The following is a 144,179-nucleotide window of genomic DNA, read 5'->3' as shown; positions in this document are numbered from 1 at the left end:
GGCCCTCATGGGAACCTTTGACTTTTAACTAAACTGTACAGAAGTTGTGGGTAACTTGGGGACCTACTACTTGTGATTGACATCTGAAGTAAGGGGTGCCATTCTTGTGGAACTGAACCCATGACCTGTGGAATCTGATACTATCTCCCAGTAGATAATGTCAAAATGGAGTTGAATTGTTAGGATACCCAGCTAATGTCTGGAGCATTGTTTGGAGGAGTGGAGAGGAACCCTCACCCTCTTCCACCGCAGCACACACACTGAAATTGGTGATGAGAATAAAACACCCTTCCTAGGTCTCACGTTTAGAAGCCAGAGAAGAGCCCTGAATGGCACAGTTTGAGTCAGATTACTAAACCCAGACCAGTCAATCGAGGTTCTTTGATGGACCCAATTTGGATTAGGTACCTAAGCATAGACCTATCATTGTGGCAAGGAATGTGGAGTTTATAAGAGGATTGCAACTCCATAGTAGACACTTGAGTAGACAGTGTGTATCTGAGTGATGGTGGGAGTTTCACATCTGGGCAAATAAAATAATATTCAATAAGAAGACAATGTGGAGGTAGGTTATTACTAATTACTATCAATGAATGATTACCACAGTGCTGGCACACTCCTATAAGCTTATTATTGCATTTACTACAACTAACTTTGATTTTTTAAAATTGGCACACATTTCAAAGTTATTCATTGCAGCATTGTTTTTTTTTTAAATTAATTATTTATTTAGGCTGCACTGGGTCTTAGCTGTGTCATGGGAACTCATAGTTGTGGCATGCATGCGGGAATTGAACCTGGGCCCCCTGCATTGGGAGCGTGTAGTCTTACTCACTGGACCATCAGGGTAGTTCCCGCAGCACTGTTTTTAATAACAAAAAGATTTTGACAACCCAAAACTCTATCATAGGAAACAAACAAAAAAAAACCTGTTGCGTTCATTCAGTGGAGTACTATGCAGCTGTAAAAACGAGCAGGAAGATCTCTATATACCAATATGGAGTGATCTGCAAGATATATTATTGAGCCAAAAAAAAAAGAGCAAGATGCAAAATACTTTTATAGTTTGCAAATTTTGTTTAAGAAAGGGAAGGGAGTGTGACTATATTTAAATGCATTTGCTTGTATTTTCAAAAAGAAACAATGAAAGGATAAACCAAAACTAAGAAAACTAATGGTCTAAAGAGAGGAAAAGAATTGCAGAGATGAGGATGGAAGCAAAATTTCTATGAATGTTCCTTTTTTTTATAATTTTGACTTGTAACCATGCAAATATTTACAGAATTAAAAAAGCAAAATGAAAAAATGAAAAAATTTCTAAAAATTGAAAAAAATAAACTATTTTTTTTTATAGTGAACATAGCTGTATGTCAAGCTGATGGCATAACCACATACTGAAGAACTACTTCAAATGACTCTAAAACAGAACATTTTTGACTGTACATCCCTAGGAGGATATATTCCAAGATTAAAAAAAGAATACTAAGAAATTTTAAATTCTATTCAGTAGCCAATATTAGCATTTTTTAAAATTAATTTTTATTGGAGTATGGTTGCTTTACAGTGTTGTGTTAGCCTCCACTGCACAACAAAAGGAATCAGCCATACATATACAGATATCCCCTCCCTTTTGGACTTCCCTTCCATTTAGATTACCATAGTGCATTAGGTAAAGTACCCTGTGTTATACAATATGTTCCTATCAGTTGCCTATTTCATACATAGTATCAATACAATATTGGCATTGTTATTTCAAGACTTTTATATGTATTCTGCAGGATAAAGCAAAGAAGTAATCAACAACCAGATCCTACTGTATAGCACAGGGAACTATAGTCAATACCCTGTGATAAACCATAATGGAAAAGAATATGAAAAAGAATACATATAAACATATATATATATATATATATATATATACAGCAGAAATTAACACAACATTGTAAATCAACTATACTTCAATTTAAAAAATTTTTCAGCATACATGAAAGGGATATAATTATACAGTCAAATAAGTTCAACAAAAACCCTATTATCTTTTCTGTGAGTGGGAAATAAATATCAACTTAAAAAAAATTAGCTTTTTTGAAGAGTAGTTTTAGGTTCATAGCAAAATTGAGCAGAAGGTATGATGAGTTCCCATATACCCACTGGCCACACATGCACAGCCTTCCCCACTATCGACATCCTGCACCAGAGTGTATATTTGTTAAAATGACGAACCTACATGAACACATCACTATCACCCAAAGTCCATAATTTACATTACCATTCACTCTTGGCATTGTACATTCTATGGGTTTTCACAAATGTATAATGACATGTGTCTTCTATTATAGTATCATACAGAACTACTTCGCTGCCCTAAAATTCTGTGTGCTCCTCCTATTTATCCCTCCCTCCTGCTTCTCTAACCTTTGGCAATCACTGACATTTTTACTGATCTCATTAGGTTAATGAGTGCTCTAATGAAGACTTCATTTTTTTCATCTTCCCTATTTCCTTCCATCTTCAAAGATACAAGGGTGGGAGCTTACTACCAGGTATGCACTGCTCAGCTCACCGTCTTCAGGGGAACTGTCCAAATTGCTGGATGAAGCAGTTTTGTTGACTTGTTTCTTCATAGGTCTTGTCTTCTTTCTGGCTTCTCCATTCTTTTTAAATCTCTTAAACGTCCACTACAAGAGGAAAACTTAGGCAAAAATAGGGACTTCATTGGATAAAGGTAGCAAGTGGGGTATCAGATGACCATCAAAATAGCTATAAGAGCCACTACTGCTTTGAACCAACCACAAAGAAACTTATACGTTAAATGATAGGGATTTTTCAGTCTGTGATTGAAAAGCTACAGCTTCTGATTTCTTATCCTGGAATTGCTCAGAGATGGTAGATAAGTTTCTTAATTTATATGACATTAATGCAGTTATTGCAAAATCAAATCAACTAAGTTAAGTTAATTAAGACTTTAAAGAAAACTTTTTCAAATCTTCTCTATGGCAAGGAGAGATCAATTTGGATTGCAGTACAACAGAAGACAGTTTGTTTCTTGTGTAACAGGTGTTTCAGGTCTTGAGGGGATAAAAATGCAGAAAACAAAAAGAGAAGGTTATGAGAGTCACTCTTTGTTTGGCATAGGTGATGACATTGCTATCAATTCCCAAGTAAAAAAATAAAGTTAAATAGGCATTAACATATTTTTTAAAATATGCATATATTATAATCTGTTTAAATCCATATCAGAAACAGTGACTCCCATTTGTTTAAACATTGGAACCTGGTATTTATATTTTCAAAGTAATGGAGGAATTGGGAAAATACAGTTACCTTCCTTAAGGCCTAAAATTCACCTTTGTGAAGCATCATAATTTATACAGCTGAAAGATCATAAAATTCATTTTAAAATTTCAAAAATAAATGTGGTTATGTTAAACCATAGCTTCTTTGATATTTTATTAACTTACTGATTTGGGAGAATAATTTAGGAGAAAAATTTGTTTCTTTGGAAGATTTTTTCCATGAATTTTACAGAACAATCTTCATTGTGCCAGTATTACAGAATGAATTATAAATCTGGGACTTTCTATAAAGTTTCTAAATCTAGTATTTAATGGAAAATCTTTGCTGTTTCTGTAGTAGTAAGATAAATTAAACCTCTACCTCATAATTGATAAGCTCACAATTAAATTTATTTTGGTGGAGCCTGAGGAGAATGTCTGTGTTTGTGTTTTGGGGGGTCGAGGAGGGTGGCGGAGAGTGTAGTTATGAGGAGGAAGTTCCCATCTGAGCTATTCTTTTTTTTTTTTTTTTTTTTTTTGAGCTATTCTTAAAGAACCAGTCTACAACTTTGTCTAGATAGAATATTGTGAAAGGGCATGATTTTATTCTGATTTTACATTTCAATGTTGTTACTTTAACTGTCACTTTATTTTTGTCCTCAAGTGATAAGGTACAAATGTAAATTAAAACAGTCACGTTCTGGAAATATTAACTGAACGAACAGTGGTTTCCTTTTGTAAGTGAATTTAACTGTACAAATGGCAATATTTCGACTTGATCGTGCTCTAGATAGAAATCATTTAATACTTCTTTTCTAAAACCACCTGATACTTTAATAAATAAAGATTCTTTCAGGCCAATTTAACAGGAATCCAGCAAAATAACACAGAGCATTCAATTACTTAATTAGAATATATGTTAAATATTCCAGACTAATAGTGTAGTTATAGTAGGTATCAATCATGTATAAAAGTATTTGTTAGCTCTACCTTTAAGAATAGCACAGGAACACAAATCATGATAGATATTTTATATTAATTAATCAGTCATGAGTGTGGGCATGACTCACTTTCTTGGCCCTTCTCACTTATACTTGATGGGGATGTGAAGATGTTGAGGGCATAAACAACTCCCCGTTTCTCCTCCCCCACCTCTGGCAACCACCATTCTACTTTTTAGTTTCTATGAATTTGACTACTTTACATATCTCATACCCAGTGTCCAGCAGAGTACCATGCACTGGTTACCAACACCAGGGGAAGGACTGTAAACACTTCTGCACATTGCATCTTGGTATTGGAGTTGCCAAGGAAAACACAACACAGTTAATTAGGCACTGGATGGAACAATGCTTTACTTACATAGAGAAGAGACAGAACAAGATCAGCCTCAGTAGTATGTGTCAGTCCTCCATGGCCAGGGAGTTTCTCCTGGTTGGCTGACTCAGGCCAATTTGCCTATGTGCATCCCTCTCATGTTGCAGTGGAAGGAACCCTGTCCCCTCCCTGTGAGGAGGGATATGACGGTGGGGTTGGCCAGGTGCCATATGACACACACATTTAAAGCAGAGATGAGAGTACTAACTGTGGCTGTAACAAGGAGAATATTCCCATGGCATGATAAGCTCACACAGGCTATGTGGGCTCTTTATCTCTTGGTATGGAAGTGTTCCAGACCCAAGGCCCATTCTTATGTGACCAAGTGGGAGTCAAGATACTGCGTACATGAGACTGCTTTTACCAACATACAGTATTTGTCCTTTTGTGACTGGCTTATTTCCCTTAGCATAATGTCCTCAAGTTTCACCCATGTAGCATGTGATAGACTTCCTTCCTTCTTTTTAAAGCTGGATAATATTCCACTGTATGTATATGCTATCTTTTGTTTATCCACTCATCCATCAATGGACGTTTGGCTTGCTTTCCACCTCCTGACTACTGTGAATAGTGCTGTTATCAACATGGGTGTGCAAATATCTCTTCAAAACCCTGCTTTTAAATGCTCTTGGATATATACCCAGAAGTGGCATTGCTGGATCATGTGGTAGTTCTATTTTTAATTTTTTGAAGAATCTGTATACTGTTTTCTACAGTGGTTAGACCAGCTTACAATCCCATAAACAGTGCACAAGAGTTCCAATTTCTCCACATCTCTGCTAACACTTGTTCTATGAACTGAATTTTGTTCCCTCCCAAATTACTACATTGTAGCCCTAACCCCCAATATGATAATATCTGGGAAATGTGACCTCTGAAGATAATCAGGTTTATATGAGGTCATAAATGTGGGGACTTCATGATGGATTTAGTGCCCTTTTAAGAGATGCCAGAGAGCTTGCTCTTTTCCTCACCCTATATGCACATGCATCAAGGAAAGTCCATGTGAGCACAGGGAGATGCAGCTGCCTACAAGCCAAGAGGAGAAGTCTCAGAATGAAACCTGCTTTGTGGGGACCTTGATCTTAGACTTTCTAGCCTTTAGACCATGAGACTGGCTGACACAAGCCGCCCAGTCTATGGTATACTGTTATGAGGGCCCAAGCTAAGACTCATGTTATTTTCAGTTTTATTGATACTAGACATCCTAATGGGTGTAAGGTGATATCTCACTGTGATTTGGATTTTCATTTTCATGACTAGTGATGTTGAGCATTTTTTCATATGCTTGTTGGTCATTTGTACATCATTTCACCTGTTGACTGTGTCCTTTGATGCACAAAAGCTTTTAAACTTGATGTAGTCCATTTGTTTATTTTTTTGCTTTTGTTGCCCTGCTTTTGGTATCATATATAAGAGATCATTGCCAAGTACACTGTCATGAAACATCCACCTTCTGTCCACAAATATTGGTGCTCTTGGTTATCAGGCCTTCAGACTCAGAATGGGACTTAGACCATGGTTCTCAAGCCTCTGGACTAGGGCTGGGACTTAACACCATCAACTCAACTGGTTTTCAGGCCTTTGAATTTAGACTGAATTATACCACTGGCTTTACTGGTTCTCCAACTTATAGATGATGGATTGTGGGACTTCTTGAACTCCGTAACCACGTGAACTATTTATATAGTACACTATTTACATATAGCTATATATATTCTGTTTCTCTGGAGAACCCTGACTAGTAAAGATTTGGGTATGGGGAGTAGTACTAGAAGAACAAAATGTTAAGGATGAGTTTTCTGAATTGGTTCTGGGGTTTCTGGAATTGGCTCTCTAGTCTGACTAGATTTAGAGATGCTAATGACTCCATTTCATAGTAGAGAGCCCTGGTAGTCCATGGTGTGAAAAGTATATAGAGATATGCAAAACATCTGCATTGAATATCCTCATCAACCACTTAAAAGAAGAAAGGAACTAAGTGACTCTGTGTTTGGCATTTTTGAACATTTTTGGAAAACCAAGGAATATAATGTGTTGGTTGCTTCTAATGTTGTTGGACAAAGTGGTGAAAGAAAAGGATGAGCTCTGGGATTCAAATTCCAGGTGCTCAGGTGCAGCATAAAGTGACCTAAGAGCGTCTACGAATGCCCTGAGGGACAGCCATATCTCCTGTAGCCACACGGCTGATATTTCTGAGAATCAAAAATTGATTCCTTGCCTAGCAATTGGCTGAATTATAATGCAAGTTGACCTCCCAGCCTCACAGCATGTCTTCTGTTAAAGTGAATGCATTGCTTGGGAAAGAATGGGATTCTGTAATTTGGGGTGGGGCCATGTGGAAGACCCTGATGAAACTGGGGACACAGAGCGCCTAAATTCTGATGAGTCTTCTTTTCTTGTGGGATTGGCCTTACTGGCTCCATCTCCAGCAAAAGTGGCCTCCTCAATCCCTATCAGAAGATGTATCTCCATCCCCAGTGATAGGCGGCCTCTCCGCCAACAGTGGTGGCCAAGAAGAGTGGCTTCACACAGTGAATCAGCTATATGTATACATATATCCCCATACCCCCTCCCTTTTGTGTCTCCCTCCCACCCTCCCTATCCCACCCCTCTAAGTGGTCACAAAGCACAGAGCTGATCTCCCTGTGTGATGCAGCTGCTTCCTACTAGCTATCTACTTTACATTTGGTAGTGTATATATGTCAATGCTACTCTCTCACTTCGTCCCAGCTTACCCTTCCCCCTCCCAGTGTCCTCAAGTCCATTTTCTATGTCTACCTCTTTATTCCTGCCTTGCAGCTAGGTTCATCAGTACCTTTTTATTTTTAGATTCCATATATATGAGTTAACATACAGTATTTGTTTTTCTCTTTCTGACTTACTTCACTCTGTATGACAGACTCTAGGTCCATCCACCTCAGTATGAATAACTCAATTTCGTTTCCTTTTATGGCTGAGTAATATGTCATTGTATATATGTGCCACATCTTCTTTATCCATTCATCTGTCAATGGACACTTAGGTTGCTTCCACGTCCTGGCTGTTGTAAATAGTGCTGCAATGAACATTGTGGTACATGTATCTTTTTGAATTATGGTTTTCTCAAGGTATATGCCCATAGTGGGATTGCTGGGTCATATGGCAGTTCTTTTTAGTTTTTTAAGGAACCTCCATATTGTTCTCCATAGTGGCTGTATCAATTTACATTCCCACAACAGTGCAGGAGGGTTCCCTTTTCTCCACACCCTCTTCAGCATTTATTTTTTGTAGATTTTTTGATGATGGCCATTCTGACCAGTGTGAGGTGATAGGTATCAATCAACTACAATGAGGTCATTGTAGTTTTGATTTGCATTTCTCTAATAATTAGTGATGTTGAGTATCCTTTCATGTGTTTGTTGTCAATCTGTATATCTGTTTTGGAGAAATGTCCATTTAGGTCTTCTGCCCATTTTTGGATTGGGTTGCTTGTTTATTTGATATTGAGCTGCATGAGCTGCTTGTATATTTTGGAGATTAATCCTTTGTCAGTTGCTTCGTTTGCAAAGAAGTAATTACAAGTAACTGAAGAATTTCATGTTAATCAAAAGTAACTGCTGGGGGAAACAGAAACCTGAGCTGGGCATTTGTATCTGAGATAGTGCTTTCAGAGTGAATTGATACGAACTACTTCTCCTCTACCTGGCTTTGGAGCCAGTCCACAATGTAATCATATTTATTTTCATTGCAAACCTGAGTATGGAAGAATAAAACTGAGGCCACACTTTTTAGTGAATTTCAAGGAAAGAAAAAGTGTTCTTTCAATGACTGTATGTTATCTAGCACTGAGTGTCTGAAAAGTCTCATTTTCTTGTGAAATAGCCATGAAATGAGTTGGGAGATTACAAAAAAGGAGAAATTAAAATAGGCTAATATATTCCATGATCATTTTATAGAAGTAGGAATCTTAGCCAAAACTTAATATTGCAAAAATAACAAAAATTAACAAGACCCTCCCTTGTGCCAGGCATGCTAAGCTATTTAATGAATATATAAAATTTAAGTAGCTGTATAGGGAAAGCATACAATGATGAAAACTGTGTGTAAGGAAGAATGGCACATGAATGGGTGACACTTACAAGGAGACTGGATCATATAAGCTCTGGCATCAGGGTAGGCAACAGAAAGAAATACATCTGATAATGTAAGAGGGGTTCATAATTTATTTGATGGTCACTAAATTTCATGTATGAAGTTATATGTAAAACCCAGCTTTATAAGCCATAAGTTATTTTGTCAGCCCAGAGAAAAATGAATTTAATACATTATGTAAAAATTAAATCCAATTAGGAATAAGAAAAATTGAGGCATTAAAGAGCAGGGCTCTAGTTTTGGGTGATGTCATTAGGCAGTGAGGACATGAAAATACTGAGTACAAAGGAAAACTAAAATGTCAGGAAGTATTGAAAGATTGGTATGAGGATAACAGAGATGATTCAGAACTTTAAAGTGATTTCCTGGTTGTCTGTTATGAGAATAGGCTACCAGGACAAAATAATTATGGAAGGGGAAAAAGAAGGATATTTGAGTTGTGAGGGAAAAAAATTTAGTTGTTTTCAACCATTTTGAGAATAAAGAGACCATAACACTGAAATATAGCTGCCCTGAAGGGGCACAAGTCATTAGAATAAAGTAAAAGGCTTAAACTGCAGGTATGGATGAGGCCTGGAAAGAGTTATTGTATAAGAAGAAAAAGAGCAGAACTTGAGGATAGAGTGCTCAAAGATAGACAAATTAGGAGGAGAAAAAGACTGGGAATCAAAATTCTTTCACTCTCAGATATCCATTTTATGCCTAGTCTGTGCCTTATTATGTTTGAGGCAGGAAAGATACAACTTTTAACCAGGTCAACTAATGTGAATAAGCACTTAGGGAAGCACAGACAAAAGTATGATAAAATCAAAGGTTGGGCTGATTTCAGGAATCATGATTAGTAAGTATCATCAAAGGAAGCAGAAAGAGTGTGGGAAAGAGATGTAGTGCCCCCCAAATTTTCAAATAGGACAGATAAGTGGAGATTTTGAAATACAATTTCAGAAGTAAGAAGAGCTAGTAAGTGCTTAGGAGAAAAAACAAGGGAAGAAACGGACTGCTTGAAATGAAGAGTGCCATTATAAATAGGGAGGCTGTGGAAGGCCATACTGAGGTGACGTAACAAGACCTGAATCCTCTTATAGAAACAAACACATTTGTGAGGAATACATGTAATGAGTACCTACCTCTCACTACTTTGTCCGTTTCTAGCTTTTTAAACATGGAAACTAAAACAAATACACATAAGAGATCGGATCAAGATGGCGGAGGAATAGGACATGGACCTCACCTTCTCCCACAAATACATCAAAAATACATCTACATGTGGAACAATTCTCACAGAACATCTACTGAATATGGGCAGAAGACCTCAGACTTCCAAAAAGGAAGAAAATCTCCACATAAGTGGGTAGGGCAAAAGAAAAAAGAAAAAAAAGAGACAGGAATTGGGATAGGACCTGTGCCCCTTGGATGGAGCTGTGAAAGAATAAAGGTTTCTGCACACTGGGAAGTGCCCTCAATGGTGGAGAGATTAGCTGGGACAGAGGGGGTGGGTCAGGCCTGGGTGCTGAGGCCCAGGCTTCAGAGACCAGACCCAGGGGAGAAGACTGGCGTTGGCTGCATGGAGACATCCTGAGGGGGCAAGGGTGTGGTATGCCACAACCAAGGGAGTATGGGGGGTGGCCTGGGCCCACCAGAAAGGCAGGGCACCACCATTGGGTGGTGTGAAAGGAGAGGGGTGGGCCTGCAATAGGAACTTCTTTTTTCACATGCTCTCTTAAGTGGCAGGGCACCGCCTACATGAGCTCAGGGGATGGGCACAAGCCAAAGCTGCCATCTCGGACTCCAGAGGTGGGCCCAGACCACCTTGGCTGCTACTGCCAAGGGTCCTGAGACCCAATGCCAACTCCTGAGGAGTGCACTCAACCTGCCGCCACTATTGAGGGACCTGCAACTGGGAGCCAACCACTACCCCCTCCTTCCTGGAAGCATTCACAGGCAGCATAACTGCACACCCCCTATCAAGGGGATAATGGCCAGCACACATGGAGGAAAGAGATAGCAAGCATCCAAACCAAAAACAACCTTCACACCAAAAAATATTAAGCCCACACAAGCTACGAAGGGATGCTCCCATATATAAATAGCCCTCCAAGACAACAGTAGATAATTGTTTCTCCTAAACTCACAGACTTAGAGAAATATAAGCAAAATGAAGAAGCAGAGGAACCACTCCCAGTTAAAAGACCAAGATAGGACTTCCCTGGTGGCACAGTGGATAAGAATCCACCTGCCAATGCAGGGGGCATGGGTTCAAGCCCTGGTCCAGGAAGATCCCACATACCACAAAGCAACTAGGCCCATGTGCCACAACTACTGAGCCCACGTGCCACAACTACTGAAGCCCGTGCACCTACAGCCTGTGCTCTACAACAAGAGAAGCCACCGCAATGAGAAGCCCATGCACCGCAATGAAGAATAACTCCTGTTCGCCACAACTAGAGAAAGCCCACACAGCAACAAAGACCCAACACAGCCAAAAATAAATTTAAACAATTAAAAAAAAAAAAAAGACCAAGAGAACTCCCCTGAAGGAACAATGAAACAAACCTCTTCAGTCTAATAGACACGAAGTTCAAAAAGGAGGTAATAAAAATACTGAAGGAATTTAGAAAGGCTACTGACAGAAATGCATATTACTGTAAAAAGAAACTAGAAACTATAAGGAAGAGCCGAAATTAGAAAATTTATTTGCTGAGATGAACCTGAACTAAAGGCAATGAATAGCAGAATGAATAATGCAGAAGAAAGAATAAGTGATCTGGATGATAGAAAAATAGAAATTACCCAATCGAAACAGCAGACAGAAAGCCAATTAAAAAAAAAATGAAAGCAATATAAGAGACCTATGAGATGGTATAAAATGTCCCAATCTATGCATAATAGGGATTCCAGAAGGAGAAGAAAGAGAAAAGGGGATTGAAAATGTATTTGAAGAAATTATGGCTGAAAACTTACCAACCCTAAAGAAGGAAACAGATATCCACATATAGGAAGCATAGTGGGTCCCCAAAAATATGAATCCAAACAGATCTACACCAAGACATATTATAATAAAAATGGCAAAAGTTAAAGAGAGGATTCTAAAGGCAGCAAGAGAAAAACAAAGAGTTAATTACAAAGGTACCTCTATAAAGTTATCAGCTGATTTCTCTACAGAAACACTGCAGGCCGGAGGAAGTGGCAAAATATATTCAGTCTTGAAAGGGAAAGATCTGCAACCTAGAATACTCTAGCCAGCAAGATTATCATTTAGAAAAGGAGAAATAATAATTTCTCTGACAAGCAAAAACTAAACGAATACAGCAATAGTAAACCTATCCTAAAAGAAATATTGAAAGATATCCTCTAAATAGAAAAGAACCAAGAAGATATATGAAGGAGGAAATAATAATTGGAAATTAAATCACTTAAATTAGCCAGTATACAGATCAAAATGAGAAAAAAGAAAAAAAAACCTATATGTGAAAGCAATTATAAATAAAAGGAATAGCAAAAGGATAAACATGAAGATGTAAAAAAGGACATCAAAATCATAAAATGTGGGAAAAGAGAGTAAGAAAATGCAGATTCTTTCTTTTTTTTTTTAGAATGTGCTTAAGTGTATATGACTATAAGTCAAGCAGATATAGGAAGGGGTTAACATACTTGAAAAACAGGGCAACCACAAATCAAAAACACACAATAGATTCAAAAAAACCAAAAAGAAGAGAACACAAGCATAAAAGGAAATCATCAAAGCACAAAAAGAAAAAGAGCAAAGAAGAAACAAAGAATCAACTGGAAAACAAGGTTTAATATGGCAATAAATACATATGTATCAATAATTACCTTAAATGTCAATGGACTGAATGCTCCAATCAAAAGACATAGAGTGGCAGAGTGGATAAAAAAAACAAGAGCCTACAATATGCTGCCTATAAGAGACCCACCTTAGGGCAAAGGACACATATATATTTAAAGTGAGGGGATGGAAAAAGATGTTTCATGCAAATGGAAATGAAAGAAAACAGGAGTTGCAATACTTATATCAGACAAAATGAACTTTAAAGCAAAGGCTATAAAGAAAAAGAAGGACACTACATAATGATAAAAGGATCAATACAAGAAGAGGATTTTTACACTCATCAACTCACATCAATGGACAGATCTTCCAGACAGAAAACCAATAAGGCAACAGACATCATAAATGATACAATAGAACAGTTAGACTTCATTGATATTTTCAGGACATTACATCCAAAAAAATGAGAATACACATTCATTTTAAGTGCACATGGAACATTCTCTAGGATTGACCACATACTAGGGCATAAAACTAACCTCAACAAGTTTCAGAATATAGAAATTCTTTCAAACATCTTCTTTGACTACAACGGCGTGAAACTAGAAATCAACCACAGGAAAAGAAATGAGAAAAGAATGATTACATGAAGACTAAACAACATGCTACTAAAAAACCAAAGGGTCAACAAGGAAATCAAAAAAGAAATTTAAAAATACCTTGAGACAAATAACAATGAAAACACAACCATACAAAATCTACGGGATGCAGCAAAAGCAGTTCTTAGAGGGAAGTTCATAGTGATACAGGCCTTCCTCAAAAAACAAGAAAAATCTCAAACAACCTAACGTACCAACTAAAAGAATTAGAAAAAGAAAAACAAAATAAACTTGGAGTCAGCAGAAGGAAGGAAATAATAAAGATCAGGGAGGAAATAAATAAAATAGAGGTAAAAAAAAAAAAACAGAAAAAAAATCAATAAAATGAAGAGCTGGTTCTTTGAAAGGGTAAACAAAATTGACAAACCTCTGGCTAGGCTCATCAATAAGAAAAGAGAGAGAACCCAAATACACAAAATAAGAAATGAAAAAGGAGAAATCTCAATTAATACCTCAGAAATAAAAAAAAATAAGAGAATACTATGAACAACTGTATGCCAACAAATTTGACAACCTAGAAGAAATGGACAACTTTCTAAAAACATACAGCCCACCAAAACTGAATCAAGAAGAAATAGATAATTTGAACAGACTGATCACTAGAAGTGATCTGATAAGTTCAGGTGTATATGGTAAGGGCTAGAGCAACAACTAAAGAAATAAACTCTAAAAAATACAGTGAAAAAAATGATTAAAGGAATTTAGTGTTACATGAAAAAATATTCACATACTACAAAACAAAACAATAAAAGAGGAATAGAGGAGGGAAAAAAACATGAGACATAGGAAACAAAATGTAAATGGCAAACAAAAATCCAACTATCTCAATAAAAACACTAAATGTGAAAGAACTAAATAATTCAGACAAAAGGTAAAGATTGTCAGACTAGATTAAAAAAAACAAAACAAAACCAAGATGAATTGTATCCAGCTTGAGCTGTCTAAGGACACATTACTTTCAAAGATATAAAAATGTTCAAAGTAAGGAGGTGGAAAAAGATATTTTATACAAACAGCAACCATAAGAAAGTTATACTAATATCAAACAAAATAGACTTTAAATTTTAAAATGTTATTAGATATAAAGAGATATTTTACAATGACAAAAGGGTAACTCCATCAGAAAGATACTATAACAACTATAAACATACACACACCTAACAACTAAGCCGCAAGATACAAGAAGCTAAGTGAAAGGAGACAAGTGAAAGGAGAAACAAACAATAATAGTTGGAAACTTAACTATCACACTTTTAATAATGGATAGAATACTAGATTGAAGATTAATAAGGAAATACAGGCATACCCTGTTTTACTACACTTTGCTTTACTGTGCTTCACAGATACATAGTTTTTGCATTGCCTGAAGTATTTGCCTACAAATTGAAGGTCTGTGGCAACCCTTAGTTGAGCAAGTCTATCAGTGCCATTTTTCCAACAACATTTCCTTGTTTCATGCCTTTGTGTCACATTTTGGTAATTCTTGCAATATTTCAAATTTTTCATTATTATTATATTTGTTATGGTGATTTGTGATCAGTGATCTTTGATGTTACTATTATAACTGTTTTGGGACACCACAACCTCACTCATATAAAACAATGAACTTAATTGATAAATGTTGTGCATGTTTTGACTGCTCCATTGACCAGCAATTCCTGTCTCTCTCCCTTCTCCTCAGGCCTCCATATTCACTGAGATACAAGAATATTGAAATTAGGCCAATTAATAACCCCACAGTGGCCTCTAAGTGTTCAGTAAAAGGAAGAATCATGGGTCTCTCATATTAAATCAACAGCTAGAAATGATTCAGCTTAGTGAGGAAGGTGTGTTGAAAGCTGAGAGAGACTAAAACCCAGGCCTCTTGTGCAAACAGCCAAGGTGTGAATGCAAGGAAAAGTTCTTGAAGGGAATTAAAAGTGCTGCTGTAGTGAACACGAGAATGATAAGAAAGAGAAACAGCCCTAATATTTGTATGTGATGTGGTGTTTAGGTCAACATTCTGTGATTTTTTTTGCCTATAGATATCTAATTATTCAGCACCATTTGTTGAAAAGACTGTCGTTTCATCGAATTGCCTGTACACCTTTGTCAAAAATCAATTGGCTGGAGAAGACCTTCAAGATAGCAGAGGAGTAAAATGTGGAAATCACCTTCCTCCCCACTTACACATCAAAAATACATCTAAATGTGGAACAACTCCTACAGAATACCTACCGAACACTGGCAGAAGACTCAGACTTCCCAAATGACTCCAGAGGGTGACCACCATGAAGGGGCACGGCCAAATCCAAAGCTGAACCCCAGGAGCTGTGAGAACAAAGAAGAGAAAGGGAAATTTCTCTGTGAAGCCTCAGGAGCAGCAGATTAAACCTTCACAGTCAACTTGATGTACCCTGCATCTGTGGAATACCTGAATAGATAACAAATCATCCCAAAATTGAGGCAGTGAACTGTGGGACAACTGTAGACTTGGGGTTTGCTGTATGCGACTGACTAGTTTCTGATTTTTATGTTTATTTTAGTTTTCAGCGTTTGTTATATTTGGTGGATATGTTTATTGGTTTGGTTGTTCTCTTCTTTTTTATTACCTTTTTTATTTTTCTATTTCAATATTTTTTATTTTAATAACTTTATGTTTTTCTTTCTTTTTCTTTCCTCCCTCCCTCCCTCCCTCCCTCCCTCTCTCTCTCTTTCTTTCTTTCTTTCTTTCTCCCTTTCCTTCTGAGCCATATCACTGACAGGATCTTGGTGCTCTGGCTGGGTGTCAGGCCAGAACCTATGAGGTGGGAGAGCCAAGTTGAGGACATTGGACCACTAGAGACATCCTGGCCCCACGTAATATCAATCGGCGAGAGCTCTCCCAGAGATCTCTGTCTCAATGCTAAGATCCAGCTCCACCCAACTACAAGCAAGATCCACTGCTGGACACTCCATGCCAAACAACTAGCAAGACAGGAACACAACCCTACCCATTAGCAGAGAGGCTGCCTAAAATCATAACAAGTTCACAGGCACCCCAAAACACACCACCAGATACAGTCCTGCCCGCCAGAAAGACAAGATCCAACTTCATCCACCAGAACACAGGCACCAGTCCCCTCCACAAGGAAGCCTACACAATCCACACAACCAACCCTACCCACTGAGAGCACACACCAAAAACAACGGGAACTATGAACCTACAGCCTGCAAAATGGAGACCCCAACAACAGTAAGTCAAGCAAAATGAGAAGACAGATAAATACACAGCAGATGAAGAACAAGGTAAAAACCCACCAGGCCAAACAAATGAAGAGGAAATAGGCAGTGTACCTGAAAAACAATTCAGAGTAATGATAGTAAAGATGATTCAAAATCTTGGAAATAGAATTGAGAAAATACAAGAAATGTTTAACAAGGACCTAGAAGAATTAAGAGAAAACAAACAATGATAAACAACACAATAAATGAAATTTAAAATTCTCTAGAAGGGATCAATAGCAGAATAGCTGAAGCAGAAGAATGGATAAGTGACCTGGGAGATAAAATAGTGGAACTAACTGCTGCAGAGCAGAATTAAGAAAAAAGAATGAAAAGAATTGAGGACAGTCTCAGAGACCACTGGGACAATATTAAATGCACCAACATTCGAATTATTGGGGTCCCAGAAGGAGAGAAAAAGAAAGGGACTGAGAAAATATTTGAAGAGATTATAGTTGAAAACGTCCCTAATATGGGAAAGGAAATAGTCATTCAAGTCCAGGAAGCACAGAGAGTCCCATACAGGATAAACCCAAGGAGAAACATGCCAAGACACGTAGTAATCAAACTGTTAAAAATTAAATACAAAGAAAAAATATTAAAAGCAGCAAGGGAAAAACAACAAATAACATACAAGGGAATCCCCATAAGGTTAACAGCTGATCTTTCAGCAGAAACTCTGCAAGCCAGAATGGAGTGGCCGGACATATTTAAACGGATGAAATGGGAAAACCTGCAACCAAGATTACTCTACCCAGCAAGGATCTCATTCAGATTCGACAGAGGAATAAAAACCTTTACAGACAAGGAAAAGTTAAGAGAAATCAGCACCACCAAACCAGCTTCAACAAATGCTAAAGGAACTTCTCTAGGCAGGAAACACAGAGAAGAAAAAGACCTACAAAAACAAAAACAAAACAATGAAGAAAATGGTAACAGGAACATACATATCGATAATTAACTTAAATGTAAATGGATAAAATGCTCCAACCAAAAGACATAGACTGGCTGGATGGATACAAAAACAAGACCCATATATATGCTATCTACAAGAGAGCCATTTTAGACCTAGGGACACATACGGAGTGTAAGTGAAGGGATGGAAAAAGATATTCTATGCAAATTGAAATCAAAAGAAAGCTGGAGTAGCAATTCTCATATCAGACAAAATAGACTTTAAAATACAGACTATTACAAGAGACAAAGAAGGACCCTACATAATGATCAAGAGATGAATCCAAAAAGAAGATATAACAATTGTAAATATTTATCCACCCTACATAGGAGCACCTCAAGACATAAGGCAAATGCTAACAGCCATAAAAGTGGAAATCAACAGTAACAAAATAATAGTAGGGGACTTTAAGACTACACCTTCAAGAATGGACAGATCATCCAAAATGAAAATAAATAAGGAAACACAAGCTTTAAATGACACATTAAACAAGATGGACTTAAGTGATATTTATAGAACATTCTATCCAAAAACAACAGAATACACTTTCTTCTCAAGTGCTCATGGAACGATCTCCAGGATAGATCATATCTTGGGTCAGAAATCAAGCCTTGGTAAATTTAAGAAAGTTGAAATTGCATCAAGTATGTATTCCGACCACAACGCTATCAATGGTGACTAGATAGCAATTACAGGAAAAAAACTGTAAAGAAAATTACAAACACATGGAAGCTAAACAATACACTACTAAATAACCAATAGATCACTGAGGAAATCAAAGAGGAAATCAAAAGATACCTAGAAACAAATGACAATGAAAACACAATGACCCAAAACCTGTGGGATGCAGCAAAAGCAGTTCTGAGAGGGAAGATTATAGCAATACAATCTTACCTCAAGAAACAAGAAACATCTCAAATAAGCAACCTAAACTTACAGTTAAAGCAATTAGAGAACAAAAAAACCCCAAAGTGAGCAGAATGAAAGAAATTATAAAGATCAGATTAGAAGTAAATGAAAAAGAAATGAAGGAATCGAAAGCAAAGATCAATAAAACTAAACGCTGGTTCTTTGGGAAGATAAACAAAATTGATAACCATTAGCCAGATTCATCAAGAAAAAAGGGAGAAGACCCAAATCAATAGAATTAGAAATGAAAAAGAAGGAAAAACTGACACTGCAGAAATACAAAGGATCATGAGAGATTACTACAAGCAACTATATGCCAATAAAATGGACAACCTGCAAGAAATGGACCAATCCTTAGAAAAGTACAACCTTCTGATACTGAACCAGGAAGAAATAGAAAATATAAACAGACAAGTCACAAGCACTGAAATTGAAACTGTGATTTAAAATCTTCCAACAAACAAAAGCCCAGGACCAGATGGCTTCACAGGCAAATTCTATCAATCATTTAGAGAAGAGCTAACATCTATCCTTCTCAAACTCTTCCAAAATATAGCAGAGGGAGGAATACTCTCAAACTCATTCTACAAGGCCACCATCACCCTGATACCAAAACCAGACAAAGGAAGAAGACTACAGGCCAATATCACTGATGAACATAGATGCAAAAATCCTCAACAAAATACTAGCAAACAGAATCCAGCAGCACATTAAAAGGATGATCAAGTGGGGTTTATCCCAGGAATGCAAGGATTCTTCAATATACGCAAGTCAACCAATGTGATAAACCATATTAACAAACTGAAGGATAAAACCATATGATAATCTGAATAGATGCAGAAAAAGCTTTGGACAAAATTCAACATCCATTTATGATAAAAACTCTTCAGAAAGTAGGCATAGAGGGAACTTACCTCAACATAATAAAGGCCATATATGACAAACCCACAGCCAGCATCATTCTCAATTGTGAGAAACAGAAACCATTTCCACTAAAATCAGGAACAAGAGAAGTTTGCCCACTCTTACCACTATTATTCAACATAGTTTTGGAAGTTTTAGCCACAGTAATCAGAAAATAAAAAGAATTAAATGGAATCCAGATCAGAAAAGAAGAAGTAAAACTGTAAGTCTTTGCAGATGATATACTATATAGTTCCTTGTTAAACTTTTCTTGTATTTTCTCTATCCTACTTCTAAGATTTTGGATCATCTTTACTATCATTATTCTGAATTCTTCTTCAGGTAGACTGCCTATTTCATCTTCATTTGTTAGGTCTGGTGGGTTTTTACCTTACTCCTTCATCTGCTCTGTGTTTTTCTGTCTTCTCATTTTGTTTAACTTACTGTGTTTGGGGTGTCCTTATCTCAGGCTGGATGTTCGTAGTTCCCATTGTTTTTGGTGTCTGTCCCCAGTGGCTAAGGTTGGTTCAGTGGGTTGTGTATGCTTCCTGGTGGAGGGGAATAGTGCCTGTTTTCTCGTGGATGAAGCTGGATCTTGTCTTTCTGGTGGGCAGGTCCACGTCTTGTGGTGTGTTTTGGAGGGGTCTGTGGCCTTATTATGATTTTAGGCAGCCTCTCTGCTAATGGATGGGGCTGTGTTCCTCTCTTGCTAGTTGTTTGGCATAGGGAGCCCAGCACTGTAGCTTGCTGGTCGTTGAGTGAAGCTGGGTCTTGGTGTTGAGATGGAGATCTCTGGGAGATTTTTGCCATTTGATATCATGTGGAGCTGGGAGGTCTCTTGTGGACCAGTTTCCTGAAGTTGGCTCTCCCACCTCAGAGGCACAGCCCTGACGCCTGGCTGGAGCACCAAGAGCCTTTCATCCACATGGCACTGTAGATTCTGGTTTCCTCAGCAGGAAAGGACACAGCATCACAGCAGGAATTAGCACCTGGGTGAAGAAAGCAGTGTATGAGGGTGGTCAACACTCCGTGAAAGTCATGGCATCATTACCTTTGAGCAGTGAAAGTACTCCACTGCTTAATCTCCTTGAGTCTCAATATTCTCACCTCCCAGGCAAATGAAGAGACGCTGTAGAATAATGAAGTTTATACTGAAGATAAATTCTTCTTACTCCTGCTGGGCCAGTCACCTGAAACTGCTTATAGCATAATCGTTGGTCAGTCAAATCCACAGGGCAATTCTCCTCAAGCAGCAATCAGGGGTCCATGGAAGCTGCTAGTGTTGGAGGGTCTCCTGCAGAGGTGGGGGGTGGGTGTGGCTCACTGTTAGTACAACGACACTGGCAGCAGTTCTGGGAAGTACGCCCTGTGTGAGCCTTCCCAATGTCCTCCTGTCTATTTTTAAATTGAGTTGTTTTGCTACTGTTTAAAAAATTCTTTGTATAATTGGGATACAAGTCCTCTGTCAGATATATAGTTTGCAATTTTTTTCCTGTCTGTAGCTTGTATTTATTTTTATCTTATTTATTTATTTATTTTGTCTGTGCCAGGTCTTAGCTGCAGCACGTGGGATCTTTGTTGCAGCATGTGGACTCCTTAGCTGTGGCATGTGGACTGCTTAGCTGTGGCATGCGGACTTCTGAGTTGCGGCATGCGGACTTCTTAGTTGCGGCATGCGTGTGGGATTGTTTCCCGACCAGGGATTGAACCCGGGCCCCCTGCCTTGGGAGCATGGAGTCTTACCCACTGGACCACCATGGAAGTTCCTATTTCCATCTTCTTGCTATTGTGTTTCTCAGAGCGTTTTATTTTGATGTTCAATTTATCAGTTTTCTGTTCTATATTTATCTTCTATTTATTATGAGTATTCTGTCAAGACTAAGTTTTTTAAGAATATTTTCCCTTTTTCTTCTAAAATTTTATAGTTTTACATTTTATATTGAAATCTCTGATCCATTTTGAATTAAATTTTGCATAGGGTTTTAGGTTTAGATACGTGTGTGTGTGTGTGTGTGTGTAGCAGATATATAATTTCTTTTTTGTATTGATCTTATAACCTGCAAACTTGAATTAATTTATTAATTCTAGGAAGTTTTTATTTTTTTCTGGATTCTCTGGGATTTTTGTACATACATAGACAATTATGTCATATGTAAATAGGTATATATTTATGTTTTTCTTTTATAATCTATATGCCTTTTTTTTTGCCTTATTGTGCTGGGTAGACTTCCAGTACTATGTTGAATAAGAGTGATGAAGGTGGGCATCTTTGCCTTAGTCCTAATTTTGAGGAAGATATTCAGTCTTCCATTATTAAGTACAATGTTAGCTGTGTTTTCAATTATCAAGTTGGTGACATTCTCTATTCCTAATTTGCTGACTTTAAAGAAAAAACCATAAAATGGAATTGATTTTGTCAAATGCTTTTCTGCATTAATATGATCATGTCATTTTTCTTCTTAGTTTAATATGTTGGATTACATTAATTTATTTTCAAATGTTGAATGAGCCTGGCATTCCTGGAATAAATTCCACTTTGTTGTGATGTTAAGTTTTTATATATTGCTGGATTTGATTTGCTAATAGGCTTTTGAGGATTTTTTAATGGAAATTCATGAGAGATATAAATATTTAGTTTTCTTTTTGTCTTTGTCATGTTTTTGTGTACAGCCCTCATAAAATGAGTTGTAAAGTATTCCCTCCTTTTCTGGAGGAAGTTGGGTAGAACTGGTGTTAATTCTTTAAATGTAGAATTCTTCATTGCAATCAACTGAGCCTGAACATTTCTTTTCAGGAATGCTTTTTGCTATGAATTCTATGTATTTAATAGTTATAGAAAAATTTAGATTTTGTTTTATCTTGAGTTTTCATAATTTGTGGCTTTGTGATATTGACGTCCGTATTGGTTGGTTTCACATAGTGTCAAAGTGACACACACAGAGTTTCTGTAGTGTTCCTTGATTATCCTTTCAGTATTTGTGTAGTGATATCATATTTTTCATTCCTGAATTAATTTGTATCATTTTTGTTTCAGTCATAGTAGAGTTTTATCAGTTTTATTTCTATCTTCAAAGGATTAAGTTCAGGTTTCTTAGATTTTCTCTTCTCAACATGATTGAATCTTGCTCTTACATTATTTCTTTGCTTCTGCTTGCTTTGGGTTTTTTTACTCTGCTCTTTTTGTTTCTTGAGATGAGAGATGAGACTATTGATTTGAGACCTTTCTTTTTTTCTAATGTAAGTTTTTGGTGGTATGAATTTCTTGCTCAGCACTGCTTTAGCTCCAGTGCACCAAATTTTTTTTTTTTTTTTTTTGCGGTACGCGGGCCTCTCACTGTTGTGGCCTCTCCCGTTGTGGAGCACAGGCTCCACATGCGCAGGCTCAGCGGCCATGGCTCACGGGCCCAGCCGCTCTGCAGCATGTGGGGTCTTCCAGACCAGGGCACGAACCTGTGTCCCCTGCATCGGCAGGCGGACTCTCAACCACTGCCAGTGCACAAATTTTGACAAGATTTTTCCTTTTTGTTCACTTCAAATTATTTTCTCATTCCCTTTGTAACTTCCTCTGTCCCATGAAACATTTAAAAGTGTGTTAATTTGCAAGTGTTTGAAGATTTTATTTTGTACAATTTTTATTGGAGTAGAGTTGATTTACAATGTCATGTTATTTTCTGGTGTACAGCAGTGAATCAGTTATATATATATACATATAGGCACTCTTTTTTAGATTCTTTTTCCATATAGTTCGTTAGAGTATAGAGTTCTGTGTGTTATACACTAGGTCCTTATTAGTTATCTATTTTACATATAGTAGTGCATGTATGTCAATCCCAATCTTCCAATTGATCCCTCCCCCACTCTTTCCCCACTGGTAACCATAAGTTTGTTTTCTACATCTGTGACTCTGTTTTGTAAATATGTTCATTTCCATTTTAGATTCCACATATAAGCAATATCATATATTTGTCTTTCTCTTACTTCACTCAGTATGACAATCTCTAGGTCCATCCACATTGCTGCAAATGGCTTAAATTTGTTCTTTTTTATGGCTGAGTAATATTCCAAGTAGTTTCTCAGTTTATTAATTGTGTATCAAGCTAGTTAGCTGATAATTAAGCTAATTATGCTTTTGTCAGTTGGCAGTCAGTTCCTTAGAAAACTGGAAGATCACTAAAATAGCCAGTTGGTCAGGCAGGTTAATGGTACTTGGAGACTGCAGTCTCCACAAAACAAATTTGTTTCACACCCATTATAGTGTGAAGCTGCCTTGGTAGAAGGACAGTATATACTATTTCTGCTAGGCTTCTAGGGAGACCTTTAATGTGACAGAAGAGGTAGTATATACCTGGCAAGGAAAAACAAAACGTGGAGGTAGGTCAGAGCAGATGTTATACCTGTTCTTTTGGGGTCAGACATGTCTCCTAGGAGATAGATTCTTGGACCTGAGAAAATAAAAAACTTTTCCTTGTAACTGTCAGGAAGTTGATTGGGAAGTAAAAATGAGCAGAACTAATGATATGATGAATTAAATACATGACCCCAAGAACTAATTATTTTGCCTTCCCATTTGGTTGATCCTGAAAATCTAATTTATCATTGTTTTTGTTATGCACAATTTTTTGGATTGGTACTTAGCTATAGCTATGTACCCATACATAGCTATGCAGACATAATTTTGAACTGGGAATACTAGTTTATTGAAAACAAATTTTGTTTTGGCTGAAAGAGATCTGAAGAACACTTCTGAATATTGAGTTTTCTCTTAGCAATTTTAGAAAATATCCAAAAGAGGAGTCTGAGTGGGAGCTTAGAGCAATAATTTCCTTAACTATTTATAGTAATAATGAATAATCTCAAAATATAATTTGAAGACTCAAAAGGAACAATTTTCAGACATCACTTTTATAATTCTATGTTCAACAAGTATTTTTTAGTGCCCAATATGTAGAGGGACTCTTCATAATTTTTTAATGTCCAATACGTAGAGGGACATGTTATGAACAAAACAGATAAAATTTCCTGCCTTCATGGAGGCTTCTTTTATTAGCTCGAAGACCCTTAGTAGGCAGGCAGACAGAAAATTGACTCTGCCAGTGTCTCTAGATAAGGCACCCATCTGTTGGAATAAAAGTTAATACTTGGAAAGGAGATGAACCAGGCAGGGAGAATGGAGCGTTTGTGACTACAGCATAGACCATGGTCTCCAGTTGATAATGTATTATCTGGAGAGGCTTCCCCACCAAGGAGACAGCAGATACAGCATGAGTGCCATCAGGGGACTTTGTCACCTGGCCTCCCATTCAGGCCACTTGGGTGAATTGGTTCCATCTTGGAGGGTAGATGGTCCTGAACTTAATAGCAAATCCAATCACAATCCTAAAAGATGATATCTGAAAGGGGGTGTAAAGGAGATGATTCTACATATCTTAAGAAAACAGAGGAATTTTATGAAAGAATGACTTTATATTACCAACAATTATAAAAACGGAGTAAACAGTAATCTCTTGATTTTCAGGGAATATAGTACTAACTGGACATTATTTTCTCTTATCACAGTTGAATCTTCTTCCCAATGCTGCTGGCAGCTCTGGAGTAACAATGTAACTGGTCTGTGATGTTTCATTACCGAAGTCCTAGGAGGTATTCTCCTTTTCTAAACTTGATTCAAATACCCTTCAGTGAAACATTCAGTATCAGGCCAGAAAGACAGGGTATTTTGGCTCATATGAGGTATGTGCCATCCCTGTTCATAAAAGAAGAATCTGTTACTAATATGGTCATAAGTTATATGCAATATGTTTACATATGACAAGTTAGTATATGAAGATATTTAAAATCAGTAGGAAAGGGATGAATTAACCAAATGGCATATGGAGCACAGGCTACTAATCCAGAAGAAAAAAACTACATTCTTGTATCAAATGACATCAAAGGAAACACTGGATATATACACAGACCTTTACTTTGTATCCAGGGTAAGATGGTAAATGTTTTGCCATCAGTATGATATGGATTCAGGTAGCAATCCTGAATAAGGGTAGTGGGGGCCTGATCAGCAACTTGATTCCAGTCAGTCTTACCAGAGAATAGTCTCTTACCATGTGAATCTAGTTGAACAACCCAGACGTTGTGCTCAGCAGCTGTGATTTTCCCCCCACAGTTCACAGTGCCAAACAGGGTTCCTTTTATAAGCCTATAGTTTTACAACAGGCATGTCAGATAGCTAGGTACAGTAAGAACCCAAGAGTCAATGAAAACGCACCAAGTTTCATCAGAGGGAATACTGGCTAGAGTTGAGAACATCTTTGTGTTCTGCCCAGTGACAGGAGCAGCCACATTAGTTTTGTGGTCTGCATAATGGCACTGAGGTTGAACAGTCACAGTGTCCAAGAGGTTTCAACTAGCAAAACCATCAGTGAAACAGGCCCAATTAGAGTACTTATGAGTTGAGGGTCCTACTGAGCCAGCAGCTTTGCTTAAGGCAGGAAAGTGGGGGATACATTTCCTCTCTAAGGGATAGTTGCTACTATTCCATGTATGACTGAGATACTGCTGGGATCAGGGAAGTCAGAACTAGGTGTGGCATACAACATGAGCATTCTCAGTCTACTAGACAGTCACAAAGCCCCAGTTAGATGAAAGGGAGATAGGGAAATTTAGTTTAGCTATAAAATTCTTACTAATGAGATTACCAGTGCATGTGATATGAGTTATCTAACAAGGCATGACTCTATCCAACAGGGTTTCCAGAGCACCTTGAAAGAAATCCTGTGTGAATTCTCTGATACACTCTCGGAGTTGCCTTTTGGGCAAAATTCTTCCTATATTCAGACTTATATGGTTTTTCTCCTTGTGACTTTTCTGATGTCAAATAGGTTGGTCTCTTAGTCAGAAGAATTTTCCACAGTTATTATATCAATTTGGTTTTTGCCCTCCCTGAATTCTCTGGTATACACTTAGGGTTGACTTCTTATGCAATATTCCATATTCATTACATTCATAAGATTTCTCCCCACTGTGAGCTCTCTGATGTATTCTAAGGTTTGATTTCTGACCAAAAGTTTTCCCACATTTATTACACTGAAAGGGTTTCTCCCCTGTATGAATTCTCTGATGATCACTAAGGATTGCCTTCCGGACAAATTTTTTCCCACATTCATTACATTTAAATGGTTTCTCCCCAGTGTGAATTCTCTGATGAACTCTGAGGGTTGATGTCCGGGCGAAAGTTTTCCCACACTCATTACATTTAAATGGTTTCTCTCCTGTGTGTGTTTTCTGATGCTGAATGAGATGGTCTTTTCGCCAGAAGGATTTTTCACATTCTTTACAGTGATAAGTTTTCTCACCACTGTGAATTCTCTGATGTATTCTGAGGTTTGACTTCTGGCCAAAACTTTTTCCACATTCGTTACACTGAAAGGATTTCTCCCCTGTGTGAATTCTGTGATGATCTTTGAGGGTTGACCTTTGAACAAAAGTTTTCCCACAATCACAACATTCATAGGGTTTCTCTCCTGTGTGAATTCTCTGATGTCCCCTGAGGGTTGACTTCTGGACAAATGTTTTCCCACAGTCATTACATTTATAGGGTTTCTCTGCTGTGTGAATTCTCTGATGTGTACTGAGGTGTGACTTCTGGGAGAAAGTTTTTCCACATTCATTACATTCAAATGGTTTCTCTCCTGTGTGAGTTCTCTGATGTTGAATGAGATGTCCTTTTTGACAGAAGGATTTCCCACATTCATTACATTTATAGGGTTTTACTTCATAGTGAGTTCTCTGGCATACTTTGTGGGCTTTCTGGTAAGACTTCCTATTTTCATGACATTCAAAGTGTTTATCTCCAGTTTGTGTTCTGTCATTACATACCAATGGATTCTCTTCTGTGAGAGTTCTCTGAGGTTGAGTAAGGTATGACTTCCTGCTGAAATTATTCCCACTTGTAATACATTCACAATGTTTCACAGTCATGTTAAATTTATTGTATTCCTTGATAGCTGACTTCTCACAGAAGGATTTCCCACACTGGTTAAGATAAGTGTGTTTCTCCCCTGTCCCAGTTCTTTCGTGGTCAAAGAGAGTTATCTTGTCATAGTTTTTCCTAAACTCTTCATCTTTACAGGATTGTTGTCCTGTATGAGTACTCTTATGTTTAACACAGGCAGCCTCAACATAGAAGGCTTTTCCAATCCCATTAAATTCAAAAGCTTGCTTTAACGTTTGAGACTTCTGATGTTCAGGAAGATTTTCCTTATAACTGAGGGTTTCCTGATTTTTATTATATTCATAAAATTTCTCTCCAGTATGAGTTCTTTCAAGCTTAATTTTGAAAGGCAAATTTTCACATACATTATAACAATCTGTTTTTTTTGTTGAGTAGGTTCTACTATTAATGATAAATTGAGAAATACTTTGCGAATTCACTCCGCATGAGTCACATTTACAGGACATTTTTGATGAAGAAACAGGAACTATGTGCAGATTAAATGGTTTTCTCAAAACTTCTTCCTCCTCTCTAGGCAACTGTTTATTATTTATAGATGTTACTTGCTGCAGGTGTTTGTCTTTGATTTTTTTGTTTCTCTTGATTAGATTTTCATCTCTGTAGTCTTCTAAAACAGAAAAATTGAAAACACTTTGAATCTTACTATTCTTATGGATGGGGCTTATAAACATACAGCCTTTGTTGCATTTCATTTTTTGGTTTCTCAAGATTAATTTGTGGGTTTGTGTGTATGAGAGAGAGACACCCTCCTTTAAAAAATAATATTGACACAGTGAAAATTAGAGAGGAAACTGGTTATAAATACATTATCTGTAGTTGGATTGTGATAAATTGGATTTTCCTACCTGGGCAGAGAAGGGAGAGAAATTAAGACTTTTATGGGAATGATTTTAGGGAGCAGGAAAACCAGATAATTAATACAACATGAGGGGTTATAAACTTAAGTAGAGTAACAAGAAAATTAGGAGATAATAAGCATTGATAGGCTAGGTCCAACAGGAGAATGGTTTGGTTTGAGGAAGTAAATTACAGTAGAGGTCCAACATTATCTAGGCTCTACTGGTAGAATCCTCAAGAGTCTTCATACTTCAATTTGATATCATTCCTTATTTCCATTCAGTCTTTCAAAATCAAATTAAATTGATAGCACCAACCTCCTCATGATTAAATGAAGAGGTTTATAGCTCAGGATAAAACCCATCTTGCAGCTGTGAGTCATAGAAATACAAACAAGTATAAGACTGATAAAAGGAAAATCAATTCTTGTAATTAAATTAGATTCACTGCTCAATTCTGGCTGTGATACCTTTGACTTATATCATCTAACAAAAGTGCAGATAAGCGAACCTGATCACTTCATTCTAAATTTCCACATTTCAGTTTGATATGAGGGGTGCAATTTTAAATGAGGTATCATGGAAGACCTTACTGCAAAGATCCAAATTCCTTATGCATTCTAGATGCCCATCCTTTCTGGCTTATATGAACTGTGAATACTATTTTACTTTTGGTTCATCTTGTAACTTTCTGTTAAGCATGAAACATAATTTATATTTGCATAAAACTTATATGTGCAATTTAACAGTATAGAGTGAACACTCATCGAATTAGAAACCATGTCAAGAAACAGAACATAAATGGCTCTGCAAAAATCCCTGCCTGGTAACAACTTCCTCATGCTTAAGAGTTCATCACTCTCCTGATATTTACCTCCTTGATTTTCTTTGCAGTTTTACCACCTATATATTAATTCCTAAAAATGTAATTGAGTTTTGCTTGTTTCTGACATTTACATAAATGTAACCATACATGCATATTTATATTTTTTGTTTAATATTATGTTTGCAATCATTGTATAAGATTTCATATAGCTGTATAATTCTCCCTTAAGAAATACTATTCCTTTATTCTGTTGCTGATGAGCCCAATTTTGGCAAAAATAACCAATATTGCCATAAATATTGTTTTATTCATTCTAGAGAATACAATCATGCCTTTTTATAGGGTATACAGTTGGGAAAATGATTACTTGGTTACAGGTATGTAAAACTTTAACTATTTGATAACATCTTCCTGATTTCATAGTGGTTTTATCAGTTTACATTTTCAGTCAATAAATAAGGGTCTTTAATATTTTACATCTTCCCCATGACTTGCCATTGCCAGATTTGTTCATCTCATTTCATGCTATACATATTACTTACCTCACCTTATACTCTATTTTGCATTCTGTGAAAAGTAATGAGATTGAACACATTTTCAAAGATTTAACAGCTGTTTGAAAGCTCCTATATATAAAGTCTTTCACCTAAACTGAGTTGCTATGCTTTCCTATTTAGACTTACAGAAGTTTTTACATTTTCAGGATGCTTATCCTTTCTAGGTTACTTGTATTGTATATCTATTCTGCTACTCTGTGGCCTGTCTCTTCATCCTTTTAATGGTATCATTTATGAACAAAATTCTCAATTTTAATGTAGTCAAGTTTATTAATCATTCTCTTTTGACTGGTGTTTTTTGTGCCTTTGGGACTTATAAGAAGTCTTGAAATATGAAGGTGTTCACTGCAAAACTGACCTTCTGGAGTCTAACTACCCCACAGAATTCTATTAGTGCTCAGTAACTCACCTTTATGGCTCTGGTTTGAGAATTCTTCCTCTAAGAACCAAGGCTCTTCTCCTTGCTCCAATTTGAAGATCACCTCTGGTTTGAAAATGCAGTTCCCTGTAAACAGGCAACAACTGAGTACTTAGGCCAGATGATGAGCTTTTTAGTCTCCAGAAGTGGAAAAAGCTTCAGGAACAGCATCCTGAAGGCCCTCAGCTAAATTTATCATTGGCAGTTGGCAACGGCAGTCAAACACTTTCTATTCCTCAGTAGGGCTTGGTCACATAAAAAGCCTAAATGACATTAAAATCTAAAGTATTCATGTGTACTGATGCATAAAAAGAAAATGCCTTCTGTATGGAGTTATGAGGGTAAGTTATGCTTATATGCTCACCCACTGAGACTAGGTTGTTGTAGTTCTCCAGCATCACATCTCTGTAGAGGGTTTTCTGAATAGGACCCATTTGCTGCCACTCCTCCTGGGTGAGTTCGACAGTTACGTCCTTGAATGACACTGATGCCTGCAAGAGTACATTTCTGTTTAATCTGGGTTTAGAATTAGATGACATAGGAAATACGCATGAAAACAGTTCTTATGTTTACCATAAAGAGCTGAAACAAATGAATATAAAGGATGCCTATCTTGGATCTAATTTTAGCTTATACTTTGGAGGTACTCAATTAGTAAAAACATTAATAACTTAATTTGTATGTATTTATGAGTTATATACTTGTACTCTCAATAAGTATATTAGTAAAACTTTTGTCTTTTTAATTTATTTTTTAGCAAAAAAATATAAATACACTTCCTACAATTTTCATCTCACTCTACTACCCTGGGCATGCTCCAGTGAAGCAGTCAGCAAATTATGACCTGTGGCCAAATCCAGCTTGCCACTTTTTAAAATAAAAGTTTTATTGGGACACAGCAACCCCCCTACCCCCAATAATTTTGTATTGTCTATGGTTGCTTTTATGCAAAAACAAGCAGACCCTAGCAGTTTTATCAGAGACTTTATGACTACCAAAACTGAAAATATTTACTACCTGACACATTACAGAAAAAATTTGCCAACCTCTGGACTAACGAATACAATTAAAGGAAAGACTGACAGCATAAAAATAACAAAGAAAACACAATTTATAGAGGCAGATGTAAGAAGATTGAAAGGAAAAGGATGCAAAAAATATATACATAATCACTAACCGAAAGAAAATTGATATGGTTATATTAACATGAAAAGCAGTAGACCTGAATGTAAGAAAGTATGAAATATACACATATATACACATATATATACATACACATATATATAATGATATAATGATTCTTTTAACAGAAGATGTAACATAGATTGATATGCTTCCAAATACAGCATATCAACACAGCTTCCAAATACAGTCAATTCTCATTATTCAGATTTCTGTATTTGCAAATTCACCTACTCACTAAAATTTACTTTTAACTTCCAAATCAGTACTTGTGATTTTGCATTCATTTGCACACATTCACAGAATGATAAAAAATTTGCCCAATACACGTTTTCCCAGCTGAATCTGAACAAGATAATGCCTTGCCTTTTTGTTTCAGCTGTTGTACAGTAATCATATCCTTTTTGTGGTCTATTTAGCACTTTTTTTCATTTTTGTGCTATTTCTTGGTGGTTTCACATTTTAGAATGGCCCCATTGTGTAGTACAGAAGTGCTATCTAGGAACTTCCCTGGTGGCACAGTGGTTAAGAATCTGCCTGCCAATGCAGGGGACACGGGTTTGAGCCCTGGTCCGGGACGATCCCACATGCCATGGAGCAACTAAGCCCATGCGCCACAACTACTGAGTCTGCGCTCTAGAGCCCGTGAGCCACAACTACTAAGCCCGCGTGCTGCAACTAATGAAGCCCATGTGCCTAGAGCTCATCCTCTGCACAAGAGAAGCCACCCCAATGAGAAGCCTGTGCACTGCAATGAAGAGCAGCCCCTGCTTGCTGCAACTAGAGAAAGCCCGCTCACAGCAACAAAGACCCAATGCAGCCAGAAATAAATAAAAATAAATTTATAAAATTCCATATTTAAAAAAAAAAAGAAAAAGAAGTGCTATCTAGTGTCCCTAAGTGCAAAAAAGTTGTGATATGCCTTATGCAGAAAACAAGCATGTTTAATAGGCTGTGTTCAAGCATTAATTACAGTGCTGTTGGCTGTTAGTTCATGTTCATGAATCAACAATATTACTAAATAAGATGTTCTTAAACAGAAACACACATAACCAGGTTACAAATTGATTGGCTAACCAAAACGTTGTGACCAGGGGCTTGCAGGAACCTAATCCTGTATTTCCCCTGGGAGCAATGATTCAGTATTTGCTAATGCAGTGTTCATGGCCACTTTACAGAACATAACTACAGAGAACAATGAGTATTACTGTATATTGTATATATATAAACAATAGTTGAGAGAAATTAGATATACAGACACACAATTATAATTAGTGTTTTTAATACAACTCTCTCAGTAACTCACAGGACAAGCAGACTGAAAAACCAATAGAGATTTAGAATAGGGGTCAGAAAATTATGGGCCAAAGACCAAATCTGGCACACTACCTGTTTTTTTGAAAATAAAATTTTATTAGAACACAGCTCATGTTCATTTGTTTATGTATTATTTATGGCTGCTATAAGACTAAAACTGTAGATTTTAGTAGTTCCAAGAGAGACCATATCTCCCACAAAGCCTACTATCTGACATTTACCAAAAAAGTTTGCTGACCACTGAGACAGAAGACTGAAATGATGTAATTACCCAACTTGACTAACTGAAATATAAAGCATAATCTGATCATAACATAAATTATTTTCTGCTACACTTTGCATATTATAAAACAAAAACAGTAAGTCTCGCCAAATTAGAAAAACTTACAATCATACAGTGTGGCTTCAGATTTTAGCTCAAAGATGTAGAAAGCTGAAAAGAGCAATACTAACATCTTACAAGAACAAAGCTTGGTGAACTGAAAATTAATGTATTTTTGAACTTATTAGAGAAATGAAATTGCATGGCAAACAATCTGAAATCAGGAGAGATAGGTACCTATAGGGAGAATCAGGACCCATTCATTTGCTTACTGAACCATATGCTAAACTCCATATAAGAAGATAGGAAGCTTAAGCTATAAAAACCACATGTATGCAAATGTGAAGAGTGTGAAGTCCCTAGGGAGATGGTATGTGTCACAGACATAGGGTAATTTCTACCTTCTTTGTGAGATTTTCTCAAGGAAGCCAATCTGTCATAGAGAGGATTGGGGGAGAATTCAGAAGAAGCCCCTTTCTGTCCCATGTGGTGATGGCTAGTGTAGAGGAAGAACAGTCCGTGCTTAAATCCACTCAGACTCATGCATATCTCCACTAAAGAATACTTTCATGCATATCTCCACTAAAGAATACTTAATCTGTAAGGGGAAAGTCATCAGAACACATAATGTGATTGGTGGGATCTCACTGCAGTAGGAAGAGAGCAGTAGCAGACACTACCAAAAATGCTGCCTAGACCTATCTGTCCTATCTCTTCTAAGTAATAAAATGCTGAGACCCAAGTTCTCAGTACCTAAGACTGAGGTTCAATTAGAAGATAAACCCCATTCCCAGAGAACTGGCATTATTTGGCCTGTCCGGTGGTTTCCTAGACCACCCCTCTTCATTTGATATGACTCAAAGCTGTAAATAACATTTTCCCTGGGGATAAGACATTACTTTTTAAAAAAAATCATGGGATATTGTTTACCATCATGGCTACTTGACTACTACAGGCAGTTTTTAACAGCTAAGGGAAACAACAGTATTACTAAAAAGCTTAAAGGGAAAAGCTGGAGAATGAGATATCCAGAAGGGGCTTTGAAAAGCTCAGGTATATTCCTGATGATCTAAAAGGTGACACACAATCCCTGGGCTGAGTTCACATTCAGGAAAGACCTGAGAAGGTGCTAAACCCTTGCCTCTCACTAACCTTGAGGCTCTAATGAAAAAAAAGTGAAGGCTAATGTGGAGTAATAAAATGCTGGGCTAATTGTTGAAGGCATGCCCCAACATACACACAGAGTAACTTAGCAAATATTGGGAGCCTTATTGGTTACACGTATTTAAGGAAATCATTGTCCAATTACTAGCTGGCTATTTAATTAATGGAGCAGTGACTTCAGTTGGCCACACAGGACAAAGAATACAGATTCTACAGAATTAGTTCAAAAGAGTCACTAGACAAATACATAACAACAGCTGCAGTTGTTGAGATTCTGCTTACACATTACACATATTTTAAATGTCCAGTTTTCAAAAAAAATTTGAGACGTAAACAGATGAGAAACTATTACTCATATATAGGAAAACAAACAGACTACATATGAAACAGTGTAAAATCTGTCTCTGAGTAAGTCCAGACATTGGACTTACTAGGCCAAGACTTTTCATCAGCTGTTTTAAATATATACCAAGTACTAAAGGAAACCACATCAAAAGAACAAAAGAAAAGTATGGAAACAATGCCTCATCAAATAAAGAATATCAATAAAGAGACAGAAAGTATACATATATTGAAAAAGCAAACTCAAATTCTGGAGTAGAAAGTACAATAATTGAAGTGAATAAGTCCCTAGAGGGCTCAAGAGTGGAATAGGCAGAAAAATCAGCCAATTTGAATATAAATCTATTGAGATGACCCAACCTGAGAATATACAGTAAAAATAATGAAGGAAAATGAACAAAAAGTCTCAGTGATTTGTGGGTCACAATCAAACATAGCAACATTCACATACCAGAAGTAGGAGAGAAGAGAGGAAAAAGGGCCGAAAAACAAAGAATAAAACTTGAAAGCAGCAAGCGAGAGGTGACTCATTGCCTCCAAAGGGTCTCAAATAAGATTAATAGCTGATTTCTCATTAGAAACCAGGGAAATCATTAGGCAGTTGCATGACATATTTAAAGTACCAAAGGGAAAGACTGTCAGCCAAGACTTGAATATTTGGCAAAACCATCCTGCAAAAACGAAGAAGAAATTATGACACTCCTAGGTAAATAAGGATTGGGAAAATGTCATTAGTATACCTGCTGTATAAGAAATATTAATAAGGGAGTCATTCAGGCTATAATGAGAGTACACTGGACAATAACTCAAAAATCCATATGAAGAAATAAAGAAAACTATGTAGGTAAAAGTAACTACACAGGTAAAAATATAAAAGACACTATAAATGTATTTTTTTGTATTTATTTTTCTCCTGTATGATTTCAAGACCACTACATGAGGCAGTAATTAGAAATTGCTACTAGAATACACACATGTATAAAGTTGTTAATTTAGGTGACAATAACAGCATAAAGGAGTGAGGAGGGTGTGAAGCTATAGAAGAGCAAAGTTTTAGTATACTATTGAAATTAAGTTTGTATTCATCTGAACAATACTGTTATAGTTGTTAATTGTAATCAACAAGGTAACCACTAATAACTGGGAAAAAATGTAGTAAAGGCACAACAAGGTAACTGAAATGGTATACTAGGAAATATTGACTTAACACAAAAGAAAGCAAAAATTGTGAAGTAGAAAAACAAAATGGACATACTCAGAGCAAATGTCTAAATAGAAGACAAATGCTTCTTACATTAAATGTTAATGGTTAAATATTTGAATTAAAAGGCAGAGACTTACAGAATGGATTGAAAAAATATGATCCAATTATATTCTGTCTACAAGTAACACTTCACATTCAAAGACACAACAGTTTGAAAGTAAAAGACTAACACAAGATATATCATGTAAACAGTAACCAAAATAGACCTGGATTGCCTATACTAGGATTAGACAAAACAGACTTTAACTCATTATTGACTGGGGGATTTTTGCAAAAACTAATGCCTGTGGCTGGCGATTTTTATTTCGGCTGGCCAAAAATTAATTCTGTTATTTCACTGACACTTTGCAGGTTATTACATTTAATAGTTACACCTGACACACCTGTAAAGTCTTCTAATTTTTGTGAAATGTTGTCTTCAGTCCTCTCTTCTGTAGAAGCAAAGGAGCAAGTTCCAGCACCCTGAGTTTCATTTTCACTTTCCATATCAGAATCAATGATTCTGTTGGTCTAATATTCAAATCATCTGAATCAGAACTATATTCTGAAGAACTATCATCTTCTGAGAGACTAGTATATATGTCGCTTGGACAATCAGAGAAAGTATCTGCATAAAATTCACCAAAAAATTCTTCTTCACTCAAAATTTCATGATGTGTCATTTTTGAAAATTTTACATTTATAATATACACAAGGTTGGAACAAAAAAGCTAACGGAGCAAAATGTGAATGATAATGACAATCATAAGTTGTATAATGAACTCTTGATCAATTTTAAGGTCTAACAACTTCACACAGTGATGTTAATTTTATCACTCTCTACAAACATATTGATCCGTCTCCAGTCAATAATGTTTGGGTAACAAAAGACTAAGTATTAATATATCTCTGGTCAATAATGTGTTAAGACAAAAAAAAAGAGAGAGAGAGAGAGAGAAAGAACATTTTACAATGGTAAAAGGGTCAATAAATCAAGAAAACAAAACAGTTATAAACATACATGTACCTAACAACAGAACTTCCGTTGGCAAAAACTGACAGAACTGACAAGATAAACTATTCAACAATAATAGTTGGAGATTTTATTCCCCACTTTCATAATGGATTGAACTACTAGACAAAAGATCAATATTGGAAGAACACACTTGAACAAAGCTGTGAACTGTAGATCACAGATATCTACAGAAACACTCAGGCCAACACAAGAAGCATACACGTTCTTCAGTAAACATGGAACATTCTCTGGTATAGACCATATGTTAGGCCATGAAACAAGTCTCAATATATTTTAAAGGTTAAAATCATACGAAGTACCTTCTATGACCAAAATATAATGAAACCAGAAATCAGTAAGGAAAGGAAAACTGGAAAATTCAAAAATATGTGGAAATAAAACTACACACTCTTTAAAAATCCAAAAGATCAAAGAATAAATCAAAGGGAATCGAAGGGAAGTTAGAAAGTATTTTGAGATAACAAAACAAAAACACAACATACAAAAACTTATGAGATGCAACTAAAACAGTGCTTAGAGGGATATTTACAGCTATAACACCTACATTAAAAAAAGATCTCAAATCAATGACCTAACTGTATATCCTAAGGAACTAGAAAAATAAATGTGAACTAAACCCAAAACTAGCAGAAGGACGGAAATAATGAAGATTAAAGCAGAGAAAAACCAAATAAAGAATAAAAAACAATATAATCAACTGAATGTTGGTTCATTGAAAAGATCAACAGAATCAATGAACCTTTAGGCAGACTAACGAAGAAAAAAGAAGACTCTAATTTACTAAAATTGGTAATGAAAATGGGGCCATTATTACCGACTTTACAGAAATAAAAATGACTATTAGAGAGCACTATAAACAACTGTACACCAACAAACTAGATAACCTAGATGAAAAGGACAAATTCTTAGAAACATACAAACTATGAAAACTGAGTCAAACAGAAATGGAAAATCTGAAGAGTTCCATGTAAGGAGACTGAATTAGTAGTTAAAAACCTCCCAACAAAGAAAAGCTTAGGACCAGTTGGATTCACTGGTGAATTTTACCAAACATTTAAGAAGAATGAACACAAACCCTTTTCTAACTCACTCCAAAATAGAAGAGGGAACACTTCCTAACTCATTCTATGAGTTACTTTTAACCAAAGTCAGACAAAGAAATCACAAGACTAAAGATCAATATTCCTTAGAAATATAGATGCAAATCTCCTCAGCAAAATACAAGCAAACCAAACCTAGCAGTATATTAAAATGATTATACACCATGACCAAGTAGGATTTATCCCAGGAATGTAAGAGTGGCTCACCAAAGGAAAATCAATCAATGTAACAGCACAGTAATAGAATGAAGGAAATAAACCACATGATCATCTCAATTGATGCAGAGAAAGTATTTGACAAAATCCAACACGAATGATAAAAACACTCAACAAACTAGGAATAAAAGAGAACTTCCTCAACACAATAAAAAGCACTTTTGACAAATCCCAGCTAATGCCATACACAATGCTAAAATAAATGACAGGAAGTTTTCCTCCAAAGTTCAGGAATAAGACAAGGATGTCCACTGTAACCAATTCTATCACTGTACTGGAAGTTCTAGCCAGAGCAAATGAGCAAGAAAAAAAGATAAAAGTGGAAAGGAAAAAAGTAAAACCACCTCTAGTCAGACTACATAATCTAATATATAAATATATATAATACATAAACACTAAATCTACAAAAAGTTATTGCTAATAAACAAACTCAGCAAATTTTCAGGATTCAAGATCAACACACAAACATTTGTATTTCTAAACACTAGCAATGAGCAATAAAAAAATTAAGAAAACAATTCCATTTAGAATAGAATAAAAAGTAAATACTAAGCATAAATTTAAACAAGAAGGTGCATGATACATGAAAGGGATTGTACTTCAGACCCAGGTGTGAGACATCCCAGGAATGCAAGATTGGTTAAACACTGATAATTCAATCAGTATAATCTGCCCCTTTAACAGAATAAAGAAATAAAATTATACTGTTATCTCACCAGGTGCACAAAAAGCATTTGACCAAATTTAATACCTCTGTGTAATAAAAATTCTCAGCAAACTAAAAACAGAGAGAGCTTCCTCATTCTAATGAAGGGCATGTACAAAAACTCTAAAGTTAAAACCACACTCAGTGGTGAAACATTAAGTATTTTCCCCCTCATGTGAGGTAGAAGAAAAAGATTTCTATTATCATCATTTGTATTCAACATGGTACTAGAAGAATAAAAAGAAATTAAAGACATAAAGATTGAAAAGTAAGAAGTAAAATTTTCTTTATTTGAAAAAGACATGATGTGCATTTAAAATCCAAAAGAATCTACCAAAATAAGCTATTAGAATAAGCGAATTTAACAAAATAGCTAGATATAAGATCAATATTTAAAAATCCATTGTATTTTGATAAATCAACAACTAAAAATGAAATTTAAAAATATTTACAGGGCTTCCCTGGTGGCACAGTGGTTGAGAGTCCGCCTGCCGATGCAGGGGACACGGGTTTGTGCCCTCATTCGGGAAGATCCCACATGCCGCGGAGCAGCTGGGCCCATGAGCCATGGCTGCTGAGCCTGCCCGTCCGGAGCTTGTGCTCCGCAACGGGAGAGGCCACAACAGTGAGAGGCCCGCGTACCCCAAAAACGAAAAAGAAAAAATTTACAATATCAAAATAGATCAAATACATAGGAGTAAATCTAATGAAATGTCAGACTTCACCTCTACTCTTACAAAACCCCAGCAGGGGCTTCCCTAGTGGTGCAGTGGTTGAGAGTCCACCTGCCGATGCAGGGGACACGGGTTCGTGCCCCGGTCTGGGAAGATCCCATGTGTCGCAGAGTGGCTGGGCCCATGAGCCATGGCCGCTGAGCCTGCACGTCTGGAGCTGTGCTCCGCAACGGGAGAGGCCACAGCAGTGAGAGGCCCGCGTACCGCAAAACAAAACAAAACGAAACAAAAAAAACAGCAGGATTTTCAGTGGAAACGAAATTTCTATGAAAACACATAGGATCAAAATTAGCCAATAAAGGGCTTCCCTGGTGGCGCAGTGGTTGAGAGTCCGCCTGCCGATGCAGGGGACACGGGTTCGTGCCTCGGTCCGGGAAGATCCCACATGCCGCGGAGCGGCTGGGCCCGTGAGCCATGGCCGCTGAGCCTGCGCGTCCGGAGCCTGTGCTCCGCAACGGGAGAGGCCACAACAGTGAGAGGCCCGCGTAACGCATTAAAAAAAAAAAAAAAAAAAAAAAAAAAAAAAAAATTAGCCAATAAGTTTTTTTTTTTTTTTTTTTTTTTTTTTTGCGGTACGCGGGCCTCTCACTATTGTGGCCTCTCCCGCTGCGGAGCACAGGCTCCGGACGCTCAGGCTCAGCGGCCATGGCTCACGGGCCTAGCCACTCCGCAGCATATGGGATCTTCCCGGACCGGGGCACGAACCCGTGTCCCCTGCATCGGCAGGCGGACTCTCAACCACTGTGCCACCAGGGAAGCCCCGCCAATAAGTTTTTTAAGAAGTAAAACTTTAAGGCCTACCCGATTTCATGACTTACTGAAATACAACAGTAATTATGACAGTGAAGTACTAGTAAAAAGAGAAATAACTGGATCAAAGGAAGAGAATACAGTCTAGATATAGACCACTTGACTGGTTCACTTGATTAAACAACAGAGGCCCTGCTGCAATTCAGTGGACAGAGGATGGTCTTTTCAACAAATGGTGCTAGGGCAACTGGATATCCATATGGAAATATGAACCTTGACACTTACCTTGTGCCATACACAAAAGTAATTCCAGGTGAATCAAGCTCAAATAATCAAGCATCCACTAACAACACAGGAGAATATCTTCATGATCTCAGAGTAGGGAAAGATCTTTCAAACATGACACACAAAGAATTACCATTAAAGAAACACTGATACTGAGCTTTATTAAATTTCATAACTTAGTTCATCAAAAGACACTAGAAATAGTCAAGTCACAGAATGCAAAAACATTAGTAATACGTACATCTGGCAAATGACCTGTATTGATAATGTAGACATAACTCCTACTAATCAATAAAAGCAAATAATTAAATTAAAATAGAGAACTGAACAGTTACTTTACATAAAAGATATCTACATGGCCAAAACACAAATAATGGTGCTCAATGCTAGTATTTATCACAGAAAGCAAATTATAAATTTCAATGAGAGACCACTACACATGGCTAGAATCAAAAAGGCTAACAATAGTGAGAATTTGGTACAGATAGAAGTATAAATTGGTTCAACCACTTTAGAAAGCTACTTGTATAACCAAGAGAAATGAAGATATGCCAAGAGACACAAAGGAATGTTCACAGAAGCTTTATTCATAATAGTCCCAAACTGGAAAAAACACAAATGAAAAACCAACAAGAGAATGAGCATACCATCATACATTCATATAATGGAATGCTGCTCAGCAATAAAAAGTATTAAAATACATAGCAACATTGATGATCTAAAAATATGTACAGAGAAAAAAGCCAGACCGCCCCTTCCCCTGAAAAAGTTCATGCATTGGTATGGTGCCATTTATATGGTGTTGAAAATGAATTTATACTTTTTTTCCTGGTAAGTGAGGTTAGATTAGTGGTTACCTCTGCAGAAGAGGGCAGTTATTATTAACTGAAAATTGGAAGGAAGGAAAGAAACTTCAGGGATGATGGAAATGTTTTCTCTCTTAATCTGGGTGGTAAATTATATGTATATACATATGTAAAAATCCACTCAGTTCACAATTAGAGTGTACTTTACTAGTATTAAAACTGTACCTCAGTTAAATAAATAAGTAAAAAATTTTTAAAGATTAAAAAAAATTTTATAGTTGATAATTAGGGAAGGTTTATTACATTATCCCTTTGTATCTTTCTATATTTTAACAATTTCTCAAAATGCCACTAGTAAAAATGAAAGAACTTGGTCAACTCTGGACAAAAAGTGTCCAAAGACAAATAGTGAAATAGGGAAAAATATCTGTCACATATGTCAGAATAAAAGGATAAATTCTTTAATAATTAAAAAATTCTTTAATAATTAAGAAGCCTTTAAAATTAGCAAAAAAGAAGACTGATTCACAAAAAAGAAATATAAATGACTTTAAAAATATATGAAATTATGCAAAATCTCAGCTCTCATACACTTCTACAACAGGGATCACCATTCTGCCCTCCTATCAGAAAAACTCTGGAGTCACCTGGACTCTTACTTTACCCCTTTCATGTCTTTCCCATTCTGCTAGTACTTCCACATTAAAAACAAAATTGCTTTTATTACATGAATTTCTTCCCCATATCATATGCTAGAACTCATGACGACATCAGACCCTTAAGGATGTAATCGAAGGACTTCTAGTGTTAGGGGCTTTAGTCCAACTCAAAATTCATACATTGAAGTCCTAACCCCCAGCACCTCACAATGTAACTGTATTTGAAGATAGGATTTATTTTATATATAATGAGGTCATTAGGGTAGGCCCTAATCCAATTTGATTAGTGTCCTTATAAGAGGAGGAAATTTGGACACAGATATGTACAGAGGGAAGATTATGTGAAAACAGCTATCTATAAGCCAAGGAAAGAGGCCTGGAACTGATTCTTCCCTCACAGCTCTCAGAAGGAACCAAGCCTGTCTTTACCCTGATCTCAGACTTTCAGCCTTGAGACCATGAGAAAATAAATTTCTGTTGTTTAAACCATCCAGTCTGTGGTACTTTATCATGGCAGCCATAACAAACTAATACACCTAGTCTGGTCCCAAGATTTCTCCATCTCTCTTAGTGTTCCCTGAGAGGAAGTCCAAAGTGTAATAGGCAAGGATTCTTACTGGACCTTGTATCCCTTGTTTAGTCCACTTGATGTTATTCTTTCAAGATGCAGTAACCCGCTCATACTCTGCAACAAAATTCCACCCATTCTTCAGGACTGACACAATTCTTTTCAACTTCCACCTTTGATCAACTGAGCCTATACCACCAGGCTGTCCTTTCTTTGACAAACTTCAAATCCTGATACTCACTGAATTCAAGTGATCAATCAATCAACTAATTCCTTTAATCCTGACTTTGTTTCCCATGTATGAGGAAGAAATCGTCACATTATTCCCAGTATCTCCTGTGTATTACCTCCTTCAAGGAGACTGTATTTGTCCACAAGAAGTTTAGTCCTTCTTATAAGCGTGAAAAGAATCCAGAGGCGATATGATCTTAAAGGTTAAGAGGCTAAATGACAACATATTAGAGGAAGCACAATATAGAGGGAAAGTCAGAAAAACTTCCTTTTGGAAAGCCTTTCATTCAGAAGAACAGGCCTATTTGTCACAAGCAGAACAAATGTGCACAGGTTTGTAAAAGAGAAGATAATAACGGAATGGGCTCTATCTTGTAAGAAATGAAGTGGTGGTCTGAGAAGAATATAAATCCATATTCTCTTGGTGGCCCAGTTCCATATACATAGGGGATGATCTTTTATTTGGAACAGAGTTTAATGAGCAATCTCAACTAGGAAAGCTGAAAGCCTACGAAGATGAACCCATGGTGGTTCCAGATCTTGGAGCTAATGGTCTAACCAGACAGACAAACACATATCAGGTAATTTCCACTGATGTATGAAATGCAGATAGGTGAAAGACAGAGGGCTATGCAGATTCAGAAGAGGACTGGAAATTAGCCCAGAGGGACACAAAGGGAAAAAAAAGAGCATTGTTTCCTGGATGAGGCAACCAAAGCTGACTCATGACAGGTCAAAAGCAAAGAGCCAGACCGCCCATCCATTAAAATGGCTACTATGAGAAAAACAGAAAATAGCAAGTGTTGACAAGGATCTGGAGAAACTGAAATCCTTGTGCCCTATTGGTGAAAATGTAAAATGGTGCAGCCACTGTTGAAAACAGTATGGCAGTTCCTTGAAAAATTAAACATAGAATTGTCACATGATCCAGCAAATATCCACAAGAATTAAAGGCAGAGTCTTGAAGAGATATTTGTACACCTATGTTCATAGTAGCATTATTCACAATAGCCAAAAGGTGGAAGCAACCTAAGTGTCCATCACAGGATGAATGGATAAACAAAATGTGGTATATTCATACAATGCAGTATTATTCAGCCTTAAAAAGGAAGGAAATTCTGATACATGATTCAATATGGATGAACTTTGAGGACTTTATACTAAGTGAAATAAGACAGTCACAAAAAGACAAAAACTATATGATTCCACCTATTTGAGCAGTGAAATTCATAGAAACAGAATGGTGGTTGCCATGAGCCGAAGAGAGGGAGGAGTGGGGAGATGCTGTTTAATGGATATAGAGCTTTAGTTTTGCAAGATGAAAAGAGTTCTGGAGATTGGTTTCACAACAGTATAAATGTACTTAACACTACTGAACTGTACACTTAAAAAATGGCTATGATGGTAAATTTTATGCTGTCTATATTTTACAATTAAAAATAAAATGAAAAAGAAAGTAAAGAGCCAGGTGACTCAGTTGCACTGGCTGCCATAATGAAATACCACAGACTGGATGCCTTAAACAACAGTAATTTATTTCCTCACAGTTCTAGAGGCTGGAAGCCCAAGATTAGGGTATCAGCATGGCTGGGTTCTGGTGAGGTTCTCTTCCTGGCTTACAGGTGTCACCTTCTCAAGGTGTCCTCATACGGCCTTTCCTCAGTGCCTGTGTTTCTGAAGTCTCTCTCTTTGCCTCTTCCTATAAGGCCACCAATCCTATTGAATTAGGATTCCCACACATAACAACTTCATTTAACCTTCATTACCTCCTAAAAACCCTATCTCCAAATACCATCACGTTGGGGGTTAGGGCTTCAACATAGGAATTTCGGGGGGACCCAAATCAGTCCACAACACCAGGTGAATGAAATGAAGACTTGGTCAATCCAGAGAAGACAATGAGAATGGGATATGAGGCAAGAGTCAGGAACAGTAGGATGTGTTTAAGAAACTAAATGAGGTTTGGTTTTGCTTTAAAGTTATATACTGAATTTTTTAATGTCATATTTCCCACTAGGTTGTAAATACTATTAAGAAAGAAAAGTATCTGTATTATTTAAGTTGTAACTAGAGCACGTGTCACCTCCTTGCAACATCTTGGCTACTCAATAAATAGCTGTCAAGAAAGTCAGAGCAGCAATAAAGTAAAAACACAAAATGAAATCTGTAATTCTCCAAAGCCTGAATGTTATTCTGAGAAATTGTGAATTTTATTGTTTAGGGATGAGAGGCCACTGAGGTGATATACAAATGCATGATACATTACCTCATTAGCATTTAGATGAACTACCCATGTGGAAGATGTGCCTGAGTAGGTGAAGAAAGAGGTGGGACAGATCAGTAAAGAAGTTATTCCACCAGTTCAGTTGAGAGGAGGAATAAAGTAGAGGAACATGTTTAAAATACATTAAATTGAACCATATAAAATTGCTGTTATCTCTGATCTACATAAATAGGAAAAGTACCCAGACGTGATATTGGCCAGATGTGGCAGGAGTTAAGAGAGTGAGAGAGAGAGCAACGGGAGTCAAGCATGCATTCCATTTTTTGTGGCTTGGGTGCCTGGCTGAATGGGGTGATACCATCTATAGGGAAAGATGAGGAGGATTAGTTTGGGAAGGGCTGTGAATGTTGACTTTTACTTTGAATCAGTTGAGCTGTAGATACTTTTAGATACCTACAGAGAAATGTTGAGTCAACTATGTCCTGTACGGTAGCCACATATGACTATTTTAAACTTAAAAATTCAGTCCCTCAGCCACTCTAGCCACATTTCAACTGCTCAAGAGGCACATATGGCTACCGGTCACCATTTTGGAAATGCAGATATAGACCATTTCCATCATCACAAAAAGTGCCGTTGGTCAGGGTGGGCTGCAGAGCCTCATTTGGGAGACCAGCAAATACATCATTGTTAAAACCAGAAATGGGATGAAATGAGTCAAGAAGAATAGTTAGAAGAATAGTGAGAAGGAATAGAAACTTGTGGAGGAGACATGTGAAAGGGCAGGAGAAGGAAGATGACTCCATGAAAGAAACAAGAGGCAGGACAGTGGCAGAGGAGGGTGTCACACATACTAATGCAGGAGACCTTCCAGAGACACAGAGAGGGGGGAGTCAGGCACTGAGACAGGTCTAGTGAGGTAAGGACTACACAAGACCCATTAGATTTGACTGTAATTAGGTCACTGGTAAGTGCAGGTCACAGGCATATGAAGAGAGACACCAAGGCTTCATGCAGTGGAATGAAGTATGAATGGAAAGTGTGGTAACATTTGCCAAAGAACAGTACTTTAAACTGTCTGCTAAACAACTTGTTTATGACAGGTACTTGAGAGGAATATTTATGGAGAGCTATTTTTATGGACATGAACGTACAGCCATTCATACTGACCTCTAAGTTAGTCTAAGAATTATCCCTGGATCCAACAGGATAACTAAACTTCTGTTTTACTTATCCAAACACCTGTTTTAACAAAAGCCCTGCTTTGGCAATATGCCCTTTATTTTCAGTGGAATTCTTTTCAGGGTTGTCATTGGAAAGATCTGCACTATCACCTACATGAAGACCAACAAAGACATTTCTCCTGACTTTGACGACTTTAAATTCCATGAGGAATGTCTGGTTTAAGCTTCTCATCAACATAATTCTTCAAACAAATATCGTCTGTCTAACTCTCTGCCACGGCTATCAGAAAGGTCAGAAGAAATTTGCAGCTGCACTTTGGAAAATCTGTAATATCAGAGGACCTTTATCTATCCACATGACAACTCTGCTGTGCTATTCATCTGCTTTTCTATTATCTTCCTTGAATAATTCTGATCCGTTTCTATATCTACTTTGCCATGTTAATTAACCATCTATATAATCCATTATAAAAAAAGGTGTTAATGAACAACTCACCTGAGATATGTTCATTTTCTGCTGCTCCTGAGAGAATGCAGAGAACTGTGAAGAATAAGCTGGGTGTAAAGAAAAGAGGGATGGAGTCAGGAAAGGTCTGGTGAGCTTCTGTATTCACTAGCCTAATCTCATCACACCAGTTGGGAAAAAAGTCTCTCTATGGAAAAATGTTCTGTTGATCCTTGAGGAGCAGGAAGCACCACATAGAGACAGCACTCCCTGAATATGTACATCTCTGATATGATCATATGGATATAACCCTGCTGTTTTTCACTGGGTGATGTAAATTATTTTCCTATTGATTTAAAAAAATGTATGTCCTCCCTGACTAATTCACAAAAAACTAAAACAGAGGATTAATATTAATATCCTATTATTTACACCTTGAGTTAGAAAATCAACAGAAAACTCTGAACAAAAAGATAATGACAAAATATTTTTAAACCTTTTTGCTCTGATTTGTTGCAATTTCTCAAAAAGACTTTTGATAAGACACTTTTAGTGACTTACCTGTGACAGAATGAACAGTGCTGTGTTTTGAACAGCACTGTGCCTTGCTCCGAGCTCTGTCCTGGGTGACCAGGGGACATACATCTCAAGTTCAGTATTTTGTTTTAAGGTTTTAAGAGTCAAAAGTAGAAATCTTTTCCTATATTATCATTTTGTGATTCTATATGTTCAGCATAAAGGAAGCCACAGCCTACCTCTAGATGCCATGTGTAATGAACATGGCGTGACAGTGGCTCAGAATCTGAAAGAATGAGAGCATGAAGAAAGTGGGGGGTTATTTAAGGACTGAAGACAGAACTTCCTTGACTCTGGCTGTGGCTTTACCTGTGCAGTATATCAGTCACCCATCCCTTTCCACCCCTGCTCACCACCTTCTGCAAGCTGATCCACAGTTTCCACGGTCACACAGTCTGTGATGGATTCTGGATGTGGTGACATCACCAAGTCTGGCTCTCTCTAGGCAAGGTGATTAAGATCTAGTTCTTAATCACCTTGGAGCGAATCACAACCTGCTCCTTTCTGGGTTCTTCTGCATCTGTTCCGAAGCTCTGATGAGGGTGGTTCCTCTGAGATGGGACTCTTGTCCCCGCCTTTCTGCCACAAAAGAGCTGCTTTGTTCCAGAGATGCTGAGACTTAGGCCTAGGAAACAAATGCATTTTAGTTGAAACTTTCATATAGAGCAGTGTTTCTCAACTTCAGCACTAATGATATTGTGGGCTGGATAACTCTTTGTCATGGGGGTGAGGGGTGCTGCCCTGTGCATTGTAGGATGTCAAGCAGCATTTCTGGCTTCTACCCACCAGGTGCCAGTAGCACTTCTCCCAGTTGTGACAACCAGAAATGTCTCTGGACATTTCCAAAGGTCCTCTGGGGAGCAAAATCACCCTGGTTGGGAACCACCGGTGCAGGGCCTTAAACTTGCTTCTCCTGGAATTCATTAGAACTCTTTTATCCATTATGGTAGCCACTAGCCACATCCCACTATCAAGCACTTGAAATGTGGCTCCTGCCACATGTTGAAGTAACATTTTTGATATATTGAGACAGACACAATATGTTCTTACAATTAATTTCACTTGTTTCTTTTTAGTTTTTAGCGTGGCTATTAGAACATTTAAAATTACATACGTGGCACACCTTCTCTTTCTATTGGACAGCATTGCACTAGAACATCAGACTGTGCTTTCTGAGGACAGAAACAGCCTGGACAGTGCAGAAGTTTCCAGGAGCCTTAGTCTTAACCCAGAGGCTCATGGAAACATTCCACAAATCCTAGAGTAAACACACCTGTCACAGAGTGAGATTCAGTTCACACTGACTTTACAATCACAGTCCTGGGGATTTGGGGACAAGTCACTCTGCTAGTGCTGTGATAGCTGCAACACTGGGTTTTGGGTAGGCAGGATATTAGAAACAGCTTTAATTTGGGAGGAAAGTATACCTTTTTTTACATCCTAGCTTCCTCACCTTTGTGACCTTGGGTCTGTTATTTCACTTCTCTGAGACCATTTTCTTCTTTTTTTTAATGATGGAATTATACCTTTATTATAAATAGGGTGGCTGTGAGGATTAAAATCTAAATGAAAAGAACAAAGTGTCTGGGGTTCCCTGGTGGCGCAGTGGTTGAGAGTCCGCCTGCCGATGCAGGGGACACGGGTTCGTGCCCCGGTCCAGGAGGATCCCACATGCCGTGGAGCGGCTGCGCCCGTGAGCCATGGCCGCTGAGCCTGTGCGTCCGGAGCCTGTGGTCCGCAACGGGAGAGGCCACAACAGTGAGAGACCCGCGTACCACAAAAAAAAAAAAAAAAAAAAAAAAAAAAAAAAGAACAAAGTGTCTCCTAACTATGATGCGAGCCAACATTATATGTTGGCTTATTAACTACTACTTATTAGTGCTTATTGCCTAGCACTTGGCTGAATGCTTTACCGGTGAAGACTTATCTCTCTGAACAACGCCACGAAACAGTTATTAATAACCTTATTTTTAGGTGAGAAACCTGACTTATGCCCAAGTAACAGAGAAGGAATTTACTCGATCTGTTTGGCTCCTAAGCTCGGGAGCTCAACTCAGACCCACCGCCCGCGCGCGCTTCGTGGCAGGTTCACGGTTAATATTATAAACGTGCATTGCCCTTCCACTGCTGGCAAGGGACTTTCCCAGGTCCGGCTGCGGTCAGCTCCCACACCCGTGCCGCACCGAGCATTTCTGCCCAGCACTCAGCGCCACCTACGGCCCCGGAGCCCGCCCCCATTCACCTTTCCCAGGTTTACCCACTGGCCGGGCACGGAGACAGGCGGTGGGAGTCCCACGTTGGGGCAGGAGGGGTTTCCGGGACTTGCCGTTCCTTGACCCGGGACACAAGCCTACCCTTCCAAGCTGGATGTCCGGGCCTAAAACGTCCTCGCCTCAGGCGCAAAGCCTCCGCGCCCACCCGTCGGGAAAGGGCGGAAGTAGAAGAATTGGGTTACCTCACCAGCGCGGAGCAAAGCCCAGGACATCCGTTCCCAGAATGCTGCGCGATAACCGGAAACGTTCAAGACTACGTTTCCCATAAACGCTACAATCACTCGCAAATTTGGGGTGTGTGTGTGTGTGTGTGTGTGTGTGTGTGTTTGTAGAGGGGGTGGGAGTTAGGGAGCAATAAGATATTGTTAACTGTCTGTACTGATGAATGACGCTCAAATTCTACCAAAGCCCCAGAGGTTATGTGTTAAACTCTGATAGTACAGCAAATCCAGTGTGTGGTCCTTGATCAGTGATCCTCTTTGGAGAAAACAGGCTGTTTGGGAACAACTGTGGAAATTTTTATATGGACAGGATGTTGGAAACATTAAGGGAAGTTATCATTACCTTTGTTAATTGTTATAATATTGGGATTATGTAAGTTTACTATTTTTTAGAAATGCATGTTAAAGTACTTAGCATTGTATTATATATTTGTAATAAAAATAACTAGAAAAGGCAAATATAGTAAAATGTTGAGAATGTCTACCTCTCGAAACAAGCAGTGGAACACTATTCTGAGGGGTTTTGGGCAGGAGGCAGCATAGAAACAGGACATCACTGGCTAGGAGGTTGGTGATTTTCGTATAAGGCAGGTCCTATTTTCTAGGTTAAAGTTAATCTAGTTAAAGCTGAGTTGGAGGATTGTGATTGATGTATGTTAAATTTCCCCGACTGTGATATGTGTTCCATAAGTGCAGCCCAACTTAGGTTTAGATTTGCAATGTGGGCCCCCATTTTGTGGGTCCTGATAGACAATTAACTTTATCATATAAACAGCTTTTGTAAATAAACTGTAAAATGTAACAAATGCTGGAAAATGGAGACTATGATTAACATAAAAGAATAGGATCTGTAATCCTCTGAGTTTATTTCTGAGGAAAAAAGAAAAAGCAATAACTGAAAGTACACATAACTCAAATAAGGAAATGATTATCATGCAAATTATGCATCTTCTAGGGATGAACTTGCTTAAAATTTGTGTGCACACTTCTGAAATTAGAACCAAATTAGAAACCTCTGCTTATACTTGTATATAAATACACACACGCACACTTTTCTTGGTTGATATTTTGTAACACTGATTATATGGCAATGATAAAATGTGGTTAAGTTTTGATTAGCAAGAAAAAAGGATTAATGTTATCAGTAAGTGCAATTTTGTGAATCAAGTTATAAAACTTTAATCTGTTGACACTTCAGAAGCTTTAATAAGTAGTATTTTCCTAGATGAAAATAATAAAATTAAAGTTCCAATCAGAATTCTAAAAAAGTTTTTTATGTGTGTTTTTCTCTTTGACATTTGTATTTTTTGTTTGTTAAACCTAAAGGAAAAATTATGACTTTCATCACAATAAAAATATTTAGTAATGATTAGAAAATAATTGAAAATGCATAACAATGTGTCCATATTAACATGTATGATACTGCTAAAATATTTAACAACTGATCCTTGTGCAATAAAAGTTCAGGTCCAGGAAGAAAAGAAAGTGAGAACATATTGTGTATCAGAGCTGGTTTCAATAGTGGAAAAAGGACATTCAGTAACCTCGTTAGAACAATGAGGTAGGTGCCAGAACAAAGTAAGTCCATATCCATGGCATTCATATTACAATAAATAACTTTCATAGGGATTCAAGCTATAAGCACTTAAAAGACAATTTTAAAGTTGTTTTCTTTTAAATCAGTTATTTATTTATTTTTTATTTGCTTGTGCCAGGTATTATTTGTGGCACGCAGGATCTTTGTTGCGGCATGCAAGATCTATTTCCCTAACCAGGAATCAAACTCGGACCCCCTTCATTGGGAGCGTGGAGTCTTAACCACTGGACCACCAGGGAAGTCCCAATTTTGAAGTTTTAAAATTTAAATTCTAAATTTCTTAAGTTCTTAAGGAATACAAACATTTAAAAAATATAAGGCCTTTCAGCTCCTTTCCTTGGAAACGCTTGACCTTCACTCCTATCCCATGCCTAGGACACTGCGCCAGGCTTGGGAACACAGCCTTCATGTCCTGAGAGGGGCCACAGACATGATCCGTGCTCCACCTCTTCCAAGTCCAGTGCTACCAGTGTAGATGCAGCACCACTACAGTTACTAATAAATATTTGCAGAAAAATACTTTGAGGCTGTAAAACATTCTGTGTCTCCTTATAGCATCACCCACCCAATTTAGCATTCATCTGTGGATCTTGCCTGCATCAGTGATTACTCTGGTGTTCTAATGGTGGTTTTCAATTTCTGCCTTCCTTTGAGAAAGTATAAAGCAGCCTCTGACATTAGGGAACTGGCCTGACACTTAGAACCTGGCTGTCCGTTAAAGCTGTCTTGGTGCTCAGAGCTAAACAGAGCTGTTTTCGTGTTGGACATAATCTCACTGAACACCAAGTGGACAAGGTCATTTTGTGACTATGATGATGTAAGACAAGCAAGACTAGTTTATAATTTTGCATAAGTAGGGACAAAAACAAGGTTGTTCTGCTACTCTCAAAATTAGAAATATCCCTCTCTCCGCTGATATGAGTGACTGCTGCCTTTTTTTTTAACAACACCCAATCCAGACTAAATTCAGCTGCCTTTGAACCTCTGCAAAATGAACTAACCAAAGCTCAAATCCAATGATTCCTTCCTAATACCCTTTTACTAAAACAGTTTATGGTTCCCATATGGTGTGCACTCTGCCTCATTGCAACGACTATTAAAGTCCAAATTGTTCAACTACCAGTATGTTGCTGGTGATATTTGGCTGAAGTACATTAATGTCTTCTACTGTTATTATTTGGACTTCTGTAAGGAGGATTTGTCCTTTCTCCCAATTTATTTATTCAACCATTTGTTTTTATCTGTATAGACAGGTGAAGATTTATGTCATTCCTTGGGCTATAATCCGTTACTATATTTTTTGCTAAATATGTTCTAGCTCTTGCCATTGGGAGATCCTTCAGCTTGCTCTGTGTCCTTTTCCCTCTTTTTTTAATAGGTTTTTAAAATAATTTTAAAAAAATTATTTTATTTATTTATTTTTGGCTGCGTTGGGTCTTCGTTGCTGCGTGCAGGCTTTCTCTACTTTCGGCGAGTGCGGGCTACTCTTCGTTGCGGTGCGCAGGCTTCTCATTGCGGTGGCTTCTCTTGTTGTGGAGCATGGGCTCTAGGCGCGCAGGCTTCAGTAGTTGTGGCACGCGGGTTCTCGGCGCGTGGGCTTCAGTAGTTGTGGCGCGCGGGCTTCAGTAGTTGTGGCACACGGGCTTAGTTGCTGCGTGGCATGTGGGATCTTCCCGGATCAGGGCACGAACCCGCATCCCCTGCATTGGCAGGCGGATTCTGAACAACTGCGCCACCAGGGAAGCCCTAGGCTTTGTTTTTTAGAGCAGTTTTAGGTTCACAGAAAAAATGAGAGGAAAGTACAGAGAGTTCCTATATACTTCCTGCCCCTTCAGACATACAGCCTTCTGCACTATGAACATCCTGCACCAGAGCCATGCATTTGTTACACTCAATGAACCTGCATTGATATATCATTATTACCCAAATCCATAGTTTGTATTAGAGTATACTCTTGGTGTTATACATTCTGTGGGTTTTAACAATGTAGCCACCATTATAGTATCATACAGAATAGTTTCACTGCCTTAAAAATCCTTTGTGCTTTGCCTGTTCATCCGTCCCTCCCCTCTAACCTCTGGTAACCATTGATGTTTTACTGTTCCCATAGTTTTGACTTTCTCATAATGTCATTATAGTTTGCATCATACAGTATGTAGCTTTTTCAGATTGGCATTTTTGATTTAGTAATATGCATTTACTAATTCATGTCTTTTAATGGCTTGATAGCTCATTTATTTTTGATACTTAATAATATTCTATTGTCTAGCTGTACCCCAGTTTATTTACCAATTCACCTACTGAAGGTCATCTTGGTTATTTCCAAGCTCTGGAAATTATAAATAAAGCTGCTATAAACATCCATGTGCAAGTTTTTTTGTGGACATGTTTTCAACTCCTTTGAGTGTTTACCAAGGAGGATGATTGCTGGATCATATGTATGAGTATGTATAGTTGTGTATGAAATTGCCAACCTAACTTCCAAGTGGCTGAACCATTTTGCATTCTTACCAGCAGTGAATGAGAATTCTCTTCAGCATTTGGTGTTGTCAGTGTCTTTGATTTTGGCCATTTTAATGGGTGTATCTCATTGTTTTTGTTTGCAATTCCCTAATGACATATGATGTTGAGCATCTTTTCATATGCTTCTCTTTGGTGAGGTGTCTATTCAGATCTGTCCATTGTTTAATCGGGTTGTTTGTCTTCTTATTGTTTAGTTTTAAGAGTTCTTTATATATTTTGGATAACAGTCCTTTATCAGATATGTCTCTTGCAAATAATTTTTCCTAGGCTGTGTCTTGTCTCCTCATCCTCTTGTCAATGCCTTTTGTAGAGCAGACACTTTTAATTTTAATGAAGTGCAGCTTATCAATTATTTCTTGCGTGGATCATGTATTTGGTTTTTTTTTTTTTTTTTTTTCGGTACGCGGGGCTCTCACTGTTGTGGTCTCTCCCGTTGCGGAGCACAGGCTCCGGACGCGCAGGCCCAGCGGGCATGGCTCACGGGCCCAGCCGCTCCGTGGCATGTGGGATCTTCCCGGACCGGGGCACGAACCCGTGTCCCCTGCATCGGCAGGCGGACTCTCAACCACTGCGCCACCAGGGAAGCCCATGTATTTGGTTTTATATCTAAAAAGTCATTACCAAACCCAGGATCATCTAGATTTTTTCCTATGTTATCTTCTATGAGTTTTATAGTTTTGCACTTTACATTTAGGTTTATGATTCATTTAAATTTAATATTTGTAGAGGATGTAATGTCCAGATAAATTTTGTTTTGCATGTGGACATCCCATTATTTCAGCATCATTTATTGAAAAATCTGTCATTTCTCCATTGTGTTACTTTTGCTCCTTTGTCAAAGATTAGTTGACTATAGTTGTGTTGGTCATTGCTGGGCTCTGTATCCTGGTGCATTGATCTTTCAGTCTGTTCTTTCACCAATACCACATTTTCTTGATTACTATAGCTTTATAGTAAGTCTTGAAGTTGGGTAACATCAGCCCTCTGACCTGATTCTTCTCTTCCAATATTGTGTTGGCTAGTCTGGGTCTTTTGCCTCTCTGTAAACTTTAGAATCAGTTTGTTTATATCCACAAAATAACTTGTGATTTTTTAAATTGGGATTGCATTGAATCTATAGATCAAATTGGGAAGAACTGACATCTTGGCAATATCTAGTCTTCCTATCCATAAACATGGAATACCTTTCCATCTATTTAGTTATTCTTTCATTTCTTTCAGTTTTGTAGTTTTCCTTATATAGATATTGTACATATTTTATTAGATTTGTTGCCAAAATTTCAATTAACAATCAAGTTAAGAAGAAAAAAGGGAATTTTATTTGAGCCAAACAGAATTATAACCTGAGAGACAGAATCTTGGAAAGCTCTGAGTACTTCCTGCCTGTTAGAAGTTGAAGGCACAGTCATATACATTTTTGAGACAAAGGATCATACATGACAATGACATACTGATATTTTATATATAGTTCACCAAATATACATAGTCCAGGTAAGTACATACAAAGCAAGAAGCAAGTCACCATGACCCCTTACAGAGTTGGGAACAAAGGCTATTTTTTTCTTTTTTTCTGGCCACGCCGTGTGGCTTGTGGGATCTCAGTTCCCTGACCAGGTATTGAACTCAGGCCATGGCAGTGAAAGCCCGGAATTCTAACCACTAGGCAAGACAATTCCCCAAAGTCTATTTTGTGAAAATTTCCATTCTTAGTGTCAGAAGGAAGAAAAAAAGTTGATCTTTATGGTTGAGCAAGCTCTCCCATCTTTGAGGAGGTTTGGTTAATGTGTAATATAGATGCACACTACACATTAGGGAGGGAGGGAGGAGGTCCAAACAGACACAGAGAATTTTATGTTTAATTTTTTCTTGTCTGGCCTTAAAATACAAACTTTATTTCACCATTTCCCCCCTTCTGATCATTAATCATTCAATAGAAAGCATTAGGTGATTAAATATTTGGCCCCCCAATGCCAGGGTGGTTGCTTACCTGCCCTGAATCCATTATGTCCCCCAATGCCAGGTTTTAATAGTCTGGTTCTTTCTTTCCTTTTAGGGAGTTATGCTAGTAGAATGCTTAGCAAGGACTGATAGTCAATTCTAGGTTGTCCAATAGGATTTATGTCAATTTTACCCTGTATGTGCACTGTGCATGTCCATTATCTTATCTAGAACTATAGATATGATCAATAGTTTAAAGTCATTTAACCACCATTATTTTAGTTGGAGTTTTGCATATACATTGAGAAGCACAAGAGATTACTCTATAAATTATGCAGAACACAGTCAATATAGCCAACAGCCATAACAAAGTCATAAGCAGAGCATTTAAGCCATAAATCCCCAGAGATGAACCATCTACCCAAGATTTCACCTAGATTAGGAAGGGGATCCTTTAATACAAGAATTTTATTTTATATGTGAGTCATTAGATGAGTTATATTAGAAGACTCATTCAGTATGAAAGCACAACAGTCTGTCTGGATTATAGCACAAGTTTCTCTTTGCAAAGCAGTTTAAAAAACCAAGAGCCATTCAGTTTTGCAAATCACTTTCCTATCGTAGAAACTTCAGAATTGAGTAAATAAATCTAAGGTAGTAAAATAACATGGAGGTATATGCTGATGGGGAAACATTTTATAGATTATAGGAACATCTGAAAAATGTCAGTGACAGGAGTTATGAGGGACCTGTATTGGCTTTGTATTGACTGAGGAATTTTTTTTTTTTTTGCGGTACGTGGGCCTCTCAATGTTGTGGCTCCTCCCGTTGCGGAGAACAGGCTCCGGACGCGCAGGCTCAGCGGCCATGGCTCACGGGCCCAGCCACTCTGCAGCATGTGGGATCTTCCCGGACTGGGGCACGAACCCGCGTCCCCTGCATCGGCAGGCAGACTCTCAACCACTGCGCCACCTGGGCAGCCCTTGACTAAGGAATTTGATGGCAGATCCAACAATCAGTCAAATTGCCTCCAGTAGCTATAATTTGTGACAAATTTACTAAAGAATTTTTCTTCCATCTTAAACACTGGGGCAAAAGTATAGCTTGAAGTAAAACAATAAGTTTCAATTTTGACAGAGGCATTTGGTAATCAGTACAATTGAACTAGTAGGATAGGTCTTAAAGTTCTGGTTCAGACTCTTGGGTGAGCTGTCTGCTATTGTTGTCATCTTCTGGTCCTAGCTTGGTGATGCTTGTCTTAGTTGAAGGCAGGTGTTACAAACAGAGGCCAAAGTCCATTCAGGTGGAGGGGACTTTTTAAAATGAGAGATGTGAATCCAAGAATTTATGTCTTTCAGTTTGGCTGCACATAGATTAGTTAATAATACCTGATAAGGTTCTTCCCATCATGGCTTCAAAGAATCTTTTATTTGTTGTCCTTTCCAATAAACAAAATCTTTAGTTTGCAATTTATAATCCTTAAAGTTTTCATCTCTTGGGAACTTGCTGTAAATGGAGTTAGTTACCAAATTTTATTTTCAGTGCCTCAATAAGACCCTGACAATAATATAATATATTTCTCTTGAACACCATGAGTGAAAGTTTCCAAAAATATTGTTTTCCCCATAAAACTATTTTCTCAGGTAAGAAAATGTGTTAAAGAATACATATGCTGGAGTAATGGCCACAGTGCTCCAAGAGACACTATCAATTTCGTTTTGTTTTTTAAATCAGGTCTAAACCATATTTACGTGAAAGGTTAAAAATTCCCCCTTTTTGCTGCTATATTTGTTTCTCTACTTTGGTGGCAATTTCTTGAGCCTGAAGAAGGAAATCTTTTACTGGGTTAGCAGAGTTAATGGAGAGCAGTGGATGTTCTTGAGGCTGGACAGGATGAGTATTTTAAAGCTACCTGTTTGGCTGCAGCATCAGCAAGCTGATTTCCTGTAGCTTCCATAATATCAGATTTGGAATGCCCTGCTGTTTTAATATTTGCTAACTGTTTAGGCAGTTGTATAACAATTAATAACTCTGTAACCTGTTTTCCATTTTTAAAATAGGTTGTCTGGAAGAAGTTATAAACCTCATTATTTTCATAGCATTCCAAAGTTGTGTGCCACTCCAAAAGCATAGTGACTGCTAGTATAAATATTTGTTACCTGGTCTTTAGCTAGCTGACAAGCTCAGGTTAAGGCAATTAATTTGGCTTGCTGTCATGACTTTTTTTCTGGTAAATGAGAGCTTTTAATTATGTCTACTGTGGGAGTTATTGCATATCCAGCTCAGTAAATCCCTACTCATCCTTTAAGGAGGACCCATCTGTAAATTAAATTAGGTCAGCATTATCAATAGAAGCTTCTTATAAATCATTGCCGGGAGCAAGAACCAAATCAGTTAACAAAATTTGTTTTCTTCCTGTGGTACTGGAAACAAAGTTGTAGGGTAAAGTATTACATGGAACTGAGGTAGTATTAGGTGCAGAAATCAACAATACTTTGTAAGAAGTTAGTCAGCTTGCAGCGTAGTGCTGAGTGTGGGACATAAATAGTTAAAGGAGACTCTATTACTATGTCTTCAGTAGCCTTACATAAGAGAGACATTGCTGAAATAGTCCTCATACAAGGTGGAAGTCCTTTTGCTATGAGTCTAATTTAGCTTTGGACATAAAAGCAAGTCATTTACAAGCATTTTTGTTAAAGCATCAGAGTAAGACAATAACTGTCTATAAACATCAAAAGACTTAAAAGCATGGTTAAAGACCTGATTACAATGCAATCGTCAAAGAAATTTGGCTATTGCTGTGACATACAACATTTTAAGATAACTAGAATTATGACTGAAAATATACCAGGACATTCCAAATTTTAGGAACTTCATATAATTTCTAGAACATTTCTATTAATAATATTTACTCATGCAATATAACCTAAGAAAGTTTATCATTACTCATCTGAGCATGTTTTCCATGTAATTTAACAGACCAGGTAAGCCTAATTAGTTAAATATCTGTCTTTGAGATGTTCAGAGGCTCTCTTCAGCATCTCAAAATTACCTAGAGGTCAAAAGAACATTTAGAATTTGATTTGAGAAAGTTTGTTAAAGATATCAAAAGGTTTTCAATATTTGGCCAAGTAGGATTATAAATCACTGTGAAACAATATTTACTCACTTAACCAAAGTGACAATAAAAGATTTCAAAAGCAAGTGCAGAAAGCTACCGGTAAAGAAACTTTACAATCTGTTATCAAAAACAGATCAATATTTCAAGAAAACTTTGTACTGTGAGAGAAAAACCCCAAATTCTAGTTTTGTATTATTTCATCTTTAATATTAAAAAGCATTCATTTAATTAAATTCAATCTAATTTTAGTCAGTCTTTTAAAAAATTAATTTTTTGGCTGCATTGGGTCTTGGTTGCTGCATGTGGGCTTTCTCTAGTTGCGGCGAGTGGGGGCTACTCTCTTCATTGCAGTGTGTGACTTCTCATTGTGTAGGCTTCTCTTGTTGTGGAGCATGGGCATTAGGCATATGGGCTTCAGTAGTTGTAGCACGAGGGCTCAGTAGTTGTGGCTCACAAGCTCTAGAGTGCAGGCTCAGTAGTTGTGGTGCATGGACTTAATTGCTCCACGGCATGTGGGATCTTCCTGGACCATGGATCGAACCCATATCCCCTGCATTGACAGCTGGATTCTTAACCACTGCACTACCAGAGAGGCTCCTAATTTTAGGCAGTCTTGACCATGCATAAAACTCTTGACCATGCATAAAACTCTTTCTCTTTTAAAAGGATCATACACTATGATCAAGTGGGGCTTATCCCAGGAATGCAAGGATTCTTCAATATATGCAAATCAATCAACGTGATACACCATATTAACAAATTGAAGGAGAAAAACCATAGGATCATCTCAATAGATGCAGAGAACGCTTTCGACAAAATTCAACACCCATTTATGATAAAAACCCTGCAGAAAGTAGGCATAGAGGGAACTTTCCTCAACATAATAAAGGCCATATATGAAAAACTCACAGCCAACATGGTCCTCCATGGTGAAAAACTGAAACCATTTCCACTAAGATCAGGAAAAAGACAAGGTTGCCCACTCTCACCACTATTATTTAACATAGTTTTGGAAGTTTTAGCCACAGCAACCAGAGAAGAAAAAGAAATAAAAGGAATCCAAATCAGAAAAGAAGAAGTAAAATTGTCACTGTTTGCAGATGACATGATACTATACATAGAGAATCCTAAAGATGCTACCAAAAATCTACTAGAGCTAATCAACGAATTTGGTAATGTAGCAGGATACAAAATTAATGCACAGAAATCTCTTGCATTCCTATACACTAATGATGAAAAATATGAAAGTGAAATTAAGAAAACATTCCCATTTACCATTGCAAAAAAAAAGAATAAAATATCTAGGAATAAACCTACCTAAGGAGACAAAAGACCTGTATGCAGAAAATTATAAGACACTGATGAAAGAAATTAAAGATGATACAAATAGATGGAGAGGTATACCATGTTCTTGGATTGGAAGAATCAACATTGTGAAAGTGACTCTACTACCCAAAGCAATCTACAAGTTCAATGCAATCCCTATCCAACTACCGCTGGCATTTTTCACAAAACTAGAACAAAAATTTCTCAATTTGTATGGAAACACAGAAGACCCCGAATAGCAAAAGCAATCTTGAGAACGAAAAATGGAGCTGGAGGAATCAGGCACCCTGACTTCAGACTATACTACAAAGCTACAGAAATCAAGACAGTATGGTACTGGCAAAAAAACAGAAAGATAGATCAATGGAACAGGATAGAAAGCCCAGAGATAAACCCACACACATATGGTCACCTTATCTTTGATAAAGGAGGCAAGAATATACAGTGGAGAAAAGACAGCCTCTTCAATAAGTGGTGCTGGGAAAACTGGACAGGTACATGTAAAAGTATGAAATTAGAACACTCCCTAACACCATACACAAAAATAAACTCAAGATGGATTAGAGACCTAAATGTGAGGCCAGGCACTATCAAACTCTTAGAGAAAAACATAGGCAGAACACTCTATGACTTAACTCACAGCAAGATCCTTTTTGACCCAACTCCTAGAGAAATGGAAATAAAAAAATAATAAACAAGTGGGACCTAAAGAAACTTAAAATCGTTTTCACAGCAAAGGAAACCATAAACAAGATGAAAAGACAACCCTCAGAATGGGAGAAAATATTTGCAAATGAAGCAACTGACAACGGATTCATCTCCAAAATTTACAAGCAGCTCAATAACAAAAAAACAAAGAACCCAATCCAAAAATGGGCAGAAGACCTAAATAGACATTTCTCCAAAGAAGATGTACAGATTGCCAACAAACACATGAAAGAATGCTCAACATCATTAATCATTAGAGAAATGCAAATCAAAACTACAATGAGATATCATCTCACACCGGTCAGAATGGCCATCATCAAAAAATCTAGAAACAGGGGCTTCCCTGGTGGCACAGTGGTTGAGAGTCCGCCTGCCAATGCAGGGGACACAGGTTCGTGCCCCGGTCCGGGAAGATCCCACGTGCTGCGGAGCGGCTGGGCCCGTGAGCCATGGCTGCTGAGCCTGCGCGTCTGGAGCCTGTGCTCCACAACGGGAGAGGCCACAGCAGTGAGAGGCCCACGTACCGCAAAAAAAAAAAAAAAAAATCTAGAAACAATAAATGCTGGAGAGGGTGTGGAGAAAAGGGAACCCTCTTGCACTCTTGGTGGGAATGTAAATTGATACAGTCACTATGGAGAACAGTATGGAGGTTCCTTAAAAACTAAAAATAGAATTACCATAAGACCCAGCAATCCCACTACTGGGCATATACCCTGAGAAAACCATAATTCAAAAAGAGTCATGTACCAAAATGTTCACTGCAGCTCTATTTACAGTAGCCAGGACATGGAAGCAACTTAAGTGTCCATCAACAGATTAATGGATAAAGAAGATGTGGCACATATATACAATGGAATATTACTCAGCCATAAAAAGAAACAAAATTGAGTTTTTTGTAGTGAGGTGGATAGACCTAGAGTCTGTCATACAGAGTGAAGTAAGTCAGAAAGAGAAAAACAAATACTGTATGCTAACACATGTATATGGAATCTAAGAAAAAAAAAAGGTCATGAAGAACTTAGGCGTAAGACAGGAATAAAGACACAGACCTACTAGAGAATGGACTTGAGGATATGGGGAGGGGTAAGGGTAAGCTGTGACAAGATGAGAGAGTGCCATGGACATATATACACTACCAAACGTAAAATAGATAACTAGTGAGAAGCAGCCGCGTAGCCCAGGGAGATCAGCTCGGTGGTTTGTGATCTAGAGGGGTGGGATGGGGGAGGTGGGAGGGAGGGAGATGCAAGAGGGAAGAGATATGGGAACATATGTATATATATAACTGATTCACTTTGTTATAAAGCAGAAACTAACACACCATTGTAAAGCAATTATAGTCCAATAAAGATGTTAAAAAAATTAATTTCTAGGGGCTTCCCTGGTGGCGCAGTGGTTGAGCGGCTGGGCCCGTGAGCCATGGCCACTGAGCCTGCGCGTCTGGAGCCTGTGCTCCGCAGCGGGAGAGGCCACAACAGTGAGAGGCCCGCGTACCGCAAAAAAAAAAAAATTCTAGTAATATATGGCATTTCCATAGTACAATCTTTCAATAAAGCACAAAATATGTTAAAAGTGTCAAACATATTTAGTCTCCCTGTAATAAGAAGTCAAAAGTAGGTAAACATAGACTTCTTTAGTGATTAACGTTTCAGTATTTTATCTTATTAAAATTATCCAGACATTCAATGAATTTCCATCATTTAACTTAATTTAGCAGAACTGTAACCTTTCAAGTTACCCAAAATCTGGAGAAACTGTTTTTAGTTTCTACATAAATGAAACATAAATTATGTTTTATGTCTGCCATAAAGGAGAGTTATTTTTAGAGTTCACCCAAAACATTTTATCCCATTTCTCTCTATTTCATTGCTTATGAAAATATCAACGTACCAAGTTAATTTTCTTGTTGGTGAATTTTATAACAGAAATAACATGAATGTATTGACTTTCAGGAAACCTAGGTATGATAAAAGTGTTATACTTAGTGTTTAGACTCTAAAGCCATGTATATATTAAGTGAATTTAACCTTGTTTTTATTCATTAAAGATTAATCCTAGATCACATGATACTTTAAAAATTTGGGCTAATTTAAGTTACATTTAGAGGTGTTTTATTTGTAAGCACTTACTTTTAAGTCAATTAAATAAAGCTCTTTTAAAATTAATTTTGATAGTATCATCCAGAGGTAGAGACATATTTATAACATACACACAGACATACATACCTCGAGATAGACACAGATCTCATAGTTTTCCTTCTTGAGTTTAAAAAAAGGCTTCAAACTCCCTTTTTTTTTCATGTTTTAGATTCTTCTAATTGAGCCAATGCTGTAGTCACAGGTGACATGGGGTGTGTTTACATTTCAAGAACAAAATACAAGTTATAACTTCAGACTTTCTCCTAGAAATATTTTTGTTCTCTCAGAGTCAGAATTTTGAAAAGATGCTTTATCAAGCTGCCTTTCTCTACAGTTTTGGAATGTCAGAAGATCTCCATCCTAGCCATTTAAGAGTTAAGGTCAGTACTTGCAAACATTGCCTTCTTTCCAATTGTACATGAAGCCTGCTGGGGTTCCAGTGAGCAGCTGTCCATCAGGGAGCTATTTGGTCTTTGAGGTATGGTTTCCCGTTATTAATTTGGTAGCCTAAGTCAGATATGATCTGAGCAACTTTCTGAGGGTAGTACGACGGATTGAATGTGTGCTGCTTCTAAGTCTGGCTCCTCAAGGAATTAATCTTGGGTTGATTTGCCTTTCTTACATGTCTCAATTTCTCCCTCTGACAGTCTAAAACTGCCTTGGGTGCTCGGAGCACTAGGTGGTCAGCCTTGTTGTCCCCTGGTGAGGAGAATTTACTTAATGGTTGTAGTGGGATCCCCTGTGGGAGCACTGCATATCATGAGAATTGATCCTCAGATACTTACACTAGGTTCTAAGTTGCCTGAGAATTCCTGTGGCCAGAAGGAGCAAATGTCCCTTTTCTTTGGAGCTGAGCAGGCTCAGTCTCTCATTTCACTAGCAAACAGTTTGTTTAGACTGTACATCAACTTGTTTTCCAATTTAAGCCAAAATTTTAGAAAAGCCCAACCAACTCCAAAGTTCCCTCTATGTCCCTGCCTAGGTAATGTACCAATACCCCCTTAGGGCTCCAAGTCCCAAGAAAGCTTGACTAAAATTCAGGATGCCATTTATAGCAATTATGTCTGGATACCAGGAGAACTCACATAGCACCTGAGTAATACTGAGAAGTGGGTGGAGCTCAAAGGGCCCATGCTGGTACCAACTGCCAGTTTAGGGTAGACTCTAGGTGTCCTCTGGTGGGTGTCTCTGATATCATGCCAGTTATACCAAGGAAAGGTCAACAAAAGTTCAATTAAAAATCAAGTTAAGAAAATAAAAGAGAATTGTATTTGAGCCGAACTGAGGATCATAACCTAGGAGATAGACCCTTGGAAAGCTCTGAGAACTGTTCTACCTGTTAGAAGTTGAAGGTACAGTCATATACATTTTTGAGGCAAAGGATTGTACATCAAAATGACATTCCAATATATTATATAAACTCACCATGACCCCTTACAGAGCTGGGAAAGAATGCTATTCTTTTTTACATTTATTTTTAGATCAGTTTTATTTTATTTATTTATTTTAAAATTTTTATTGGAGTATAGTTGATTTACAATGTTGTGTCAGCTTCAGGTGTACAGTAAAGTGAATCATGTACACACTCGTTTTTAGTTTCTTTTCCCATATAGGTTATTACAGAGTTTTAGAGTTCCCTGTGCTATACAATAGGTCCTTATTTGTTATCTATTTTATATACAATAGTGTATATATGTCAATCCCAGTCTCCCAATTTATTTCTCCCTTCCTTCCTCCTAATAACCATAAGTTTGTTTTCCACATCTGTGACTCTGTTTTGTAAATAAGCTCATTTGTACTATTTTTTAAGATTCCATGTGTAAGAGATATCATATGATACTTGTCTTTCTCTGTCTGACTTACTTCACTCAGTATGACAATCTCTAGATGCATCCATGTTGCTGTTAATGACATTATTTCGTTATTTAATTAATTTATTTATTTTTTGCGGTAAGCAGGCCTCTCACTGTTGTGGCCTCTCCCGCTGCGGAGCACAGGCTCCGGACGCGCAGGCTCAGCGGCCATGGCTCACGGGCCTAGCCGCTCCGCGGCATGTGGGATCTTTCCGGACCAGGGCACGAACGCATGTCCCCTGCATCGGCAGGCGGACTCGCAACCACTGCGCCAGTAGCATTGGCTGAGTAGTATTCCACTGTATATATGTACCGTATCTTCTTATCCACTCCTCTGTTGATGGACATTTAGGTTGCTTCCATGTCTTGGCTATTGTAGATAGTGCTGCAGTGAACATTGAGGTGCACTTACCTTTTTGAATTACGGTTTTCTCCAGATATATGGCCAGGAGTGGGATTGCTGGATCATATGGTAGTTTTTTGGGGTTTTTTAAAAACATATTTATTAGAGTATAACCGCTATACAATGGTGTGTTAGTTTCTGCTTTATAACAAAGTGAATCAGTTATACATATACATATGTCCCAATATCTCTTCCCTCTTGCATCTCCCTCCCTCCCACCCTCCCAATCCCACCCCTCTAGGTGGTCACAAATCAACAAGTTGATCTCCCTGCACTATGCGGCTGCTTCCCACTAGCTATCTACTTTACGTTTGGTAGTGTATATATGTCCATGCCCCTCTCTCACTTTGACCCAGCTTACCCTTCCCCCTCTCCATACCCTCAAGTCCACTTTCTACTAGAACTGCATCTTTATTCCCGTCTTGCCCCTAGGTTCTTCTGACCATTTTTTTTCTTTATTAGATTCCATATATATATGTGTTAGCATACAGTATTTGTTTTTCTCTTCTGATTTACTTCACTCTGTATGACAGTCTCTAGATCCATCCACCTCACTACAAATAACTCAGTTTCATTGCTTTTTATGGCTGAGTAATATTCCATTGTATATATGTGCCACATCTTCTTTATCCATTCAGTTGTTGATGGACACTTAGGTTGCTTCCATGTCCTGGCTATTGTAAATAGACCTGCAGTGAACATTTTGGTACATGACTCTTTTTGAACCATGGTTTTCTTAGGGTATATGCCCAGTAGTGGGATTGCTGGGTCGTATGGTAGTTCTATTTGTAGTTTTTTAAGGAACATCCATACTGTTCTCCATAGTGGCTGTATCAATTTACATTCCACCAACAGTGCAAGAGGGTTCCCTTTTCTCCACACCCTCTCCAGCACTTATTGTTTCTAGATTTTTTTTTAACATCTTTATTGGGTTATAATTGCTTTACAATGGTGTGTTAGTTGCTGCTTTATAACAAAGTGAATCAGTTATACATATACATATGTTCCCATATCTCTTCCCTCTGGCATCTCCCTCCCTCCCACCCTTCCTATCCCACCCCTCCAGGCTGTCACAAAGCACGAGCTGATCTCCCTGTGCTATGCGGCTGCTTCCCGCTAGCTATCTACCTTACGTTTAATGGTGCATATATGTCCATGCCTCTCTCTCGCTTTGTCACAGCTCACCCTTCCCCCTCCCCATATCCTAAAATCCGTTCTCTAGTAGGTCTGTGTCTTTATTCCTGCCTTACACCTAGGTTCTTCATGACATTTTTTTCTTAAATTCCATATATATGTGTTAGCATACGGTATTTGTCTTTCTCTTTCTGACTTACTTCACTCTGTATGACAGACTCTAGGTCTATCCACCTCATTACAAATAGCTCAATTTCGTTTCTTTTTATGGCTGAGTAATATTCTGTTGTATATATGTGCCACATCTGCTTTATCCATTCATCCGAAGATGGGCACTTAGGCTGTTTCCATCTCCGGGCTATTGTTAATAGAGCTGAAATGAATATTTTGGTACATGACTCTTTTTGAATTATGGTTTTCTCAGGGTATATGCTCAGTAGTGGGATTGCTGGGTCATATGGTAGTTCTATTTGTAGTTTTTTAAGGAACCTCCATACTGTTCTCCATAGTGGCTGTACCAATGCACATTCCCACCAGCAGTGCAAGAGTGTTCCCTTTTCTCCACACCCTCTCCAGCATTTATTGTTTCTAGATTTTTTGATGATGGCCATTCTGACTGGTGTGAGATATCTCACTGTAATTTTGATTTGCATTTCTCTAATGATTAATGATCTTGAGCATTCTTTCATGTGTTTGTTGGTAATCTGTATATCTTCTTTGGAGAAATGTCTATTTAGGTCTTCTGCTCATTTTTGGATTGGCTTGATTGTTTTTTTTGACATTCAGCTGCATGAGTTGCTTGTATGTTTTGGAGATTAATCCTTTGTCTGTTGCTTCATTTGCAAATATTTTCTCCCATTCTGAGGGTTGTCTTTTCATCTTGTTTATGGTTTCCTTTGCTGTGAAAACGATTTTAAGTTTCATTAGGTCCCACTTGTTTGTTTTTGTTTTTATTTCCATTTCTCTAGGAGGTGGGTCAAAAAGCATCTTGCTGTGAGTTAAGTCATAGAGTGTTCTGCCTGTTTTCCTCTAAGAGTTTGTAGTGTCTGGCCTTACATTTAGGTCTTTAATCCATTTTGAGTTTATTTTTGTGTATGGTGTTAGGGAGTGTTCTAATTTCATACTTTTACATGTACCTGTCCAGTTTTCTCAGCACCAGTTATTGAAGAGGCTGTCTTTTCTCCACTGTATATTCTTGCCTCCCTTATCAAAGATAAGGTGACCATATGTGCGTGGGTTTATCTCTGGGCTTTCTATCCTGTTCCACTGATCTATATTTCTGTTTTTGTGCCAGTACCATACTGTCTTCATTACTGTAGCTTTGTAGTATAGTTTGAATTCAGGGAGCCTGATTCCTCCAGCTCCATTTTTCTTTCTCACGATTGCTTTGGCTATTCAGGGTCTTTTATGTTTCCACACAAATTGTGAAATTTTTTGTTTTAGTTCTGTGAAAAATGCCCTTCGTAGTTTGATAGGGATTGCATTGAATCTGTAGATTGCTTTGGGTAGTAGAGTCATTTTCACAATGTTGATTCTTCCAATCCAAGAACATGGTATACCTCTCCATCTATTTGTATCATCTTTAATTTCTTTCATCAGTGTCTTATTACTTTCTGCATACAGGTCTTTTGTCTCCTTAGGTAGGTTTATTCCTAAATATTTTATTCTTTTTGTTGCAATGGTAAATGGAAGTGTTTTCTTAATTTCACTTTCAGATTTTTCATCATTAGTGTATAGGAATGCAAGAGTTTTCTGTTTATTAATTTTGTATCCTGCTGCTTTACCAAATTAATTGATTAGATATCGTAGTTTTCTGGTAGCATCTTTAGGATTCTCTATGTATAGTATCATGTCATCTGCAAACAGTGACAGCTTTACTTCTTCTTTTCCGATTTGGATTCCTTTTATTTCTTTTTCTTCTCTGCTGTGGCTATAATTTCCAAAAGGATGTTGACTAATAGTGGTGAGAGTGGGCAACCTTGTCTTGCTCTTAGTGGAAATGGTTTCAGTTTTTCACCACTGAGGACTTTGTTGGCTGTGGGTTTGTCATATATGGCCTTTATTTTGTTGAGGAAATTTCCCTCTATGCCTATTTTCTGGAGGTTTTTTTTTTTTTTATCATAAATGGGTGTTGAATTTTGTCGAAAGCTTTCTCTGCATCTATTGAGATGATCCTATGGTTTTTCTCCTTCAATTTGTTAATATGGTGTATCACACTGATTGATTTGCGTATATTGAAGAATCCTTGCATTCCTGGGATAAACCCCACTTGATCATAATGTATGATCCTTTTAATGTGCTGTTGGATTCTGTTTGCTAGTATTTTGTTGAGGATTTTTTCATCTGTGTTCAACAGTGATATTGGCCTGCAGTTTTCTTTTTGTGACATCTTTGTCTTGTTTTGGTATCAGAGTGTTGGTGGCCTTGTAGAATGAGTTTGGGAGTGTTCCTCCCTCAGCTATATTTTGGAAGAGTTTGAAAAGGCTAGGTGTTAGCTCTTCTCTAAATGTTTGATAGAATTTGCCTGTGAAGCCATCTGGTCCTGGGTTTTTGCTTGTTGGAATATTTTTAACCACAGTTTCAACTTCAGTGCTTGTGATTGGTCTGTTCATATTTTCTTTTTCTTCCTGGTTCAGTCTCAGAAAGTTGTGCATTTCTAACAATTTGTAGATTTCTTCCAGGTTGTCCACTTTATTGGCATATAGTTGCTTGTAGTAATCTCTCATGATTCTTTGTATTTCTGCAGTGTCATTTGTTACCTCTCCTTTTTCATTTCTAATTCGATTGATTTGAGTCTTCTCTCTTATTTTCTTGATAAGTCTGGCTAATGGTTTACCAATTTTGTTTATCTTCTCAAAGAACCAGCTTTTAGTTTTATTGACCTTTGCTATCATTTCCTTCATTTCTTTTTCAGTTATTTCTGATCTGATCTTTATGATTTCTTTCCTTCTGCTAACTTTGGGATTTTTTTGTTCTTCTTTCTCTAATTGCTTTAGGTGCAAGGTTAGGTTGTTTATTCGAGATGTTTCCTGTTTCTTAAGGTGGGCTTGTATTGCTATAAACTTCCCCCTTAGAACTGCTTTTGCTGCAACCCATAGGTTTTGGTTCGTTGTGTCTCCATTCTCATTTGTTTCTAGGTATTTTTTGATTTCCTCTTTGATTTCTTCAGTGATCACTTGGTTATTAAGTAGTGTATTGTTTAGCCTCCGTATGTTTGCATTTTTTACAGATCTTTTCCTGTAATTGATATCTAGTCTCATAGCTTTGTGGTCGGAAAAGATACTTGATACAATTTCAATTTTCTTAAATTTACTAAGGCTTGATTTGTGACCCATGGTATGATCTATCCTGAAGAATGTTCCATGAGCACTTGAGAACAATGGGTATTCTGTTGTTTTTGGATGGAATGTATTATAAATATCAATTAAGTCCATCTTGTTTAATGTATCAGGTAAAGCTTGTGATTCCTTATTTATTTTCATTTTGAATGATCTGTCCATTGGTGAAAATGGGGTGTTAAAGTCCCCTACTATGATTGTGTTACCATTGATTTCCCCTTTCATGGCTGTTAGTATTTGCCTTATGTATTGAGGTGCTCCTATGTTGAGCGCATAAATATTTACAATTGTTATATCTTCTCCTTGGATTGATCCCTTGATCATTATGTAGTGTCCTTCTTTGTCTCCCTTAATAGTCTTTATTTTAAAGTCTCTTTTGTCTGATATGAGAATTACTACTCCAGCTTTCTTTTGATTTCCATTTGCATGGAATATCTTTTTCCATCCCCTCACTTTCAGTCTGTGTGTGTCCCTTGGCCTGAATTGGGTTTCTTGTAGACAGCATATATATGGGTCTAGTTTTGTATCCATTCAGCCAGGCTATGTCTTTTGGTTGGAGCATTTAATCCATTTACATTTAAGGGAATTATCGATATGTATGTTCCTATTACCATTTTCTTAATTGTTTTGGGTTTATTATTGTAGGTCTTTTCCTTCTCTTGTGTTTCCTACCCAGAGAAGTTTCTTTGGCATTTGTTGTAAAGCTGGTGTTGGAGGTGCTGAATTCTCTTTGCTTTTGCTTGTCTGTAAAGGTTTTAACTTCTACATCCTATCTGAATGAGATCCTTGCTGGGTAGAGTAATCTTGGTTGTAGGTTTTTCTCCTTCAACACTTTAAATATGTCCTGCCACTCCCCTCTGGCTTGCAGAGATTCTGCTGAAAAATCAGCTGTTAATCTTAAGGGGATTCCCTTGTGTGTTATTTGTTGTTTTTCCCTTGCTGCTTTTGTATGTTTTCTTTGTGTTTAATTTTTGATAGTTTGACTAATATGTTTCTTGGCATGTTTCTCCTTGGATTTATCCTGTTTGGGACTCTCTGTGCTTTGTGGACTTGACTATTTCCTTTCCAATATTAGGCAAGTTTTCAAATATAATCTCTTCAAATATTTTCTCAGTTCCTTTCTTTTCCTCTTCTTCTTCTGAGATCCCTATAATTCGAATTTTGGTGCATTTAATGTTTTCCCAGAGGTCTGTGAGACTGTCCTCAGTTCTTTTCATTCTTTTTTCTTTATTCTGCTCTGCAGTAATTATTTCCACTATTTTGTTTTCAGGTCACTTATCCGTTCTTCTGCCTCAGTTATTCTGCTATTGATCCTTTCTAGAGAATTTTTAATTTCATTAATGTGCTGTTCATCACTGTTTGTTTGCTTTTTAGTTCTTCTAAGTCCTTGTTAAAAGTTTCTTGCATTTTCTCCATTCTTTTTCCAAGATTTTGGATCATCTTTACTATCATTATTCTGAGTCCTTTTTCAGTTAGACTGCCTATTTCATCTTCATTTGTTAGGTCTGGTGGGTTTTTGCCTTGCTCCTTCATCTGCTATATGCTTGTCTGTCTTCCCATTTTGCTTTACTTACTGTTTTGGGGTCTCCTTTTCACAGGCTGCAGGTTCGTAGTTTCCGTTATTTTTGGTGTCTCCAGTGGCTAAGGTTAGTTCAGTGGGTTGTGTAGGCTTCCTGGTGTAGGGGACTAGTGCCTGTGTTCTGGTAGATGAGGCTGGACCTTGTCTTTCTGGTGGGCAGTTCCACGTCTGGTGGTGTGTTTTGGGGTCCCTGTGGCCTTATTATGATTTGGGGCAGCCTCTGTGCTAATGGATGGGGTTGTGTTCCTGGCTTGATAGTTGTTTGGCATAGGGTGTCCTGCACTGTAGCTTGCTTTTCGTTGAGTGGTGCTGGGTCTTGATGTTGAAATCTCTGGGAGATGTTTGCCATTTGATATTACATGGAGTTGTTTTGTAGTTTCAAATAAGGTGAGGAAAACACAATATAAAAAGATTGATTTATTTGAATATATACACATTTACATATTATATATCCAAAGCATAAATTCTTACTAATTTTTAAAAAAATGATGACCTTGGAATAAGTTTCAAAACATTTGTCTGAAAAGAGTTTAATATATTTGATATATGAAGACCTCATACAACTTTGATTTTCTAGTTTTACTGGTAGTCTGTTGAATTTGTCCTGATGACAATCCCCTCAGTTAGAAAAATTCCTTTCTTGACATCTGTGACACTAACTTTCCTAGTTTTCCATAAATATTTCTGGGAGTTCTGCCAACAAATGTCTCCTGCGTGCCTATTCTGTATCAAATACTGTTCTAGGTCCTGAGGAGATAGCAGTGAGCATAGCTAAGTCTGTTTTTGTGGACAGCACAGTTCAGCAGGAAATAGTTCTTATTGGACTTTCTTGTATACTCTTCTCTGCATCTCCCTTTATTCTTAGATTTGTGACTTTCTGACCTTGACTATTTTTCACCTACTCTCTTTGGGCAAGCGCAACCACTCTAAACGTGTTATCCAGTGTCTGTACGAAGCTCACTGCAAAATCGGTCTCCAGCCTCAACCATTCTGGAACTAAAGACACAGCTTCAATGTTTAGTTCAGTTGATGTCCAAAGAAAGTGAAGGCCAATTAATTGGTGTCAAACGGGATAAAAGAAATGGAGTTCTGCAGCTTACAGCAACTGAGAACTTTGGGGAATCACTACTTGGGATGTGGCGGTGAGATACTGGGTGATCTGAGTAGCTGTGTAATTGTGTGCAAGGGACCGACAATGATCATAGTCTCTGCTGAGTATTGATCAGTGACCTGTGGGTATAGTGCTGGGACAAATGGGTATTGGAGAGTGCCACAAGGTTCAGTGATATGTGAACAATATGGTCCATTATAAAGGGATATAATGTTGTTTGATGACTCAGACACATAAAATCTGTGATGGTTAGAGATTCAAGTGAGTGGTCAGAAATTAGTATTTGAAGATCAGGGATATGGGGGTTATGGGAGGCATTATTCAGGGGCTCCCTATGTCAGTGACTGAAATAGTAGGGAAATCTGAGAATTGATCATTGTAGCCTGTGATCAAGAGTAACTAATTGGCTTTAAAATTCAGTGATAGTACAGTGAGGGGAAGGTCAGTTACTGTCAAGAGACAGTCAGGAGCCATTAAGATAAATGAATAAGTGCCTGAAGAACAATGATGGAAAAATAGAATATGTTACTTCCAGTTAGTTGGAAATATGGCCAAATAAATTATCACATTAAATGTTACTTGATTAACGTTTGGATTGTAAAGACATAAGCATCCATTTGCCCAAGTAAACCTGACCAAACTAAATGGTTGAGCATAATTCTAGTGTTGCCCACATGTCCACAGGTTGGATGGAGATCATGGCTCATCATGTTTACAAATGTCCAAAAGAAGTAGAATGCCACAAAACAGTGGGTCCATAGCACATCATCATAAAATGAATTCATAGAATAAAATGAACATAGTTAAAGAAGTTTCCATTTGTTATTTATATAGCTTTGTTTTTCAACATTTTCTTGACAAACAATATCAAAAGATTAGTAAATAATTATACACTCTTACTTGTCTGTATCACCAACATAAATGAACAACAACAAAAGACTTTGGCAAAATAAAAAAGGCATCATTAATGTTTGTTTGTGAAAAATTTACCACTGCAAAAATGTGCTTGATTGATGTGGTGATACTTAGCTATCTCTTCCACCTGACAAGGGCAGGGGAGAGAAAGTGCATAAATAAACTGAAAGGATGTCTTTCATTTCCATTTACACTGAACACACAATGGGTTATTTATTAGGTTTATATATGGGGCAAATTAACTTAACACATATTTGTAGGGTGAAGGTTCTGAATAAGGAAAGCACAGAAAGTGTCAGTATGGTATGGTTTAATACCACTGTGGTCAGAAAAGATACTTGATATGATTTCTATCTTCCTTAATTTGTTGAGACTTGTTTTGTTGCCTTAACATATGATCTATCCTGGAGAATGTTCCATGTGCACTTTAGAAGAATGTATTCTGCCGTTGTTGGATGGAATGTTCTGTTAGGTCCATTTGGTCTATAGAGTTGTTCAATGAACACTAATTCACAAGTGTTGTTGAATGATCTATCCATTGTTGCAAGTGGGGGTATTAAGGTCCTAATATTATTGTAGTGCTGTTTATCTCTTCTTTTAGTTCTGTTAGTACAAGCTTTACATATTTAGTTGCTCCAATGTAGGGTACATAAATATTAAACAATTGTTATATCTTCTTGAATTGATTCCTTTATCATTATATAATGACCTTCTTTGTCTCTTGTGACCAGTTTCAGCTTAAAGTTTATTTTGTCTGACATAAATATAACTACCCCTGCTCTCTTTTGATTACCATTTGCTTGGAATATCTTTTTTTTCTATTTCTCCATTTTCAGCCTGTGTTTTAAAAATTCAAGTGAGTTTAATGTAGACAGCATATTGTGGGATTTTTTGTTTTTCTTATCCATTCAACCGTTCTGTATTTTCATGGAAGACTTTAACCCATTTATGTTTAAAGTAATTATTAATAGGTAAGGACCTACTATTGCCATTTTGTTAATTGTTTTCTGACTGTTTTGTTATTAAATTTGAATGACATTACTTAATAATATTGCTCTTCACATTTCCCTACATTTTTAGTTTAAAATACAACATGCTTATTTAATGCAGTGGTTTAATTTTTTTTTTTTTTTTTTTTTTTTTTGCGGTACACAGGCCTCTCACTGTTGTGGCCTCTCCCACTTACGGAGCACAGGCTCCGGACGCGCAGGCTCAGCGGCCATGGCTCACGGGCCCAGCCGCTCCGCGGCACGTGGGATCCTCCCAGACCGGGGCACGAACCCGCGTCCCCTGCATCGGCAGGCGGACTCTCAACCACTGCGCCACCAGGGAAGCCCCCAGTGGTTTAATTTTGATGGCCACATGCCAATAAGAAACTTGAAGGAACCAACCAATGCTAATTAGCTGTGGTGGTTTTTGAAAAAATAAAAGGTACTAACTTTTTTTGTGATACACGGGCCTCTCACTGTTGTGGCCTCTCCCGTTGCAGAGCACAGGCTCCGGACGCACGGGCCCAGCCGCTCCGCGGCATGTGGGGATCTTCCCGGACCGGGGCACGAACCCATGTCCCCTAGCATCAGCAGGCGGACTCTCAACCACTGCGCCGTCAGGGAAGCCCAAGGTACTAGCTTTTCATGATGGATTTGTCTGCCCAAGGGTCAATAGGCATTCAGGGGGCCTTTGGTTTACTAGCACTAAACAGTCCTTCCACAGAAATAAAGGCTACCTGAAAGCCATGTCTGATTAGGGAAATAAAAGATGCCAGGTCTTCCATAATTAAGTTTCACAAATAGTCTTAATGAAACTCACCAGATGGAGTGAAATTAATGTTAATTGACAGCAAGACTGCCAGATAATTGGGTAGGGAGATTTAACTCTCAGAAAACTACCCCCCCAAATTAAAAATCTTTCCCATGGGCTTAAAGAACAATCCTGTAGATAAAATAAAACATAAATCATACATCAAACACCTGACCAAACCATTTAGCTTCCTAGAAACAATATACTTGGCTTTACAGTGATTGAGGATAGAGACTTTAGCTCTGAGAACTTCCAAGCCACAAACTGGAGAACATTCAGAAATAAGCAATAGAACTTAATATGGCTAAAAATGCTGTTATAGAAATAAAACAAAACACTGTCCCTTACCATTGTAAATTTAAATAATATGAAAAGGAGGTGGAGTTAGAGGGAAGATGGTGGGATTAGGAAGGACCAGGAATCTGTCTCCCTACCCAGACAAAAATTATGTTGGCAGAATCTGTAGGTGTAATGTGCCAAGAAGTCCACACTTAGGGACTTCCCTGGTGGCGCAGTGGGTAAGACTCCATGCTCCCAATGCAGGGGGCCTGGGTTCGATCCCTGGTCAGGGGACTAGATCCCACATGCGTGCCACAACTAAGAAGCTGGCAAGCCACAACTAAGAAGCCTGCAAGTCATAACTAAGGGGCTCACTTGCTGCAACTAAGGAGCCCACCTGACACAACTATAAACCCAGTGCAACCAAATAAATTAATTTAAAAAATAGTTTTATCTGGAAAAGTCTGGTATCATATAATTACTGTCTTTAAAACAAAAAGAAGTCCACACTTAGGTATGGTTCAGAGCTAAAGTATTGCTATGTGGCAACAGCTGCCTTGCACTCTTTCAGGCACAGAGGCTACTCTTGCTCTTGAAGACCGCACAGAAAAGGCAGATGGATGTGAAACGTTGCTTGACAGCCTCAAGTGGTGTACCAAGACCAGCAAAAACACCTGTAATGATCCCCAGGATCCTGAAAGCCCCTGGCACCACAGTGCCAAGACAGTAACCCCCATCAGCATCACACTGTTACTACAATGGATTGTTGCTCTCTGTGGAACCAGGCAGAATCAGAAATCTCAGGGGCTCTGATCCTCAACAGCCATTACAGATACTGTTCTGGGAAGCTGCTCAAAGCTTGCAGCCTGGCTATGTTTCCAGTGTGGGACTAGCAGGGCTTTACAGGAGGTCCCGAAGTCTACCAGGTTCGCCTATTTGGGGATATCTACCTCTGTGCTATCTGTGCCAGGAGGGTCACCTTCCTGTCCAGGACCTGCCAGCTGCAAAGGAGCTTCCATGAGACAGACACTTGGCTTGTGGGCTCAGGATAAGACATTGCTCATCATCTTATGGAGATCAGACATTGGATTTTGCTTTTTCCAAGGATAAGTCACCAAAACATGTGATGCAAATTGAAAAATAAAGGCCTGAAACCCTGAGCTCCATTTTAAATATGTGGATATAAAGCATTTATGCAGGGAATAAAGTTTCATAATTAAAATCGATGGCAACTTAATGGTTTCTGTTGCATACTTATGTACAACGCATTGCATACTTTCACTATAATCTTCTATACCTATTTTCCTATATCTTGTGACTATTGTCTGCTTCTGCACTGTTCCAATAATTTTGATATGAAAATAAGTTATACTACCAAATAAAAGACTGCTTTTGTCTCATCACTCCATTTGATTTCATCTCACCTACTGCTGAAGCATTTACAAGTAGAGTCATGCCCACACCAATGATGACTGGAAGTTTCCCTTAGGAATATGGAGGGGCCTCTGCGAATTGAGCTCAATCTTATCTCAAGGTCCTTGTCAAAATTCTCCACTGACCCAGATGGGTTCTCAAACTCTGGCCCAAGTCATGCCCCCACAAACTCTGTACACTGGCAGGAGACTGCCTACTACTTGACATGGTGTCTTTTTAATGTCCTGACGCACCTGTGGTGAAGAATGCAGAATTCCATGCCTTTTGCCCATGATTAGGGCCAAATCATCTGCTGATCTCTAAGTCCTCTTTTCTCATAGAGGTCACCAAATGAAGTGATTCCATTACACGAGAATTCAGGATGCAGTTCCTGTGTTAAAAGGCATTAATGAAATCACCTCAAGTATACCAGGGAAACAGAACTCAGGGCAGCAGTGGCCATGAAAGGATGTATGTGTGTGTGAGTGCGTGCATGCACGAATGTATGTGTGTTGTTAGTACTATCTTACAGTACTTCTTATAGTACTATCTTATAGTACTTATAGTACTATATTATAGTGACTTCTCTCTAGAATATTTACACATCTGGTATGTAACTCCTACCCTGGATGGAAGAATCTGTAACAGAGAATCCAAGTGACAATACTCCAGTTTAGTTCAGACTTCCATCAGAGAGAAGCTCTGGGGGGAGGAGGGATAGTCACAGAGGGTGCTTTTCCTGCCTTTGTGGAAAAGCAATTTCCAGGGGACTGGACACTCAGAAAACACTTGGGTCTGAGGCATGTAAACAGTGCACAGGCCTGAGGCTTCCAAAATTTCAGGAATGGTGTCATCAGATAAAAAGTAATGCCTTGAGAGTGTAAGGAACTCCCACCTACCCATCACATCAAGGCTGAATCTCCTTTCAGCCTAATTTATTATTTTGCTTTATTATCAGCTATAATATTGCTTTAAGCTTTTTTAAGGAACACAGACTTTTATTTTGATTTTTAATAATAGTAGTAAAATAATGGTTGGTTATTACTTATTGCTCATTTACTCTGTGCCAGGCGTTGTTTTAAGCGTCTGACTTATTGATAGATTAACTCAGAAAATGCCTCCAAAAAGGATTATAGGTAATTACCATCATTATGCACTCCTCACAAATGAGGAAACTAAGAGACATAAAGGAGAACTGACTTGCCCAAGGTCGTACAGCCATACGGGAGGGACAAGGGAATAAATACACAAGTATTGATAGTAAAGCCAATGAGCTATGTGGCAAATTCAGAATCTGGGTCTCATAATATGCTGGGGATCCAAAATTCACTTTTATATATATATAAATTATATATAATTTAAAAAATCACCTATATTGATGTGTAATTTATATAAGTATATGCATTTTTGATACCTTTTGATGAGTTTTGAAAATTTATACACCTTTGTAAACACCACCACAATCTGTATAGAACTTTCCATCATACTAAAACATTCCCTTGTTCCCCTACCCACTTAATTTTCACCCCCACCCACTAAATTAGATGATTTTCCTAGAATTTTGTATAAATAGAATCATACAGCTCTACTTTCTTGTGCCTGGCTTCTTTTGCCCAGCCTAATTTTATTATTAATGTTGTTATATGCATTAGTAGTTCCTTTTCATTGCTGAGTGATATTCCATTGTCAGGCAACATCACTGTTTATACATTTATCTGCTGAAGGACATTTTGGTTCTTTCTAATTTGGGGCTATTATGAATAACGATTCTATGAACATTTTTATACAATTCTTTTTTAAAAATTTATTTTTTGATTTTGTTTTTGTATAATTATTTAAGTTTTCCTGGGGGTAAATACCTAGAATTGAAATTGTTGGTTTTAGGTAAGGTGTCATTACCTTTAAAAATAACTATCAAATGGATTTTTAATGATATCACATTATAGTTTTAATTTGCACTTCCCTGATGACTAAAGCTTTGTATATCTTTTCTAGTACTTACTGGCTATCTATATATCTTCTATTATGAAATGCTTGTTTTAATCTTACCCTTTTTTTCCTCATTTAAACTAAGTTGTTTGTATTATTATTGCATTATGAACATTCTTTACATATTGTGGACGCAAGTCCTTTGACAGACATATCTATTAGAGACATTTTCTCCCAATGTGTGATTTTCTTTTTTGTTTTCATAATAAAATCTTGAAAAGCAGACACTTTAAATTTTAATAAACTCCAATTTATCTTTTTTGCTTTTATGTCTCACACAATTCTTTGCATTACATATTAAAAATCTCTGTGTGCTTCAAATTAGTTTCCATGTTTCCCAACAGAAATTTTGTACTATTAGCTATATTGTTTAGGTTTATAATTTATTTTGAATAAACTTTAATTATGGTATAAACATCAAGGTGCATTTAAAATATACGATTATCCAATTATTTTATCATCATTTTTGAAAAAAGTCACCTTTTTCACATCAAATTACCCTGGAACATATGTCAAAAATTAACTAACAACTTTCAGTTACATTTCAGATCATTAGAGAGCAGGAAAAAGCACTGCTCCTATTCCTAAACAAGAAGACATATGGGAAGAGTTTAAATTTAACAACTTTTCTTGAATACATCAGATATCTGAGATTGCAGAGCAAAAAACTAGCCCAAAGTCTGGAGAGCTAGGTGGCTGCAGAGAGCAACAAGAACCCAAGCAGTTGCTTAACTGAGAAAGAGAATGCCAAACACCATATAAAATGATTGTAAAAAAGCTAAACAACATGCAAGATCAGATAGGTTATTTCAGCAGAGAGAGATAAACTATAGTAAAATTTAAATGCTGGATATAAAAAACACATACAATAAATGAAGAATGCCTTCAAAGGGATTATCAGTATACTTGATACCACTGAGGAAGGACTCAGTGACATTGAAAAGAGAGATAGAATATATACACACACTTTTATATATATTTGTAGAATATATACACACTTTTATATATATTTGTATCTGTGTATGCTTCTATACAGTATTTGTATTAGTGACCCAGAGATGATACAGAAGTACACAGAAAACATGGTTTGACTTTGTTGAAAAAAGACAGCTTAGTAACAATGGCCTTTCCTATATGTGCATGTCAGGAGGTAGCAGGAGAAAAGGAATGAGGTATAGGATTCTGAATTTTCAGATACTTCCTGTAAAAGGTTTACTTGTTATGAATATACATGTGGCAAATCATAGCTGATATCAGAATAGTTACTAAGTAAGGGGTACATAATTCTATTACAGTGCAGTTGACTTCCAATATACATACAAAACAAACATCTAAGTGGCATGCACACTCACATGGACACACAGAGAACTCAGAAAATATTCACATACATTCAACACTGTGCAGTTTATGCAATTTCTTTCTTATTTTTAAAAATCTTATTCTAGTGAATATCTATGAACCAATATTGTTATATTTCATTAACTGTCTTAATATTACATATGAAATAGTTTTTATATAACATAAAGGCTATTATTTACCTTTCTCAAATTGATAAATTTTTCCCTTATTACAAACTCTGAGAGATATTAAACTTTGATGACTCACTGAAAGCTTTCACACATTCACAGCTCGATTATCAGATATTTAATGAGATATCATTTTTTGGGTAAAGGATTACCTATATATGTTGTAATGTTAAATATCTTCCCTTGATACTTACCTGACCAAGGAGGAAGAGTTGTGGGTAAAAACTATGGTCATTCAGGATGTTGTCAGGGGGTTTTCCTGCGTGATATTTCTGATACACTACACTGAGTTCACATGTCCACAGAAATCACATTCATAGGCTTTGTTAACTGAGGGTTGGTGAGTAAATATCAGTATTAAGTATACCCAAACTGTAGAAGCCCAGCAGAGAACAAGTTTATTTCATCACAGCAAAATGTCTGTGTACATGCAGAAGAAAATTTCATTCAACAGTCACTCTTTGGCCCTGTTTCTTTCTACTTTGTACTCTTTCATCTTCTGTGCATGAGCCCCTTTGGTTTTGCTGGTGATAATCTCCACTCCATTCTGACAAGGGACAGGAGAAAACATTAAGAATTTGAGAGGTGTATTTAGTAAGACCTGTCATTGACTTCTACATTTCACTATCCAGAGGTTAAAAATATGATCTCATTTGGATGACAGTGTAGTTAAGAAATTTAGACTAGGTGTGGCATGAGAAAAAAGGAAATGGTCATTGGTAAACAATTAATAGTCATTATATGTCATATAGTTATTACCCTGTGTTAGTCAAACTGAGGTGTGACTTACAGTAGGATTCTCCACATCCATTACCCTGATTTCTTGTCTGTTCTCATATACTGTGAGGTCTCTATGTATTTTCTGCTTTACTGAGAAAGCTGGCTTTTGGCTAAAGGTTATCTCACATTTATTACATTCTCAATTTTCTCACTGTTTGATTTCTCTGATGATGAATGAATTTTGCTTTCTCTGATGATGAATGAATTTTGATTGCTGGAACAAAGTTTTGAAATTTTCATTACATTCCCAGGGTTCTCCTGCAGTGTGAGTTTTCCAAGGATTGAATGCACAGAGTATTTCTTGTATTCATTATCTTTACAGAGTTTCTTTGCTGAATTGAATTCTCTGATCTACAATGAGGACTGCACTCAAGATGAGACTGCCTGTGTAAAATATATTCCAAGAATTTCTCTCTTGTGTAAGTTCTCTGATGTTTAGTGAAAGCTGGTATCTTGCAGAGGAACTTCCAAGTGTTCATTATATTCATAGGGGTTCTCTCCTACATGTTTTATTTTGTATTGCGAGACTTGATTTCCAGCTCAGAGCTTTTCCATATTCATAACATTTATATGTTTAGTTCTCTGTGTGGGCTTTCTGATGTTCTCTAAGGCTTGATTTCTGGCTGAAAGTTTTCCCACATTTATCACATTTATAGGGTTTCTCCCCAGTGTGAGTTCTCTGATGTACTCTGAGGTTTGACTTCTGGCTGAAAGCTTCTCCACAGTGATTACAATTATAGGGTTTCTCTCCTGTGTGAGTTCTCTGATGTTTTCTTAGGACTGACTTCTCACTGAAAGCTTTGGCACATTCACTACATTCATAGGGTTTCTCCCCTGTGTGAGTTCTCTGATGTCCTCTGAGATTTGATTTCTGCCTGAAAGTTTTTCCACACTCATCACATTTATAGGGTTTCTCCCCAGTGTGAGTTCTGTGATGTACTCTGAGGTTTGATTTCTGGCTAAAAGCTTCCCCACAATGATTACATGTATAGGGTTTCTCCCCTGTGTGAATTCTATGATGTCCTCTGAGTTGTGATTTCTGACCGAATGCTTTCCCACATTGATTACATTTATAGGGCTTCTCCCCTGTATGAGTTCTATGATGTTTTCTTAGACCTGACTTCAGTTTGAAAGCTTTCCCACATTCATCACATTTATATGGTCTTTCTCCTGTGTGAGTTCTCCGATGATTCCTTAGGCCTGACATATGGCTGAAAGATTTTCCACATTCATTACATTCAAAGGGTTTCTCCCCCGTGTGAGTTCTCTGATGTACTATGAGGATTGATTTATAGTTGAAAGATTTCCCACATTCATTACATTCAAAAGGTTTCTCTCCTGTGTGAATTCTCTGATGTATTCTTAGGCCTGACTTTGCACTGAAAGCTTTCTCACATCCATCACATTTATAGGGTTTTTCTCCTGTGTGAGTTCTCTGATGTTTTCTTAGGCGTGACTTCTCACTGAAAGCTTTCCCACATTCATGACATTCATAGGGTTTCTCCTCTGTGTGACTTTTCTGAGGCTGAATCAGGCATGAAGTCATAGTGCAGGATTTTCCACATTCATTACACTCATAGGGTTTCACTGTTATTTGAGTTCTCTTATGTACATTGAAAGTTGACTGGTAAGCCAATGATTCTGTACATGTGCTATAGTCAGAGGACTGGTCTATTGTGTGAATTCTCTGATGCACTTGGAGGGTTGAATTATGGCTGAAATTCTTTCCACATTCAAAGGGTTTCACCCCTATATGAATTTTTTGCTGTTCTCTAATGTGTAATTTTTGGCTGAAAGACTTCCCTTCTGTGTCAGTTCTTTGAGTGATCCTACTGAAATTATTTCTGTTTTTATCAATAGTATATTCATATTTATTAAACTCATAGTGACTCTTCTCCTCTGGATGATTGCTCTGAGAGATTATCAAGGTTGATTTATCATATTGGTTTTCCCCAAATTTACTGAATTTATAAGATTTCACTTTTGGGTGGGTATCCTTAGATGTAACAAGGGCAGTCTTTTCAAGAAAATCCTTTCCACATTCATTATATTCAAAAGTTTGCTGTAAAGTCTGAATTGTCTGATGCTGAATAACTTTTTCTTTATGTCCAAAGGCTTTCACACTTTTACTATAAACAAAAGATTTCTCTCCAGTATTAGTTCTGTGATCTTTAATACTGAGGAGCCAATTCTCACATACATTAAGCTCATAAGCCTTCTTTCTTGAATACTGACAGTGTGGGGTCAATGAGCTAAGAAGCAAGTAAGTAGACCCTGTAGTGTCAAATTTACAAGGCATTGTTTCTGCAGGGAAAATGTTTATGTCCAGAGTACACAGTTTTCTTGAAATTTCTTGCTCTGTAGTCAATGATTTGTTGACAAATAAAACTTGCCTCAAATGTTTGCCTTGGTTTTCTAGGCTCTCCTGTAAGAGTTCATCAGGTTGGGATTCTTCTAAAAGTGAGAAAATTAAAAATATTTAATGATATTTAACACACTTATTATGGAGTGAAATTTATATACATATCCCCCATTATGTATTTAACTCCTTGGTGTCTGGTTCAGTTTCCCAAAAATAAAGTAATTTCAAGTGTATATTCTCTCTTATTTTGTTGTTAAAAAAACTTTTTCTAGTGGAAAGACAGAGAGGAATCTAGAAATGAAATTACATCTATATTTGGTATCTTAAAGTATAATTTTCAAAACCAGGTAGAGAAGAGGATATAAAGGAAAGGAACAATTAAAAAAGAAGAATATATTTGAGAGAGTTGAATCCTGGGAACAGATGAAACAAAGACTGAAATGAATTCAACAAGGATTTTGCACTAATTAGATAACAAAAAGTATCAATGGAGAATTGCTTTCAGTGGCTTTATTGAGATAGAGTTTACATTAGGGAAGAACACCAGAGACTACATTCACAAACACAGATTACATTGATAACCATTAGTCTATATGATTCCAACTGGAGCTCCATTTTTCCATTCTACACATCAACACTAAAATAAATTTATCATGGGGAATTCCCTGGCAGTCCAGTGATTAGGACTCAGCGATTTCACTGCCATGGGCCCAGGTTCAATCCCTGGTCGGGGAACTAAGATCCTGCAAGCCACATAGTGTGGCCAAAAAAAAATTATAATGGCACAAATTTTCTCATGTTGAAAGAAATAATCAGAAACAGAAACATAAATTTATTGGTGGAAGTGAAAAAACTGATGAGAGTTAAAGTAATTTTTCCACCTATATTGGAGTCACCTCTCTTTCCTGGTTCTGGTGCCTTGGTATTATATTAGGGTTGTTCAATAGTGAGTCCCTCTTAATCATCAAATCTTTTAACTTTCCTCTTTTCAATTTGTTTACTCATTTCCCCCAAACCAGTCGTGCCCTGTCCAATTCTTAATTCTATTTTCCATCTATTTCTCCACATATCTAATTTTTATTCATTGTAAGAATCTTAAGGATCGTATGTTTCAAACTGGCCCTAGAAACCCTAAAAGTATCCTTTATATTTATTTACCATAAATTTCCTGTGCATATTTGATTGCTATTGTCCTCCTGATACCCACGCTCCATGCAAAAATGTCTGTGACTCACAATTTTTAAAGTAAATAACCATCACTGAAATCAGAAGGCATCATAAAACTGATGGCAAATCCATAGTTAAATGAGCAGCATCTTCTCTCTTGGCTGTACCTAAAATAATGGCTCACCATTTAATCAATAGCATCTTACATAATATAAAATATGTTTATGCAGCTTTGCTCACCTTTCCAAAATACAACCCTCACTGTGATATACTTTGCATCTCTCTGTAATATAAATTTAGTGGTCCATAAAAAGCTCCATGCATAGGAATTAGACAGTTCTTTTACTAATATAAGAGTTCAGATCCAGCAACACCTACATTAGATGATTCAAAAGTCCCAGAAATTTGACTTGGGCATTTACATTTGTGGATTGTGTTTTCTGAGTGAATCAGTATGAAATGCCTCTCTCCACCTGACTTTGGAATCAGCCTACAATGTTATTAAAAAATATTTATCATGTGACAAATACCCAGAAAGGAAGAGTGAAACAGAGACCATTCTTTTTGGGACATTATAATCCAGGTGAGGAAAGGAGCTCATTCAGTAATTATATGCTACCTGGCATAGAATCTCATTTTCTTTTGACACATCCATCAAATGGGCTGAGTTTACAAAAGTAAGAGAAAAAGTATAGGCTAAAGTATTCCAAGATTATATTATAGAAGTAGGAATCTGAGCCCAAACTTGAAATGAGTAATAGTGCTTTCTTCTCTTTTTCTAGCTGAGGTTAGCTATTTTATTTGCTTTTGTTCCAAGAACCACCTTTTGGCTTTATAACTATAATGTTTTATCTTTATTACATTTCTTGCTTTGCTTAGTTTTCTTTTAAAACTTTATTGCTTTTAAAAATAAGTATATGAGGCTAAAATTGTTTCCTCTAAGAACCATTTCATCTATAGTGCAAAGAGTCTAATAAACATGTTTTTCATTAAAAAGTAATTTCTGGATATTGTACAGTTTTAACTTACTCTTTTATAAAATAGGTTTTTAAAGATATATATTCATTATTAATTTTAAGATAGAGGGATTTAAAATTTTCTCATATTGTTTGCAATTTATAGTGTTATTTGACAATAATATCTTTACTTTGTAGAATTTGCCTAAAATACTTTTACATTTTGTCAATGTTCCAAGGTCATTTAAAAGGAGGTTTATTCTTTGTTTTCAGAATACTTATGTAGTGTGTTTGCACAGCTTTGTTTTCAGAACATAATAGATTCATTTTATAAAATATGCTATTTATAATGTCTAGACCAGAGGTTGGTAAACTTTTTCTGTAAGAGGCCAGAGAGTAAATATTTTAGGCTTTGCTGGTTATTCACTCTCTATTGCAATAATTCAACTCTGCCTTGTAGTTTGAATATGTAAACAAATGGATATTGCTGTGTTCCAATAAATGTTTCTTTACCAAAACAAGCAGTAGGCAGGATTTGACCTGTGGGCCATAGTTTGCCAAGCACTATTCTAGAGTCCACGGGCTATGGAATGAAATCAGAGACGCATATTAAGGTTGACTATATCTAATGTGTTCCTATTTCTCCTTATAACTCTTGCAGTTTTTTGTTTTATGAATCCTGATGAATAACTTACTTGGTGTACTAATATTTTAAACTTGTATCCTTTCAAAATTATCTTCTTTAGCATTATCAAAATGTCCTTTTTCTCACCTGTTTTTGACCTGAATTGAACTTTGAGATAAATAAACACTGAGTTGTTTTTATGTTTATAGTCTTAACAACTCATGACTGTATTTTCAAATTTTCTAAATTATTTTCTAGGTGTATCTCTGATACAGTATGATAGCATTTTCTCTTAATAGGTATATTAAAATCCATTTACATTGGTAGTTTATACGTCAGATATGTTTGTCTTACTCTATGTGTGTTTGCATAGCTTTTGTGCAGAAAATGTTTAACACAGCAGGCCTGAGACTGCTACCCTTAGAAAGGCCTGTTTACAAGATTAGTCCTTAGCTGGCATCTGGGAACTTAGATTTTGAGATGGTTCCCAAGATTCCCAGAACTGCTAAGAGGGACTCAATGAGCCTAAACTGTTTGTACAAACAATATATTTATGCTGAACACCTAGTTTCCATCTGAAAGCCTACAATTTTGATACATGCTAGACAGAGGGTGCTTACATGAGCAGCCCCCAGTGAAAACTCTGGGCACCTCATCTCAAATGAACTTTCCAGGTACATATTTCACATGTGTTGTCACACCTAGTTTTCTCTCAACTTTGCCCCATGCACCTTTTCTCTTTGTTGATTTTGATTTGTATGATTTCACTGTATAAATCTTAGTTATGAGTATGCCTATATGCTGAGTCCTCCAAGGTGAGTTAATGAACCTGATGATGATCCTGGGGACCCTTGATTTACAGCTTTATAAGAAACTTTTCTAGTAACAGATCTGTTTTTGCTCTGTCAAATGTAAACAATAAGGAAGGTTGCAGTTTGCTCTAGTTTTTATGCTTTCTAATTATACTATGCAATCATCTACTTATTTTGATTGTATATAGTAATTTATTATTATATAATGATAAAATTTATTTCTCTCTTCTGATCTGTTTACTCCCAATTTTAGTTGTTTTATTAACTTTTCTTTGTTTTTATCTTTTTATTGTTAAATATACAACCATTACTTAATTTTTCAGCTTCAAAGGGTACACTTAGCTCCCATTTTTTAAAGATGAGAATATCAACATACTTACATTACATTCCTTTCTTTAGTTGTCCCCCTTCTACTTTTTAATAGATCTATTATTTCTAATGTTTCAAATGTGAAGGCCTCTAATGGGAGAGTGCTGAAAAACATTTCAAACTGCTCACTTCTAATCTAGTTTTCTTGGATGCCTTCTGCCAGTATACAATAACTCACCTGGGGAACTTCTGTTTACAAATTCTTTCTCTAATAACCACGGATCTTCTCCTTGTTCCAACATGAAAATCAGTTCTGGTTTTGTAAAGCAGTACCCTGTAAAAGGGAAATACTTTAGCACTTGAGTTAGCTGCATAGGTTTTACTGTTTCTGAATGTGAAGAAAGGTATAGCTTCAGAAGTGGTACATTGAGGGTGCTTGCTAGAATTTTTTTGGGGGGGCAGAAATGACAGCAAAAAACATTTTCTTACACTCATAACGGATCCCACTTCTTAAACCCTTAAGTCACAAGCCTAAATAACATTAAGTTCTAAAATAGTCAATGTCTGTGCTTCAAATGAGATTTCGTAAGGACCAATTTCATACCTGACCATAATGGAGTAAAAGGAACTGATTTACCCTTCATATCAGACATCTTAAAAAAAACATACAAACTATATGGGATGGGTTTTGGACTTTGGAAAACAGGCAGTACAGACAGGGATACTTGAGAATAGAGAAACAAATGAGGTGAGCCCTGTGCTTATCACAGCTTATTGCTTGGAGAGTTTTCAACTCATAATGCAAAAAGAGATCACCAAAACAGAGCCTAGCTGATTCAGTAAGTTAAGGCAACAGAAGTGGATTTTAAGGAAGTCATGAAAACTAGGATTTGTAAAATAAAATACAAGAAAAGAAAGATACAGTGTATTTCTCTATCTGATATGCAGAAGGATCTCCTGAATACTTGGAAGTGTAAGGAAAACACCTGAGGTTGGGGGGAAGACCAGTGAAAAAAGAGTAGCCTGAAGTATTACCAAAGCACACAGAGAGGTAGGAACTTCTGTTTCTGTTAGCCAGGGTAGAAAAACTTCCTAATCCATGGCCAATAGGGTAGAATAACCAGAAGGGTATTTATTGACTTGGTAGAGGAGCCAAATTAGTCCAAGAGTAAAGTGAGCTCTGAATCCAATATAACAAAGCTTAAAGCAAACCTTGAAAGGATCAAATTAATTCCAAGTAATTTAACTACATCCCAGAAAAGGCCCCAAAAGATTTAAAATAATACAACAAAACTAGCACCTAACAATATAAAATCCACAACATTTAGCCTTCAATAAAAAATTACTAGGTATGAATAAAAGGGATATATGACTGTACTCAAGGAGAAAAATCAATCAGTAAGCCACAGAGTAAGAATTGACACATATAAAATTAATAATCAAGGCCATTAAAACAGTAAATATACTCCATGATGAGAATAGAAAGGGAATTTATTAAAAAAAGAAGTTCCTAACTGAAATTCTAAATATGAAAAATATCTGAAATGAGAAAACAAACCAACCAAACAACAAACAAAAAAAACACTGGATAGGATTAATAATAGTATATATACCACATAAGGAAGACTAAATGACCTAAGGTAGATAGATAACTTTAAAGTATAGAAATAAAAACTATGAAAGAAGAAACCCACAGTGAATAAAAGACTGGAAAATAATAAACAGAGTTATCTCTGTGACCTGTGGGATAAAGTTATGTAACATGTATAATTAGCATTTCAGAAGGAAACATGGAGGATGGAAAAAATAAGGGGCAAAGGTTCAATTTTTGAAGAAGTGTATAAACCGATGGATCCAAGAAGCTAAATGAATGCCAAGGAGAATAAACATGAAGAAAACCACACCAAGATACATTAAAATTAAATTGCTAAAACCAGTGATAAAGAGAAAATGTTCACTAGATAGTGAAAGACATAATATGTACAGAGAAAAGAAAAGAATGAATGTCTACTTCTTGTCAGAAATTATACAAGCCAGGAGACTATGAAGTGACAATTTTAAAGTACTGAAAGCAAAAAAGTCAACCTAGAATTTTATGCTTGGCAAATATGTCATTTTCAAACAAACAAAAATTGAAAGAATTTATCACCAACTGACATGTGTTACAGGAAAGTTAATTCTCTAAAAGAAATTCTTCAGACAGAAGAAAAATGCTATCAGGTGGAAATTTGGATTAATACATAGAAAAAAGAGCACCATAATCTGGAAACAAGAGGATAAAAATAAACTTGTCTCATTTTCAGAACTCTCTTAAAAAATAATAAATTGTGTTTTAAAGCAATAATGTACTGTAGGAAATGGGAACTAGCGAGAGTTGGGAATGTTAGGGATTTTAAAACTTATGTAGATCAGGCCTGCAGAGCTGCTGAGGAATTTGTCAATATTTACTATGAGACAATGGACAAAAGAAGATGGGCACTAACCAGGCTCTATCTGGACAAGGCCACTTTAATATGTAATGGAAATGTTACAGGACTGGAAGCCCTAATTTTTTTGAGATACTGCCTTCTAGTGAGTTCCAGGTCAATATGTTAGATTGCCAGCCAGTTCATGAGCAAGCTACTCAGGCCCAGACTACAGTTCTTGTTGTGACCAGTGGAACTGTGAAGTTTGATGGAAACGAACACTACTTCAACCAGAACTTCCTGCTGACTGCTTAGTCTTCTAACAATACGTTGTGGAAGACTGCAAGTGACTGCTTCCATTTTCAAGACTGGGCTAGTAGTCAAAGGGGGCAAAAGTCCATTCACTTTTGGTCCATTAGTTCCAGCAACAGAAATTTATGTGAATTAATTAATTTCATTGTAGAAGCACTAAAAACTAGTATGTGCTGAAACTAAATTTCTTTAATATTTTTTTTATTCCTAGCAGCACCTTTTCTAGCAGCTGCCAGTTTGAATTGTTGCCCTTAAGAGCTTTAATGCTAGTTTTCTACATGCCTTATATAAGTTTCACTAATGACATTCTTACAGTAATATTAAAGCTATGATCTCTGTACTAACATACTCACTGTGAGCCCGGCATATCGCAAAAATGAAATCCTTTTATTGTACTGTCTATGGGATATCAGCACAATGTAACCTCTCTGGGAGGATGTGGAAGTTTTTTTTTTATTTAGTTAATTTTGTAGGACAACATGTACCTATTTTTGGTAAACAGTGGTAATGCAGTTTTAATATAAGGCTTTTTCAATCAGTTCAATGAACACATTACTAATTTAGGTTTACATAACTACTCTGACATACTAGAATCTCACATAGAGATGTTCAATAGTCTTTTTATGTTAAGAAATGCGGGTTCTTTAAATGTCGGCTTGTTTTCCTATGAAGTGAATTGATCTACTAGAGAGGTGTAAAATGTTCTGGATTGATACCTGAGTGCTGAATACACTCAGTGGCTTAAAAACAAACTTCTTAAAAACATTTTTCTTGGCAGCTCCAGGTCTGTAACTTTAGGTAGTGAATGGTAGGTAGTAGGACTAATAGCTCTAATGGGAGAATGTGGAGTGAGAACTGTAGAGATCAGAGGTTGGCCAAAAGTAAGGCAGGGTATCAAATGGTATACTTTTGGTACTTGTTTTCTACCTCCTAAAAATGTAGCCTAATTTTAGGATTTAAGCCATTAAGGTAATAAGTATCCTTACCAAATGGTCATGAATGTCACTTTTGTTCTAAGAATTATTTTTAAAGGTTTTTCCAATTCACATCATGCTTATCACCAATAAATGTCTCAATTTATTCAAGAACTTATGGGGGTAAAGTGTCAGCAATAAGCTTGATCCTGCAGCAGGGTCTGACGGGAAAGTTGGAAACAAAGCCATCACTCTCTCTTTGGGGCCCTTCTAAGTCTTCCACATGAACTTCAGACCAAAAGTCTCGTATGTACTACCCACCCCCAAAGTGAGTGATTTGTTCCCTGTGTTTACACTGTCAACTGCACAATCTTTTTACTAAAGTTAAAATCATCTCATCATTTCTTCTTCCGTATGGCATTGAGCAAATAAATCTGTTATAAAACATGTTTCTGTTATGTGGCTAACACTTTGTCTTTTTAGAGAAAATAAAGAACAGCAGATCTTCATAAGCCCACATACTTCAAAAGAACCAACTGATTGATTTTACATCTCAACATCTAAAGAAAAATAAATCTAGCTTTGTTTTCGGTTAAACTTTAAGTGTCTTTCCATTTCTGAATTTACTGTTTTCATGTTTTTACACTAGATGTGCCAGCTTTGTTTCTACAATGCAGCTCAAAGTTAATGTTTCTTGCCACTTAATTTGAAAATCAGTGATTCATTTACCCTTGTCCCAAACTACACATTACATTTCTGATATATTACCAAAATAGAATTATTAAGTAGGAGAAGGGGATGGAACTGATTTTAGACCACACCTTCTTGTAGTACTGACTAAAATGTACATGTTATATTCTACACAAAGTGAGTTTATTCTAATTTTAGATTGGCTTTTTAAAACCACAGCTTTAGCAGCAACAATCAGATTGCCAAACACTGCCCTTTCCTTTAAGGAGAACAGTCTCAGGTAAAAGCTGCATATAACTAGCAATAACGGAATTGAGTGGTTGTATACTGTTCATGAATTGAATGTTTTACGACTTGTATATGAATTGCTTTTTCCAAATTTGGAAAAATTTCAGCCATGTTTTAGAAAATTTTTTTAGCCTTTCCTTTTCTGACTCTAAAGACACAAATGTTAAGAGATTTTGTTGTAGACCCATAGTTCCCTGATGTTCTGTTCATCTGTATTCTATTTTGTTTTTCCTCTGTAATGACTGAGCCATTTCTATTGTTCCCTTATAAAGTTCAGTGATGTTTTTCCCCTCTTTCCTCTCCATTCTGCTGTGCATATGCACTGAGGTGTTTTTTTTTTGTTTTAAATAAATGTTTTATTTTAGAATAGCTTTAAATTCACAGAAAAGTTGCAAAGAGAGAAAGGAGAATTCCTGTATAACCTGCACCCAATTTACCCTACTGTTAACATCTTACATTACTAGCAGATTTGTCATACCTATTAATATTGATACATTATTAAATAGAATCTATACTTTATTCAGATTTCCTTGTTTTTTTTTAACCTAATCATTTTTTTTTCCTGTTCCACAATTCCATCCAGGATACCACATTATATTTAGTTATCATGCCTCTTTAGCCTCCTCTAGACTGTAAGTGATAATCTTTTTTGGTAATCTTGACAGTTTAGAAGACACTGTAAAAAGGTCCTTCAGTTTGGGTTTGTCTGATCTTTTTCTCACAGTTAAAAATGGGGTTGTATTTTTGGGAGAAAGACCACAGTGGTAAAATGACTGTCATTCTTACCCCACCTTATCAAGGGTACATGCTATCAATATGACTTATCCTTGATGAGAACCTGGTTGAGGTAGTGTGTGCCAGGATTCTCCAATGTAAAGTTACTCCCCACCCCCACCCATACCCCCATGCATACTGTACTCTTCATTTTTAAAAATTTTTTAATTTTTGGCCGTGCGGCATGCAGGATCTTAGTTCCCCGACCAGGGACTGAACTCATGTCCCCTGCGGTGGAATTGCGGAGTCTTAACGACTGGATCGCCAGGTAAGTCCCCATATTGTACTCTTTAGAAGGAAGTCACTAGACACAGCCCACTAAACGGGTGGGGAATTTTGCTCCACCTCCTTGAATGTGGAGCAATTACATAAATTATTAGTAATTCTGTGACAGAGATGTTTCTGTTCTCTCCCATTTATTTATTTATTTAATCACATATCAGTATGGACTCATAAGTAATTTATACTTTGTGTTATAAACCAACACTATATTATTTTACTGCTCAAATTGTTGCAGCTTTGGCTATTGGGAGCTCTTTCAGTTTGGCTCCTATGTTCTTTGACATACCCCCATCATTCTGTTTTTGAGTATTTTCTTAAGTTCCTACATACTTATCTTCTATGTTCCATGCCCCCAGAACCAGCCACTTCTCCATAGTTGCTTCCTTTTATTGGAGAATTACACTAGAAATTACTTATAGATCTATTTCATTTTCTATTTCTTTATAATTTTGTTTTGGAAAACAATGGGTTTCTAGGAACCTGACCATTTCATCTATGTTGTCCAATCTGCTGGCATATAATTACTCATAGTATTTCCATAATTATTTTATTTCTGTGGAATTGGTAATACTGCCTTACTTTCATTTCTGATTTTAGTTAATTTGAGCCTTCTTTTTTTCTTATTCAATCTAGCTAAGGTTTGTGCATTTCATTACCTTGTCAAAGAATCAACTTTTGGTTTCACTGATTTTCTCTACTGTTTTTCTATTATTTATCTCTTTTCTAATCTATATTATCTTCTTCCTTCTGCTGGCTTTAGGTTTAATTTGCTCTTCTGTCTCTCAGTTCCTTAAGGTGTAAAGTTAGGTTATAGATTTGGGAATCTCTTTTTCTTGTTCCGTATATGTGTTTACAGCTACAAATTCCCACCTTAAGTGTTACTTTCACCATATCCCATGAGTTTTGGTATACTGTGTTAACATTTTTACTCTCTCAAGGTATTTTCTAATTTCCCATATGATTTCTTCTTTGACTCATTGGTTTTTAAGAGCATCTTATTTTCTATATATTTATGACATTTCATTTTCTATTAATGATTTCTTGGTTTCATTAATTTTGATTGGAACAGATACTACATATGATTTCAATCTTTTTTTTTTTTTTTTGCGGTATGTGGGCCTCTCACTGTTGTGGCCTCTCCCGTTGCAGAGCACAGGCTCTGGACGCGCAGGCTCAGCGGCCATGGCTCACGGGCCCAGCCGCTCCACGGCATGTGGGATCTTCCCGGACCGGGGCACGAACCCGTGTCCCCTGCATCGGCAGGCGGACTCTCAACCACTGCGCCACCAGGGAAGTCCGATTTCCATCTTTTAAAATGTGTTAAAACTTGTTTTGCGGTCTATTCTAGAGAATGATTCATGTGCACATAAGAAAAAAATGTGTAGTCTACTGAACTTGGGTGGAGGCTTCTATATATCTGTTAGGTTCAGTTGGTTTATGACGTTGCTCAAGTCCTTTACTTAATTTTCATCTGGTTGTTTATTCCACCATTGAAAGTGGAATATTGAAGTGCTTACTACTGTAGAATTGTATGCTTTTCTCTTCGATTCTGTCAATGTTTGCTTCATATATTTTGAGACTCTGATGTTTGGTACATATATGCTTATACATTCTTTTTGGTGGATTGACCCTTTTACCGACATATAATGTCCTTTTCTGTCTCTTGTAACCATTTCTGACTTAAAGTCTACTTTGTCTGATAATAGTATAGCCTCCCTTACTGTCTTTTGGTTACTATTTGCATAGAATAACTTTTCCCATCTTTCATTTTCAACCTAAATGTGTTTTTAGATCTAAATTAAGTCTCTTATAAGACAGAATAGAGTTGGATCAATTTTTTAAAAATTCATTCTGGCAATCTCTATCTTTTGATAGAATTAATCCATTTACACTTAAAGTACTTATGACAAGGAATGACTTACTTCATCTACTTGGCTACTGGCTTCTGTTATGTATTATAGTTTTTTTGGCCTCATTTCCTCCATTACTGGCACCATTTGTGTTTAGTTGATTTTTTCGTCCTGATATATTTTGATTTCCATCTCATTTCTGTTTATATATATTCTGTAGATTTTTTTATCATGGTGGTTATATATATAGCTATAACAATTTAATTTAAATTGATGTCAATTTAATTTCAATCATAAAAAAACTCTAGCGCTCTATCCTCTACCTTTATGTTACTGATCTCTCAAATTAAACCTGTATACATTGTGAGCCCAATAACAGATTTATAATTATTTTTATGTATTTGTTAAATTTTGAAGAAAAAAATGTGTTGCTATATACCAAAGTTAAAATAATACTGGCTTATATATTAGTCCATGCCTTTGCCTTTACTGGAGATGCTAGATGCTAGTCACCATCTAGTATCCTTTCATTTCAAAGAAATGAAATGAACTCCCTTTAACATTTCTTATAGGGCAGCTCCGGTAGTAATGAACTATCTCTGACTTTGTTTATCTTAGAATTTCTTAATTTTCCCCTCAATTTTAAAGGACCATCTAATGGATATAGAATTCTCATTTGACATTTCATTTCTTTCAGCACTTTACATATATTATCCCACTGCCTTCTGGTCTCCAAAGTTTCTGGGGAGAAATAGGGTGATAATTGTATTCAGGGTCCCTTGTAAGTGATGAGTCACTTCTCTCATTGCTTTCAAGATTTTCTGTATGTACTGTGACAGAGTATGTGCCTCAGTTTTGGTCTTTTGGGGCTTACACTTGCAGTTCATTGAGCTTGTTGGATTTGTAGATTCATGTATTTCATCAAGTTTGGAGTTTTTAGCCATAAGTTTTTCAAATAACTTTCTGTTCCTTTTTCTCTCTTCTCTTTTGGGACTCATATTATGTATTCATTGTCCCTCTTGAAGGTATCCCACAAATCTTTTGGTCTGTTCACTTTTCCTCATTCTTTTTCCTTTGTGATTCTCAGATTAGGTAATTTTGACTATCCTATCTTCTAGTTCTTTTTTCTGTCTTTTTGTCTCTTGTTGAAGTCCTATAGTGAATTTTTCATTTCAGATATTATACTTCTCAACTGCAAAATTTGTTGGTTCCTTTTAATTTTTCCATCTTTTTGTTGTTCTAGTTTTATATTGTTTTCTTGATGTCCTTTAGTTCTTTTCCATGTTTTCTCTTAGCTCTTTGGTCATATATATGTATTTTTTTGCGGTACGCAGGCCTCTCACTGTTGTGGCCTCTCCTGTCGTGGAGCACAGGCTCTGGACGTGCAGGCCCAGCAGCCACGGCCCACGGGCCCAGCTGCTCCGCGGCACGTGGGATCCTCCCGGACTGGGGCACGAACCTGCACCCCCTGCATCGGCAGGCGGACTCTCAACCACTGTGCCACCAGGGAAGCCCTCTTTGGTCATATTTAAGACAGTTATCTTAAACTGTTTGTCCAGCAAGTTTAATGTCTGGGTCCCTCAAGGGTGGTTTTGCCTGTCAAAGAATTTTGTTCCCTTCAGTGAGCCATGTTTTCCTGTTTCTTTGTATACCTTGTGATATTCTGTTGAAAATTGGGCATTAGATTATTATAATGTGGCAATTCTGGAAATCAGATTCTCCTCTTCCCCAGGGTTTGCTGATTTTATTTTTTTAACTGTTGGGCGCTGTAGTAGTTATCTGTCCTGAGACTTTTCCAACCTATTTTTTTGTAAAGTCAATTGCTTGTAGTGTGTGATCACTGAACTCTCCATTCCTTTAGTTCATGCTCAACTAATATTTTGACAGATTTCCTTGTTAGGAGCTAAAACAAAACTGCCAAAAACAAACAACCCAAAACTGAGAACCACCTCTCCCTGTCTTTGCAAACTGGATCTATTTTGTGGCACTCCTTAACCACTTACCTAGGTTTGCTTTATGCAAAATATATGCCTGAGGGGGAAGCTTAAGGTCTTCTCGAGTCTTTTCTGCCACTTTTCCTGCCTGTACTCTGTATTATGTGAAATAGATGAACACCTTGCATCAGTTCTTTAGGTATACCCCCCTGACAGGCCAGAACAGACATATACGATAATTTGCAAATAAGGTATGTTCTGCTCCCTCTGGTTTGAGGGAGGACCTGGGAACTGTGAAGCCACCTGCTCAAGACCAAGACCACCATTGCACTGGACAGTGTGAAGGGCAAGAATTAGTAAAAACACTAAAAAATTTTCTACCATTTTGTAGATGACTTTTTCTTGATTGTGTATTTGTTTAGTTGCTGTAAACCTTCATTTTTCAGAGTTCTGACAAAATTGTTTAAAAAATTGTTTCTATGGGGGAATGAAAGCTTGGAGTTTTCTAGTTCACCATTTTGCTGACATCATTCTCTCTTACTATTAAATTTTAAGGGCTCTTTGGATAATTCTGGGTACAAGTCCTGAGTACAAGTGTTTGATTAGCAAATTTTCTTCCAGTCTGTGGCTTGTGTTTTCATTCTCTTAACAGTGTCTTTTAGAGCACAATTTAAAAATTATAATGAAATCCAACATATCAATTTTTTTACTTTCATAAATCTTCTTTTGGTGTTGTATGTAAAAAGATATCAAGAACCCCAGCTCACAGATTTTCTCCTCTGTTTTTGGCTTCTAGATGCTTTTGTTCTGCATTTTACATTTATGTCTATGATCCATTTTAAGTTTATTTTTGGGTAAGATATGAGGCCTGAATTTGAGGTTGTTGTTTTTTTATAACATATGGACATTCAATTGTTCTGGTACTATTTGATGAAAGGCTATCCATTCTCCATTAAATTGCCTTTGCACTTTTTGTCAAAATTCACTTGATTTTATGTGTGTGTATCTATTTGAGCTCTTCATTCTGTTCCACTGAATAACAAGAGTATTCTTTCACCAATATCATATACCTTGAAATTGGGAAATGTCATTCTAACTTTGTTCTTTTTCAGATTTATTTTGGCTATTGTTGATCCCTTGATTTTCCATATAAATCTTAGAATCAGTTTATTGATAAAAACTTCCTGGAATCATGATTGAGACTGCCTTGAATCTATAGATCAAGTTTGAGAAAACTGGTATCTTAAGTTGTCCAATCCATAAATACAAAACAGCTCTCCATTATTTAGATGTTCTTTGATTTCTTTCATCAGTGTCTTGTAGTTTTCTGCAAACACATCCTATATTTTGTCAATTTATCCTTAAGTACTTCCTCTTGTTTTCAGTGCAATTTTATTGTTTTTGTTTTTAAACAAGTTTCAATTGTTCATTTCTAATATACAGGAGAGCAATAACTTTTGCAAAAAGGCCATGGATCCTGTAAAATTGCTACATTCGCTTATTATTTCCAGGAATGTTTTGGTATATCTTAGGGAGGTTTCTATATAGAAAATGTCAGGTGTCAATAAAGACAGTTTTATTTCTTCCTTTTCAATCTGTATACTTTCCTCCCCCTTTTCTTACCTTACTGTACTATAGTCAGGAGTTCTAGTAAGAGTGGTGAGAAATTAACCGCTGCCTTATTCCCTAACTCAGAGGGCAGGTGTTCTGACTCCCACAACAAGTATGTTGCTAGCGTCAGATCCTTCATACATACCCTTTCTTAGGTCATACTCTCATATTGCCCATGTTTTGAGAGTGGTTCTTTTTTTCCCCATTATTGGTGTCTTAGTATGTTCAGGTTGCTATATCAAGATTGCCATAGACTGGGTGGTCTATAAACAACAAACACGTATTTCTCATAGTTCTGGAGGCTGGGAACTCCAAGTTCAAGGTGTCAGTAGATTCACTATGTGATGTGGGCCCATTTCCTCGCTCACAGATGGCTGTCTTCCTGAGGTATCCATATGATAGAAAGGGTGAGTGAGCTCTCTGGGGTTCTTTTTATAAAGGCACTAGTCCCATTCATGACGGCTCTGCCCTCATGACCAAATAACCTCCCAGAGGCCCCACCTCCAAATACCATCACTTTGGAGGTTAGGATTTCAACATGATTTTGGGGGGATACAAACATACAAATGCATTGTAAATTTAGTAAAATAAAAAAAAAATCCCATTGATATGATCGTACAGTATTTCTTACTGTCTTTTACTGTAACTCTTATTTATTGGTTTATAAACATAGAACCCGTCTTGCATTTCTGGAATGAAACCCATTTAGATATATCACCCATTTATATATTGTTGGATTTGGTTTCCTAATATTTATGAAAGATTTTTAGATCTAAGTTCATGAGAAATATTAGTCTATAGTTTTCTTTTAGTTTTCTCATTGCATATTAGAATTCTAGGCTCATGAAATGGTGGGGAATTGTTCCCTGCTCTTTACCTTCCTTGAAGAGTTTGTATAGAATTGGTGTTATTTCTTAAAAGTTTGGTAGAATGCACTGGTGAAATCATCTAGGTCTGGTGTTTTCTTTTTTAGATGGTTTTAAACTCCAAGTTAAATTTCTTTTATAGATATAGAACTACTCAGGTTAGTTATTTTGTCACAAGTACATTTGGAAGTTTGTGTTTCAAGGAATTGGTCTATTTTGTCCAAATAGTCAACTTTATGGGCACAGAATTGTTTGTAGTATTATACTTTTAGTGACTAAGGGATCAGCAGTACTGACTTCTCTTTCATAACTGGTATTGGTAACTTGTGTCTTTTCTCTGTTAGCCTAGGTAGAGATTAATCAATTTATTGATTTTTCAAAGAACTTATCTTGTTTTAATTTTCTCCATTCTTTTCCTATTTTCAATTTCACTGATTTATGCTCTAATTGTTATTGTTTCCTTTTTCTGCTTGCTTTAAGTTTAATTTCCTTTTTCTAGTTTCCTAAGGTGGATACTTTGGTTACTGATTTTACATCTTCTTTCCTATTATGTGCACTTAGTGCTATAAACTAACTTCTAAGTATTGCTTTAGTTGCAACTCATTTCATTTTAAATGAAAAATTATTTTTCATTTAAAAAAATTCTCAAAATTTCTCTTGTGATTTCTTATTTGATCCATGCATCATTTAGAAACGTGTTGGCTAATTTCCAAATATTTTGGAGTACTCCAGCTATCTTTCTGTACGTGATTTCTTATCTACTTCTGGTGTAGTCTGAGAACATATTTTTAATTTCTATACTTTTAACTTTGTTAAAGTGTGCTTTTTGATCTATTTTGGTTAACATTTCATGTATACTTGTGAATTAAGTGTATTCTCTTGTAGTTGGAATAGTCTGTGTGTGTGTGTGTGTGTGTGTGTGTGTGTGTGTGTGTATGTATCAGTAGATCCAAATTGGTTGATACTGCTGTTCAGGTCATCTATATCCTTACTAATTTTATGCCTTCTTGATCTACCAATACTGACAGAGCAGAGTTTAAGGCTCCAACTCTAATAGTGGATTTGCCTATTTCTCTTTCCAGTTCTATCAGTTTTTTCCCCCTGTATTTTGAATTTGTTGTCAGGTACATAAATGTTTAGGACTGTTATGTCTTCTTTAGAGAATTGACCTCAGTATGCAATGTTTCTCTATCTTTGGTAATCTTCCATGTTTTGAAGTATACTTTGTCTGAAATTAGTATACTTACTTCAATTTTCTTTTGGTTGGTGTTAGCATGGCATATTTTTCTATTTCTCTTTACTTTTAAGCTATCTGAGTCTTTGTGTTTAGATTACCCTCTTGTAGCCATTCATTTTATATGAATCCATTTTATTTCTCCTCTTAGTGTATCATTTACACTTCTTTTAAAATCTTTTTAGTGGTTGCCTAGTGTTTACAGTATACATTTTAAAGTAATCTACATCCACCTTACAATAACACTATAACAATGCCACTTCACATGTAGTGCATGCACCTTATAACAGTGTATTCCCTATGGTCTTTGCCATCCCTTGTGCTACTGCTGTCATTAACTTATCCATATGCTATAATCACCTAATACCTTGTTACTGTTGTTTTCAATTGCATCCTGAACATTCTAAGCATTGTTATGTGACTGGATCTTCTTTATCTTCTGTTATAGCAGGCTTCCTCTGACACTGTGGCAGCTGGAGAGGGAAATACTGTTTCTCACTGCCACGTGAGTTTTGAAGCCTAGGTTCTCCACTTGGCCTCTCTGGACACCATGGGGTAGGGACTGGACCCACTTTTTGCTGCTAGTCAGTGCTGAAAGTCTTGGTTCCCCATCAGGCCTTCTCTGCCATCACCCTATTAGGAAGGTGGAGTGGTACCTTGTTACAGCAGAATGGGGGACGTCAGTCTTTACTAATGGAGGTGGGCTTCACTTTTTTCCATGGTGTTTTAGCCGAGGTAGGGCAGTTTTTTAAAATTTTCTGTCTTTCTATGCTGCTCCTTTCCTTTTCCCTGTCTAGAGGAAACAGCCTTTACTTGGGCTTTTTTTGCCTGTGCCCATTGGTGTTTCTGGGTTGCTTGTTTTATACAGCACCCAAGCTCAAATATGTTAGACAAAAATAAAACTGAGGAAACTGTTTTTTCTTGGGTTCTGAGATTACTAGCCAGTCTGTGTCCTTCTCTCCACTGTCCAAAGTCTTATGTTTGTTTTATATATAATGTCTAGGGTTTTAGTTGTATTTAAGGGGAGGAACAGGGTATGTCTAATCAATCATATCTGAAACTATCAGTCCCCAGAATTTTAATACTTTAAAACTGCTTTTAAATTTTTGTGTGACTTTTAAATATGTAAAATATTTATGTAGTTCAAAAATCCACACTGTATAAAAAGATATATTCAGAGGCTCATATCCATTCCTGTCCCCTCCATTCATTCCCTTCCTTCCCATTTTTATTACTTTCTGATTTTCTTCCAGTATTTCATTTTTGCAAATATAAGCAATTACATATATTCCTGTTTTTCTTACTCAAAAGATAACTTTTAATACACACTGTTCTGCTTCTCTCTTTTTGACTTAATATATACTGAATATTACTCCTTACCTGTTTAAAAACTCTTCCTATACTATGGTTGCTTAACATTCATTTGTGGGTAGATGTAACCCAAGTTTAAGTCAACTAGTCAATGATGAACATTTGTGTTGTTGATGTTTTATCAACTATGCTATGATGAATCACCTTGTGTATGTTATCATATTATATCTGTGCAGGTATAGCTTTAAGAGAGATTCCTGGGGATGAGATTGCTGGGTAAAATCTAATACGCCTGGAATTTTTTTAGTGCCAAAAATGTACACTTATTAAAGGCAGATCTGATTGTGTTACTATTTTATTTAAAACCTTTAATGGCTACCCATTGCTTAAAAACTTCAGAATATGGCATCATTATATTCTCTTGGTCCTCTTCCACATCTTATACCATATGTCTATATCTATTTTTATATAAAAATTTATTTATTTTTGGCTGTGTTGGGTCTTTGTTGCTGCTTGCGGGCTTTCTCTAGTTGTGGTGAGCAGGGGCTACTCTTTGTTGTGGTGTGCAGGCTTCTCATTTCAGTGGCTTCTCTTGTTGCAGAGCACAGGCCCTAGGCGTGCAGGCTTCAGTAGTTGTGGATCACGAGCTCTAGAGGGCAGTCTCAGTAGTTGTGGTGCATGGGCTTAGTTGCTCCATGGCATGTGGGATCTTCCCGGACCAGGGCTCAAACCCGTGTCCCCTGCATTGGCAGGCGGATTCTTAACCACTGCGCCACCAGGGAAGCCCCCATATGTCTTCTTGCTTTCTTCATTCCAGCCTCACTAATCTATTTTTAGGACCCTGTGCTCACTATCTTCTCTTCTACCAAGAATCTTGATGCCTGTTCTCTGCTTGGAATACTTACATTTTTTATTTCACTTCTTCCTACACTTTCCTTAGAGCTTTCCTCAAGCATCACTTTATCGTAACATTTCTTTTTGAGTTTGAAAAACTTTATAAAATAGTAAATAGTCCAGTGAACACCTCTCCTGATATATCCTTCATCCAGTATCAACAAATATCACACCTTTTTATTTATTTTTATTTTTTTAGTTTTAGGCTGTGCTGTGCAGCATGCAGGATCCTAGTTCCCCAACCAGATATCTAACCCATGCCCCCTGCATTGGAGGCATGGAGTCTTAACCACTGGACTGCCAGGGAAGTTTCATATCACACCTTTTTTATGGAAAGATTTCACTGCACTCCCTAAAGTCAAGCACCGCTATTAGAGAAACTGCATTGCATATTTTTGCTTCCTGATGCCTATCAAATTTACAAAGTTACATTTGGTTATATAATTTAAGTTTCCCTCTCAATATGTTGAGCTCCCTGAAAGCAGAGATGGACTGCATTTTGTTCACAATTACTTTTCTAGTGCTGAAGGAGAAATCTATAGCACTAAATGATTACATTAGAAAACAGGAAACGTCCAAAACAGTCTCACATTAAGAAACTACAAAAGAGCACAACAAACCCAACTTAAGCAGAAGGAAAAAATAAAATGCAGAAATCAATGAAGTTAAAAACAGAAAAATGACAGAGAAAAATCAATGATAGAAGAAGTTGGTTGAAAAGAGCGATGAAACTGACAAATTTTATTTGAGAGAGAACAAATTATCAATATGATGAATAAAACAGGAATATAAATACAGATCTTACAGACATTAAAATGAAAACAAGAGAGTAGTATGAGCAACTCTGCACTTATAAATCTGACAAGTTAAATAAAATGGGCTAATTGCTAGAAAGAAAAGCAAAAATACCATAGTTCGTCCAATAGAGACAATTTAAAGAGTCTTATAACTATTAAGGAAACTGAATTTGTAAGTTAAAGCATCCAGAAAGGATATCTCCAGGCCCAGGTGCTTTTGCTAGAGAATTCTACCAAACATTCAAAGAAGAATAAACAAAACTACACAATCTCTTCCAGAAAATACAACAGGAGGAAACATTTTCCAACTAATTTAATGAGGCCGGCATTATCCTGATATAAATCCTAGACAAAAACAGTATAGAACTGTAGACCAATGTTTCTCATGAATAAAAATGAAAAACTACTTTAAAAATATTAGCAGATATAATTGAGCAATAAATAAAAAGAATTATATGACATGACCAAGTAAGGTTTATTCCAAGTATGCAAGGCTGGTTTACTATTTGAAAATCAGCCAGTGTAGTCTACCATGTTAATGGCGTAAATGAGAAAAACCACATAATCACAGTAGATACAACAGAAGTATTTGACAAAATTCAATACCCATTCATGAAAAATACTCTCTTAAAACTAGGAATAGAGGAAACCTTCCTCAAGTTGATAAAGAATATCTGTTAGTGATGCTAACATCACTTGGTGAAAGACAGAATGCTTTTCCTCTGAGGTTGGAAACAAGGCAAATGTGTCTGCTCTCATCACTCCTAAGAAAGTTCATCAAGGTCTCAGCATAAAAGAACAACATATAAAAATGTTTCTATAAACTAGCAAATGATAAGGAGACAGAAATTTAAAATACAGTAACATTTACAATTACTCAAAATAAAATATTGGGGTATAAATCTAACAAAACGTGTATAGGACTTTTATGCTGAACACTAAAAAACACAGATGAAAAAAATCAAAGATATAAATAAATATATTAGGAACTTTGGATGGCAACACAGCAAAGATGGTAGCTTACAAAATTGATAATTTATATATTTTTAATATAATTCGTATCAAAAACCAAGCAAGCATTTAAAAAACGTAATGACATTATTCCAAAATTTATATGTGAAGGCAAAGTAACTAGAATAGCCAAAACAATACTGAAAAATAAGTATAACATGGGAAGCAGTACTCTACCTGATTTAGAGAACCCAGAAAAAGATCCACCCAAGGACACCAAAATGATTTTTTGACAAAGTTGAAAAAGAAACTCAATGAAAGAAAGATAATGGTACATGAACAAATGGATAGGTTAATAAATGATTTCAACTTAGGGACTTCCCTGGTGGTCTAGTGGCTAAGACTCCATGCTCCCAATGCAGGGGGCCTGGGTTCGATCCCTGCTCAGGGAACTAGATCCCACATGCCGCAACTAAGAGTTCGCATGCCGCAACTAAAGATCCCATATGCTGCAACAAAGATCCCACACACGGCAATGAAGATACCCAGTGCAGCCAAATAAATAAATAAATATTTTAAAAAATGATCTCCACTTAAACTTCACTCCGTATAAAAAATTAACTCAAAATGTACCACAGATTTAAATATAATGTAAAATGATGTAATTTTTACAATTTGGAGAAAACCACTGGACCAAGGACTTGGTGAAGTGTTCTTAGGTACACACGCACATACAAAATCCAGATAAATTGGACTTTGTCAAAATTTAAAATTTAGGCTCTGCAGAAGACCTTATGAAGAGGATGAAAAAACAAGTTACCCCTTTGCAGCCTTTACCACCAAGTACCCCAAGAGATCTCACTGTTGCAACAGACACTTGCAAGTTTTTTCACTGAGAACACCTACGGTCTTTGCTTATGGTTATCTTAGCTGATGGGGCTGCCTGGAGCCCATGCTGCTACAATGCTCTAGAGCAGGAGATTCTATTGTGCTCCCTTTGGGGCTGGAGCCACTACAATCTCCTACCCCTCCCTGGCAACACCATGCACATGCTTGAGCTCTGGACTCTAGTGTTGCCACTGTGTGTGCCTGTACTCTGACACCAAAAGGGATCCCCTTTGCTGAGACATCCCTCTGCAAGAAAAAAGGAGAGCAAGAGGAATCAAGCAAACTTTGCCAGCAAGAACCCTAGCAGTCCTTGCCCTTGCTGCAGATAACTGCAGCATTTACTGTCAAAGACCCCCATAGTCTTTGCGAATGCTGACCTCAGTTGATAGAGCTGCCTGAAGTCCACAACTGGCACCCAACCCAGCTGCCCCCTTCATATCATCCACAGGTGAAGGTCTTTCCCTACTGAATCTAGTCTGTAAAGTCTGGAAGAGGTAACTATTCCTTCACCAGCAAAAACATCAATGCAAAGTTACAAGGAACGTGAGAAATAAAGGAAACATGACACCACCAAAGGAAAACAATGTATTTCCAGTAGCAAACTCCAAAGATATGGAAATCTACAAAATGTCTGACAAAGAATTAAAAATGTTTTAAAGAAGATCAGCAAGCTAGAAGAGAACACAGATAGACAACTCAATGAAATCAGGAAAACATTACATGAACAAAATGAGAAGTTAAACAAAGATATAGAAATCATAAAAAAATAAAAAAGTGTATTTAAAGAAATTATGGCTATTTCTAGAAACATACAACCTACCAAGACTGAATCAGGAAGAAATAAAATCTGAACAGAACAATAATGAGCAAAGAGATTGAATCAGTAATCAAAAACCTCCCAACACAGACAATCCCAGGACCAGGTGGCTTCACTTGACAAATTCTACCAAATATTAAAGAAGAATTAATACCAATTCTTTTCAAACTTTTCCAAAAAATTGAGGAAAAGGGAATACTTTCAAACTCATTCTATGAGGCCAGCATTACCCTGATACCAAAGCCAGAGATGGACACCAGAAGAAAACTATACACCAGTATCCCTGACAAATATAGATGCAAAAATTCTCAAGAAAATATTAGTAAACCAAATTCAAGAACACATAAGAAAGATAATACACCATTATCAAGTGGGATTTATACCTGAGATACAAGGATGGTTCAACATATGCAAATTAATAAATGTAATATATCACATTAATAAAATGAAAGATAAAAATCACAGGATCATCTCAATAGATGCTGAAAAAGAATCTGGCAAAATACCACATCTTGTCATAATAACAACCCTTGGCAGATTGGGTAAAGAAGGAACATACCTCAGCATAACAAAGGCCATATACAACAAACTGAAAAGCTTTTTGTCAAATATCAGGAGCAATATAAGGATGCCCACTCTCACCACTATTATTCAATATAGTATTGGAAGTTCTAGCTACAGCAATTAAGCAAGACAAAGAAAATAAAGGCATCCAAATCAGGAAGGAAGAAGCAAATCTTTCGCTATTTGCAGATGATATAATTCTACATTTAGAAAATCTCGAAGACTCAACCAAAAAACTGTTGGAACTAATCAACAATTTCAGTAAAGTTTCAGTGTACAAAATCAACATACATAAATCAGTTGTATTTCTCTACACTAAGAATGAATGAAACATCTGAAAAAAGAAATAAAACTATTCTATTCACCATAGCACCAAAAACAATAAAACGTAGGAATAAATTTAACCAAAGGAAGTAAAAAATCTCTACAATGAAAACTACGAGATTTTTTTGACAGAAATCGAAGAAGACACAAACAAATGGATCTGAGTTCATGGATCATAAGAGAACAGACTTGTGGTTGCCAAGGGGGAGGAGAGGACAGGGAGGGACGGATTGGGAGTTTGGGATTAGTAGAAGCAAACTATTATATATAGAATGTATAAACAACAAGGTCCTACTGTATAGCACAGGGAATCAATATCCCTATGATAAATTATAATGGAAAAGAATATGAAAAAGACTGTATATATATGTATAACTGAACCACTTTGCTGTACAGCAGAAATTAACACAACATTGTAAATCACCTATACTTCAATAAAATAAATTAAAAAAAAGAATATTGTTAAAATGTCCATACCACCCAAAGCCATCTACAGATTCAATGCAATCCCCATCATAATGCCAAATGCATTCTTCCCAGAAATAGAAAAAACTCCTAAAATCTGTATTGACTGGCAAACGGCCCTGAATAGCCATAGCAATCTTGAGGAAAAAGAACAAAGCTGGAGGTATCACACTTCCTGATTTCAAACTATACTAAAAAGCTACGGTAGTAAAGACAGTATGGTACTGGCACAAAAACTGACAGGCCAATGGAACAGAATAGAGATTCCAGAATTAAACCCCTGCTTATATGGTCAACTAATATTTGACAAGGTAGCCAAGACCACCCAATGGGAAAAAGATAGTCTCTTCAATAAATGGTGCTAGGAAAACTGGAGAAACACATGCAAAGCAATAAAACTGAAGCCCTGACTTACACCGCTCACAAAAATTAACTTGAAATGGATCAAACATTTAAACATGAGACCTGATACTATAATACTCCTAAAAGAAAACACAAGGAAGGGCTTCCCTGGTAGTGCAGTGGTTAAGAATCTGCCTGCCAATGCAGGGGACATGGGTTCGAGCCCTGGTCTGGGAAGATCCCACATGTCGTGGAGCAACTAAGCCCAAGTGCCACAACTCCTGAGCCTGCGCTTTAGAGCCCGCACTCCACAACTACTGAACCCTGTGCACCACAACTACTGAAGCCCGTGCGCCTAGAGCCCATGCTCTGCAACAAGAGAAGCCACTGCAATGAGAAGCCTGAGCACTGCAACAAAGAGTAGCCCCTGCTTGCTGCAACTAGAGAAAGCCTGCATGCGGCTACAAAGATGCAATGCAGCCAAAAATAAATAAAATAAAATTTTAAAAAGAAAAAGAAAACACAAGGAAGAAGATCCTTGACAATGGCCCTGGCAATACTTTTTTTAATAGGACACCAAAACCACAAACAACAAAATGTAAAAATCAACAAATGGGACTACATTAAACTTAAAAGCTTTTGAACAGCAAAAGAAACAATTAACAAAATGAAAAGACAACATACAGAATGGAAGAAAGATTTTGTAAAACATATATCTGATAATATCCAAAATATATGAAGAACTCATACAACTCAATAACAAAAGAACAACCCAATTAAAAAATGGGCAGAATATCTGAATAGATATTTTTCTAAATAAGACATATAGATGGCCAACAGATGCATGAAAAGATGCTCTATGTCATAAATCATGAAGGAAATGCAAATCAAAACCACAATGAGGTATCACATCACACCTGTTAGAACAGCTATTATCAAAAGACAAGAAATAACAATTGCTGGTGAGGATGTGGAGAAAAAGGAACACTTGGTGCACTGTTGGTGGGAATATAAATTGGTACAGCCATTGTGGAAAAGAGTATGGAAGCTCCTCAAAAAATTAAAAAATAGAACTACCATATGATACAGCAATTCCACTTCTGGGCATTTATATCAAGGAAACAAAAACACTAACTCAAAAAGATATGTGTACCCCCATGTTCATTGCTGCATTATTTACAGTAATCAAGATATGGAAGCAACCTAAATGCCCACTGATAGATGAATGGATAAAGAAAATGTGGTACACATATACAATAGAATATTCGGCCATGAGAAAGGAGGACATCCTGCCATTTGATTTAAGACAACATGGATGGACCTTTAGCACATTATGCATTATGCTAAGTAAGATAAGTCAAACAGAGAAAGGCAAATACTGTATGATGTTACCTATATGTGGAATTTTTAAATGCCGAACTTATAAAAACAGAAAATAATATCATAGCTTCCAGGCGATGGCGGGGTAGGGGACAGGACAGATGTTGTTTAAGGGTACAAACTTGCAACGAGTAGTAAATAAGCCCTAGAGATATAATGCACAGCACAGTAAAAAGAGGAAACAATGTTGTATTATAATGAACAAATTTGCTAAGAGACTATAACTTAATTACTCCAGCTACAAAAAAGGATAATTATATAGTGTGATAGAGGTGTTAATTATCATTACAATGGCAAACATATTACCATATATAAATGTATCAAATTAACAAGTTAAATACCTTAAATTTATACAATGTTATATGTCAAATATATTTCAATAAAAAAGTAAAAAGAATAAAAAAGGAATTATGGCTAAAAAGTTCTCAAATCTTGGGAGGGAAATGGACATCCAGATTCATGAAACTCAAGGGCCCCAAATAAGATTAACATAAAGTACATTGAGACTCATCATCAAATTGTCAAAAGTCATGGACAATGAGAATTTTGAAAGCAGCAAGAGAAAAGTGACTCATCACATAGAAGGGAACTCCCATAAGACTGTTAGTAGATTTCTCAGCACAAACCTTGCAGGCTGGGACAGAGTGGGGTGTTACATTCAAAACACTAAAAGAAAAAACCTGCTAAACTAGAATACTACACTTGGCAAAAGTATCCTTTACAAATGAAGAAAAATAAAGTCTCCTCCAGACAAAGAAAAACCAATGGAGTTTGTAACCATTAGACCAGCCTTATAAGAAATGCTTAATTAAGGGAGTTCTTCAAAATGAAATGAAAATACATTAAAGAGCAACATTAAAGTCTCACTGATGAAGGCAAATGAATACAGAATAATGTAGCACTGTAATAGTTAAATTACTTTTAATGATAATATAAAAATTAAAAAATAAAAATTAGATAAAGATTATATAATAGGTCCATAATATGAAAAAGAAGCAAACTCTGACAAGAACATAAAGTGTGGAGTTTTTGTGTGCAGCTGACATTATCAACTTAACATAGACGGTTATAACTACAAAATATTTTTGCAAAAGTCAAGCTAACTAAAAACAAAGAAAAAAACCTACAATAGATACACAAAAGATACTGTGAAAAAGAATCAAAGCAAATCAACAAAAATTATTAAATAATAAAGGAAGACAGCAAGACAGGAAGAGAGGGACAAAACAATTACAAGAGACACAGAAAACAATGAACAATATGGCAACAGTAAGTCCTCACTTACTAATAATGACTATAAATATAAATATATTAAATGCTAAAATCAAAGACAAAGATTACCTGAATGGATAAAAAACAACTTTCAGAGATGTGCAATCTACAAGAGACTCATTTTAAATTTAAAGACAAATATAGGCTGAAAGTGAAGGATGGAAAAGGCTATTCCACAGAAATGGTAACGAAAAGAAAAGAAAGAACAAGTCCTTCCCACCAGGAAACTTGCACAAGCCTCTTAGATAGCCTCATCCACCAGAGGTCAGACAGCAGAAGAGGAACTACAATCCTGCAGCCTGTGGAACAAAAACCACATTCACAGAAAGACAGACAAGATGAAAAGGCAGAGGGCTATGTACCAGATGAAGGAACAAGATAAAAACCCAGAAAAACAACTAAATGAAGTGGAGATAGGCAACATTCCAGAAAAAGGATTCAGAATAATGATAGTGAAGATGAGCCAGGACCTCGGAAAAAGAATGGAGGCAAAGATCGAGAAGATGCAAGAAATGTTTAACAAAGACCTAGAAGAATTAAAGAACAAACAAACAGAGATGAGCAACACAGTAACTGAAATGAAAACTACACTAGAAGGAATCAATAGCAGAATAACTGAGGCAGAAGAATGGATAAGTGACCTGGAAGACAGAATGGTGGAATTCACTGCTGAGGAACAGAATAAAGAAAAAAAAAATGAAGAGAAATGAAGACAGCCTAAGAGACCTCTGGGACAACATTAAATGCAACAACATTTGCATTATAGGAGTCCCAGAAGGAGAAGAGAGAGAGAAGGGACCCAAGAAAATATTTGAAGAGATTATAGTCAAAAAACTTCCCTAACATGGGAAAGGAAATAGCTACCCAAGTCCAGGAAGGGCAGAGAGTCCCATACAGGATAAACCCAAGGAGAAACACGTCAAGACACATAGTAATCAAACTGGCAAAAATTAAAGACAAAGAAAAATTAATGAAAGCAGCAAGGGAAAAACGACAAATGACATACAAGGGAACTCCCATAAGGTTAACAGCTGATTTCTCAGCAGAAATTCTACAAGCCAGAAGGGAGTGGTATGATATACTTAAAGTGATGAAAGGGAAGAAACTACAACCAAGATTACTCTACCTGGCAAGGATCTCTTTCAGATTCGATGGAGAAATCAAAAGCTTTACAGAGAAGCAAAAGCTAAGAGAATTCAGCACCACCAAACCAGCTCTACAATAAATGCTAAAGCAACTTCTCTAAGTGGGAAAGACAAGAGAAGAAAAGGACCTACAAAAAGAAACCCAAAACAATTAAGAAAATGGTTATAGGAACATACATATCAATAATTACCTTAAACGTGAACGGATTAAATGCTCCAACCAAAAGACACAGGCTTGCTGAATGGACACAAAAACAAGAACTGGGCTTCCCTGGTGGTGCAGTGGTTGAGTCCTCCTGCCGATGCAGGGGACACGGGTCCATACTCCAGTCTGGGAGGATCCCACATGCTGCGGAGCGGCTAGGCCCATGAGCCATGGCCGCTGAGCCTGCGTGTCCGGAGCCTGTGCTCCGCAACTGGAGAGGCCACAACAGTGAGAGGCCCGCGTACCACAAAAACAAAAAACAAAAAAAAGACCCATTTATATGCTGTCTACAAGAGACCCATTTCAGACCTAGGGACACATACAGACTGAAAGAGAGGGGATGGAAAAAGATACTCCATGCAAATGGAAATCAAAAGAAAGCTGGAGTGAAAATACTCATAACAGATAAAATAGACTTTAAAATAAAGAATGTTACAAGAGACAAGGAAGGACACTACATAATGATCAAGGGATCAATCCAAGAAGAAGATATAACAATTATAAATATATATACACCCAACATGGGAGCACCTCAATACATAAGTCAACTGCTAACAGCTATAAAAGAGGAAATCGACAGTAACACAATAATAGTGGGGGACTTTAACACCTCACTTACACCAATGGACAGATCATCCAAAATGAGAATAAATAAGGAAACAGAAGCTTTAAATGACACAATAGACCAGACAGATTTAATTGATATTTATAGGACATTCCATCCAAAAACAGCAGATTACACTTTCTTCTCAAGTGCGCATGGAACACTCTCCAGGATAGATCACATCTTGGGTCACAAATCAAGCCATGGTAAATTTAAGAAAATTGAAATCACATAAAGCATCTTTTCTAACCACAACGCTGAGATTAGAAATGAATTACAGGGAAAAAAACATAAAAAACACAAACACATGGAGGCTAAACAATATGTTACTAAATAACCAAGAGATCACTGAAGAAATCAAAGAGAAATCAAAAAATACCTAGAGACAAATGACAATGAAAACACAACGATCCAAAACCTATGGGATGCAGCCAAAGTTCTAAGGGGGAAGTTTATAGCTATACAAGCCTACCTCAAGAAACAAGAAAAATCTCAAATAAACAATCTAACCTTACACCTAAAGGAACTAGAGAAAGAAGAACAAACAAAACCCAAAGTTAGCAGAAGGAAAGAAATCATAAAGATTAGAGCAGAAATAAATGAAATAGAAAGAAAGAAAACAATAGCAAAGATCAATAAAGCTAAAAGCTGGTTCTCTGAGAAGATAAACAAAACTGATAAACCATTAGCCAGACTTATCAAGAAAAAGAGGGAGAGGACTCAAATCAATAAAATTAGAAATGAAAAAGGATAAGTTACAACAGACACCACAGAAATACAAAGCATCCTAAGAGACTACTACAAGCAACTCTATGCCAATAAAATGGACAACCTGGAAGAAATGGACAAATTCTTAGAAAGGTATAACCTTCCAAGACTGAACCAGGAAGAAATAGAAAATATTAACAGACCAATCACAAGTAATGAAATTGAAACTGTGATGAAAAATCTTCCAACACACAAAAGATGGCTTCACAGGTGAATTCTATCAAACATTTAGAGAAGAGCTAATACCTATCCTCAAACTTTTCCCAAAAACTGCAGAGGAAGGAACACTCCCAAACTCATTCTATGAGGGCACCATCACCCTGATACCAAAACCAGACAAAGATACTACAAAAGAAGAAAATTACAGACCAATATCACTGATCAATATAGATGCAAAAATCCTCAACAAAATACTAGCAAACAGAATCCAACAACACATTAAAAAAAAAAAAAAGAAAGAAGTGGCTATACCTACAGCAGACAAAACAGACTGTCTCTAGAGACAAAGGAAATCATCACATGATAAAAAGGTAAATTCCACAGAAGGTATAACTATTATAAACATATGCACACCCACTCTAGAGTGTGCGTGTGTGTGTGTGTGTGTCTGTGTGTATATATATATATATATAGAACATCACCCAACAGAAAAATACACATTCTTTCAAGCACACGTGGGTCATTCTGCAAGATAGATGTTAGGTCGCAAAACAAGTCTTAACAAATTTAAGAAGACTGAAATCATTCTAAGTATCTTTTCTGAACTAGAAATCAACGACAGCAAGAAAATAAGAAAATTTACAAATATGTGGAAACTAAATAACATACTCTTGCACAAATATTGGGTCAAAAAGGAAATGAAGAGGGAATTTTAAAAGTATCTTAAGAAAAACAAAAACATGCTAAAACGTATGAGATGCAGCAAAAGCAGTATAAGAAGTTTATAGTGATAGACATCTACATTAAAAAAGCATATCAAAGAAACACTTAACTTTAAATCTCAAGGAAGTAGAAAAAAGAACTAAGCCCAAAGTTAGTGGGAAGAAGAAAATAATAAAGATTAGATTAGAAATAGAGAACAGAACAATATAAACTAAGAGTTGTTTTCCTGAAAAGCTAAACAGAATCAACAAACCCTTAGGCTAGACTAAGGGTAAAAAAGAGAAATTCAAATAAACAAAATAAAAAATGAAAAGAGGAGATATTACAACAGATGCCTCAGAAATAAAAAGGATCATATAGGACTATTATGAACAACTATGCCAACAGATTTTTTTAAACATCTTTATTGTAGTATAATTGCTTTACAATGGTGTGTTAGTTTCTGCTTTATAACAAAGTAAATCATTTATACATATACATATATCTCCATATCTCTTCCTTCTTGCGTTTCCCTCCCTCCCACCCTCCCTATCCCACCCCTCTACATGGTTCCCACCCCTCTACATGGTCACAAAGCACCAAGCTGATCTCCCTGTGCTATGCGGCTGCTTCCCACTAGCTAACTATTTTACACTTCGTAGTGTATATATGTTCATGCCACTCTCTCACTTTGTCCCAGCTTACCCTTACCCCTCCCCGTATCCTCAAGTCCATTCTCTAGTATGTCTGCATTTTTATTCCTGTCTTGCCCCTAGGCCAACAAATTAGATAACTGAGGTGAAATGGATAAATGCCTAGAAACATACAACCTGTCAAAACTGAATCATGAAGAAATAGAAAGCCTGAACAGACCTATAAAAATATAAGAAGACTTAATCAGTAATCAAAACGCTCCTGAGAAAGAAAAGTCCAGAGCCAGATGGCTTCATGGTAGAATTCTACCAAACACTCAAGGAATTAATACCAATCCCTCTTAAACTCTTTTAAAAAATGGAACAGCCCAAGGACCTACTGTATAGCACAGGGAACTCTACTCAATATTCTGTAATAACCTATCTGGGTAAAGAATCTTAAAAAGAATGAATATATGTATATGTATAACTGAATCACTTTGCTGTAAACCTGAAACTAACACAACATTGTAAATCAACTATAGTCCAATAATTTTTTTTAAAAAAAGGAACAGGGAACATTTCCAAACTCATTTTATGAGGTCAGCGTCACCCTGATTCTAAAACCAGAGAAAGACATGGCAAGAAAACTATATACCAATATCCCTAATGAATAGAGATTCAAAAATGCTCAACAAGAGACTAGCAAACTAAATTTAACAGCACATTTAAAAGAACTTAAACCACAAACAAGTGGGATTTATCCTTGGGACACAAGGATGGTTAACTATATGCAAATCAATCCATGTGTTTCATCACATTAAATAAATGAAAGAAAAAAGATCTCAAAAGCTGTAGAAAAAGCATTTGGCAAAGTTCAACACCCATTCACGATTAAAATTCTCAACAAAATAGGTATAGAAGACAATTTCCTCAACCTAGTAAAGGCTACATATGAAAAGCCCACAGCCAGTGGGGGAAAACTAAAAGTTTGCCTCTAAGATCCAGTACAAGGCAAGAATGCCCACTCTCACTTGTATTCAACATAGCATTAGAACTCCTACCTAGGGCAATTAGACAAGAAAAAGAAATAAAAGACATCTAAATAAAAAAATAAGAGGTAAAACTATCTCTGTTTACAGATGACAAAATTCTATATGTAGAAAACCCAAAAGACTCAACTGAAAAAAACATTAGACCTAATAAATAAATTTTGGAAAGTTAGAGGATACAAAAATCAACCTACAAAACTCAGTTGTGTTTCTATACCAACAATGAATTATCCAAAAAGGAAATTAAAAAATACTTGGGAATTAACTTAACCAATGAGGTCAGAGACTTGTACACTGAATATTATAAAATGTTGAAGAAGGAAATTAAAAAAGATAAATGGAAAGACACCCCATGTTTATAAATTGAAGAAATAAATACTGTTAAAATGTCCATATGATGCAAAGTAGTCTATAGATTCAATGCAATCCCTATCAAAATTTCAGTGGCATTCTTTATAGAAATAGAGAAAACTATTCTAAAATTCATATGGAACACAAAAGACCCTGGATAGCCAAAGCATTGTTTTTTCTTTTTAATTTTTTTTTGAATTTTTATTTTTTTATACAGCAGGTTCTTATTAGTCATCAGTTTTATCCACATCAGTGTATACATGTCAATCCCAATTGCCCAATTCATCACACCACCACCCCAACCCCCCGCCACTTTCCTCCCTTGGTGTCCATACATTTGTTCTACATCTACATCTGTGTCTCAATTTCTGCCCTGCAAACCGGTTCATCTGTACCATTTTTCTAGGTTCCACATATATGCGTTAATATATGATATTTGTTTTACTCTTTCTGACTTACTTCACTCTGTATGACAGTATCTAGATGCATCCATGTCTATATGTACCACCATGTATATATGTACCACATCTTCTTTATCCATTTGTCTGTCAATGGGCATTTAGGTTGCTTCCATGACCTGGCTATTGTAAATAGAGCTGCAATGAACATTGGGGTGCATGTGTCTTTTTGAATTACGGTTTTCTCTGGGTATATGCCCAGTAGTGGGATTGCTGGATCATATGGTAATTCTATTTTGAGTTTTTTAAGAAACCTCCATACTGTTCTCCATAGTGGCTGTATCAATTTATATTCCCACCAACAGTGCAAGAGGGTTCCCTTTTCTCCACACCCTCTCCAGAATTTGTTGTTTGTAGATTGTCTGATGATGCCCCTTTTAACTGGTGGGAGGTGATACCTCATTGTAGTTTTGATTTGCATTTCTCTAATAATTAGTGATGTTGAGCAGCTTTTCATGTGCTTCTTGGCCATCCATATGTCTTCTTTGGAGAAATGCCTATTTAGGTCTTCTGCCCATTTTTGGGTTGGGTTGTTTGTTTTTTTAATATTGAGCTGCATGAGCTGTTTATATATTTTGGAGATTAATCCTTTGTCCGTTGATTCGTTTGCAAATATTTTCTCTCATTCTGAGGGTTGTCTTTTGGTCTTGTTTATGGTTTCCTTTGCTGTGCAAAAGCTTTGAAGTTTCATTAGGTTCCATTTGTTTATTTTTTTTTTTATTTCCATTACTCTAGGAGGTGGATCAAAAAAGATCTTGCTGTGATTTATGTCAAAGTGTGTTCTTCCTATGTTTTCCTCTAAGAGTTTTATAGTGTCCCGTCTTACATTTAGGTCTCTAATTCATTTTGAGTTTATTTTTGTGTATGGTGTTAGGGAGTGTTCTAATTTCATTCTTTTACATGTAGCTGTTCAGTTTTCCCAGCACCACTTATTGAAGAGACTGTCTTTTCTTCATTGTATATCCTTGCCTCCTTTGTCATAGATTAGTTGACCACAGGTGCATGGGCTTATCTCTGGGCTTTCTATCTTGTTCCATTGATCTATGTTTCTGTTGTTGTGCCAGTACCATGTTGTTTTGATTACTGTAGCTATGTAGTGTAGTCTGAAGTCAGGGAGTCTGATTCCTCCAGCTCTGTTTTTTTCCCTCAAGACTGCTTAGCCAAAGCAATCTTAAGAAAGAAGAACAATCCTGGAGGCACCACACTGCCTTACTTCAGTATATATACTATAAGGCTACAGTAATGACAACACTATGGCACTGGCATAAAGACAGACTTACAGACCAATGGAACAGTACAGAGAGCCCAGAAACATATCCAAACATCTACAGGCAACTGGTCTTCAACAACAGTGCTAGGAACACAAAATGGGGGAACAGTCTCTTCAATAAATTGTGCTGGGAAAACTGGACATCCACATGTAGAAGTCTAATCTGGACTCTTGTCTAACACTGTACATAAAAATCAACTCAAAATGGATTAAAGACATAAATGGAAGACCTAAAATCATAAAACTCCTAGAAGAAAATATAGGTAAAAAGCTCCTTGACGTCAGTCTTGGCAATGGTTTATATGACAACAAAAGCACAGACAATAAAGGCAAAAATAGACAAGTGAGACTGCATCAAACAGAAAAGCTTCTGGACAGAGAAGGAAATAATCAGCAGAATGAAAAAGGAAACTCAAAGAATGGGTGAAAATATTTGCAAATCATAATAATAATTATAAGGAGTAAATATTCAAAATATATAAGGAAGTCATACAACTCAATAGCAAAAAAGCAAATAAAAATGGGCAAAGGACCTGAGTTGACATTTCTCAAAAGAAGCCATACAAATGGCTAACAGGAATATGAAAGTGTGTTCAACGTCACTAATCATCAGGAAAATGCAAATCAAAACCACAATGAGGTATCATCTCACAGCTGTTAGAGAATGGTGATTATCAAAAAGACAAAAGGTAAGTGTTGCTGTGGATGTGGAGAAAACAGAACCCTTGTACACTGTTGGTGGGAGTTTAAATTGGTACAGCCATTATGCAAAACAATAGAGTTTCTTCAAAAAACTAAAAACAGAACTACCTTATGAGCCAGCAATTCCACTTCTGGGTATATATCCAAAGTCAGTGAAATCAGGATCTTGAAGAGATATTTGCACTCTGTTTTTACGGCAGCATTATTCAAAATACCCAAGATTTGGAAACAATCTAAAAATGTCTATTGGCAGATGAATGATTAAAGAAGATGTGGTATATCGACACACAATAGAATATTATTCAGCCACATAAGGAAGGAAATCCTGACATTTGCCCCAACATGAATAAAACTAGAGGACGCTATGCTAAGTGAAATAAGCCAGAAACAGAAAGACAAATACTGCATGATCTCAGTGGAATTCAAAACAGTCAAACTCATAGAAACAGAGAGTAGAATGTTGGTTTAAATGGGTTGGCGAGCTAGGGAACGGGAAGATGTTGGTCAAGGGGTACAAAGGTCAATTAACCAGAGATGAATAAGCTATGGAGATCTCATATACAAATGTGACTGTAGTTAACAATACTATACTGTATACTTGAAATTTGCTGAGAGAGTTGATCCTAAGTGTACTCACAAGCCCCACCCCCCACCTCCAAAAAAAGGGAGCTATGTCAAATGATGGGTATGTTAATTAGTTTGACTGTGGCCATTATTTCACAATGTATACATATATTAAAAAAAGTCTTACACCTTAGATATATACAATCTTTATTTGTCATTATACCTCAATAAAGGTAGAAAAAAATATGCAAAAGCCACGAACGCTTACTATTTAAGAATATATAGATGGCATATGAACACATGAAAAAATATTTAACATCACTAGCCATTAAGGAAATGCAAGTTAAAACCAAGATGAGATATTACTATACCCCTATTACAACCATTAATACAAAAAATAGTAACAAGTACAAGGAAGGATAAAAAGTATCAATAACTGGATTTCTCACAAACTGTAGGTGGAAATGCAAAATGGTACAGCCATTCTGGGCAGTTTCTGTTTTTTTTATATTACGGTATAGCTGATTTACAGATTATGTAAGTTTCAGGTGTACAACACAGTGATTCACAATCTTTAAAGGTTACACTCCATTTATAGTTATTATAAAATATTGGCTATATTCCCTGTGTTGTACAATATATCCTTGTAGCTTATTTTATACATAGTAGTTTGTACCTCTTAATCACCTACCCCTGTCTTACCCCTCTCCCCACTGGTAACCACTAGTTTGTTCCCTCTGTTGAGTCTGTTTCTTTTTTGTTATCTTCACTAGTTTGTCTTATTTTTTAGATTCCACATGTAAGTGATATCATACAGTATTTGTCTTTCTCTGTCTGACTTATTTCACTAAGCATAATACTCTCCAAGTCCATCTATGTTGTTGCAAATAGAAAAATTTCATTCTTTTTTTATGGCTGAGTAAATATTCCATTGTGTATCTATACCACATCTTTATCCATTCATTTGTTCATGGACACTTAGGTAGCTTCCATATCTTGGCTGTTGTAAATAATGCTGCTGTGAACATTGGGGTGCATGTATCTTTTTGAATTAAAGTGTTTTGATTTCCTTTGGATATATACCCAGGAGTGGAACTGCTGGATCATATAGTAGTTCTATCTTTAGCTTTTAGAGGAGCCTCCATACTGTTTTCTAGTATGCAGCTGCACCAATTTACATTCCCACCAATAGCATACAAAGGTCCCCTTTTCTCCATATGCTTGCCAACATTTGTTATTCGTGGTCTTTTTGATAACAGAGTTTGACAGTCTCTTAAAGAACAAAACACATACTTACCATACAGCTCCAATCACACTCCTGGGCATTTATCCCAGAGAAATAATAATTCATTTTACACAAAAATCTGAACATGAATGTTCATAGCATCTTTATTTATAATAGCCAAAAATTAACAACCAAAATGTCCTTTAATAGATGAATGACTAAACAAATTATAATACATTCATTTATAGACTGGAATACCATTGTAGTAAAACAAGAAATAAACTATCTACACACTACAACTTGGGCAGATCTCAGTCTCAATATATCAAATACTGTATGATTCCATTTATATAATATTCTGGAAATTACAAAATTATAGAGATGAAGAACAGATTAATATTTGGCAGAGATTAGGCATAGTGTGGGAGAGGGGATGGATATGAAAATAAAGAGGTAGCATGAGAGAAATCCTTGTGGTGATGGAGTAGTTAGTTCTGTATCTGGATTGTGGTGGTGGTTACATGAATCTCCACATATGATAAAATGGCACAGCACACCAAAATCACAACTAACTGCTGAATAACCATTGATAAAAAAGACTGGAATCTACAAGAAAAAGATATTCTACATCCAAAGACAAAGAAGAAACCTTGAAACGGTAGCAGGGGCACACTCACTATATAATTGAATGCCATGTCACCCAGGTGGGTGACCCACAAACGAGAATAATTATATAGCAGAAGTTCTCCCACAGGAGTGAGAGCTCTGAGCCCCATTCCAGGCTCCCCAGCCTAGGGGTCCGGCATCGGGAGGAGGAGCCCACAGAGCATTTGGCTATGAAGGCCAGTAGGGCTTGACTGCAAGAGCACAATAGGATTGGGGGAAACAGAGACTCCACTCTTGGAGGGCACACACAAGGTCCTGTGCACACCAGGTCCCAAGGCAAAAGTAGTGACTCCATTGGAGCCTGGGCCAGACATATCTGCTGGTCTTGGAGGGTCTCTTAGGGAGGCTGTGGCTCTCTCTGGGGTCATAAAAGCTGGTGGCAGACATAGCAGAGACGTACATGAACTCTGGCTGGAGGCAGACATTTTGGGTCCTTAGCATCAAGACCTGGCTCTTCCCAACAGCCTGTAAGCTCCAGTGCTGGGACGCCTCAGGCCAAACAACCAACAAGGGGGGAATAAGCCCCATCCATCAGCAGATAGGCTGCCTAAAAACTTCTTGAGCCCACAGCCCTTGACATGGTCCTGCCCACCAGAGGGCCAAGACCCAGCTCCACTCATCAGTGGGCAGGCACCAGATGCTCCTGCCAGGAAGCCCACACAAGGTTCTAGACAAACCTCACCTTCCAGGGAGCAGATACCAGAAGCAAGGAAATTATGATCGTGCAGCCTACAGAACTGAGTCCAAAAACACAGGTCAGAACCTACCCTGGGATGAGCTGGTCCCAGCCTTTGGGTGATGGGAGGGGAGTATACTGCTGGGACACATAGGACATCCCCTACAGAGGCCCACTTATCCAAGGTCGAAAACGTAACTAAGCTACTACATTCATAAAGATACAAGTATTAATTTAAACAAAATGAGATGGCAAAGGAATATTTCCCAGATGAAGGAACAAGATAAAATCCCAGAAGAACAACTAAGTGAAGTGGAGATAGCCAATTTACCTGTGTAAGAGTTCAGAATACTGATCATAAAGATGATCCCAGAAGGTAGGAAAAGAATGGACACACAGAGTGAGACGTTATAAGAAATTTTTAGCAAACAGAAAATATAAAGAACCACCAAAGAGAGTCGAATAACATAATAACTGAAATAAAAAATACACAATTAGGAATTAATAGAATAAATGAGGTAGAAGAATGAATCAGTGAGCTAGAAGACAGAGTGGTGGAAATCACTGCTGCAGAACACAAAAAGGAAAAAAGGATGAAAAGCAGTAAGTTTAAGAGATCTCTGGGACAACGTCAAACACACTGGCATTCACATTATAGGGGTCCAAGATGGAGAAGAGGGAAAGGAAGGGACTAAGAAAATACTTGAAGAGATAATAGGTGAAAACTTCCCTAACATGGGAAAGGAAACAATCACCCATATCCAAGAAGCACAGAGTCCCATACAAGATAAACCCAAGGAGGAAAATGCCAAAACACACAGTAATTAAACTGACAGAAATTAAAGACAAAGAGAAAATATTAAAAACAACAAGGGAAAAGCAACAAATAACATACAAGGGAATCTCCATAAGACTAGCAGCTAATTTTTCAGCAGAAACTCTGCAGGCCAGAAGGGACTAGAATGATGTATTTAAAGTGCTGAAAGGGAAAAACCCATAACCAAGAATACTCTACCCAGCAAGTATCTCGTTCAGATTTGATGGAGAAATCAAAAGCTTTACAGACAAATGAAAGCTAAGAGAATTTAACAGCACCAAACCAGCTTTATAACAAATGCTAAGGAACTCCTCTAGGCAGAAAAGGCCACAACTGGAAACAAGAAAATTACAAAATGGGAAAGCAAACATACAGTAAGGTAGGAAATCATCCACGGCACATGATATCAAAACCAGCAATCGTGAGAGAGAGTAGAAGTGCAGGATATTTGAAATGCACTTGAAATTAAGAGATCAGCAACTTAAATCAATCATGTATATAGATATATAGACTGCTGTATAAAAACATCACGGTAACTGCAAATGAAAAATCTATAATAGATGTACACATGAGAAAGAAAGAGGAATCCAAGACACAAGAGAGAAAAGAAAAGACGAAAGGAAGAAGAAAGACCTATAAAAACAAATCCAAAATAATTATCAAAATGGCAATAAGAATGTACATATCAATAATTACCTTAAATGTAAACAGATTAAGTGCTCTGACCAAAAGACATAGGCTGGCTTAATAGATACAAAAACAAGACCCATACGTATATTGTCTAAAAGAGACCAACTTCAGATCTTGAAACACATACAGACTGAAAGTGAGGGGATGGAAACAGGTATTCCATGCAAATGGAAATCAAAAGAAAACTGGAATAGCAATACTCATATCTGACAAAATAGACATTAAAATAAAGACTGTTGGGGCTTCCCCGATGGCGCAGTGGTTGAGAGTCTGCCTGCCGATGCAGGGGACACAGGTTCGTGCCCTGGTCCAGGAAGATCCTACATGCCGCAGAGCGGCTGGGCCCGTGAGCCATGGCCGCTGAGCCTGCGCGTCCGGAGCCTGTGTTCCGCAATGGGAGAGACCACAACAGTGAGAGGCCCACATACCGCAAAAAAAAAAAAAAAAAATTAAATTAAATAAAGACTGTTACAGGAGACAAAGAAGGACACCACATAATGATCAAGGGATCAATCCAAGAAGATATAACAAGTGTAAATATACATGCACCCAACACAGAAGCACCTCAATATATAATGCAAACATTAACAGCCATAAAAGGAGAAATCGACTGTAACACAATAATAGTGGGGGACTTTAACACCCCACTTACATCAATGGACAGATCATCCAGACAAAAAATCAATAAGCAAACACAGGCCTTAAATGACACATTAGACCTGATGGACTTAATTGATATTTTTAGAGTATTCCATAAGAAAGTAGAAAAATACATATTTTTTTTAAGTGCACATGGAACATTCTCCAGGATAGATCACATGTTGGGCCACAAAGCAAGCCTCAGTAAAGTTAAGAAAACTGAAAACACATCAAGCATTTTTTCTGACCACAATGCTATGAGATTTGAAATCAACCACAAGAAAAAAAAAACTGCAAAAAACACAAAAACATGGAGGTTAAATAATATGCTACTAAACAACCAACGGATCACCAAAGAAATCAAAGAGGAAATCGAAAAATACCCAGAGACAAATGAAAATGCAAACATGACAATCCAAAACCCATGGCATGTAGCAAAAGCAGTTCCAAGAGGAAGTTTATAGCGATACAAGCTTACCTCAGGAAAGAAGAAAAATCTCAAATAAACAGCCTAACCTTATATCTAAAACAACTGGAAAAAGAAGAACAAACAAAACCCAAAGTTACTAGAAGGAAAGAAATCATAAAGATCAGAGCAGAAATAAATGAAAGAGAAACTAAGAAAACAATAGAAAAGATAAATGAAACTAAAAGCTGGTTCTTTGGAAAGATAAACAAAATTGAAAAACCTTCACCCAGACTTATCAAGAAAAAAGAGGAGGGCCAAAATCAATAAAATTAGAAATGAAAAAGGAGAATTTACAACTGACACCACAGAAATACAAAGGACCATAAGAGTCTACTACAGGCCAACAACATGGACAATAAAATATACCAATAAAATGGACAACCTAGAAGAAATGGATAAATTCTTTAAAGAGTACAATCTCCCAAGACTGAACCAGGGGGAAATAGAAAATATGAACAGACCAAAATATGAACAAACAACTACTGAAATTGAATCTGGATTTAAAAAGTCCAGGACCAGATGGCTTCACAGGTGAATTCTATCAAACATTTAGAGAAGAGTTAACACCTATCTTTCTGAAACTATTCCAAAGAATTGCAGAGGGAGGAACATTTCCGAACTCATTCTATGAGGCCACCACCACACTGATACCAAACACCAAACAAAGGCACCTCAACAAAAGAAAATTACAAGCCAATATCATTGATCAACATAGATGCAAAAATTCTCAACATAGTCTAGCAAACCAAATCCAACAATACATTAAAAGAATCATACATAATGATCAAGTGGGCTTTATCCCAGGGATGCAAGAACTTTCAATATCCACAAATCAATCAGTGTGATACACCACATCAACAAACTGAAGAATAAAAAACATATGATCATCACGATAGATGCATAAAGAGCTTCTGATAAAATTCAACATCCATTTATGATAAAAACTCTCCAGAAAGTAGGCATAGAGGGAACCTACCTCAACATAATAAAGGCCATATATGACAAGCCCAGAGCTAATGTCATACTCAATGGTGAAAATCTGAAAGCATTTCCTCTAAGGTCAGCAAGAAGACAAGGATGTCCACTCTCACCACTTTTATTCAACATAGTTTTGGAAGTCCTAGCCACAGCAATCAGAGAAGAAAATGAAATAAAAGGAATCCAAATCAGATAAGAAGAAGTAAAATTGTCACTGTTTCCAGATGACATGATACTATCCATAGAAAATCCTAAAGATGCTACCAGAAAATTACTAGAGCTCATCAATGAATTCAGTATAGTTGCAGGATACAAAATTAATACACAGAAACCCATTGCCTTTCCATACACTAACAAGGAAAGATCAGAAGAAATTAAGGAAACTATTCCATTTATCATTGCATCAAAATGAATAAAGTACCTAGGAATAAACCTACCTCAGGAGGCAAAAGACATGTACTCTGATAACTCTAAGATGCTGAGGAAAGAAACTGAAGATGACATAAACAGATGGAAAGATATACCATGTTCTTGGACTGGAAGAATTAATATTTTCAAAATGATGATACTACTCAATGCATTTTCCACAGAACTAGAACAAAAAAACATTTTAATTTGTATGGAAACACAAAAGACCCCGAATCTTGAGAAAGCAATCTTGAGAAAGAAAAACAGAGCTGAGGAAATCAGGCTCCCTGCCTTTAGACTATACGACAAAGCTACAGTCATCAAAACAGTATGGTACTGGCCCAAAACAGACATACAGATTAATGGAACAGGATAGAAAGCCCAGAAATAAACCCACACACTTATGGTCAACTAATCTATGACAAAGGAGGCAAGAATATACAATGGAGACAGTCCCTTTAACAAGTGGTACTGGGAAAACTGGACAGCTACATGTAAAATAATGAAATTAGAACATTCTCTAACACCATATACAAAAACAAAATGAATTAAAGATCCAAATATAAGACAAGATACTATAAAAATACTAGAGGAAAACACAGGCAGAACACTCTTTGACATAAACCACAGCAATATTTTTCTGGATCTGTCTCCTACAGTAATGGAAATAAAAACAAAAATAAACAAGTGGGACCTAACTAAACTTAAGAGCTTTTGCACAGCATAGGAAACCATGAACAAAATGAAAAGGCAACCTACAGACTGGGAGAAAATATTTGCAAATGATGCTACTGACAAGGGATTGATTTCCAAAATATACATACAGCTCATACAATTCAATAAAAAAAACCCAAACAACCTAATCCAAAAATGGGCAGAAGACCTAAATAGACATTTCTCCAAAGAAGATATACATACTGCCAACAAACACATGAAAGAATGCTCAACATCACTACTCATTAGAGAAATGCAAATCAAAGCTACAATGAGATATCATCTCACACCAGTCAGAATGGCCATCATCAAAAAATCTAGAAATAAATGCTGGAGAGGGTGTGGAGAAAAGGGAACACTCTTGCACTGCTGGTGGGAATGTGAACTGGTTCAGCCACTATAGAGAACAGTATGGAGGTTCCTTAAAAAACTACAAATAGAACTACCATATGACCCAGCAATCCCACTACTGGGCATATACCCTGAGAAAACCATAATTCAAAAAGAGTCATGTACCAAAATGTTCATTTCAGCTCTATTTACAATAGCCCGGAGATGGAAACAACCTAAGTGCCCATCATCGGATGAATGGATAAAGAAGATGTGGCACATATATACAATGGAATATTACTCAGCCATAAAAAGAAACAAAATTGAACTATTTGTAATGAGGTGGATAGACCTAGAGTCTGTCATACAGAGTGAAGTAAGTCAGAAAGAGAAAGAAAAATACTGTATGCTAACACATATATATGGAATTTAAGAAAAAAAAAATGTCATGAAGAACCTAGGGGTAAGACAGGAATAAAGACACAGACCTACTGGAGAATGGACTTGAGGATATGGGGAGGGGGAAGGGTGAGCTGTGACAGGGCAAGAGAGAGGCATGGACATATATACACTAACAAACGTAAGGTAGATAGCTAGTGGGAAGCAGCCGCATGGCACAGGGATATCAGCTCGGTGCTTTGTGACCACCTGGAGGGGTGGGACAGGGAGGGTGGGAGGGAGGGAGACTCAAGAGGGAAGAGATATGGGAACATATGTATATGTATAACTGATTCACTTTGTTATAAAGCAGAAACTAACACACCATTGTAAAGCAATTATACCCCAATAAAGATGTTAAAAAAAAAAAAAAGGCAAGCCAGAGCTAGAAAATACAACATTTGCAAAACATATATCTGATAAAGATCTAAACTCCTTCAACTCAACAATAAGACACAAACCAAAAAACTATACAAAAAAATGGGCAAAAGATTTCATGAGACACTTCATTAAAGGAGATTATGAATGGTTAGAAAGCACATGAAAAGAAGTTCAACATTGTTAATTACCAGAGAAATGCAAATTAAAATCCAATAAGATGCAACTAGAAATGTTGGTAATCAAAGAGCAATGATAACTCTCAGACATTGCTTATAGGCATGAAAAACAGTAGACCAAACTTGGGAACATTTGGCACTTTCTGAATAAGTTACATATAAACTTACAGAAGACCCAGTAAGCCCACTCGTAGGTATTTACACAAGAAATGAAAAGATACTGACACAAAGACTTATATGTGAATGTTCATAGAAGCTTTTTCATAACAGCCCCAAACTGGAAAAACACCCATGTGTCTATGAACTGAAAGGATAACAAACTGCAGTATATGCACACAAAGGAATTCTACTAAGGATAAAAAGAATAAACCTGTGATACACACACACACACACACACACACACACACACACACACACAAACACACGAGTCTCAAAAGCATCATGCTAAATGAAAGAAGCCAGACAAAACACAGTATATACTTTACGAATTCATTTATATAAAATTCAAAAAAAGGAAAAGCTATTGAAATAGAAAACAGATCAGTGATTGCTTGGGGTCTGAGAAGTAGAAATGAAAGGAGGGGACTCACTGCAAAGGGGTACAAGGAATTTTGGGGGCATGATGAAAATATTCCAAATCATGATTTTGATGATGGTAATCTACTGTATAATCTTTTAAAACCTATTGACTTGTACATTGAAAAGTGCTAAATTTTCCATTTAATATTCGTCAACAAAAGTGATTAACATTTAAAAAGAGAAAAAACTGAATTTGCATTCCTGAGGAAGTCACATGGTAAGGTCTGCTCACCCACTGAGACGAGGTGGCTGTAGTTCTCCAACATCACATCTCTGTACAGGGTCTTCTGAGCAGAGTCCATCTGCCACCACTCCTCCTGGGTGAACTCCACAGTCACGTCCTTGAATGACACTGATGCCTGTTAACAACATATTTCTAATCAATCTGAGGGTTCAGAATTGGGACATGGAAAATACTTTTGAAAACTAACTCCTACTATGTTTACTGTTTATTTAATTTTTATTTTTTAGTGGACTATAGTTGATTTACAATGCTGTATTAGTTTCAGGTGTACAGCAAAGTGATTCAGTTATGCATATACATATATCTATTATTTTTCAAATTCCTTTCCCATTTATGTTATTACAGAATATTGAGCAGAGTTCCCTGTGCTACACAGTAGGTTCTTGTTGGTTATCTATTTTAAATATACTAGTGTGTATATGTCAATCCTAAACTCCCAATTTATCCCTCCCCCCCCACCTTTCCATCCATGTTGCTGCAAATGGCATTATTTCATTCTTTTTAATGGCTGAATAGTATTCCATTGTGTGTGTGTGTGTGTGTGTATATATATATATATATATATATATATATATATATATATATATACCACATCTTCTTTATCAGTTCATTTGTTGATGGACATTTAGGTTGCTTCCTTGCCTTGGCTATTGTAAACAGTGCTGCAATGAACACTGGGGTGCATGTATACTTTCGAACCATGGTTTTCTCCAGATATATTTTTACTGTTTAGAGTTTAAAACAAAATGCTATAAAAGATGACTAACTCTGCCTTTGCTCTATAGCAGGGTATCTTCAATTTGGCACTACTGACACTCTGGACCAGATAATGCTATTTTTGTGGAAGACTGCCCTGTGTATTTTAGGATATTTACCAGTATCCCTGTTTTCTACTGATTAGATATCAATAGCATTCCCAATCATGACAATCAAAAATATCTCCAAATACTTCCAAATGTCTCCTGGGAAGCAAAATCACCCCTAGTTAGGAACCATTGTTCTATATGAATAGTGGACAATATCTTCAGCGACAAAACAAAATACCCAGTTTAAGAGATGACCTATACTAAGGCAAAGCAACAGCGATAAAGAATGGGAAATTAATACACAGAGATGCTGCACAAGCAAGTGGGTAGATGCTGATGCCATACAGAGACTGGAAGAATAAGTAAGAATCAGAGGCTGGGTCACAGGGAGCAGATGTTGTTCAACTGCACTCAAAACACCCGTGGAACATATGGAATTATTTATTTCATCGTTGGCTGCAAGATTCTGGAACGGAGAAGGGAAATCTAAAATGAAAATAAGGATCTAGGAGACAGTCATTAAGATGGTAACTTAAGTCATCAAGGAAAAAGGGCTGGTTCAGAAAGGACGCAGAAACTTTAGGAAAGAAAAGGAGCAAGTAGAAAATTCAAGGGAATAGCAAAATTTAAAAGGCAGGTAGAAAGATAGGCCAGGAAGGCTGAGAAAGAATTTCTAAGTGGTAGAAAGAGAAAACAGAAAGATTAGAGTACCAGAAATTAAGAGACGAGAGAATTACAAGCAAAAATTATTTCTCTAGTTCAAGGGAATAAACTGAACACACACATTTACATCCCCTGCCTCCAAAAACACATTCAGGTAAAATAAAAAGCTTTTATAGCTATAAAAGTATGACAAAAGAGGAATTCAGAGAAACGTCCCAGCACAAGGCCTGAATTTTGAACAAATTCTGGAAGATAGAGGGTAAGGTAGTATTGATAAAAAAAATAGAACAATATTGCCCACAATCTAATATAAATGTAGAAGTGGGTAAAAGGAACAGGGCACTGGTGAAAGCCCAGAAAGACGTCCAAGCTTAAACTGAAGAAACTGTGTAGTAGGAGAAATGATAAACAGAGTCAATTTCCTATTTGAATACAGGTGACATCATTTAAATGAGTGAGAAATGGCTAGATACAAATGTCATCGGAATAACTAGATGGCCATCTGGGAAAAGACTGATCTATATCTCACACCACAGAGCAGGATAAAATTAAAATGTATTCGAGATTTAACTGTAAAAAATAAAATCATACTCTAAAAGACTATACAGAGCAATTCTTTTATAAGGTCAGAGTGGGAAATGCCCAACTATGACTAAAAATCCAGGAACCATAAAAGAAAAAACTGCTAAACTTGACAACATAAAAATCAAATGCCTTCGAAAGACCCTGAATAGCCAAAGCAATTTTGAGAAAGAAGAACTGAGCTGGAGGTATCATGCTCTCTGACTTCAAACTATACTACAAAACTACAGTCGTCAAAACACTATGATACTGGCACAAAAACAGACATACAGATCAATGGAACAGGATAGAAAGCCCAGAAATAAACCCACACACCTATGGTCAACTAATCTATGACAAAGGAGGCAAGAATATACAAGGGAGAAAAGACAGTCTCTTTAACAAGTGGTGCTGGGAAAATTCGACAGCTACATGTAAAATAATGAAATTAGAACATTCTCTAACACCATACACAAAAATAAAATGATTTAAGATCTAAATGTAAGACCAAATACTATAAAACTCCTAGAGGAAAACACAGGCAGAACACTCTTTGACATAAATCACAGCAATATTTTTCTGGATCTGTCTCCTACAGTAATGGAAATAAAAACAACAATAAATAAATGGGACCTAACTAAACTTAAGAGCTTTTGCACAGCATAGGAAATCATGAACAAAATGAAAAGACAACCTACAGACTGGGAGAAAATATTTGCAAATGATGCTACTGACAAGGGATTAATTTCCAAAATATATAAACAGCTCAAACCAAACAACCTAATCAAAAAATGGGCAGAAGACCTAAACAGACATTTCTCCAAAGAAGACATACAGATGGCTAACAGGCATATGAAAAGGTGCTCAATATCACTAATTATTATAGAAATGCAAATCAAAACTACAATGAGGTATCACCTCACACCAGTCAGAATAGCTATCATCAAAATATCTACAAATCACAAATGCTGGAGAGGGTGTGGAGAAAAGGGAACCCTTCTACACTGTTGGTGGGAATGTAAATTGGTGCAGCCACTATGGAGAACAGTATGGAGGTTCCTTAAAAAACTAAAAATAGAGCTACCATATGATCTTGCAATCCCAATCCTGGGCATATATCTGGAGAAAACCATACTTCGAAAAGATACATGCACCCCAATGTTCATTGCAGCATTTTACAATAGCCAAGACATGGAAGCAACCTAAATTTCCATCAACCAATGAATGGACAAAGATGTGGTGTGTATATATCTACATATATCTATATATATGCAATGGAATATTACTCAGCCACAAAAAAGAATGAAATCATGCCATTTGCAGTGACATGGATGGACCTAGGGATAATCATAAGAAGAAGAAAGACAAATATTATATAATATCACTTATATGTGTAATCTAAAAAGATGATACAAATGAACTTACTTACAGAAGAGATATAAACTCAAAGACGTAAAAAACAACTTATGGTTATCAAACGGCAAAGGGGGGGAGGGATAAATTAGGAATTTGGGATTAACGTATACATACCACAATATATAAAACAGATAACCAACAAGGACCTACTGTATAGCACAGGGAGCTATACTCAGTATCTTGTAATAACCTATAACGGAAAAGAATCTGATAAAGAATATATATACCATATATATATGTATATTATATATATATATATATATATACACATTTGTATAACTGAATCACTTTGCTGTATACCTGAAACTAACACAACATTGTAAATCAACTATATTTCAATACATTTTTTTAAATGCCAAAAAAGTTCACCACAGTTAAAAACAAAAAACAAATGCCTTTATGGCAAAATTTAAAAAACATGAGCAAGGCAAAAATATGAAAAACTAGGAAAATTGTGCAATTTATATCACTGAAAAATGGCTATAAAGATATATTGGATATATTAATTAAAATCAGCACATCAACAGGAAAAACAGTAAGAAATAAACAGTTCAATAAAAAATATAGATGAATTACAAACAAAAAAGATGTTCCACCTCACTCATGAGAAGAGGAAAGCTTGTAAAACTAAACTTGAGTTATCATTTTTAATCATATTAGTAAAAATTCAAAAAGTTTGATGGCACACTCTATTTGTAAGGTTGTGGAGAAGAAACACACACTCCTAGACTGTTGGCTCTACCTTAAATTACCTTCAGAATCTGACCACTTGAAAGCAACTAACACCCTTAAATGATCATCATTTATTGCTAGGATTATAGAAATAGCCTCCTATATTGTTCCTGCTTTCACTACTACCCCACTAAGGTTTATCTTCAAAATGTAGAGTTATTCTTTTAAACTGTAAGTAAAAACTATCCTTTTGACTCAAAAGAATAAAAATGAAAACCCTCAAAACCCCACATTGCGAGAGATAATGTGTTAATGTATTGGAAGACATTTTGATCAAGATGTTAATTCTCCCCAAATTGATCGATATTACAGATTCTATAGTCAGTGCAGTCAAAATCAAAATCTCAGCAGGCTTTCCTGAGATAGACAAGCCAATTTTCAAAACTTTCTATAGAGAAGCAAAGTACCTAGAATCTCCAAAACACTCCTAAAAAAGAACCAAGTTGGAAGACACGTATTATCTGATTTCAAGAGTTACTATAAAGAGACACTCATCAAGGTAACGTGGTATTAGCAAAAGGATTAAGGTCATCAGATGTTAACAGAGTCCACATAGATATAGAGAATAGACTTGTGGTTGCCAAGGGGGAGGAGGGGTGAGGGGCGGAAGGATTGGGAGTTTGAGATTAGCAGATGCAAGCTTTATATATAGGATGGATAAATAACAAGGTCCTACTGTATAGCACAGGGTACTATATTCAATATCCTGTGATAAACCATAATGAAAATACAAAAAAGAATGTATATATATGTTTACCTGTGTCACTTTGCTGTACAGCAGAAATTAACACAACATTGTAAATCAACTATACTTCAATAAAATTTTTTAAAAAATAAAAAAAAGAAGTGAACAGAATCCAGAAACAGACCCAAACATAGGTTGCTAGTTGATTTCCCTCAGAGATGCCAATGCAATTCAATGGAGAAAGGATACTCTTGTCAACAAATGGTGCTGACAGGTGGGTATGCAAAGGTAGAAAGCGCAAACATGGCAAGTGCACGTTCCTCTACTCCCAATTCCTCTATTCTATTCTGCCAGCACAGAATACTAAGACCCTCAGACACAGAAATTCTTAGTTTTAGATTGGGCCAACGAGAACATACTTTGTCCTTTTCTGATTGGCAAGCTTTATACTGAAATAAAATTTTAAAGTTGATCAAAAAAGGAAACTATTGATATAACATAGATTTTGAAATCCGAAGAGAATACTATCAACAAGCTCATGAAAATACATTTAAAAACATAAATAGGGACTTCACTGGTGGTCTAGTGGGTAAGACTCTGTGCTCCCAATGCAGGGGGCCCAGGTTCAATCCCTGGTTGGGGAACTAGATCCGATCCCGTATGCATGCTGCAACTAAGACTCTGCGTGCCACAACTAAGAGTCCGCATACCACAACTAAAGATCCTGCATGCCACAACAAAGATCCAGTGTGTCACAACTAAGACCCTTCAGAGCCAAAATTTAAAAATAAAAATGAACAATTTTCTATGAAAACGTAATGAGGAAAGTTACACTAAAAAAAACCATACAAATCCATCATAGACTTATGACCAATAAATTAATCAAAATCTTCATGCAAAAAGTCTTCATAAGGCCCTAATTTATAGGTGAGTTTAACAAAATCTACATGTAACACAATTTTCTCATCTAAATTATTATTAAAGAAAAGGAGCAGGAAAATGTCCCATTTCCTTTTATGAGACTATGACCATGATACCATAATTGGACACAGAAACAAGAAAGCATAGTCTAATCCAAGTTGTGGATACAAAAATAAAAATCCTAAATACAGTATTAGCAAAAAGTCCTAGGAAGATATGTAAGAAGCAACTTACCACACTTATTAGCAATTAGGGTCTACACAGGGATTTAAGTTAACATTAGAAAATCCATTATACTGTTTACAGTATTTATAGATTAAAGGAAATAAGCTATAGCTTTGCTCCAATAGATACACAAAATGTAATCAATGTAATTTAATGCACATTCATGACTAATGTGAAATCTTAACAAACAGATACCTGGATGCAACCTTCTTACCCTGACAAAGGTAACCTATCAAAAGCTGACAGCAAACATCACAATTAATAGTAAAATAGTGTATATTATCCCTCAAGATTGACTTGATCTATTTTTATTTCTTTTTCCATTTAATGCATGGATGCTTCTTAACCTTATAAATCCACAAAAATGCAAAATGGGGAAAGAATAAAGAGCTCACCTGAGGTATGTTCATTTTCTGCTCTTGGGAGAGTAGAGAACTGTGGTTCAGCTGAGGGGACAGAAAGATGGGTGTCATGAGACATAACCTGTCTTATAGCTCCTAGATTCACTCCCCAAGATCTCAGCACCCCAGTTGGGGATCATCTTTCTTATAGGCATAGGGCCCTCTCAGCCTTGAAAAGGCACTACAGTGACCACATACAGGTGGCACCACCTGTCTTTGTGTGACTCTGAGATGACCATGAGGATTAAATCTGCAGTTTTTAACTGAGTGAATGTAAACTTTTCTCAATCATTTTAAAAATAATGCATGTGTCCTAACACAAGTAAATAAAAACAACAGAAGATTAGCTGAATTAAATACACCAAAGGATAAGACACTATACTTTCATTAAAATTAACGTAGCAGAACAATACTCAGTATGCACCATTTATCTATTTTTCTTATTAATATTATTTACCCGCTGGTATATACAATCTACAGAAAGCCTAATAAAAGAAATGGGATGCCTTAAGGCAGGAAATTTTAATTGTTTCAGCCGTGATATATTTGTCAAAAGGCCCTTTTGGTGACCTACCTGTGAGAGGGCGAAGTGCACTGTTTTCCTGATTCTGTCACAAACTGGGTTTCCCTGGACAAGTCACTGAACTTTTCAGGCCCGATGTCTTTAAAGATTTCAAGAGAGTTAGAAATGGATGACCTTGGAAAACCCTTCACATATCATCATTCTGGGATCCTGTGAGGTCAGCATATCACTAGTGTCACATGTGGTGATAGACACACGTGACAGCAACACAGCATCTTTGGGGGGGGCATTTAAGGGGAGTGGAGACAGCATTTCCTCCCTCTGCCTGGTTATCCCTTACCCCCAGACCTCACCCTCACAAGCTCTCCAGCAAAATGGCCTTTCCTGAATAGCCTGCCCCTGGACCAGTTCAGCTCACCTTGCTCTCCTCAAGGCTGGCCCAAACCCCCCACTGTCACATAGTCTGGTGGCTTCTGGAGATGGATGGGGTCATCACCAAGACTGGCTCATTCTGAGCAGGGAGATTAAGAACAGCTTCTGATCTTGCAAATCTAGGATCTGCTCCTTTCTGGGCTCTTCTGTCTCTGCTCTGAGGCTCTGGAACAAGGTCTAAGGTCATAGGGGTGCTCTCTTCCAGGTAAGACTCCTGTTAACAGAGACTCCCTGTTAACAGAGACTCCCTGCTTCCTACTTTACAAGGGTCACTTTGTTTCCAGGTAACTGAGTCGTGGATCCAAGAAACAATTCATTTTAGGAGCAAAAACCTAATTCTTGGAATTCATTATAATACCAGACTTAAAAGACAGACAGCCTGACAATGCAGAAGGGGCCAGGGACCTCTGTCTGCCCCAAGTGACCTGAAGAGACACTAGAAATCCCAGAATACATTTTGACACATGGTAGGATTCCATCTACATTCACTTTCCCTTATACTTCTGGGAACCAGCGACAGGCCTCTTTGCTAAGTGCTGTGAAGGCTACAATGTCGGTATTAGGTAGGTGTGATATTTAGACAAAGCCTGAGGCTGTAAGTAAAGCACACCTGCCCTTGAATCTAAACTCCCTCACTACTAGCTTGTGACCTGACCACACCGTTCCACCAACCTGAGCCTCGGTTTTTGTTAAAGTGGTAGTGAGAAAACATAAAGCCGTCCAATGAAAAGAATAAAGTGTCTTCCAACTATAATAGCAGTTGTCACATACTCAGTGCTCAGTATCTGGCACTAGTCTAAATGCTTTACAAGTGATGACTTAGATCTAAGTTTCAAAACAACGCCATGAAACAGTCATCATTAGTATCATTTTCATATGAAATACCTCTTACGCAGGTTCCTTCTGTAACCCTGCTTACAGGTGACAGACCTGTAATTTACCGGGCCCTTCTGCTCCAGAGCTGGGGCTCTCATCGCAGACCCCTGGCCACCGTCAGCACTATAAATTCACTTTGCCCCCTGCCGCCGACATGGGCTTTTTTTCCCCGAGCACACGGTCCCCACACACCCAGGCCTACACTGAGCACCTGCTCTTAACCGGACCAGCCCGACCTGTACCCCGGGAGCCCGAGGGCCGGGGTCACCCCCTACCGGCCTCCCCCAGGCTGAGGGCCCGCCCGGGCGCATACACCGGCGTTGGTGGGAGGGAGTCCCAAAGATTTTCCGCTTCCATCCCTAGGCACAAATGCACCCCTCTCAGCTGGTGCCCCCGCACTCTCACCCCAGGTGCGCACCCTTCACTTTCCGAGCCGACTCCCAGCTTCCCAAACCTCTTCCCTGGAGTCTAGAGAAGACGAAAGAGGAGGCGGGGATACAGCCGCACAAGCGCAGAAGCAGTCCAGAATCCCCTTCCCAGAGTGCCGCGCGGTAAAACAGAAGGATTCAAGACTACATTTCCCATAGACCTCCGCGTCCACTGCTGCGGTCACTCTTTAGGCGTTTACGCATTTTAGAAAGCTGAAGGGGGATGTCTTACAAGTGTCCTGCCCAGCCTCTCAAGGATCCTGAAAAGAACGGGTTAAATATCAACTTAAATGCCAGATGCAAAGGGTGGTCCTCTATTGGCTCCCAATTGAACCAGCAGTTTTTTCATAAGTCATTTGGAGACAGTTGGGGAAACTTGAATATGGATTGGATATTGAAAATGTTAAAATTACCATTACGTAGGTAAAGTATGAAAAAATTTTGAGTTACGTAAGAAAATTGGTTTTGTAAAAAAAAAAAAGGCAGGACGACTGAGGTATTTAGTATTGAAATTAAATAGCTGTAAAATTATAATTTTGTAATTTTTCAACTTGGGACCTCTACATGTTTCTATACAGCCAACAGACCCATTAACACCTAAGCCCCGTGCTGGCACCCCTGGAGCCCAGTGTGGAGGTTCTACTGGAGGTCAAGGCAGTGCTGCAGGTATAGATGTATTGATATATAAGGAAGCTGTTAGTTTTTATGACTCAACATTGTTTTCAGATGAATTCTATTATTGTTTCAACAAATTTTGTTAATTAAATTACGTTGATCTTGGATTTCTGTGCACATAACAAGTTTGCCTGCTTTTTGCTGACATACGTAATTCTTTGTCATTCTTTAATGAATTACAAATAACAGCACAAAAATGCTGGTCAAACTGTATTAAATCAATATTACATTAAATCAATCATAATAGACTTTAACATAAATTTCACTAACGGAAAGAAAGTGGTCACTACATATGTTCATGGAACAAATATTTATTGAAAACTTGCTGTGCGATAGACATCATTCTAGACGCTGGGATAACAACATCAGATAAAAGATATTAAATTCCCTATCCCCATGGAGTTTATGATCAGGGTTGTTGTCAGGGTCACCTCAAAAAACACATGTCAATTGTCAAGAAACAAAAGGACACTTGAGTTTAATAAACGGGGGCTCCAAAAACATGGGTAGGGTTGGTGAAGCATCGTGTAACTGATGATGGTAGGGACCCATTATCACTGTCAGGCTTATAGTGAGGGTAAGTAATATTACCAGAGCCTGGCAGAAAAGGCTACACTTATGAGAGCTGTGGCCTTAGGAAGAGAAACATTGTAATGGCCATTACATGGCTCTGCACAGCAAGCCAAAATTATAAATACACAAACCTCACTTGTTTTCTTCCCTCTAATGTCCTATCCTCTCTTAAGCATTTGTAAGCCCTATTCAGTACCTATTCCTAGAACTTCATCCACATCTGTCTCCTCCAGACATCTTATTCCAGTCTTATTCTTGTCTAGCCCCCCTCTACCCGTCAACTCATTGAGCTTTGGACATGAATCAGTATAAATCTAACCTCAGGACACAGCTCTTCTTCACAAAGTGAACTACTAAATATACCTCCTTAAAATTTGCCCCTGGGCAGATTTCTTATCACTACACATTTGAGAATCACTCCTAAGTGAGACTGTAATTGCAGTAGCCATAACTTCCAATGATGCTACCATACATTGTAGATCCAGTTTGAAGGAGATTCAACTGGTAGATGGCACAGGTCTCCCTTAGGGACTTTTGGGGAATGATTAATTGTATATACTTGTGTTATATACTTGTGTATATACTTGTGTTAAGTTACGAGAAATTTTGTCAAAAGGACCCAGTCTCTCCTTTACTTGAAGCCTCCTGTCTATAAAGTAGGATATATCAAGGACTGTGAAAGAGGATCTGAATCCCTTTTATGATGACTTGTGTGTTCTGCCCACGAGACACAGAATTTCATATAGGTATATATGTCAAGAAGTATCTTTGTAGGGTGCCCATCTATTCTATTTCACAGACTTCATTATTGAAGAGCCACCACCACAGATGTATTCAGGTTACCACAAAAGATGGCTGCACGTCAAAAAAAACTTAGAGAGTTTTAAAAAATATTTATCAGGATCTCGTTAGAGAAATACATATTTCATTGGTATGAAATGCAGCATGGGCTGCTCCTGAGTCCATCGTGGGTATACGCATATTGATAAATTTGCCCCTATCTAAACATAATTCATCTCTCCTGGTTTAATACCCTAAGGATCCACCCAAATATATGTGACCAAGTTTCTGCTTGTACTACTGAGCAAGATCATTTTTTAAAAATTGAAGTATAGTTGATTTACAATATTATATTAGTTTCAGGTATACAACATAGTGATTCGATATTTTTATAGATTATACTCCATTTAAAGTTATAAAATATTGGCTATATTCCCTGTGCTATATATTACAACTTTGTATCTTATTTATTTTATACCTAGTAGTTTGTACATCTTAATCCCCTTCTCCTACATTGCCCCTCTGCTACACCTCTCCCATTAGTAACCACTAGTTAGTTCTCTGTAAGTCTGTTTTTGTTTTGTTATATTCATTCATTTACTTTTTTAGGTTCCACGTATAAGTGAAAACACACAGTATTTGTTTTTCTCTGTATGACTTATTTCACTAAGCATAATACCCTCCAGGTCCATTCATGTTGTTGCAAATGGCAAAATTTCATTCTTTTTTATGGCTGAGTAGTATTCCATTGTATATATACCACATCTTCTTTATCCATTTATCTGTTGGTGGACACTTAGGTTGCTTCCATATCTTGGCTATTGTAAATAACGCTGCTATGAACATGGGGGTGCACATATCTTTTCAAATTAGTGTTTTTATTTTTTTTCAGACACATGTCCAGGAGCAGAATTGTTGGATCATATAGTAGCTCTGTTTTTATTTTTTTGAGGAACAGCCATACTGTTTTCCATAGTTACTGTACCAATTTACATTCTCACCAACAGTGTATGAGGGTTCCCTTATCTCCATAACCTTGCCAACATTTATTATATGTTATCTTTTTTTTTTTTTTTTTTTTTTGCGATACGCGGGCCTCTCACTGCTGTGGCCTCTCCCGTTGTGGAGCACAGGCTCCGGACGCGCAGGCTCAGCGGCCATGGCTCACGGGCCCAGCCGCTGCCGCGGCATGTGGGATCTTCCCGGACCCGGGGCACGAACCCATGTCCCCTGCATCGGCAGGCGGACTCTCAACCACTGCGCCACCAGGGAAGCCCTATGTTATCTTTTTGATGATAGTTATTTGGACAGGTGTGAGGTACTATGGTGATTGATTTGCATTTATTAGTGATGCTGAGCATCTTTTCATGTGCCTGTTGGCCATCTGTGTCTTCTTTGGAAAAATGTCTATTCAGGTCTTCTGCCCATTTTAAAATAGGGCTTTTCTTTTTATGTTGAGTTGTATGAACTCTATATTAACCCTTTATTAGAAATATAATTTGCAAATACCTTCTCTCATTCAGTAGGTTGCCTTTTTGTTTTGTTGATGGTTTCTTTGTTCAAAAGCCTTTAAGTTTGATTAGGTCCCATTTTTGCTTTTGTTTCCTTTGCTTTAGGAGACAGATCAAAATATATATATATATTGCTAAGACTTATCTTAAAGAGTGTACTGTTGTTGTTTTCTTCTAGGATTGTTATGATTTCCAGTCCTATGTTTAGGTCAATCAATTTTGGGTTTATTTTTGTATATGGTGTGAGAAAATGTTCTAATTTCAATATTTACATGTAGCTGTCCAGTTCTCCCAGCACCACTTATTGAAGAGACTGTCTTTTCCCCATTGTATATTTTTGCCTCCATTGTCATAGAATAATTGACCATAAGTGCATGGGTTTATTTCTGAACACTCCATTTTGTTGCATTGATCTATGTGTCTGTTTTGTGCCAGTACTGTACTGTTTTGATTACTGTAGCTTGGCAGTAAAGTCTGAAGTCAGGGAGCATTATTTTAGGATTATTTGTTCTACTTCTATGAAAAATTTCATGGATATTTTATCTGTAGATTGTTTTAGGTAGTATGGACATTTTAACAATATTAATTCTTCTAATCCACAAATATTGGATATCTTTCCATTTATTTGCTTCCTATTCAGTTTCCTTCATTAATGTCTTATAGTTTCCAGAGTTAGGTCTTTGACCTCCTTGGTTAAGTTTATGCCTAAGATATATTATTCATTTTGATGAAATTGTTAATAGGAATGTTTTGCTTTCTCTTCCTGATAGTTCAATAATAGTGTACAGAAAGCAACAGATTTCTGTACATTGATCTTGTATCCTGCAACTTTTCTAAATTTATTTATTAGTTCTTGTAGTTTTTTTGGTAGAAACTTCAGGGCTTTCTAAATATAGTATCATGTCATCTGCAAATAGTGATAGTTTTCTTCCCTTCTAATTTGAATACCTTTTATTACCTTTTCTTGCCTGATTGCTGTGGCTAGGACTTCCAACACTATGTTAAATAGAAGTGTTGAGTGGGCATTCCTTCTTATTCCTGATTTTAGAAGAAAAGTTTTCAGTTTTTCACCACTGAGTATTATGCTAGCTGTGAGCTTGTCATATATGGCCTTTATTATGTTGAGATATGTTCCCTCTATACCAATTTGTTTAGAGTTTATCATGAATGAGTGTTGAATTTCATCAAATGCTTTTTCTCCATCTATTGAGATGATCATGTGATTTAGATCCTTTTTTTTTAATATAGTGTATCACATTGGTTGATCTGCACATATTGAACCATCTTTGTATCCCTGGAATAAATTCCTCTTGATCATGGTGTATGATCCTTTTAATGTATTGTCGAATTTGGTTTGCTAATATTTCATTTTGCATCTATGTTCATCAATGATATTGACCTGTAATTTTCTTTTTTGTCTGGTTTTGGTGTCAGAGTAATTGTGGCCTCATAGAATGAGTTTGGGAATGTTCCTTCCTCTACAACTTTTTTTTTGTGTGTGTGTGGTACGCAGGCCTCTCACTGTTGTGGCCTCTCCCGTTGTGGAGCACAGCCTCCGGACGCACAGGCTCAGTGGCCATGGCTCATGGGTCCAGCTGCTCCTCGGCATGTGGGATCTTCCTGGACTGGGGCACGAACCCGTGTCCCCTGCATCGGCAGGTGGACTCTCAACCACTGCACCACCAGGGAAGCCCCCTCTTCAACTTTTTGGAATAGTTTGAGAAGGATAGGTATTCACTCTTATTTTTATGTTTGGTAGAAGTCCCCTGTGAAGCTGTTCTGTCCTGGAATTTTTTTTTGGGGGGGAGTTTTTTTTTTTTTTTTTTTTGTGGTATGCGGGCCTCTCACTGTTGTGGCCTCTCCCATTGCGGAGCACAGGCTCTGGACGCGCAGGCTCAGCGGCCATGGCTCACGGGCCCAGCCGCTCCACGGCATGTGGAATCTTCCCGGACCGGGGCACTAACCCATGTCCCCTGCATCGGCAGGCGGACTCTCAACCACTGCGCCACCAGGGAAGCCCTGGGGGGAGTTTTTTGATTACTGATTTAATTTCAATACTAGCAATCAGTCTGATCAGATTATCTATTTCTTCCTGATTCAGTCTTGGAAGATTGTATGTTTCTACGAATTTATCCATTTCTTCCAGGTTGTCCAATTTATTGGCATATAACTGTTTGTAGTATTCTTAGGATTTTTTTTTTGTATTTTTGTGATATTGGTTTCATTTCTTATTTTGTTTATTTGGGTCCTCTCATTTTCTTAATGAGATTGGATAAAGGCTTATCTATTTTTTTAGCTTTTTAAAAAACCAAAAAACAACACTTGGCTTCATTGATCTTTTCTGTTGTTGTCGTTATTTTTTTTGTCTCTGTTTTATTTATTTCTGCTATGATCATTATTATTTCCTTCCTTCTCCTGACTTTGGGCTTTTTTCTTCTTTTTCTAATTTGTTTAGATGGTAGCTTAGGTTGTTTATTTGATATTTTTCTTATTTCTTGAGGTAAGCCTGTATTGCTATAAACTTCCCTCTTAGAACTGCTTCTGGAAAGTTGCATTTAATTTTCATTTGTCTCAAGATATTTTCTGACTTGCTCTTTGTTTGTTGACCCATTGGTTTTTTAATAGCATGTTGTCTAATCTCCATGTGTTTGTGTTTTTTCCACTTTTCATCCTGTAACTGATTTCTAGTTTCATACCGTTGTAGTCAGAAATGATGTTTGGTAAAATTTCTATCTTCTTTAATTTGTTGAGACTTGTTTTGTGGCCTATCATGGGATCTGTCCTGGAGAATGTTCCACATGCATTTGAAAATATTGTGTATTATGTTTTTATTGGGGATTGAATGTCCTGTAGATATCTATTAATTCCAACTGGTCTAATATGTCATTTAAGGCCAATGTTTCTGTATTGAATTTCTGTCTGTGTGATCTTTTCAGTGATGTAAGTTGGTGTTAAATTCCCCTACTATTATTGTATTATTGTAAATTTCTCCCTTTTATGTCTGTTAATATTTGCTTTATATATTTAGGTGTTCCTATATTAGGTGCACATATGTTTACAAATATTATAACTTCTTCTTGTATTGATCCCTGTATCATTAAATAATGCCTTTCTGGGCTTCCCTGGTGGTGCTGTGGTTGGGAATCTGCCTGCCAATGCAGAGGACACGGGTTTGATCCCTGGCCCGGGAAGATTCCACATGCCGCCGAGCAACTAAGCCCGGGTGCCACAACTACTAAGCCTGCGCTCTAGAGCCCGTGTGTCACAACAACTGAAGCCCAGATGCCTAGAGCCCATGCTCTGCAACAAGAGAAGCCACGACAATGAGAAGCCCGCGCACCACTCGCTGCAACTAGAGAAAGCCCGCATACAGCAAAGAAGACCCAACACAGCCAAAAATAAAAACAAATAAATAAATACATTTATTTAAAATATAATGCTCTTCTTTGTCTTTTGTAATAGACTTTTTTTTAAAGTCTACTTTATCTTATATGTGTATTGCTACTCCTGCTTTCTTGTCATTTCTATTTGCATGAGATAGCTTTTCCCATCCCCTCACTTCCAATCTTTGTGTGTCTTTAGCTCTGAAGT

The 144,179-nt window shown here is 37.0% G+C and overlaps 2 protein-coding genes and 1 pseudogene across 2 annotated transcripts; 1 reads left to right on the top strand and 2 right to left on the bottom strand.

Annotated features, from left to right (window-relative positions):
* Positions 1 to 26,130: 26,130 nt before the first annotated feature.
* ZNF510 (zinc finger protein 510) lies at positions 26,131 to 47,400 on the bottom strand. Its single transcript, XM_065878748.1, has 6 exons — positions 47,331 to 47,400; positions 46,453 to 46,511; positions 30,252 to 30,378; positions 29,879 to 29,974; positions 26,230 to 27,857; positions 26,131 to 26,148 (listed from the first exon to the last, which is right to left on the bottom strand). Exons 1-6 carry the CDS (start codon positions 47,398 to 47,400, stop codon positions 26,131 to 26,133), a joined length of 1,998 nt encoding a protein of 665 aa, XP_065734820.1.
* A 34,116-nt stretch (positions 47,401 to 81,516) lies between these two features.
* ZNF782 (zinc finger protein 782) lies at positions 81,517 to 136,719 on the bottom strand. Its single transcript, XM_065879874.1, has 5 exons — positions 136,687 to 136,719; positions 134,785 to 134,835; positions 128,369 to 128,495; positions 87,412 to 87,507; positions 81,517 to 83,396 (listed from the first exon to the last, which is right to left on the bottom strand). Exons 1-5 carry the CDS (start codon positions 136,717 to 136,719, stop codon positions 81,517 to 81,519), a joined length of 2,187 nt encoding a protein of 728 aa, XP_065735946.1.
* Positions 89,517 to 90,067, top strand: LOC136124458 (NTF2-related export protein 2-like; annotated as a pseudogene).
* Positions 136,720 to 144,179: the final 7,460 nt, after the last annotated feature.

Source organism: Phocoena phocoena, chromosome 6, assembly GCF_963924675.1.
Source record: "Phocoena phocoena chromosome 6, mPhoPho1.1, whole genome shotgun sequence".
Lineage (NCBI taxonomy): Eukaryota > Metazoa > Chordata > Mammalia > Artiodactyla > Phocoenidae > Phocoena > Phocoena phocoena.
This window is presented reverse-complemented; position numbering and strand designations above follow the sequence as displayed.

What these genes read in the sequence shown, in the direction of transcription:
- ZNF510 (XM_065878748.1), bottom strand. Translation starts at nt 47,400, where the DNA reads ATGTCACCACATCCAGAATCCATCACAGACTGTGTGACCGTGGAAACT. An exon ending in CAACAACCTAGTCTCAGTGG is followed by an intron (nt 29,975 to 30,251) that starts GTGAGCATATAA and finishes GCCTGTTTACAG; the next exon opens with GGAACTGCATTTTCAAACCA. An exon ending in CTCAAACCAGAGCCATAAAG is followed by an intron (nt 27,858 to 29,878) that starts GTGAGTTACTGA and finishes TTTCTGTTTTAG; the next exon opens with AAGACTACAGAGATGAAAAT.
- ZNF782 (XM_065879874.1), bottom strand. Translation starts at nt 136,719, where the DNA reads ATGAGAGCCCCAGCTCTGGAGCAGAAGGGCCCG. An exon ending in CTCTGGAGCAGAAGGGCCCG is followed by an intron (nt 134,836 to 136,686) that starts GTAAATTACAGG and finishes CTGTCCCCTCAG; the next exon opens with CTGAACCACAGTTCTCTACT. An exon ending in AGAAAATGAACATACCTCAG is followed by an intron (nt 128,496 to 134,784) that starts GTGAGCTCTTTA and finishes TGTTGTTAACAG; the next exon opens with GCATCAGTGTCATTCAAGGA.